Source organism: Sminthopsis crassicaudata, chromosome 1 (genome assembly GCF_048593235.1).
Source record: "Sminthopsis crassicaudata isolate SCR6 chromosome 1, ASM4859323v1, whole genome shotgun sequence".
In the NCBI taxonomy this organism is placed as follows: Eukaryota; Metazoa; Chordata; class Mammalia; order Dasyuromorphia; family Dasyuridae; genus Sminthopsis; species Sminthopsis crassicaudata.
The window spans coordinates 10,572,314-10,675,576 of record NC_133617.1 but is presented as its reverse complement, the minus strand read 5'-3'; the positions used below and the strand labels follow the sequence as shown (position 1 = coordinate 10,675,576).

Below are 103,263 nucleotides of genomic sequence, written 5' to 3'. Positions count from 1 at the left end.
TACCTACCCTACTGTCCTGGAAAACTCTCTCTCATGTAAAAGAGAAAATAACCTCTGAAAAAATTAAAATGGCACAGAGCTAGCTATTGTTACTTTAATCAACCTCTGCTACAGCCTATTAATATTGGCAAAGCTAAGAGAGAAAATGAGTCCATTCTTTTCTATTCTTTTTAAAGAGCAATTTTATTAATGTCCTACAGCAAAGTACATTAGTAATTTGTAACCAAGTATTAACATTCTCCTCTTGTGTCCTAAAGAGAGTAATCAATTTTCTTCATGATACATTACATTTTACTGAAATTTTTATACATTATCATTTTGCAGACATACATGAAATCCCTTATCAAGGGGCTAATCACAGTCTTGGTGAACACTTAGCTCCCCAGGATGCCTGAGTGGGCAGGCCCAGGTGCTTATAGTCACTTTTAAATTTAATAACACCCTATCTATATGCTCAAACTCTGAAAACAGCCTTCTCCACAGCAGAACAGATCCCAGTATTCTTTTTCAGATGCAAAAGCTTTCATTTAGAAAGTTGTATAATGTGGCTTTTTTTTTTTTTTTTAACTATTCCTCCTCCTGAATAGGAAGAGTAAGACTTCACTGATGAGAACACAACCCTCTCAATCACAATGCAAAGCTTCAGTCATTGAGACAGACATGTTGAGATAAATAGCATTACATGCATATCTCCTACATCAGATTGCTTACCACTCAGAATTTGGCATTTGAAACTCAAAACTTTTTTTTTACAAGTTTAAAAATTGTTTTTAAAGGTAATTAGGGGAAAACTACTATTAAAAAAATCTGAGAACTAAAAAAAAATTGTGTAGTATTAGCAATCTCTGATTATCATGTGTTTTAATTCAAGCTTATATTTTTTTAAAAATGAAAATAGAACTGTCTCTAGAATCTAAAAGCATCTAAAACTGAAATATAAGCTTGTTCTTATGTTGATATCATATGGTCGGGTTTTTTTAAAAAATGTGCATCCCCATAGCATCTAATATAACATTATATTAAGTAAATACATTTGAATAAACAGGAAATGTCTATGATTTGCAGAAAATTAGTTTAGAGAAGATGGTGGTGGGCGTAGCCGAGGCTACTCTAGGTACTGTCCATGCCTTGAATTCTCTGAGGGCTGCACAAGATTCAAGTACTTCTTCTGAAATGCCGGCTTGATTTTTTGTTTCATCATGCTTCTCTCTCTTCTTTTATGAGGTCTTCATCTTCCTGACAGCAGGAGGGTGAGGGAAACCATTACCTATGATTTCTGGTACTTGCTGGAAGTCGAATAGGGAGACCTTCACAATCTGTACCACAGCATTCACCAGGTTCTTGGCTGTCTGATTAAGGGATGTTGCACTGTATACCCTACTATAAACAATAAGCTCCCCCACTAAGGTTCTGAACTTCTGCTTTGACTTTCCTGCAGATCTTGAGCTGATGGTAGTGCAGACCAATATGTTGAAGATATACCAGGAGATCTGGATGCAATGGTTCTTCCCAATCCCTCCTTGATCCTGACTCAGCAATTTTTTTGCTGCATGAATTATATGTATTATAATTATATATATATATATATATATATATATATATATATATATATATATATAAAATTATATATAATGTATTTTTAAGTGGTTCTTTATTTCTGATGAAGTCCATCTCCTCCATCATGATCATGCATATCTATCTTCTCAGGGAAATAATATCATTGTCACTACTGTCCCATTTAGATACTTTGACATCCCCTATTCTCTTCCTAAAAACTGGCCATTGTTCTTGGAGAAACTCAGGCCTAATAGCTTATGCTCTTTGAATATCACACGTGCCATTACAGACCAATTGAGAGGTATCTATGAATTCTAAAATATTAATTATTCTAAATATAATTATTCTAAATAAAATTTTCAGCATTGGTTGGCAATTGGAACTGAGAACTCCATTAGTTCAGTAACTACAGAAAAACTGTAATAAGAAAGCATTCTGATGGCCTTGAGAACCTTTTCAGTCTAGACTCCAGGTTTATAGTTATCCATCTCTGAAATGACAACATGAATGATTGGCTGCCCAGCCCCAAATGGCACCAGCACGACGGTCTCCATCTTTAACAGCTTGTTCTTGGAGAACAATTACATACTTGTTTACATCTTCCAAAATGGGATTCTCTGACACAGCCAGAAAATTATCAATGGAAGTTATGTTATCAATGACATCTGTTAGAACAGGACTTGCTTTTCCCACTGTTCTTTAAAAAGATTCACATTCTCCTTCATGCTTTTGCAGCCAGAGCTGATGCATTAATAAACCGAGGAGAAAGGGTTTCCAGTCGGCTTGTTGACATGGGGACCAGTTTCACACCTTCTTCATTGTTTGAAATAGGACAGGCTAAGTTAGCAATCTCAATTAGTTTGTTAGCAGTTCGTGGAAAACTTGAGTATAGCCGAAAACTTTTTCTCATTTCCATTCTTTGCAGCCTCCATCAATTATACCAAAAGTGGCACATTAATTTCCAACAATGAATCTGAAACGCTGTCCGTGACAGCTTTGCAGATCTGTGTCTTTTGTTGTCATTTTGTCTACGGCAGAATTAAGGGCATCATTTATGTTCAGCATTTCCCTTGTATTCGGAGTAGGTCCAATATGGGCTGCCGCACATCTCCATGAGTACTAGATGAATCCACCACTGGGACTGCTCCATTGATAATGCTCTCCGGGGGCTCCCAAAGAGAAGGCCTGAAATGTTCTTCATTGAAGCTCAGAGGGTTAGCAATTACTTGTTTTATCAAAGTTATTGAGTGCACAAGAGAGTAGGCACCTGCTACCGGGAAGCATCATCAGAACCGTGGCCTGGACTGCATTAGAGATCCAAGTACAGCTTTCATGCAACTGTCTGCATATCAAATCCCACCGACAGTCATCAGGGTGCTAAAAGGCAGCCCTGGGCAGCTGTCTGTTAACAGTGAAATTTCCTTCTGGTTGAGGTCCACTTGATTCTAATGGCCCGAAGTCCTTTCACTTCCTGTTGTCTTTTGGGCTGCCATAGTGTCCAAACTTATGCGCTTCAGGTTTTAGGAGTTTTACTGTGTGCCCCTGTGTCTATAACTCCCAAGTTTCAAGATACCATCTTTCACAACTTTCAACTGAACAAGTAATTTGTAGACATTGGCCATGTCCACCAAGGTAAACCAGCAGGTAGCTGCTGAGAGCCAAGAGCAAGCGGCTTAGCCACGCTTCTCCACACAACAGGGGCCCTCTACAAATTCTCCAGAGACTTTCTTCATAAAGTCACCATGTTTCCAAGCATCTTTTACAATCCTTGAGAAATCGACTCTCTTTGGCAATTTTATTTCTCTTCTCCTAGAAATGACCAGTTCTCAGATTTTAGTTTGATCTGCCTAATGGGTTGGAGCCCCATAGTTCCAGAAGGGGGATGGGATCATTTGAGAGTTGGAGGGTTCTTGTTGAACAAGACCAGGAGAGGGGCTGACATGGTCACCTAATGATAGCCAATAAATGGTCCTCTTTAGAGAGAACTCTTTTCTTTCTTTCTTTTTTTAATTCAAAAATTTTTAAGCTTTTTATTTTCAAAACACGTGCATGGATGTTTAACATTCACCCAAATTTTTTACCTCCTTTCTCCCCACCGGCTCCCCAAATGGCAAATAATTTATGTTAAACATGCATAATTCTTATATATATTTCCACAAATATGCTGTAGAAAATCAGCTCAAAAAGGAAAATAAAAATGAGAAAGAAAATAAAATGCAAGTAAACAACAAAAAGAGTAAAAATACTATGTTGTGATCCACACTCAGTTCCCACAGTCCTCTCTGAGGACTCTCCATCACAAAACCATTGGAACTGGTCTGAATCACCTCATTGTTGAAGAGTCATGTCCATCAGAATTGATCATCGCATAATCTTGTTATTGCTGTGTACAATGATGATTCACTTAGCATCAGTTCACTTAAGTCTTAGATTTCTTGTCAATATTGTAACCTGAATAACCAGAATCTCCAAAAGTGTTTCAATTACCACTTATCTCCAGACTTTTGGAGCCCCATATGAAGTTTATGTACATCCTGCATGTACATCAATCATTTCTGCCAAGAAGGGGGTACAAGCAGAAGAGAAGGAAGAGGATTCCAAGGCTACAAAGCCAAGTCCACTGTGATCCTTTGTATCCTGTTCTGATTGAGTCCATTGTTTACATAATCCCTTGTATTTAAGGATGCACATAAAATGTAAAAATCCCTTTAGAGCTATCTGTAAGATTTCAAATCATAAGGAAAGTCTTTTCTTTTGTTCATCAATAAATGAACCTAGCTGCAATCAGAGAAGTGATTCAGGATGACTAATGGGCAAGGGGCAACAGGATTCTGTCTCTGAATAAATTATTAGTAATTAGAAGAATAGTGGAAGATTTGGTGACATAGTGAAGGTTACATGGACTGTCAGGGTGTAAAAGAGCTTTGCCTTGTGCAGCCCCTGAACCTTAAACAATAACACTACTTAGAGGGACAGAACAGGAAAGGTGGGGCTGGGCATTTCATTTGAAATCTCTAGATTATGTGGAAACCCAAAAAGGAAAGAGATCTACCAGGTTCATGCATGGATTATAATATCATTGATTAAATTCTTCAATTAAGAAGCCCTAATTAAGCACTTGCTATTTGCCAAGGATTGTGGTAATTTCTGAGAGCACAAAAAAAAAGATAAATAGTCTCAAGGAGTTTGTCTTCTAATGAGGAGGAGGGAACGCGCTATACAATCACTGCTGCTGAGCCCCATCCTCATGAGCACACATAGAGTGCCAGGGGTGGCATTCTCTGTATTAGCAGGGAGGTGGCTGGGGAACTTGCTTCCAGGAGAGTCAGGATGACATGTGATGGTGACATAGAGAAGGCCAATGGACTGGAGGGCTCCACTGCTGTAAAAGAGCTTTTCCTTGTGCAGCCCCTGAACCTTAAATAATAACACTGCTTAGAGGGACAGCATAGGAAAGGTGATTTTGGAGCATGAGTAGATATTGGGTGAGGGTCCGAGCCTTCACTTCAGGAAAATCATTTTGGAAGCTGTGTGAAGGATAGATTGAAAGGGGAAGATATTGGAGGCAAGGAGAGCACCAGAAGGCAGGAGATCTTCAGAAGACCTTCAGAGGGTTGGCTTTCAGAAGGGGATTGGGTGGCCTTTGTTTCTCTGTCTCTCTCTCAATCTCAGTTTGACTCTGCCCAATGTGTCTGATGCAAGGTCTTGCTATAAGTTCCTGGAAGGCCATCAAATGGCCCCATGAAATGGACCTTGGTGGCTTCCTTGACTCAGTTTTTGTTATTTCATTAAGGAGTCCAGAAGACAAGTGTGTACCAGGTTTGGCAAGCAGACATCAGTGTCCCAAGGAATCAAGAGTGACATTTGGGATCTTTCCCAGCTCACAGACTAGGTGAGATCAATGCTAAATAAACACTGGGTTAATCCTGAGCCCACTCTCCCTAGAAATGTACCCCCAAGGTGTTAGAAATATGTGTACTTTTGTTGCTCCTTAAAACTTTTTTTTGTTTTGTTTTGTTTTTTGCTAAGGCATTTGGGGTTAAGTGACTTGCCCAGGGTCACACAGTTAGGTAGCATTAAGTGTCTGAGGTCAGATTTGAACTCAAGTCCTCCTGACTTCAGGGCTGGTGCTCTGTCCACTGTACCCCCTAGCTGCCCCTAAATTTATTTTCATTTATTTATTTATTTATTTTTTGCTGAGGCAATTGGGGTTAAGTGACTTGCCCAGGGTCACACAGGTAGCATTAAGTGTCTGAGGCCAGATTTGAACTCAGGTCCTCCTGACTTCAGGGTGGTGCTCTATCCACTGCGCCCCCTAGCTGCCCCTCCTACTTAAAACTTAATGATTAAAATGTTAATTGGTTAAAATGACTTGGGGCCCTGATCTTTGGTGGCTAAGAGAGGCACAACTAGAATGGACACTTGAGCTGTTGACATCAGAGAAGAGATACCTACAACCCTGAGGGGAAGATATAACAGCCTAGTTTTGATATAATGAGCCGCTACCCAAAATACATCCAGAGTATTTTAACAGGATGACAAAATCATAGATCTGAAGTTTGAAAGTGTTGAGGTTGAGAAGGGGGGACCCCAAAAGTCCCAGACAGGTGTCTCGACTTGTCTCAAAAAATTTGCAGGCTTGAATCCATCTCCTAGTCAAGGGGCAAAGTTTATTAAAAGCAATGTGACGCCATTACTGAGAGGACTGAATTCTAAGATCCAGTAAAGAAACTGAAGCAAGGAGATACACTTAAATAGCTTGCAATCATACATATATTAATTCTATGGCCCAAGGACAACTGCTCTCTAGAGTCTAATGGTGGAGACCAGGTATGTCCAAACAGGATACAGCCGGGATACTGGGCCACGGCTAATTGTCTGACCTCTTGTCGAGTTGCCTCTGGACTCCCAAATGACCCTGGAAGAAAGAGTAAGGCTGGGGGTTGTACAACTCTGCCTCACGCAAATCCAATTCACTTGCAAGTCAAGACTTCCCCCTCCCCATGTTATTGGTCCCCCTTGAGAAGGACAAAAATAATCAAAGGAGGGAAAGCACTGGTGGGTCTCCATGATTGTCCATGTTCATCCTCAGCATATGTTCTCTCTCTACGACTTGGCCTTTCTTGGGTTTGCTCTCCACATGTCCCTCTGCCATCAGCTGGATGATTCTTCTCCCGGTGCCCCTTTCTCTCTGGTATGGGGCTGAGGAGAGAATGGGGAAGAGAAAAAGAGAAACTAGCTCTTTTTCCCTCTCCCCTCTTCATTCTCTAGCACCTATACCGGAAGTTCTTGTCTTCTGGACTTGGCTAATGATTAACCGCCCTACCACTAAATTGCCTGTAATTATTATACTGAGTGGAAGAGTGGATTGACCAATCTCAATAACCTATTGTCCTGTGGTCCTTCCAGAGAGACAAATGGCTCACCCATAGATTTTGAGGAGATGCTAAAAATAAAATCGTTTAATGTCTGATTTATTCAATTAATAGATCGTGATATCTGCGCCTCCAGTGACATTCATTGGGATGGGACCAAAATCCTCAACATTACATTTTTTTCCCCCCCTGAGGGTGGGGTTAAGTGACTTGCCCAGGGTCACACAGCTAGGAAGTGTTAAGTGTCTGAGATCAGATTTGAACTCGGGTCCTCCTGAATTCAAGGCTGGTGCTCTATCCACTGCACCAGCTGCCCCCTCAACATTACATTTTACGCCAAGCCAAAATCTCGAATTTCTCCCAATTTCTCCCAGTTCTAATAATCTCTTTCTTATATAACGACCCATCCGATACTTGAAAATAACAGGAATGTCTCCTTTAGCCCCTTTTCTAGATAATAGGCAATTTGGTGGATAGCAAACTGGACTAAAAAGCAGGAAAATTTGAGTTCAAATCCAGCCTTAGACATTTCTTGTCCAGCTGTGTAACCCTGGGCATTAATTATGAATCTTCTTTATATCTTAATCATTAATCTTTTCTATACTCAATTCCCTTATCTGTAAAATGGGGATAATCTTTCACGGTTGTTGTGAGGATCCAACAAAATAATATTTATAAAGCATTTTGCAAACTGTAAGGGATTATGTTATTGCTTGTTATTATTATAATTATTGTATAGGGACCATCTCCAGATCATTTGATCTTCTATAAGGATATGGTCTCCAAATCCTTCAGCAATCTGGACCTGCCCTTCTCAGGACCTCATACCAAAATGGTGACTTCTTCTCAAACAAATTATCATCTGTTCTTTTTTTTTTTTTTTTTTTTGACGTGGTAGGCAACTTTTTATTTTCAGATGATTTTGTACTCAATGTAGCCTCTGAGGCTGAGATGCAACAAAGTACGGCTTGTCTCTCTGATACTTGTACTAATTTTGGGCTAACAATGAACACCAAGAAAACAGAGGTTCTCCACCAGCCAGCACTGTAGCATCATCTGGTTTCTTCTTAAAAATGACCGGTTTGGGGGGATCTCACTTCTTCCTGAAGGGAGACATTTTGGATTGGACATTGGGAAGTTTTCCCTTCACAGAACCGTGACCTCTGTACAAGGCTCCAGGTAGAAACCTGATCTTCACCTTCTCCAAGTGACCTTGCCCCTAGGTAACACCTGGCCTCCAGGATTGCCTCCCACTCCCACTCCATATTTTGTTCTGTATTGTCTGGCCTATTAAAGAGTAACCTCCTCTAGGGCAGGGCAAGGATTTGTTTCCTCGATACTAGATTTATTTGGGAGAATTCCTCAACCCAGAGGTCCTAAAATGCTTCCAGAAAGAAACTCTTCCTTTCTAGGTCCCAAGGAGTGGAAGGGAAGAGGGCAAGAGGGTGGCCAGAAAATGTAAAATATTTAATTAGCATCAACTGATGGGCAGTTGCCCAGCCATTCCCAGGAAGGAAGGGAGACACACACCTAAGGCCTTCCAAGGACATTAGGAAGGAGGAAAGGAGTCTTTCAGATGAGGCTGCTCTGGAGCACTTTCCTTGTTGGGGAAACTGAGTAGCAGGTGATCCGGGGAGAATGCATTTTCTTGGGACCTCACCTTTGCTTTGGGAAGTTTGCTCTGCAGTTAATTCCATCAGGGCAGTTAGAGGTTACATCCTATTTCTCTGGCCTTAAAAGCTACTTTTTCTTTTGGGGGGATGCTTTCCCCAAACAAACTCACAGCCCACAGGTCTTACCCATTTCCTCCACACTGGACTGACATGATGAAAAATAAGGTTATTTCCCTTTGAAAGAGGATAAACACTTATTAAGCTATTACTGTATACAAAGCTCCTCATACACCCTTCCTTCCCTTCCAGGGAGAGGATTGGAGGCAGGGAGAGGTATTTGGTGTAGAAAGTCCCTTTGCCTCAGACCTCAGCAGCATGGCCCCCCCAAGTATCTCCCAGGGAAGACACAGCCTTCCCAGGGAGGGCCACGGAGGAGTTTCTTCCCACTCCTCTTCTTCCCCAGGTGAAGTGTCTTTGGCAGCGGGAATACCCAGCATTCCCCCTCCTTTCCTCATCTCCAGCTGCAGACAGTGAGAGGGGGAGGGGGCCGAGGCCTGGCCTGGGCCAGATATCTCTGAGTTTCGTTCCCACTCTGAAACTGGGATCCAGGGCCCCAGCTGTGGCCTCTCCCTCCCTCCTCCCAGCTGAAGCACAGAGCCCAGCCAACGTTCCTTCCTTGTTGTGCTGGTGACCGCAGGCTTTGTTAATAAGGGAGGATGCAGCAGCCCTGCCCCTGGTCCTCAGCACCCCTAAAGCTCCTGACACATGCCCACCTTTCCCAGGCACGAACCTACAAGGCCCATTCTGCCTGGCCAGCCCCAGACCCCAGGCCATGCTCCACGTCTCCCGTGACCTGATGCAAAGAGCTGACACGGCCTTTTTGAAGATGCTCCCGATGACATGGTGGGCCAAAACCAGCTCCCACATGGTCACTGGCCCTCCCACGTACCGGAAGTAGCCCCTGATTGTTTTTCTAATCCAGGTCCACCCCTCCAAAGATCAGGGGGACACAGTCCTATTACATCACTCTGGAGGGAAGCCCGCCCACTCACCCACAAAGGAGGCCTTCACATACAGGACCCTCCCTTGTACAGTTATCCATGGCCACGGATGCACCCATGAGGTGCGATGCCGTCCGGGATCCTTGTGGAGCTAAGAGCCAGCGCATCCTGAGTTGTACAGACAAGGGCCCTGAGATTTTAGGGCGCTGCCACCATTTTAGAAGAGTCTTGGAGATCAGGAAAGCCAGCCAAGAGATGGAGGTGAAGGGAGTCCAGGCGTGAGGGAAAGCCCTCACCTAGCTCTCCTGAGGCAGGAGATGGAGTCCTCCTTAAGGAACAGCAGCGTAAGAAGGTAGCCAGGGGCCTTCCTGGTGAGAAGCTTTAAAGACTCCGGAGGGGAGCTTATCCTTAGTTAACAATGACCAAATTGATTGTGTCTTGAATCAGCTCCTCTCCAACCTAGGCTGTCCCAGAAAGCTTCTGGTCCTTGGGTGACTGCCTGGAATTTTAATGGGCATCCTGACCCCCCCCCCTCTGGATTCCCCGTCTCTCTGGGTGCTTGGTCCTTTGCCCTACCCTCCAGCTTCTGCCTAGATGTTTCCTCCTTGATGGGATCCTTTCTACCCACCAGTTACTGCTTGACCTCAGCTAGCCCAGGCCTCCCTGGCCCCCTGCTCAGCCTCTCCTCCCCCACTGCCCAGCTCTGACATCAGCTGAGCATTGGAAATACAATCCCCCTCAAAAACTCAGTGGAGAGGCCCACAGGAACAGTACCTGGGGGAGAGTGAAGAGCCAGCCCCACTGAGTCTTATGAAAAGGTTAATACCAGTGGATAGAGCACAGCCCTGAAGTCAGGAGGTCCTGAGTTCAAATTTGGCCTCAGACACTGTGTGACCCTGGACAAGTCACTTAACCCCAATTGCCTCAGCAAAAAAAAAAAAAAAAGGTCAAATGCAATTGTCCTAGGTTGTCCCCATGGCTGCTCTCTGTGGGGGAGGGGCTTCCACAAACACTTTTGTGAGCCGGAGATAGAAGCGCCACACAGGCTGGAGAGGCCCTGCCCTCTCAGGATATACATCCGAGGAGATGCAGAATTAAACTGCAGGTGTCACTAAGGGCGGGATGCAAGGACAGGGCTCCTTTGCTTTGGGTAAGAATCAATCCAGACTGCATCCTGTGACACACTGAGCAGAACCCAGGTCCTGCTGGGTGGGTCCAGGCCCCAGATGGAAGGGCTTGGTCCTTGAGGTTGAGGACAATTTTGTCCATCAGTTTTCAGACTGGGCCTCGATTGAGGAAATAGAGGAGGAAAGCCTCAGCCCCAAAGGATTCGTTACTAATTTCTCTCACCAGGGGTTTCAGGAGACAGCACATCCCTCATCAGGTGCTCAGTGGGAGAGGTAAGGAGCCTAAGGGGATGCTTGTGTCACTGACCCTTAATTGCTGGAATCCAAAGGCTTTTGATTGGATGGTGCTGAGGCAGGTGGGCTGGACGGGGAGTATGAGGCCTGCCCACAAGGGACTTGGGCCACATGCCCGTCTGTACTTTTATAGGGCTGGACGAGATTGCCTCTAGTCTTTTCTAGCTCTGACACTCTACAATTCTTTGAAGGGCCTTGCCCAGCCTCAGTGTCTCCATCTGTCAAACAGCAGTAGGATGAGAGGAGCTGCAAGGCTCCACCCAGCTTTGATGACCTAACTTGGGGGAGTCTAGAATTTTGCTGTCATGAAGTGGAAGATGGTAAAGGGAAAGAGCCTTTTAAAAAAATCAATTATCCTGCAGGCACTTTTTTTTTAAATCTTTTTTATTAATTTTATAATTATAACATTTTTTGACAGTACACATGCATAAAATTTTTTACATTATCCCTTGTACTCCTTCTGTTCCGATTTTTTCCCCTCCTTCTCTCCACCTCTTCCCCTAGATGGCAGGCATTCCCATACATATTAAATATGTTATAGTATATCCTAGATACAATATATATGTGCAGAACCGAATTTTGTTGCTGTTGCAAAGGAAGGATTGGATTCAGAAGGTAAAAATAAGCTGGGAAGGGGCCGCTAGGTGGCGCAGTGGATAGAGCACCAGCCCTGAATTCAGGAGGACCCAAGTTCAAATCTGGTCTCAGACACTTAACACTTCCTAGCTGGGTGACCCTGGGCAGGTCACTTAACCCCAGCCTCAGGAAAATAAAAATAAAAATAAAAATAACTTGGGAAGAATAACAAAAAATGCTCACAGTTTACACTCATTTCCCAGTGTTCCTTTTCTGGATGTAGCTGGTTCTGTCCATCATTAATCAATTAGAATTGGATTAGCTCTTCTATATGTTGAAGATATCCACTTCCATCAGCATACATCCTCGTACAGTATCATTGTTGAAGTGTATAATGATCTCCTAGTTCTGCTCATTTCCCTCAGCATCAGTTGATGTAAGTCTCTCCAGGCCTCTCTGTGTTCCTCCCTGCAGCCACTCTGTGATGAGCTGCTCTGAAGTTAGCCAGGCTGGTCCCCACACGAGACACACACAGTCCTTGCCTGGGCCCTTCCTCCTCTGTGGGGCCCTATCTCCCCAGAGCTATCCAGGGGCTGAAGACGGCACCCTTAAGAAGAGACTTGCCTGTTGCCCTTTGTTTTCTCTTTTTTCCTTTTTGATCTGATTTTTCTTGTGCACCACGATAGGTGGAGGACTAAGTATAGAAGAATTGTACATGTTTAACCTATAATGGATTACTTGCCATCTAGGGGAGGGAGGAGGGAGGGAGAAAAATTAGAACACAAGGTTTTCAAGGGTGATTGTTGAAAACTATGGATGTGCTTTTTTTAAAATTATTATCACAGCTTTTAATTTTCAAAGCATATGCATAGATAATTTTCAACACTGGTAGCAGAGATGAACTTGAACCAGGGCCACAGGACTCCCAGGCTGGCCTTCCACCACGGAAAGCCACACCATCCTGTTCTCCGCCGGGAGAATGCTCAGAGTAACAAGGTGGGCTTCACTGGCAAGAAGAGCCAGGGACCTTGGAGAGCGATGGACTCCCACAGAGACTCTGGCTCCCTCTTCTCCCTCCAGACCAGCTCATCCTTTGTACATCCATTTGAGCGCCCCAGTCGTGGTTCTCCAAGGATCACAGGATTCTGAGCTGGAAGTCGCCTCAGGAAGCGCCGAGTCGAGGGGCTCTCAACCTGCGGGTCTTGGTACTGATGTGAGGGGCACCCCGCGGGCTTGGGCACTTTCCCTGAAGACTGGGGCGGGACACAGAAAGTGACTGCTCTGGCTTTGAAGTCAATATCCCTTCCTCCTGGCTCCCTGGCACCTAAAGTGGGAGGAAGATGCCCAGCGGGGCTGGAGCCAATGGCTTTAGGGAATAGCCCCTCCCAGGTACCCCAGAACCCTGAAAGGTGAAGGTCTGGCTCGGGTAGCGCGGGCTGATACGCACAGAATGAAATAAAAGAGAGTTGGGGGGAGAAAGCCATCGGAGATGGTTCAGGAAAGACGTCCACCCCGGTCAGATGCTGAGGTGCTCCCCAAGCCGGCCGCTCAGTGCTGCTTTTCCCAGTAATAAAAGGCGGCTGTCTGCGAGGCTTCAGTGAGAAGGGGCCGAGAAGCTGTTCTGAAAACACCTGGAGCAGGAGGCCGGGCAGCCATGGGGAGACTTAGGAGGGGGAGGGAAAAACTGATAGGGATGATGGGAAGAATGGCGGGGAGGCCCAGGACAGGTCTGAAGCAGAGAAAGTGATGGAAAGTTGCGAGGAGGAACAGCACAGCCAGGGCCCGGATCCTAGTTCAGCTCAGGGACCAACGGCCCAGACGGGTCAGAGCCTCATTTCAGACGCTCCAAAGCTCCAGACGAGGAAACTGAGGCCCGAGGGCCGCGAGCACGCCGACTCCCCCTCCGGGTCTCTCCGCGGTCTCTCTGTCCTTGCACAAGTGCAGCTCCTCGGCGAGGGGACTCTTCGCCGGGGTCCAGGCCTCGCCCACCTCCGTTTGCTGGGACTCTGGGTTCCTCGGTACACCTCGGCGTTCCATTTTATTCATTAAAGATGTCAGAGAATCGGTCGCTTCAGCAGAGGCGGGCGAGTTAAGCGTTCTCTGGCGGAGCGGGCGCGGAGAAGACGGGCCTCAGCCACAGAAGACGCCGAGGCGCCCGCCCCGCGCCATGGTGGCTTCTGCCCAACTGCAGACATCCAGGGTCCAGTCGGGGAAGCAGGGGCCGCTCCCAGCCTGTGGCAGACACCGCCGGACCGGCCACTCCGGGCCGCCAGGCGCCCAAAGGTGCCCAGCTCCCCTCTGGGTGGGAGGCAGAGAAGGCACTGAGGCACCTGCTGTATGCTACAACCCGTTTTACAGAAGGGGAGACTGAGGCCGGACCCCCCAAGCACTGACTCGGAGGGGGAGGGACCTGCTGGAGGCTATCAGTCTCACCCCCCTTTTACAGAAGGGGAAACCGAGGCCCGGAGCGAGCGCTGGCATTTGAACTCGGGCCTTCCCTCCCCTCCCCCACGATGTTCTTTTCATCCCTCCCCTTCCTTTTCTGCCCTCTCCCTGCTTTGTTCTCCCTCTTCCTTCTCTCCTTCCCCTTCTTTGTCACTTTTCTCCCCCTTTTTTCCATCCCCTTTTTCTTCCTCTTCCCTCCCTTTCTCCCATCTTTCCCGCCCATCCCCCTCAGTCTCCACGCGTCCTCCTCCCTCTCTCCAACCTCTCCTCCTCCCGCCCAACGGTTCGCCAGCCCACCCCGGCACCGGCCCCGCCCCCTCTGCAGCAAACCCGCGCCCGGCTCCTACACAGTCCCATTGGCTACCTGGCCTGCCACGTCTTCGAAGGGACCAATAAGGGACGGCGGCGCTCGATGGCGGCCTGCGATTGGCGCGCTCGGGCCTGGGGGCCCGGTGCGTCTCCCCGGAGGCTCGAGCGCGCTCCGCCTCAGCCTGGCTGGCGGTTTAAAGATGGCGGCGGCAGGGCTCGTGCCCCGCGGCCCCTGACGGACGGACGGACGGACGGAACGGCGGGAGGCGGGGCTGGCGAGCGGAAGGAGCGAGGCTGCGGCGTGAGCGCCAGCGGAGCGGCTTGGGTTCAGGTGGGCGGTGAGAGCGGCGGGAACGGAGCCCGAGGCCGGGGCGGGGAGGGGCGGGTGCGCGAGCGCCAGGGGAGCCGAAGGGGGAGCCGGGGAGGGGGGAGGGGCGGCCGCGCGCCCCAGAGGAGGAGGAGGAGGGGCGGCCGCGCCCCGGGGCCCGCGCCCCTCCCCCACTGCGGGAGCCCGGGGTCTGAGACTGATGGCTGTGCAGGGGGGAGGGGAGTGGCGGCCTCCGAGCCGCTCCGGGGTCCCTTTGTGCATCCCCCAACTTCCCCCAGCCCCCTTCAGACTCCGTCCTTTTCCTTTTCTTCCAGGCCTCCATCACCTCCTCTTCTCCGGGGGCCTCCCTCCCTTGCTCCCCACATACTCTGCGGGGCCCCCTCCCTTTCCGGCCTCCAGACCCTCCCCTTTGATCTCCGCTTCTCCCTTTGGGAGTCCCTCCCCTCTGCCCTTCCTCCGGAGTCCCCTCCCCCTTGGAGTACCCTTCGTACTCCTCCCCCTTCTGTGCCCCTGTTTCTTTCCCTGCTCCGTCCGCCCCGCCTCCGCCGGCCCCTCCCCTCTCAGGGCGCCTCCTCCCTGGGGCGCCCCCTCCCCTGCGGCCCTCCTCCCCCCTCGCCCCTCCTCCCTCCCCCCTCCCTGGTCTTTGCCGGGAGCTTCTGAATGAGGGTTCCTGGAATTGGTTTGAATTGAAAGTCCCTTCTGCCGGCCCTTCTCCGGCCCAGCCTGAGGGGGCGGGGGGAGTCCGGGCGCTCCCCGGGGCGCGGTCTGGGGGTGACCCAGCCCCGCTGCTGCTGCTGAGACCCCCAGACCGCACTTTCGGGGGCCTCTGGTTTGCCCTCTGGGCCCTCCCAGAAGTTCGGCCCGGCCACGCTCTCAGCCTTTACCTTGTTCTCCTCCCGGGGGCCCAGCCCGAGCCCGGGAGTCTGGAGTGAGCGGGGTAACCGCAACGTTTTCTCCGACAGCCCCTCCCACAGGCGCCCCTGAAGCGCCGCCTTAGGGAGAAAACTTGGGGGTCGTGAGGAAGCGCGCACGGGCCAGCATTTATGAAGCTCCTACTGTGTGCCCTCGCGGAGTGACCCCCGGGGGTGGGGCGGAGGGAATTGACATGGGGGGGAGGGTCCTGTTTGGGAGAGCCGAGAGGTAAGGAAGTTGGGGGGAGGTGTCAAAGAAACAGAGAGCAGAGGGGCCATCCGAGGGAGCCGGACTGCCAGACTGCCCTTTGGTTTTGCCCTGGAGGCAGTGGGAGGCCGGCAGTGACTGAGCTGGAGGGGGATGGGCTGCAGGGGGAGAGACTCCCAGTGTCAGGGAGGGGGGGCGCTGAGATGTCCGACGTGTAAGAGATGGAGGAGAAGCTGGCTGGGCTCCTGGGGACCGAGGAGTGGAAGAGAAGGTGGCCGGGGCGGGATCCTGGGGGGTACAGGCTCCCTGGGGGGGGGTACAGGCTCCCTGGGGGGTACAGGCTCCCTGGGGGGGGTACAGGCTCCCTGGGGGGGTACAGGCTCCCTGGGGGGGTACAGGCTCCCTGGGGGGTACAGGCTCCCTGGGGGGTACAGGCTCCCTGGGGGGGGCACAGGCTCCCTGGGAGGGGTACAGGCTCCCTGGGGGGTACAGGCTTCGGGCCGGAGAGGATCCAGGAGGGGGCTCAGACATGTGACCCACCAGAGGCCCGGAGGCTGCCCCAGAGGGGTCAGGGAGCGTGGGGAGAGGCCGCTGAGAGGTTGGGTCGGAGGGAGCCCTTCGAGAAGTGAGCCGGTTCCGCGGGGCGGAGAGCCCAGGACGGCCGGGGTCCAAGCCCGGGTTCTCTCTGTCGCGCTGCTTCTCTCGGGGCCCTTTCAGTATGGACGGCTAACATTGCCGGCGCTCATGGGTTTGTTTAACAGAGCTCCAGTATTTATTCTGCCCTGTGCACGTAAAAGTGAGGGCACCACGTCTTTGGTCGTTCCAGCTTTTATAAAAGAAAAGAGCTTTTTCCTCTTTTTTCTGATAAAAGCCGCTGCTGAGATCATTTAGAACCATTCCAAAGAATCGTTGCCCTCACTTGAGCTGAATAAAACTTCCCTCTGCCCTAATGAGACCAGAGTAAAACTTAACTTTAAAGTCATCCAGACAGGCCCTGGGGCTCGGGGAAGGATACTTTCACGGAGGTTGGAAGTTTGTGCCTTTTGGCGCTTGTGTCAAGCTGCCGCTTGCTTTGGCTCGGTCCTGCCTGACTGAATAAGCAAGGACCCGCCTGGCCATTCCCACACAGATACCACCCGTCTTAGGGGGCAGAGGATGTGTCTGGATGGGAAAAACCCCTGGGTTTCTAAAAGCTGATGTTTTGGCGAAAATATTGAGTCCAGCACTTTGCGGGTCAGGGCTTAGAGAAGTGGGCGTGCGGTCATTGATAAGCGCGGGCTCCCTCTGATCTGCTCATCTGTGGGAAATATTGGGAAGGGCCTTTCTCAGAATAACGATTTCCAAATGACTGACACGAAGGTGGGGTATCGGCTCCACAGAAATAGTCTCTGAGTTTTTCCTGGGGAGCGGCATCTTGGCCCGATGGCTGTAAAGTACTTGGTACGAGCAGTCATTGGATGGCTTCCTTTTGTGTCCGCACCGGGCTTCTGCCTCTGACACGTAAGCTGCTTCAGAAAGGCTGGTCTTGATCAGATGAAACTGGATTGAGCCGGTTTCGCACTCTGTTAGCTCTGTCAGTTAAGTGCTATATTTCATGCCATACACATGGTTTTCATTTCTTTCTCGTGTTTTTTATTCTGTGGCCTTTAAGAAAGGATGTTATTCTGGAAACATGCAACAGTTAGAACTCTTCTGTGACTGTAAGAGATGCTGCAGCAGCTGTGGTGAGGAAGGCGAACATTTTAAGAATTGTTCAAACCCACCATCAAATGGGATGATTCACCTAGCACAGTCAAAAACCCAAAAAATGCTAAAAACTGACAGTGAGAAAACAATTTAATTCTCAGAAAACAAGCGAAGGACTTTCCTAGGGACCGAGATAGGTATTTACATGCCTCTCTAGTGTGTCCGTGGCACAGGTTTCCTTAAGTTGGAAGAACATCACCCACCAGTACAAATGTCTGCTAACCAAAGGGAGAACTGTTTTAGGAAAGACAATACAAAGACTGGAGTACTGATGACTAGGAAGAAGGTAATGTTAACCAGCAACCGTGAAAAAGCACATTTCACACTGTGATAAAACTTACTTTTTCGTTCAGGGTTGTAACCAAAAGCTGTTGTCAAAAGAAGTCCAGGTGAGATTGTAAGATCTAGTCATTTTCATTGATTGTATTGCATCCACTGATATATATTTATTTTTTTTTTGCTCCCAGAAAGCCTAGAGATCTTGTCCCCATGGAAGGAATGATAATCTCAAATACATATATCAATATACTTCCTGAGAAGCTGATTGTATCCAGGATATTCTGAAATGGAATTCAACATGACCTTGAACCAGGCTATGTATTACATTTATATAGCACTATGTCTTATATATTTAGATGTCTTCCAGGAACTGTGCTAAGCACTTTTTACAGATATTATCTCATTTGATCCTCAGGTACTATGATGATTCCCATTTTACAGAAGGATATACTGAGACAGGTTAAATGACTTGTCCTGGGTCACATAGGAAGTGTGGGCTGGATTTGAACTCTGTTCTTCCCGATTCCAGGCCCAGAACTGTATCCTGTGGCATATCCAGGAGATTGAGGCAAATGTGTTTCTTTGGCCCGGAAACTCACCTGATTTAAAATCCCATTGAAGATAGGCAGCATTTAGGGGGGAATGTACTTTGGCTGAGTGCTTCCTGTGCTTCAGAAGTGAAGCTAAGCTTTAGAAAGACAAAGAAGGCAGCACAGGGTCCCGCCCTCCAGGAGCTCCCTGGTCTAGTGGAGGAAGCGGCGGGAGAACTGTGGAGAAGATCCACAGAGGGAAGGCCCTGATATTAAAGGGAACTGGGAAAGGCTTCTAGAAGATGAGGTTTTAGTTGGGGTTCTCCCAGAGTTGGGTGAACATGCCAGAGTTTCACAGTCAGAAGACTGCAAAGATGGGAGAGGACCGGAGATCCTACAGTTGTTAGGGAACCTCTAAAAAAGAAGAACCTGACAGGCGAGAGCCTTGTGGTCGGTGTGAGGGCCTGTCCCAGGGTGGGGCCAGGGGCCAGGCAGAGCAGGGGTCAAATTGGGGAGATGTTGGGAAGGTGGAATCAACGGGTCTTGGTGATCAATTGGGGAGGAGGGAGCATGAGGATTCCAGGATGAGGAGGAGCAATGGAGAAGTTAGCAGGAGAAAAGATGAATGGATCTGCGTTGGGATGTGTTGAGAGGTTTATTGCATGTCCAGTTGGAGAAAGGAGTCAGGAGGTTAGGGAGATAAAGAACAGTTGGAGAATCACCAGCACAGAGAGAAACTGATGCTCCAAGTGAGCATGTGGAGGGAGAGAAAGGGGCCCGCAGCGGAGCCTTGGAGGACTCCCTGAATGCAATGGCTAAGACCCGAGTGAAGAAGCAGTCAGCTGGGTGGGAGGAGGGTGTGGAGGGTGCCGGACTGTGAACAGTGTAGCAACTTTGCAGAGAACAGTTTCAGTTTTAAGATGATTCTAGGATATCCGCTTTGAGACATTCAGTAAGCTTTTGGAGAAGTGTCTGGAGGTGAGAACTGAGTAAGTACATCTGAGAATCATCATAGCAAAGCCAGGATGTTGCTATTTGAGTTTTTGTTAATGTGAAAATGTAAAGTTTGTATTTACCATATAAAAGACATTACATTCAATTAGTTTACTTTGTCTCAGTCTCTATTTGAAGCTTCTCCAGGTCTGTCTGCTGGGATAGTCTTTAAGACCCCAGTGTCATTTTTCATGCCGTGGTTTTTTCTGGGTCTTTAGATGTTGAGGCTGTGAGTTAGCCAGGCTTCCGTGGCCTGCCATCTCTTCCTCATCTTATCCACATTCTAGCCTTGGCTTCTGGCTCTCCTCTCCTTTCGCTCTTGGCAACATGGCTTACCATCTGATCACTCCGATAAAACTTTTTTCCACAGTTAACCTGAGTTGTCTCGAACAGTCCCTGCAAAGGATCAAAGATTGAAAGCTGGTATCTTATGGTTGTTTTTAATCTGTATCCTTTTTCTCCCGATCACTTCTTTCTGGATGCTACTGGGTTTTCATGAGACGGCTCCTCTCTGATTGTTATCTTCATCCTTGTCAAGTCCCCTAATTGAGGGTCCCCCAAAGTTCTCTTTGCCCTTTTCTCTTTTTATGCTTTCTGGCTTAGCGATCTCTTCAGCTCCCATGGATTCATTTATCTCTCTATCATGGCCCCGAGATTTGTATTACCTAGCCCTTGTGCCTCCCTTAAGACCTGGCCTTAAGTCACCATTTGCCTATTGACATTTCCCTCCAGATGACCATAGACTTCTCCTGTTCACCATCTCTAAAACAAAACTCATTATCTGTCCAAACTCATTCCTCTTCTGAGCTTCCTTGTTTCTGTGGAGGCTTCCCTAGATATCTGGAGATAGGCTGGGAATCCCATGCTAGTCTCTTTTTTTTTTTTTTTTTTTTTTTTTTTTTTGAGGCTGGGGTTAAGTGACTTGCCCAGGGTCACACAGCTAGGAAGTGTTAAGTGTCTGAAACCAGATTTGAACTCGGGTCCTCCTGAATTCAGGGCTGGTTCTCTATCCACTTCGCCACCTAGCTGCCCCCCATGCTAGTCTCTTAAGCCACCTTTTGGGAAGCCACAGCCCCTGTGCTGACACAGCTTGGAAGCTTCCACCACCTGCCTCCTCAGCAGCCACCAGGACTGGGAAAGAAGGTTCTTAGCCCCAGCATGGGATTGGAACGACCACCAGGAATGGATACAGCTTCCCCCGAGATTGTTAGGCTTTTCCTTCTAGCTTGGAGCCGAAGCCTGTGGCCTCCCTAAATTAGTGAGCCCTTTGAGAGCAAGGACTGTCTTCTCCTTGGATGTTCCTAGCCCTAGAGGAAGCACTTTGTGCTTGTTCAGTGCACTCATTCTAAGCTCAGGGTCATTCTGAACTCCACCTTCTCTTCAATCCGTAGCCAATTTTTCTTGCTTCTGCCTCCCAGACCCTAGTTCATGCCTTCAGCTTCTCCCCCTCCTAATCAGTCTCCCTGTCTTAAGTCTGTCCTCTGCTGCCCTTCTTTCATACCAGTTTCCTAAAGCCCGAGTCTGGTGTCTCTCTGCCTCCAGTTCCCCCTGGCCTCTGGAATGGAAAATCAACTCCCCTTTGGCATTCATGGCCCTCCAGGCTGGCTTAACTCAGCTCTCCTATGCATATCACTTCCCCAAGTGCACAAGGTCCAGCCTACCTTGTTCTCTCCCGGGGTGTTCTGGGCCTACAATAGGCTCTGGTTCCTTCTCTTAGTCCTTGGAGAGTTGGCTGAAGTGCCCCGTCCTCCCTGAGAGGAGGCACCCCCAATTCCCTGGAAGCTGAGTGAGAGTGGGCCCGGAGCAGCAGCATTGCCCTTCTGGCTCTCTCGAGGAAAGTGCTGCCCGATGAATCAGGGGCGTATCTTTCACGTAGCTGTTCAGGGCTTTGTGGAACACAGTGATACAAATGAGGAGGAAATGCTCTGGAAGAGCTGCCCTTGAAACCACAAACTTCATTCCACGCTCCTGTTCATGACGCTTTTTGGAAGCTCTGTCGGGTGGATCACGTTTACTTAATTGCTGCTACAGGCCACCCCTTGGTAGGCATTGCTGGGTAACATGAAGGCTTTTATAGTGATCCAGATGTAAGGCTAGACTCTGGCTCAGATAAAACTTCAGTTTGGTGTGTGTCTGTGGCTCTTTTTCTATCTGAATATTTGTTTTTGTGTTTGAGAGTGTAGCCTATCCACAGATCAGCTTGGTGAATGTGTCTCCTGCCCTCAAGAAGCCTGAGGTCTGGCCAGGGAGACAAATCGTGATCAGCGGAATTCTAGTTTAAGACAGCAACACAAGCAATAGGGTTAAATATCTGAGGGGGTTGGGGGGGTCCCAGTATAGTCATGAAATGGTAATTGTGCTCATTTTTAAGTCTTCCTTGTGACTTTAGTTTCATAACCAACCTCCTGCTGAGTCAGGAAAGAGTCAATAGGCCTGTCAATGTATTGCTTAAACCAAAGGTTTGGCTTATCAATAATAATAATATTAATAATAATAACCCTGAATTTGTCTTAACCCAGAAAGAATGAATTTTACCTCAGAAACTTAATTTGTAGTGTTATTCCAAGGAAATGTGAATATAATTTGAAACTGTTCTGCTACTATCTGCAGTAAACTATGGGAGTGTTTTAATGATTTATTTTCTCTTTCTCTAAAGTATTCTTAGGTGACTTACAATAAATCAATTCTGTGTCTTGTGAGTAAGAACAAAGTAATTGTAACTGAATTTTGGCTGTAATCTTGTGTTCTGTAGAATGGGGGGGGGGCGCACGTGCAGTTTCTAAAAATGCTGAACTAACACCAAGTGCTGTGATCCATGTACCCAGAAGAATGGTAGAAGAGCCGCTTATAGGAAGCTGTGAATGAGAGAATCTGTTGGTTCCCTCTTTGAGAGAATAGCTTATACAGGGAAGAGGTTAAAATAAAAACCATCGTCATCAGTGAACAGCATGTTCCTGTTGCAATTATTGGCTGTGTGGCGATCCTTTTGTTAAATATTTCAGCAAATGGTGACATTTTTTAACAATTTCTTTGCAGGTTGGAAGAAGAAAAGGCACTTAAAGACTGAAGAACTGCTCCCTCCACCTAAGTCTTCAGCTGTTTAAGCTGGATGCATTGTGATTTCCAATAATTGAGACAGTGATTCTAAAAGCTGTCTACATTAATGAAAAGAACAATGTAGTCAGCTTAGCTAAGTCATCAGTGTTGCCTATTGACTAATTTGATGGATTTTTGCATGTTAGGAGAATAGATTGATATAACTTTTAAGTTTTATTCTTTTAAAGTGGTCATTTTAAGAGTATTTAAAATATGGAGACATTGGAAAGCATAGCTCCTCTCCAACAAGAGGTGACAAGAGAATTGATTGTGGAAAACCACCTTTATCTCCCGCCACTGCCTCCTAGCGAAGAGCCTCCACCACCTCCCCTGCAAACGTCCAGTGACGCAGACGTAATGGACGTTGGCTCTGGTGGTGCTGGACAGTCAGATACCCCAGCTGGGGATGTGGACGCCCACTTCGGACCCCAGCTTCTCACCAAAGGATCTGCTCCTTACAAAAGCCGCCTCTGCATAGATCCCGACAACTGCGACTTAAGTCCAAGAACAGCTCGCCATGCCCCTTTAGTTCGAAAATTCATCCCCGATCTTAGATTGCTTAAGGATGTTAAGATTAGCGTAAGCTTTACAGAAAGCTGCAAAAGCAAAGACAGAAAGGTTCTCTATACTGGAGCTGAGACAGATGATAAGGCCGAGGCAGCTTTTAGTATAAATGATGTCAAAGGAGATTTTCATGTATGTCCTTTTGATGGTAGCCATGGGAACATAGTAGGAGTAGTGGGTGAAAGTGTAGATAAGAGGGATGAGGAGAATGAGATTGATCAGGAAAAGAGAGTGGAGTATGCAGTGCTGGATGAGTTAGAAGATTTTACTGACAATATGGAAATAGAGGAAGAAACAGGAAGGTTCACAGCTAAAGCAATTTCTCAACGAGATAAAGTGGACGAAGACACCTTGAATTTCTCCTATGAGGTATGTCGAATTACTTTTCTGGCCATTAGAGAAATCTGAAAAAAAAACTTGCCGATATCTATTAGAAGCCATAGTTGCGGAGAAATCAAATTTTCCTTCCTCTGCAGGGTGGAACAATTTTATTTTGATAAAGAGAAGATTAGAGAAAGGATTAAAGTTTTATCAAAACAGTTGTCACTAATTTTCCTTTTTTTGGGCCAGTTTAAACAAATAACCATTTTGGAAGGAAGGTGCTGCTGTGGACTACGCATCTCTGCTGTGTCATTGATTTGTGCTTGAGTGTGTAGTGAGAGATTTCATTCAGTTTGTTTTTCAGATGATCTTGAACCATTAAATGGAGCTCCTGTGACCATATTTGAAAGCTGCCCATTTGTTTTTCTCTTTATTTTGCTATGGTCTTTTATCGATGATGTTACATTTGCCAATGGGATAGTCATTAGTATCTATTCTTGAGGAGATGGTAGCTCTGGGATAGAATGTCTGATTGATAGAGTGTTTTGCAGGATGATTTTGACAATGATGTGGATGCGCTCCTAGAAGAGGGTCTTTGTGCCCCCAAAAAGAGGAAAATTGAAGAGAAATATGGAGGAGAGAGTGATCACTTGTCTGATGGAGAGACCACCGTGCAGCCCATGATGACCAAAATAAAGACTGTTCTTAAAAGTAAGCTGCTATGTGTTGATGGGATAGTATTTGGGGTGTGCTTTTCTGCATTTGGTGATATTATACCGAGAAGACTTATCTTTTTAAAATGGTGCCCCAGCTGGCTTGGAAGGAGGATCACAGGCTCCAAAATTGAGCATTGATGGGCCTCCTCCAAGTCCACCTAGTCCAACTCATTTTACAGATGAGGAAACTGAAGGCCAAGAAGAGATTGAACAGGCTGTGGCAGAAGAAAGACTTGAACTTCCAAGCACTTTTTCTTTTATGTCCTTTAGGGCAGAGATAGACTGGCGACAGTCCAGCCTCCTTATCTAGCAGAATAAACTCTAGCCTTGGAGAGTTGCTGGAGGCTCCTTAAAGGTCCTTGAGGAAGCAACTAGTCTTTCCTTTACTAACTAGGATGCTGCTGACTCACAGCAAACAGGGTCATTTTCTTTTCTTGGCATTTATGAGGTCTTGAGCAGCTACTAGAGTCTGAATTGCAGCCCACAGATAGGAAATGGGTCCAGAAAAAAAGATTCCTCACATTCATTTCCTGAAAGGAAGCTAAAGCTGGGGAGGATGCAGTTGTATGGACTGTCAGCTGATAGCTATGAGGGTACACTGAAAGGCCATTTGGAGTGAGAGCTGAATCCTGCCCATGGTCTCAGGGTTCTAGTCTGATTAACGTCTGTGTCAGCTGCCCGGTCTGCACAGAGCGTCTCTTGGCCATGGTCACTGGAGTCAGCGGGGGTACCAGGCTAAGTAACAGTGGCTCTTGTCTTATCCTTCAGCCCCAGTTAAGGTTAGTACTTGAAATAATATTTTTTTTGAAAGCAAGATTCTTTCCCTTATTGGCCACAGTGAAGCAGGTGATCCTTAATAGCTCTCTTACTCATCAGATTCTAGACTTTCTAACCTCATCAGTATCTTGGCATAAATGCCTCCATGTGATGTCAGCATTGAAGAAACTCAAATGTTGCTAACTGCAGATCTTTTGTGTTTCCTATGAAACACAATATCCTGAGACTGCATTAGAATGAGTGCAGTAGGCTTTTTTCCCCACAGTTATTTGGTCCTAGTTACAAAGATATGGTACTTTCTTTGGAGGTTTTAAATCTTTTTTTTTTTTGTGCTTCTGTTCATAGCCTTTGTTATGTCGGTAGAATTCAGATTCCATCAGGTTTGGCCAAATTGGAACGGCTTAGATTTGGGGTCCAGATTTTATGTTGTCTGGTGACCTAAATGATGAATTTTTATGTCATGGTAGCTCATTTGACTTTCATCAGAGTTATGGAGGGATATCATCTGGCTAGTAAGGAAAAGGGATAGCTGTTGTTAACACTATTGAAATCACAGGTCCTTAACGGTAATAAAGGATTTGCTAGTTACCCCTGCAAACAGCAACTTTTAGGGAAGCTTTGACCTGGTTCTAACAGTGAAAAAAGTTGCTGTGCAGGAGTTGATATTTATTTTGTCCATAAAAGTAGTCAGAGCCATATAAATGTTTTGTCCTAAATTGATCTTTGTAAATCAGTAATTTGAAATAAAATTTTCAAAATTGTCGAATGGCTAAAAAATTTTCATCCTAAACTTAAGGGTAAGGAGATGGTGGGTATGGACAGCAGAAACATTTGAATGAAAAGTATTAGGATTTAGAGCAGTAGTGGTAAACATCTCCCAGTTAATCTGGTTAGTGTTTTGCCTGAAGTTGAAGGCCTGATACCTCTGCTTTAGGGACTGTAGGGCAAATCAAAACAATGCTGAGATTATGGGCAACAGATTTTGAGTTCCAGGTTTATATTAGTCACTAGCTGTGTGACCTTGGTTTACCTCCATCTGTGAAGAAAGTCTTGTTTGGATCACTTATCCCCATTGGGTTGTCAGTTGAGCTCAGAATAGGAAGATCCGTTGTCATAATCAATAGGTATAGGTTCGGAGTTTGGTTAAGGAGGAGGGGGGATTTTGTTGGTTCTCTAAACAAAACTTTTAAAAGTTCTTTTTATTGAATTAATTGAATGAACATTTTCTTTAAATTTAAAAGCTAAAGCTTCGAGTAATTCCAGGATTTTCTTGTCTTTTTATAAAGGCCGTGGCCGCCCACCTACAGAACCATTACCTGATGGATGGATCATGACATTCCATAACTCTGGAATTCCTGTCTATCTGCATAGAGAATCTAGAGTTGTTACCTGGTCCAGACCATACTTCTTAGGAACAGGAAGCATAAGGGTAGGGGGTTCGTTGGTCATTGGTAATGTAAGAATTTAATTTTAACTGTTTAGTAATCACTTTGGTTAGTTTTTGAAATGTAAATGCTCAAACTTTGAATTGCATGTCTTCAAAATTTTTCATTTGTACCTAACCAGAGTCCAGTAAGAAAAATCAGGTTTTCAGAACTCAGCTTCTGAAGATCGTGTGCTGGAATTCATGAAACATTGCTGTTTTACTGTCTGTCCAGAAACATGATCCTCCCCTGAGCAGCATTCCTTGTCTGCATTATAAAAAAATGAAGGACAACGAGGAACGAGAACTCAGCAATGACATCACCCCGATTGGGGACGCCTCCCCAGTCAAGTCCATGGAGAAGTCTTCGGAACTGGACAGCCAGACTGAGGAGCCAGACTCCACAGCAGTGGATTCGGGGTCCCTCGATGAGAAAGAACCTCTCGGGGGGGATACAGCCCAAGGAGCCTTAGGACAAGTGAAGGCCAAAGTAGAAGTGTGTAAAGATGAATCTGTTGGTAAGTATGGTCTGCTTCCTGCAAGGCGGTAGGCCAAGGGCTCTGGAAAAAGAAAAGGGAAACGGCATGTCTATTGTTGTTGATACAAAGTTATTTGGGGTGGGGAGAGAGAAGGAAAGGCCCTCATTTAAGTAAGGCTACCAAGAGGCCAGATGGATTGAAGGGGAAGGGTCTCTGAGATGAAGGCTGCACAGGGAGCACTCTGGGGATAGAGTAAGCTGGCTGGCTGAGAGGAGTGTGAAGTACAGAGGTCCTAGGAAGGTGGGCTGGAGTTAGGTTTTGAAGGAGCTTGCTTTTCAGCCTAGAAGCAGTGGCAAGGGCTTGGGATAATGGTCTGATTTGTACTTTTCCTAAAGACTTTCAACTATATAGAAAGGGGAGAAGATCAGAGCAAGGGAAGAATCTTCCATTAAGAACAGAAGCAGCAGCAGTCTAGGAGAGCTGATGACGGCCTACCTGTTGGTAGGGAGTGTAGATAAGAGATTTAAGATTTGGCAACTAGTTTTGTCTACCTTTTACCCTTTTGCTACAAGGAGTAGCTTGTAGGGTAAGGGGGCGGGGTATAAGTATGAGATACTTGGAAATTAAGGCTTTTTTGAATAATGGAATTGGGAGATTTAAAGTTATGAGCCTCGGTGGGTGACTTGGAAAAATGTTGCTACCTTTGACAGAAATTGGGAATACAGCATGAGGTATTTGTTTGGCCTGGAAAGGGGAAAGATCCTGTTATGGACCATGGTGAGTTTGAGGTGCCTATTGAACCTACAGGTTGGTGGTGCCCAACAGATCGCTGATAATGCAGGACAGGAGCTCAAAAGAGACTTGAGCAAGATGTACTCACAGACATGTGGGGCAGGCCTCTGAAAGGGTCCTCCTGGAGAACATATAGCCACAGATAGGAGATAGAGCATAGATGGTGGTAATCCTGCAGTGGAGAGTGAGAAAGGTAGAGAATTAAGCTTTATGGGTAGCTTGTTAACTCTTGGGAGATGACATGGTTGGTGCATATAGCTCTAGTGCTGTGGAGTTGACAAAAAACTTCCTTCTAAGCCTCTTGAGTTGAGTATGGATTTTGTGGAGGCAACCCTGGGTCTGACTTCAGTGATCTTTGTGCTCCTTATCTCCTATGTAACCTAGCACGTGGAAGCATGAGAATATTGACTGGAATGAGATCATTGTCCCTCTGGACAGAGATTCTTATTGTGATGTAAGGGTGATTTTTGTATTCTCAAATATGGTGCTGGTAGAAGGCTCTACCATGCTGGAAAGGTGTCAAGTGTGGTCCTGGCAACAGGTAGTGGGTAAGCTTTTTAAAGACCAGCCTACTGATTGTGGGCGTCCATGAAACAGAAATAAAATACAGGATGTCCTTGTACCATCATCCCTTATTGAGACTTAAGCCATCTCGATATTTGATATAAATGTGATTTAAACTTTGGTATTCTTAATTGTGACAGCCTTGTGTGGAAATATTGACCTGTTAGTCTTGAAATTTTCATTAATTCTTGAAGCAAACCAGAAACATGACTTGTAGATGAAGTAATTGAAGCTTATTTGCTAATGTCATAATGTAGAGGGTGATGAGGTGGGGAAACAGTGAATAATTTGCCGAAAGAAAAATTTAAGTATCAAACCACAAGAAATAAATGAGAGAATGCTGTTGAGATCAACTTGAGCTGTTTTTAAAAATATAGATCGAGGTTCTCAAACTACAGCCCGCCGGGTTATGGCAAATGGACTGAGGGGTTGAGACAGTGTGAGTTTTTGTTTTTACTATAGTCTGGCCCTCCAAAGGTCTGAGGGACAGTGAACTGGCCCCCTATTTAAAAAGTTTGAGGACCACTGAAATAGATGCTGAAATGGGAAATGGATAAAAGAACAGATAATGACAAAATGTTCATTTTCTAAGAAGTTCAATAGGTCAATTCAAGCAAGGCCAAATACTTAGCAAAATGAGTGTTCTTGATTTCAGCCCTTTCGCATCCACAGTGCCAACTAGGTGCTCCCAAAGATATTTAAGTGTGAAATGGGAATCAACAAAAAAAATGGAAATGATCTGCAAGTTCTATCCAAAACAGCAGTAGAGCCACTATTTATGAACAGAAGTAGAAATATATATTTTTTAAATATCTGCTTTTATTTAATGGTATAAACATTTCTACTTTAAATAAAATAACTTCACTAGTAAAAAAAAATGAAAGTGGTGTGGTCAGAAATGTTTCATATTGGTTTAATACTTTGTGATAACAATTTGAAAGTCAGTCTAAGTTCAGTTTATTGCAACACTTATTTTTGTTTTGGCACATTTTTTTGAAATTTATTTTTATGTCATTATGAACTTGATACATCAACAGACATGAATGTTTTAATATGAAGTCTCTATTTGGTATAACTTTTAAGTATATAGAAAAAAGTATATGGGAACTTTTAACTTTTTAGTACCAACATTCTCTTTCTGGTATCCCCATCTGACTTGCTGTTCTTTATTGTGTATTTTTAATGTTTTGTTGATACTTAGAAATGTCATTAAAGAAAAATGGGAAGAGCAGCGGAATTGATTTGACCAAATATGAAGGAAGAAGGAAGGGATCACAATAATATTAATTTTCCAATGTATCTGAAGGAAAAAAAGGAATAATGGATGCAATGCTTGGAAAAGATTATAGACTGGGGCAACTGGCTTAGATACTTAATACTTCTAGCTGTGTGATCCTGAGCAGGTCACTTAACTCCAGTTGTCTCCAAAAGGGAGAGAAAAAAAACAACCAAGAAAATCTTAACTTCCCAGTCCGTGTGTCTACTTTTTCATTCCTATAAAGTCTTTGATAATTGTCTTTATGTTTTGAATGCATCCTTGATAAGGCAAAAGGAGGGAAGAAACAGATTTTCACAAGCAATATTCAAAGCAGCCAACCAAAAGGGTCAGAATGCACGATCCCATTCTGCTTTTTGTTTAATTATGCAAAAGAATTTCTATATAGAACAAAATGTCCCATAAAGGTCTTTAGTAAGGTGCCTCATGCATAATTCAAAATTATACAATGTCTTTGGAAGGTGTTTTGAGAACCTTGTTTGGCACTCTAATCATGAGTATCAGTGGAGAGGCCTAAAGGTGTTTGTGAAGAGAGTGTCTGAAGTACAGTTCACATTCTTGATCTTTTCCATCTACCTGCATCTTTATATTAAAAGTTTACATGGATACTTGTGCCTCTTTAGATGCATACTTCTCAGATAACTCTGAGGTTTAGTTGCTGTGCATTTACAGTGTAATAGAGTCATTATTTTAGGTTTGGTCCCTGACAGATTAGGTCTGGCAAACTTTGAGATAAGACCTCTTTTTTTTTTTTTAATCTATCATTTAAAAATGGTAAAGAGGGAAAAGTTGTTTACTTGAGAGCTATCCTGGGTGCAACATATTTGTTCCAAAGAAACTAATGTTTCCTAATTTCAATTTTTTTTTTGATAATTCTTATATTTATATAATTTTCATTTCTAGATATTTCTCTCCCTTTCCATTACCTAGCAAGACATCCCTTATGACAAAACTGACCTTCGTTCACAGAAAAGAATTGGACAATTAGAGTAGTGTCTAATATGCTCTGGCCTCCAACCCTGCTAAAAAGAGGGGAGGGTGGGAAGTGTATTGATTTTTCTCATCTCTTCTGTAGCAAGTTAAGTCATTTTTATTACAGTGTTCCCAGTTCCCTTTGCTTCCGTTCATAGAAGGCTCATGCTTCTCTGACTTCTTCATATTCACTACTTTACTTCTTGCAGCATAGTAATTACTGCATTCGGGTACCACAGTTTGTTCAACTGTTCCCCATTCAGTGGACATCTCCTTTGGTTCCAGTACTTTGCCACAATGAAGCAATCAATGCTAGACTATCAATCTTTTTAGTATTTATCAGACCTGGTTGTTGTCCTCCTTGGTTGTATAGTCCAGGGCTTCTTAAAACTTCTTCCATTTGTGACCCCTTTTGCCCAAGAAATTTTTACGTGACCCTCATAAAGAACTGATTTTAAAACAATTCTTGGGTATACATATAATTTTATTGTTTATTAAAGATGAAAGCAAGTTTGCATACTAATGAGAGGTGTGCTTATTTATTTTTACATAAAGAATTAAATCTTAAAAAAAAAAAAAAAGAATTAAATCTTGATAGTCTATTTGATACCTTTTATTGTTGCCAAATTTTTCACAATCTCCATATTCAGTTATGTGACCCTATATGGAATCACACTTTAAGAAGTTTTGTGTAGAATAGCAGCGGGATATCTGTGTTATAAAATTGTACCACATGGTCTTGGGACTATTGAATCAGTCTCCCTTTAAAGGGAAGCTATAGCTCATAGAATCTTTCTGTGGGAACCATTGGACCTCATTATCTTGAGGCCATTGTGACAGTCTCCTCTTAAGGGAACTTATAAACTTATAAGATCTATTCATGAGAAAATACTAACAATAATGTGTTAAGGTTAAGATGGCTTGTGTGTCCCAAATAATTTTTTTTTCCTTCTCTCTGACTCTCTTTTCTTTTGGTGAGGCAATTAGAGTTAAATGACTTGTCCAGGGTCACCCAACTAGGAAGTGTTAAGTGTCTGATAATCAGATTTGAACTCGGGTCCTTTTGATTTCAGGGCTGATGCTCTATCCACTGTGCCACCTAGCTGCCCCCCAAATAATATCTTGCTAGCCACTAGTTTGTCTTTTTCCCCTATACACGTGTATCCCCAAATCACCCATGTGCCCTGAACCTTTACATGTAAATCAGACAACACTAGGTAGCCACCAAAAGTATCCCATTCTCAAGAAAGGGCAATTTGGAGCACATCTCCCTTCTTTGGGAGCACACTTAACCTTCGGGACCCAAGGAGACTTCCCCAACTGAATTGGTCCATGTGTCTATGCTCCCCAACACAGCACTGCTTTTACAGGAGTTTTACTCTGTATATATCTAAGTTTGTCTATCAGATCAGAGTCTCCCTTTACCTATCTCTCTTTCCCATTGTTGCCTATTATTGCCTTTAAAGCTTTTTGTCAGACTAAGCTCTTTTTATTACATATTATTTTGGCATTTAAACTCATTAAGGAGTTTGTTTTCCCCAGTATCTCTGCCTGGCCCATGGGCCTGCCTTCACACATGAACAGGGACAATGCTTAATGACACATACCTTTGTTGTAGTCCTAGAAAACAAGAGTCAATAGGGGAATCCCTGGAGCCTCCCTTATTTATGTCAGAAGTCTGTCCCCAAAACATTGAGTTACTTTGTTAGCATATTTCCAGATTGCTTTCTAGAATGGAAAGTTCATTGTTTCACCAATATTATATGTGAATGTAACCTGTTTTTCCATAGCTAACATTTACTGCTTCCTTCCTTTGTTATCTTCATCCATTTTCTGAGTTGTTTTGAGTTGCATTTTCCTAACTCTTCATGATTTAGAGCAGTTTTTCATCTAGTGAATACTTTGTACTTTTTGAACTATTTTTGTTTGGCCTTTGGAGTTAAAGATATGTATTGGTTCCCATAAATCTTGCACATCAGAATTAAGCCAAGTTTGTAGCTTTCCTTCTTAACCTAGTGGCACTGGGTTTTTTTATGCATGCAATTATTTTACCTTAGTCTTGATCACCTCTATCCCTTGTATAATTAAGAATGCTTAACTCTTAGTTTAAAACTCTTAGGCACGACTTTGAAAAGTCTCATCTGGTTCTTCTCTCTCTCTCTCTTTTTGGTGGTATGATCTTTAATATTCAGCTTATATTTCTATTTTGAATTTGATGCTGATTTAACCCTAATTTCCGTCCTATTGATTTCTGCTTTTTCCAGTAGCTCTTGTCAAATAGGTAGTTTTTCCCAAGTACTTTATGTTGTTGGAATTCTTGAATATTTGGGTTATTGTAGGTATTCTGTTCTTGTAATTCACTTGTTTCAGTCATGTCCAACTCTTTATGATCCCATTTGAGGTTTTCTTATCAAAGATAACTGGAATGGTTTGCCAATTCCGTCTCTGGCTCATTTTAGAGATAAAGAAACTTAGGTAAACAGGGTTAAGTAACTTATCCAGGGTCACACAGTAAGTATCTGTGACCATATTTGAACTCAGGAAGGAGTTTTTCTCACTTTAGGCTTGACACTCAATCCAATGCACCACCTGGCCTTCTGGTCTGCTCTATTGGTTTGCTTTTCTATTTTTTAGCCACTATCAAATAATTTTTTAACTGGTTTGCTGTCTGCAAGAACTAATTACTCCTTATTCCCTCTTTTTTTTTTTTTTTTTTTTTTTTGCCCTTGAGATTTAAACCTTTTGTTTAATTTTTCTGAGTTAATTTTGTTGTATAAACAACAACAACCTTCAAACATCCCTTTGGTAGTTTAATATAGCACTAAGTGAAGTTTGTGAGTCAATTTAGGTTGTTTCTTTATAGTATTGATATGACCTGTTAGCAGTTGAAGACCCATCCATTACGGTATTTTTTTCCTTTTTATGCTTTATAAGTAGAGCATTTTGTAAAAGTCTCCAGGGTGCGTTAGTAGATTGACTCAGTTATTTTATGCATTTTGTAGTTATTTTCAATAGGACTTTTGTTCCCTTTTATTTCCTTTTAGATTTTGTTAGTGCTGTATGGATATTCTGTTGAGTTTTATGAGTTTGTTTTGTTTCCTGCTACTTTACTGAAGCTATGAATTGTCCATACTAGTCCCTTTATTGTTTCTCTGGGTTTTCCTAAGTAACTATTATATTATCAGCAAATGGGTGTATTTTTTTTTCCTCCTCTTTGCCTCATGTTTTGCAATTTAACAACTAGAAACAATAATGTTTCTTTGTTAATTCCTGAACAGATCTTGAGGACTTTCGAAACTATCTAGAAAAACGCTTTGATTTTGAGCAAGTTACTGTGAAAAAGTTCAGGACTTGGGCAGAAAGGCGCCAGTTCAACCGTGAAATGAAGCGTAAGCAGGCGGAATCTGAAAGGCCTATCTTGCCGGCCAACCAGAAACTCATTACTTTGTCTGTGCACGATGCGCCTACAAAGAAAGGTTAGTCCTATGTTTTTAAATTTTAAAACTTGCAGTATCTAATCAGGCTGACTGGGCTTGGTCAGTTTTGGGTTGTAAAATGTGCCTCGGAGGTCTTTCTTAATGGTCCACATGTGAACTAAATAATTTGTGCATGTTGCATTTTTTATCTAAGCAGCATAATGCTTAGATTACTGAAGCTTTACATTCATATGCTAATTTCTTTCTGTAAGATTACGAGCAGACATTTACACAGCATTTTAAGATTTATAGATGATTTTATGTATATTTTTATTTGAGCTTTCCAAAGTTCAAATTTTGTATTCCTTGCTTGACAGATAGGAAAGTGAAGCCTGGGGATTCACAGCCATTTGTTATAATGGCCATTTGGTTAAGAAGCAGGAGAGCTGGGTTTGAAACCTCCGTCTCCTGAGATGCCACAGCTCTTTATTACTATCCTCTGGCTTCTTAAATGACTTCTCTTGCTTAAATAATGATTATGTGTCCATTTGTGGGGATGAAGGGATTTCAAATCCCATATTAAATGTTTCTTCTCTGTCACAGAATTTGTTATTAATCCCAATGGGAAGTCAGAAGTCTGCATCCTACACGAATACATGCAGCGAGTCCTCAAGGTTCGCCCTGTTTACACTTTCTTTGAATGTGGTAAGTTTTGTCCCTTCCTTTAGGGGCTGTATCTACAGCCCGTTCTTTGTTAACGTGGTAGACACAGAGTTTGCATATAATGTGGGACCTAAGGGAGTTAACCTTAGTGCTGACTCTGCTCTAACATATCCTGTACCCACAACCCCTAGGTAGGATCCTAGGAGTTATAGAGATCCTGTAAAGCTGGACTGGACCTTAGAGATCTCTCCTCCAAACACCTGAGACCATCATCAAGGTGGGGGCAGGGTGGGGAGTGACATGCCCAAGGTCACACCCACACCCCCACACGCAAACATAGACACACACACAAGATCAGTAGTGATATTTGATATTTGAACCGAAGATTCTCTTGTTCCAAATCTGTTTTTTTTTCCAACTGAGCCATGCTACCTCCTCAGTAATCTGCTCAGCTTCTTATCAGTACAAACCTAGTTTATACTGATCTATTACATTTGGTGGCTTTTATAATATTTTCTCTTTATGTCTGTCCTCCTTTGCTGGATTCTAAATTCCTTCAGGAAGACGAATTTTTTTCAGTATTTTTTTTTTCCTAAAGTACTTTATAAGATGCTATACATAGTAGGCACTCATAAATGTTTGATGTATAATTTAGTGAATTTAAACCCTGCATTGTGTTAGGGGATTTTTTTTTTTTGAGTGGTGTTTCATTCAGGCTATATATTTTAAAGAGAATGTTTTCCATTTTTTAGAGAACCCAAGTGAGCCTTTTGGAGCCTCAGTGACTATTGATGGAGTGACCTATGGGGCTGGAACTGCAAGCAGCAAAAAGCTTGCAAAGAACAAAGCTGGTAACGTGCGCGTTTGTAACTCCCACTGCCCATCTGTTTTACTGTCCCCGCCTCTCTCTGTCTGGGGTTAAGGAAGGCATGAATTCTGTAGCCAGTCATGGGTATGGAGAGAGACTGCTGATACCGTTGGATAGCTTATAAGTGGTAAAATGCCAGTACACTTTGTTTGAGGATTAGAATCAGTCATCATACTGTATTTTCACATTTCACAGTGGGTTTTTATTGTGTTGTGAACTTTGTTTACATCGTAGAGCTTTTTTCATGGTGATGAAGGCAGCCATGTTCTTAATGGATAAAATGCTGGTCTTGAACCCTTGAAGACCTAGGCCCTCCTCAAACATCGTGGCTGTGTAACCCTGGCTAAAATCACTTTCCCTCTCTGGGCTGGAAGCAGTGCCTTAAGTCTTCTGAAGTTGCATAAGAGGTTCTGGCCTGTCTCTGTAGAGGGAGTTGCCTTACTCAGGAATTCCTGGTCCCAGTGACATCACAAGTGATGCCAAAATCTGGTTTCTGGAGGAGGATTCTGTGGCTCTTCACTTGGAGCAAGTCTCTTCTTGATTGTCCTGTAAAACAATTGGAAGAGGCTGATTCGTTATGCTTAACTGTCCACCACCATTCTAACCACATCCTCACTCCCTATCATGTTTAGCAGTCATTGTTTCACTGGACCCCATCCACCACCCAGGATGGGGCAGAAAAGGCACCTGAATACATATGTGGTGCCTTTGGTGCCGCTTAAGTGCGCTTGATCCTTTGAGGAGTCCTGCAGGCTTCTTTCTTGGGAGTCAGTTGAGCCAGGCCACAGAACTGAAAAAGCAGCCCATTAACCGAGGGGGAAAATGGGATCAGGACAGATCTGTCGACAACAGAGACAGAAGCTAAGGGGACAAGCAGCCTGGTGGGAGGTGGAGACAGAAAAACAGAAGAGAGAATTGTTAAGATACACCAGACAAAGCAGCTTCACGTGCCTCAATCACTTTGGCAGAGATCCTTTGAAGTTCATGAGACCCTGATGTCATTACAAAAGGGCTTGATCAGGCCCAGGACCAATTCCACAAACATTTAAGTGCCTACTATGTACAATGCCCTGTGCTGGGTAGGCACTGGAGGGAGGAAAAGGAAAACCAAGACAAGCCTTGACCCCAAGAACTTGACATTCTGCTCGCAAAGCCAGAAAAGTGGGGGGTCCCACTGAAGGAGGGTTTGTCCCCAAAGTTTGTCTGCTTTGGAAGGCTGTGAGCTGAAGTTCTGCAAAAAGGGGGGGCTGGTGAGGCAGGGAGAGCACTGAGGGCTTTCTCCTGGCTCACAGCTGTTTCTCTGGACAGCCTGGGTGGGCCAGCCTGGCTCTTGACTTCTGGAAACCTTGATGGGACCGTTTTTTTTTGTTTTGTTTTGTTTTAAATTTCAGCATCAAGCAAATTTGGACCAACTGAAGTCAAGAGTAGCCTGGGAGGAAGGGGAGGAGTGTGGGCCATTAGCTTGATTCACCCACTTCCTACATGACCTTGGGCAACTCACTCCCCCTTGTAGGCCATAACTTCTCTCTAAAATGGGAGCAGGGGCCTAGATGATCTCTCTGGTCCCATCCACTTCCCAAATTCTGAGAGGACTCCATAATAAATGAATGAATACTAGAAAAGTAGAGAGGGGAAGGAATGGGTCTGTAAGTAAAGGGGTGACCAGTGAATGGGAGAACAAGGATTATAACTTTTCCCTTAGTGGACACGTGTAGAGATGTGTACAGAGAAGAACACCCTGTTTTCCTGTATTTTCAATTCTTGACTTGTTCATGGGTTAGCCATAGAAGAACTCGTGTCCCAGCATTGAGGCGTTGGCTGCCTCAGTCCTGCAAGCTGATGACTTTCTAGATCTCTTTCCTCCTATGGTAATTGAGAATGAGCACAAACTAAAACGATTCCTCTTTTAGCCCGAGCCACACTGGAAATTCTCATCCCTGACTTTGTTAAGCAGACCTCTGACGAGAAACCCAAAGACAGCGAGGAACTAGAGGTAAGCACAGCTTGGCCTTGGAGTGGAGCCCAGAACCAGTCCCTTCTGATGCCAGCTCCCTTTCCCATGATCACATCTGTGCTTTATGATTTTTCTATCGGTACTTGGAGAATGGACTGGAGTTAGAGCAGCCAACAAGTGACTGCTGTAGTTCAGATGTGAGGCTATAATGCCCCAGAGTGGGGGCAGGGGTCATTCAAGAGGAATATCATGAAAATAAAGTGGACTTGACAGCTGACTGAGAAGGAGAAACTGAGACTGAGACTGAGTGACTGGGAGGAGGAGGAGGATTCCAACAAAAGTAGGGAATATGCAGGGTGTGTGGGGGAGAGATGAGTTGGATGTGGGACTCATTGACTCTAAGATGTCTCTGGGACATTAGGTCTACAGTCCAATGGGCAGTTGAAAGTATGAGGCAGGAAAAGCTCAGGGCTGGGGAAATTGAGGATCCTTGACTGCGAGAAAATTGCATCCCTGCTTGTTTTTGAAAACACTGAGCAAGAAGCAGAATGAAAAACAGTCCAGGGGTGGCTTGAGGGCTAGGCTGGGGGCTAGGCTGGAAGCAAGGCTGGAAACAAGGCCAGCTTCTCGTGTTCTTGCAGAGGCTTCTTTGCATCCACTGGTTCTGGACATCCACTAGGGAGGTATCCCATCAGGTGCCTCTGGATAAGTGATAGCATAAAAAATGACCAGATGGGGGCTTCCATGGCCCCTTTGCACCTCGAGGGCAGGCTCGCAGGCCAATCTTTCAGCTCAGGCTCATGTGAGGCGCTGGATCTTTCTGATATTCAGTCCGTGTTTCCCAGTCCTCTTTGTGGGGTTGTTTTTGTTGGCATTTTTCTCCTTTTAGTTCAAGTTGTAGTGCTTTGTGTCACATCTTAGGTGCAAATAAATGCTGACTTCCAATAGAGAAGTTTGCTTGTTCATCATTGTTTTGAATTTCTGTGATCCATCCTCCGGGTGTATTTGTAACTAGAGGCACAGAATCCATTTCATCAAAGGTTAAGTGTAGACCAGGTTTGGGCTCATCCCCATGTGGACTCTGAGCACTCCTAGTGACTGAGGCTGCAGAGATCGGTGAGTCTGGAATGTCTTCATCTCTGACACTGTGTGTGTGTGTGTGTGTGTGTGTGTGTGTGTGTGTGTGTGTGTGTGTGTGTGTGTACATACACACTTTACTCCTACAACTTTGAGGTTTTATGGCTATATTCTCAATTCTCTTCATCTCTAAGTCATTAATATAAATATTGCCTTTAATGAGTTCCAAGGGAGGTGTCTGGAAAGTGCTTATCATCCGTAGTTAACTTCCTTGGAATGTGACCTTAAACCCGTGTGTTTACCCTACAGGTGTAGAGCAACTTCTCCATCTTCCACCTAGGCTTGCCGACGTGGCTCACTTGCCTGACCTGAATTTTATGGCTCAGCTCTTGATTCAGCCCAAGAGAACTTTTTCTCCCTACAAGCAATGTGTACATTTCTGCCTCTGAAAGCTGGGAAGGCCATGAACTCTTGTCCTCTCCAGTCCCTTGTTTCTGTGGGCCTCCCCCATTCCTTCAAGGCTGAGCTGAAATGGCCCCCTCTGTGAAGCTTGCTGGGGATCTCTGCCACAGGATGTGATTGTTTCCCCCCAGGGCTCCCCCCACAGGCTGCTCTGTGCTGGCTCTGTTGTTTGGTTCAGGTTTCTTCCCTTTTCCCAGAAGAGCGGGGACTCTTATCTCAGTGTTGCCCACCAGGCCTCCTCACCCTTGATGTGAGTTGTGTATGGGAGGTGCTTAATAAATGTTTAAATGAATGAGTTTCCTATCTCCACTAGTGTGCAGAACACACAGTCAATTGGCCCAGCCTGATTTCTTCACTAGGCTTTGGCTGCTGCTCATTCCCAACTAATAAAGTGTTCATCTTGTTGTCTCCTAAATATTAATACAAATCATTTGTAATGACTAGGATCATTCTTGATCCTATATCTTTTATTTTAATAATTATTTAAAACTAAGTACAAAATAAAAAAATAGAAAAGGAAAGAAAAAGGAATTAAAAAAAAAATTGTTATGCCCAGAACATCAGGAAGGATTCAAAATAAAATATGTACTTTTAAATTTCCATTTCAAGAAAGTATATATAATAGAACACACATTCTATTTATTCATGACTGCCCATTTTTGCTTTCTTGTCGGTTATTCTTTTGTTCTCTGCTGTGCACTTTTTAACTTTATTCTTTTTTTCCCCTTTCATCCTCTCTAAGCAGATTACAGTTAAGCACCAATATATTTATGTATAATACACATATTCGCACACACATGCATACATTTACAAGCATATGTAGACATGCTTCTAAAACTATGTAGTATGGCTGACATAAGTTTGACATAAGTGCGATCCATGATAACAAATTGTACCATTTTTTTCCTAATAAGTTCTACTCCTCCTTGTGGTAGTATTTGTGTTTATCTCTTATTTTCCTATCCCTGCTAACTCTTCCACTTTAATTCTGCTGCTTAACTTGTCCTGCTATTATTTAACCTCCCTCCCTTCATGGATCCCTCCCTTGGGGTCATGTTTCCATATAGGCACTATCTTTCCTAGCTTCTCCCTCCACCCTTCCTTTCCCTCTTTATCCCATTCCCATTAATCTACACAAATACCCTTCTGTACTCTATTTTATCTTCTTTTTCTCCCCTCATTTCTTTTTTTTTTTTTTTTTTTTTTTTTTTTTGAGGCTGGGGTTAAGTGACTTGCCCAGGGTCACACAGCTAGGAAGTGTTAAGTGTCTGAGGTAGGATTTGAACTCGGGTCCTCCTGAATTCAAGGCTGGTGCTCTATCTACTGCGCCACCTAGCTGCCCCTCTCCCCTCATTTCTTTGTAGATTTTAGAGGGTGCTGTACCATATTTCATGGGCTCCCCAATTTAGCCCATTCCTGATGTGAATGGGTTTCCATTCTTGTTCCTTTATTAAGGATGGAACTATCTGCCCATTTCCATCCTCAAAGAATTCTCTAGTTTCCTTTTATATTTAACCTTTGACTCCCCTCTTCCTCTTCGCAGAGCCTCCATTTGGAGGAAAGGCCCAGACCAGTCATCTTTGTCCTCCAGGCTGGGCCGTGTCCCTACATGCGCACTATCTTCTTTAGTTTGTCAGCTCCCTTTTGTGTGAGGTTTTCCTTTTTAAAATGTGAGCTCTCCTTGAGGACAACCACTGTCTTTGATTTTGCTTATATTTGTGTTCCCAGTACACAGCACAAGATCTAGTACATAGTGAGTGCTTAATAGATGCTTCTTGATGTGACATCTTCCTCTCCCCAAGTTGGTGGTTCTCACAGTGGTACTGCAATGAGGGCTTTAACTGCCTAAAGATACCGTTCTTGTGCCGGGATTGAAAGACCTCAAGTGGAATTGTGCAGCATCATCATTGTTGTTAATCAGTCCAGGTTTAAAGTTACAGAATAGACTTATCCCTGAAAACAATGTGGATTTAAGTGTGTCATTTGAAATGTTGGGAGCTTGTTACAACTTGCTCTAATTTTTTGTGGTTCTTTTGTTACAGTTGGCAGGGGATTTAAAACATCATTTTGCCCTGCTTTAGCCTCCCTAATTGAGTTTTCCTACCAGACTGTGCTCTGAGTTTTTTTGGTACTTATCTTTAGTGGTCTGGCTTCATTTCTGCTTTTGTAGCCTTCTCTTTTGTCCTTCACCTCCACAGCTGTGGGTTCACCAGCTTGATCCCATTAGCTTTCTTGATGAGAATAATGAAATCTCTTGTTTTATTAGCAAACCTCCCTCCCTCCTTGGGTTCCCAAACGGATCCTCTTTCTTCCGAGCTTCCTTTCCTCCTCAGTTGAGAAATCATTTGATGGTGTTCATTCCTTACCCACAAGAGTCCCAGTCTGTCTTTTATTCCTCTGCTCTCTACAGGAAGGAGAGGTTTGTGGAGCTGGGAGACAGAGGACCTGGACTGGACTCCCATGTCAGGGTTTTTACACTTTCTTCCCTGAAAAACAAAGGATACTGAATTAATTCACTTTCATGGTCCCTTTATCTTTTGATAGTCCAGCAGTGTTGCAGTTTGCCAGATTGTTATATCCTTGCTAATTAAAATCTTCAATCCCTACACTGAGCTGGTGAATTCAACAGACAAATTCTCCAGATTTGGAGATTTCTGATGTGAAACTTTTTCCAGAATCACAAGATTTGAAGGTTGGAAGGGACCTTGGATCCCCTCTAGTTCAATCTCTAAACCAGAGGAATCGAGAGAGAGCTTGAGTACAGCCTTTTCCTTTTACAGCTGAGGATGAGGAAGAGGTCAAGACCACAATGAAGGCTAGATTTGAGCCAGGTTCTTGGACTCCAGACGTGGGACCCTCAGTCTCCACCAGAACATAATGTTGTCTGTCATCCAGCTTTGCGTTCAGGCCTTCAGCTCCTTTGTAGGCAGGGACTCCCTCCTGACATCCAAACCAAATTAGCTTCTTGGGACCCACTGCTCTGGTTCTTTGCCCTGGGGCCCAGCCTTTCTGCTGCTTAGATACAGCTCTTAGGTCCCTCTATGGGCCAAGCTAAACAAGCTGCTTCCTTTGTCACTTCAATTTACAAAGCCTTCCACTCTGGTTCTCGTAAGCTTGAAGCCAGGGCGCTAGCCACCTGAAGGAGCAAAATGGAGGATTCTCCAAGTTTGACACAGAGTGCTCTCCAGATACAGAGAGCTTTGCAAACAGACAGGAGATGGAATGAGGAACTGAAAAATTCAGTTGGGCTGGAGTCCATTGTGCAAAAGGGCAGTGATCAGGCTGAAGCGGCAAAACAGGTCAGGGCCAGATTGTGGGAAACTTGGGGAGAAGGGTGCCAGACCCATACTGCAGAAAGATCTAGCACAGTAGGAAGGATGGGCTGTTCTGGACAGAGACTAGAATCAGGGAGTCCAGTTAGAAGTCTCTTGCACAGTCTAGAGGAAAGGTAACTAGAGTGAAAAGATCATACACAAGAAATGGGAGGGTCAAGTTGGCAGCTGGTGGAACATGTTCTCAAGAGCCTGTCATGTTCAGACGCAGGGCTCCTTCCCTACCCCCAACCCATGTCCTTTACTCATTCTCTTTCTAGGAAGATAAGTCTATCCTGAACCACAGTCTAGTTGGAGATTTTATCCCATTAAGTCTCAATGAGTTCTGAGCCCAGATTTGCCTCCTTGTTTTAGGATCTCTTAACACAGATGCTTCACCATGGAGAAGGGGTTTTGATGTGAGATTCTAACAGTGCTTGTGATGTCCTATTCTGTTCAGTATTTTATTTATTTATTTTTACTTCTTGGTTTTTTTTTTATTTATTTTTCAAAATTTTATTAAAGCCTGGTATGTTTCTAGCTGAAAAGAAGCAGATGTATAATTACCCTAGATTCACTGTCCTGGATTGTGGCTTTTAGGGGCTGCAGCTTAGGTGATAAGTGTGTATGTGTGCTTGACTCCAGATTTAAGAATGAGGTTTTTTTGGTTTTGTTTTGTTTTTGTAGTATTTTAACCATATCAGTATAGAAGATTCACGTGTCTATGAATTGACCAGTAAGGCAGGACTTTTGTCACCATATCAGATTCTCCACGAGTGCCTTAAAAGGTAAGTGGAGGCTTCTGGTGGCTCACACGTGGCCTGTGGGCTGGTTGTTGGGGTTGCTGCATCTCTGGTTCTGGAACCTGTCCCTGGGTGACAGAATTTTGTTTTCTCTTAAAGAAACCATGGAATGGGTGACACAACCATCAAGTTTGAAGTAATCCCTGGGAAAAACCAGAAGAGTGAATATGTGATGACTTGTGGGAAGCACACTGTCCGAGGCTGGTGTAAGGATAGCATATGTCTTCTAGGCGTTTTATATTGTCCCTCTTTATATATTCTTGAATTAAATGACTTCCTAATTAAGGAGCTTAATCTGATGGAATTCAGTAGCATATATTTCTGCTTGTACTTTGTATCCCCTAATGTGTCCTTTCCATTTTTCCATAGGTAAAAATAAGAGAGTTGGGAAACAATTAGCCTCTCAGAAAATCCTTCAACTTCTACACCCACACGTCAAAAATTGGGGCTCTTTATTGCGCATGTATGGCCGGGAGAGCAACAAGATGGTGAAACAGGTGATTGGGAACTCTCTGTTCACTTCTGGGTCAGCACGGTTCATTTTCATGGCCCCACTGAAAGTCTGCTCCTCCCTGTGGCCCTCCTATCCACTGTCTTTCCTGCTTCTCTTCTATACCCAAGGCTTTTTTCTCACTTGTGGCCCTTGAGAAGCTGAGTAATTCAAGAGACTTGACTAGGAATTAGTTGAGTGTCTCAGCTCAAATAGACTCATCAGATTCCCAGTGTTGAAAAGGAAAGATCTCAGTGGTTCAGGCCAGCCTCTTCTGGAAGCAGAAATCCTTCCTCTCCCAAGGTAGCCATGGAAACGGGAACCCCTGCTAGCACCCCATTCTCTCTGACCTGAGCCTTTCTAGGCTTGACGTCTTCTGTGACCCATAGCCTCCCTGTGGATTAGCTAAAATCTTTCTGGACTGGTGATTTCCAACAACAGAAACTTGCCTGGCTTTTTGTAACTGTGAGCTGTCTTTAAAGTTTTTTTGCTTTTTTGGGGAAATCCTCTCGTGCTTGACAGACACGAGGGCAGGGAACCGGATGGTCTTCAGGGGAGGAAGGGAGTTAGTAAGCCTGACTCGGGCAGGCTTTCTCTGCCAAGTCTAGGGTTGTAGGGCTCTGCCACAGAAGGTTTTAAATTGGAACGTGTGCTTGGGTTTTAGAAACAGGCTCGTGGGTTTCTTTTAGATTGCCTTCCTTCTGGGGATGATACCAAAGAGAACTGGCTGAACAAGAAGGAAAAGTTGAGAAAAGACAATGAAGGAAAGCTTTAATCAAACTGATTAGTTTGGGATGGAAGTGGAAGGAGGTTTTCATGAATTAGCAAATAAGGAAATGTGTTTCTACATCTCTGCTGAAGGTACAGCTGAAACAAATTTTCATTTAAAAATGAGCATTTGGTGTAGATCCGTTGAAGTCCATTCTAGCTCTGTTATATAAAATGAGTCTTTTGGTAATTTAACCTTTAGTGCCTGATCTCGTTAGGCATTTCCTCTCTGCTGTATTTCCTATTAACCCTGTCTGCTCCTTCTCAAAGGCAAAAATAAACTTGTGTCCTCATGTCCCTAGTGTTGGATGAATGAGTTGTCAACTGTAGAATTCTTTCTTCCCTCCTTTATGGGAAAGGAGCTGCCCAGTATTGAGTAGGTATCAAAGCTTTGCTTTTATTTTCTCACCCTGGCTTAGGGTGGGAAGGAAAGAGGAGGGTCATTATCTCCACAGCTGTTGGGAAGTAAGGTTATGGGAAGACGTCCCACTTCATTGCAAAAGGAGTTAGACTTAAACCATTTTCAACACTGAGATTCTGGTAGAGTCCACTTGTTCTGTCACAACCTAATCAAGGAGAATGCTTGAATTCTATATCCCCTGAAATCTTCTCCTTGATTTACAGTTGAGACCATTTGGACTTAAGGAACAGCTAATAAGGCTGTCTGTCTCTATGCTTTGCCATTTGTTTGTCCATTGCCCATCGCCTCCTTGATTGTTCCTTTCTTTGTCTAAACTCAACCCCTTGGCTTTCACCCCCCTCTCATATTTGAAATTTCTCTCCCATGAGTCTACTGGAACATTTGTGCCTGTTCTGCAACTCCTGGGACTTCTCATGGAGCTGGGCAGGACCAGCATTTAAGAACACCCTGTATTTGCCTTAGGAAGTGGCTTCCGTGTTCCCTTGGTCTAGTTTGCTCCTAGCATTGGCTTTGTTTGGCCAAATCCTTCTGGGACCAACCACTAGGAATTAAGAGGTGACAAATCAAACAGAGAAGGAACTTACACTTTCAGGGCCACAGGTAAAGTGGAGGCTGCTCCTGACCCACATTTCTCTCTAGCACCTCCTAAGTCCTTTGATATAGAAAGTTGGTGACTTTGCAGAACCTTGGTTTCCTCATCTGCAAACTGGGGATAACCCGTCCAATAGTCACTGCCCACTAAGGACATCCACAGCCTCCCTTCCCTTAGATTGGGTAAATAGGCTTTTCTGAAATCTGTCCTTAAGCCATTTTTCAAGCAGGAAGGGAAAGCTATCTTGCTGTTTGATTGTCCCTGTTATCATTGTCTTGTTCAACAGGAAATGTCAGATAAAAGTGTGATTGAACTTCAGCAGTACGCCAAAAAGAACAAGCCAAATCTACACATTCTGAACAAACTGCAGGAAGAAATGAAAAAGCTGGCACAGGAGAGGGTGAGCTATGGGGCACGGTTGGGGGGGGGGGTTGCCAAGTGCTAGAGCTCTCCTTGGTAGGCGTCTGGTCCCCTTACTCCCATATGGCAGCATCATAGAGAAGGGACTTGGGTCAACAAAAACAGCTTCATCATAGTGGCTAACCTCAGCCCACTCGTCCCCGACTGCCCTGATCTGTTTATTCCAATTCAGGCACCAACATCTACAGTTTTAGTCATGAGATCACCTAGGCCAGCTTAAGGCTCCAGGGATACTGTTTTCCTTACCCACACGTGCTATGAGTAGAGCTCTCTTGATATCCCCTCCTTTCCTCAAATCTCTCCATTGCATCTGTTGGCCAAAACATGGCCCTTGGCCTTTCCTTCTTGCTTTGTATGAGAGCAACGTTAAATAATTAGGTATCTGTAATGTTCTGTTGTCTCCAGAAACTGCCGATCCCTCTCTGGGAGGAGATCTGCTGTCTCAACTGCCACCAACTCTGACCTAAAGTAGACTTCTCTCTTCCTTGCTCAATGTTGCTTCTTTTATCCTCCCAGAGAATGGGTGTGGAATAACTCAGGGGCTTCTGGGAAAAAATACTTCAACCAATGAACTTGCTCCTCTTAAACATGCAAGCTCCTCCTCAGAAGTTCAAAGGGTAAAACTTCCCTTAAAAGCCAGAACTAGAGAATTGTTAAGTACCGACTTAGCACTTAGTAAGAACCTAACATCACCCCCTTTCTTTTGACTTAGAACATAGAGTGGTCATGACCTTGAAACATAAATCCATCAATATGGGAGGCCTTACACATAATTACATAGATTACATAAACACATAGTAACATAGTAACAACACATGGTAGAAGTATATAACAAATAACATGATCAAATAATCATAAATTGAGAATTTATAAATGTCCGTAAGTCCATTGTCCATTAGTCTCATGTTATGTTAGGAAATCCAATGATTCCTGCTGGTTTTAAAGTTCTTTAACAGTCTTATTAGCCATGCTCTTTCAGTGTCAGATGTTTCTTAGATTTTCTCCTTTGTTTTGAGGTCTTTCTCTTTTTCTGTCTCTCTCCGATGGACAAGGCGAACATGACTCGTTGGCACCCATCTGATTCCTTCTCCATCTGAAGAAATACAAGCAAACCCTCTCCCCCAGGCAGTTAACCTATCTGGTCCCTTCCATTCACCACTTTCTGGGTCTCTCCATATCACCTGGCAATTATCTAAGGATAGTGGAGCTGCTTGCACTGGACACTGCCCTTCTGGTGGGTTATAGAACCTGTCTGCCGGAGCCAGTGCATCTTTGTCAAAAATTAGAAAATTAATGATATAGAGAACTAAATTTAGAAGTTCTCTGGGGCTACCTGTGGCTCCCCCTTTCTTTTGTTTTTGGAGGAGTGTCTCAATGTCTCTGTTTCTTCTCTCTACTATTGCTTGACCTTGCGGATTAAAAGGTATTCCAGTGGTGTGTAAAATCTTATACTGCACACAAAAGTGTGCAAAATGTTTAGAAGAATATGCAGGTCCATTATCTGTTTTTATTTCTTGTGGCACACCCATAATTGCAAATGCTTGGATAAGGAATTCAGTGACCACTCGGGCTGTCTCTTTTGCTGTTGGCACTGCAAAAGTGAATCCTGAAAAGGTATCTACCACGACATGGATAAAAGACAGACGACCAAAAGATTTATAATGTGTCACATCCATTTGCCAGATTTCGTTGGGTCTCAAACCACGAGGATTCTTCCCTGGAGGGAGTGTAGGAGGGTGGAAAGGAAGGCAAGCTGTATAGCTTTTTACTATGCATTCCAAATTGTAAACGTAAAGCTCAAGCAGCCTGATGATATTTAGAATGAGATTCTTGTGTTTCCTGAAATAAAGGACTACTGGCTAACATGGTTAGAAGGCTATCTGCCTTTGAATTTCCATCAAAAATGGGACCTGGAAGTCCACTATGTGAGTGGACATGCAAGATATAAATCTTGCCTGGATGCTTTCTCACTTGCTCTTGAAGTTCCTTAAAGGGCTGATAAATATTAGAGGCTACAAATTTTATTTGGGCTGTGGCAATTCTTTGTACTACACCTACTGAATAGGCTGAATCAGTAATTATATTTATGTCTCCTGGGTAATAGCAAATAATTCATTCTGTTGAGTGGACTGAAAAGGAGTCCTGACTACTCTCTTTATGGTTAAATCATGAGAGTATACAGCACAAATATTTTCTTTGGAGGAGTCTGTAAAGATTGTTGGTCCTTTAAGAGGAACCTTAGAAACCTTTTCTTCAAAAATCCATTGCCAATTATGTAGTAGCCGGGTTATTTTTAATGGAGACCCATGTGCAAAATTTGGAGTGGTGGCCAATAAAATTTGCCATTCTGGGATGGTCTCGCAGCATACATTTTAATGTGTGCGTTAGTATAGAATGTGTATATTTTTTCAGGACTTATCCCAGATAATTATGTTACTCTCTTAATGGCCTTTAATAAAATTCTAGCCACAAGCACTGGGTAAGGAGTAAGGCTTTGTTCTGGTTGTGCTGGGAGGTTCACCCACTCAATCACACTGTCTTTTGTAACAAAAATTTATATTTCCAAGGGTTTTTGAATGACTCTTTCAACCACATTGGATAAAGCCAGTTCAACTTCTCTCAAAGCCTCTTGTGCTTCTTTTGTAAGCTGGCGTGGTGAATTTAAAACACTGTCTCCCCTTAAAATGTCATATAGAGATTGCAGTTGATTGGTAGTTAGGCCTAACACTGGACGCATCCATTGGATATCTCCTATTAATTTTGGAAATCATTTAAGGTGTTCAACTTCTCTGTTCTTAAAGTGTGAGTGCCTTAGGATATACTTCATATCCTAAATATTGAAAAGAAGCATGCCTTTGAATTTTTTCTGTAGCTATATGCAGTTTGTAGTACTTTAGTGTTTCCATGGTCTTTTGTAGACATGCTTCTAATATTTGTTCCTCAGATGCAACATCCCAAAATGTCACCCATATAATGTAAATATTACTTTTGGAAAGGCTTTTCTTACTGGAGCAAGAGCAGCAGCAACATACATTTGGTACATAGTAGGGCTGTTTTTCATTCCCTGTGGCAAAACTGTCCACTCATATCTTTTATAAGGCTCAGCTAAGTTAACACTGGGCACTGAAAAGGCAAATCTTTTCATATCCTCCTTATCTAGAGGGATAGAATAGAAACAATCCTTAATGTCTATAACCCATAGAGGCCATTCTCTTGGCAACTGAGTAGGAGATGGAAGTCCAGCCTGAAGAGTTCCCATAGTTTCCATCTGTTCATTTACTCTTCTTAGATCAGTAAACATCCTCCATTTTCCAGATTTCTTTTTCACCACAAATACTGGGGAATTCCAAGGACTTAGAGAAGGCCGCAAGTGTCCTTGGTCAAGTTGTTCTTGCACTATGTCTAATAAGGCCTGGATTTTATCACTTCTTAAGGGCCACTGTTCTACCCACACAGGTGAATCAGTCTTCCACTGAATAGGAACTGGTGAAAGTGCAGGTAGGCCTTCAACAGCAGCCCTGCCTAAAAAGCCGAAATGCTTATTTGTAATCCTATCTGCTGTAAAATGTCTCTTCCCCACAGATTGATGGGGATTTTTTCAACCACAAAAGGAGTAAAAACTTCTGTTTCACCTTCAAATATCCATCTCAAAGGCCTAGTACTAACTTCTGCTGCTATTGATCCTCCTACACCAGACATATAGGTGTTTGCCTTAATCTTTGGCCAGTGACTGGGCCAATGTGCACCTCAAATAACTGTACGATCTGCACCCATGTCTGGTGCAATCCTTCAAATGGTATTCCGTTTATATAAATAGTAAGCATAGGTCGGTCAGCTGTCACAGCTGCTGTCCAATATATTCCTGGATTTTGTTCACTGGAGTCAGATTCTAGACGACTATCACCAGGTTGCTTATTAGGGGTACATAACAATAAGCCTGATGCTACTATTTCTCCTGGTTGATAAATCACACGTTGTCTATCTGTGTTAGTGACTGGAATATTAGCTACACGTTCTCCAGTTTCCCACATCAGTGTATGGATGGACACTGTTTTGTAAGAACTCTCAGAAGGTGAAATGGTCAAGTCTATTGTGCCTGGAGGCAAAGGATCCATAGGCTGAACAGGAACAGATTCACTTCTCCAGGGAGTTTCTCAGTAGTCTCTACTGCACACAACTCTATTTTTCCTAATTTCAATCCCTTTCTTCCATCTGATTGCCTTTTGGCTGATTGATCATGTCTTAAAATTCTCTGGATGTAACCTCGGCTGCCATCATGCCCCACTTGGGGGGCTGAAGCTGGGCCCCGCCTCTCATTTCCCTGGGTCAGTCTACATTCTGAGGCCCAGTGAAAGCCTTTGTGACATTTTGGACATGGAGTTTTAGGTCTTCTCTCACCCTGTCTCCTCACTCTATCTCCATATTTACACTGAGTTCTTAGATATCCAATTTTTCCACATTGGAAACATCGCCGAGTTTCTCTAGAAGTCCCTTGTCAGGAGGGACCCTGTCTTTCCATGTTCATAATAATCTGGGTGTGAAAAGCATTTGTTCCCACTTTAGCACAGCGTCTTATGATCTCCTCTAAAGGAGCATCTTTGTCTAATCCCCATATAATTCTTTTGCAAATCTCATTGGCATTTTCCTTAGCCAGATGTCTGGTCATGATTTCTGTAGCTGCATTTTCTCCAATAGTTCTTTTGACAGCAGTTTGCAAACGTCCCACAAAATCCACAAAAGGTTCATTGGGACCTTGCTCTATTTTAGTGAAAGCTTCTCCGCGATCTTTCTGTCCAGGGAGGACACCCCAAGCTTTTATTGCAGCCTTAGCAATTTGCTCATACACTGTCATGGGATGTTTAACCTGTTCTGAATTTTCTCCATAGTGACCTTCACCAGCTAAGTGCTCAAAAGTGAATTGTGTGTTAACTCCTATTTCCAAATTGCATCTGACTTGGATTTTACATAATTCATGAAACTCCGCAAGCCATAACAAATTTTCTCCAGGTTCTAGGCATGTCCTTGCTATGGATTTCCAATCATTCGGGATTAGGACTTCATAGACAAACCATCTAGTAACATTTTAATATAAGTTGATGTAGCCCCATAAAGGGTACAACCTTTTTTCAAATCTTTAATTTTATTCAAATCTAAAGGTGCATATCTTCTCCTTTTTTGATCTACAGAGTCAATATCTTCAATCACAGGATATGCATGTATAAAATCACTTATATCCTGTCCTTCTCTCTTAGCTTTAACCAATGCTTTTCCTAAACTTGTCATAGGCTTAGGCTGCTTCACAGGCGATTCTGTTTGTGTTTCTGCCTCTTCCCCTCCTCCTTCTTGCTCCATCCCTGAAGGGAGGAGATGGGAAATGCTCCTGTTGCTCAGAATTGTACTTAACTCCATTGTTATCTGATTCATCCTCTTCACCTAGTTTAGTTGACACCTCCCCATTTTGCTCCTTCTTCTCTTCCTTTAGAATAACAATTTTTAAGCCATTTGGATTAAGTTATAGGTATGAAGTGTATCTTTGGAAATTGAGTTTGGTTTGGAATTGTAGTGTTCACCTAATTGCTTTCCTACTAATTGCCATTCATCTAGATCCAATTCTTCTTCCAGAAAAAAATAAGGACATATGACCTGCATAGTTTTTAAAAGTTCAGTAATCTCCTCCAAAATTATAATCAATCCTTGGATTTTCATAACCTTGATGTTGCTCTCTAAACATTTTCCTTGAACAGAAGGTATTTGCCCCATTTCACTGAAATTTTACTTTAGCTGTTTAACAAAGTTTCCTTGTTACTCACGCTTCTAGAGAGACTTTTCCACTAGAATCAGGATCTTGTCGGTCTGGGGCTCCCTGTTCGGGCACCAAAATGACAAGGTCCGTGCTAACTCCTCTGAAGGGCTCAGAATAAGTGCTTGTGGACGTCAATATGTAAAGTTCTGTTGTCTCCAGAGACTGTCGATAGATCGCTCTCTGGGAGGAGATCTGCTGTCTCAACTCAATCTCTCGGCCACCAACTCTGACCTAGAGTAGAGACTCCTCTCTCCCTTGCTCAATGTTGCTTCTTTTATCCTTCCAGAGAATGAGCATGGAATAACTCAGGGGCTTCTGGGAAAAAATACTTCAACCAATGAACTTACTTGCTCCTCTTAAACATGCAAGCTCTTCTCCAGAAGTTCAAAGGGGTAAAATTCCCCTTAAAGGCCGGAACTAGAGAATTGTTAAGTACCGGCTTAGCACTTAGTAAGAACCTAATATTTCATTATCTCATTAGCACTTAGTAAGAACCTAACAGCTCTGAGCCCTTAGTGTGCCAGGGGTACCTAGATCTCTGCCATGTCTCCATAGATACCTCACCTTCCCCAGCCCGCTCTCTTTCTTTGAGAGAGGTTTAGGTTGCTCTGGGAGGGAAGTCGTAGGGGCTTGTCAGGAGCAGGCCCAGCATTCCCAGGTCATGATGGTGCTGCCACAGTTCCCTTTTTTGGGTGGTTTTCTTCCCTGGGCATTCTGGCCCCTTCAGAGACAGATCAGCTCCTCCTCAGCTCTAAAGATGTGGAGTCTGTCAGACGAAGCCTGGAAGGGGACCGGCCTGGCCCTTGGGAGTCTGTGCCTGCAGGCAGTTTTAGGCCCCTGGGCACTATTGGGTGAGTTACCCACCTTTTGACTCAAGCTCTTCTGTACTTGTCCTTGTGTTGTAGGAAGAAACCCGGAAGAAGCCCAAGATGACCATAGTTGAGTCAGCTCAGCCCGGCAGTGAGCCTCTGTGCACAGTCGATGTGTAACCAGCAGCCCAAGCCGGAAGCAGTGAGACAAGCGGCCTGTGGCCCCTGGGAGCTGCGCTCAGCAGGCTGCTCTTCAGAGACGCGTCCTTCAGTTTCTGCCCCGTCGGGCCCCTGTCATTCACCCCCAACTTGTTACCTCTTAGGAGTCATGTTTAAATGATTGATCACAAAGGAAAAAAAAAAGGGCTCTTTGGGGGGCCACCAAGCAGAGATGCTAACAAACCACCCTTCACTACAGACCATCATCCATAGTGTCTGCATTGGATGGGTGTTTCCGGATCAGATTCAGAGTATGTACAGTTTGGAGCAGATATATTAGAGATATATGAAGAGATACGGGCTTCTGTGTATGTGCCTCAAACTATTTTTATGGAAGGTTTAGTTGTATTTCAGCTTGTAACTGTTTGCACTGGGAGAGACCCTTTGGTGCCCAAGAAAAGGACTAAGTGGTTAGGAGCCGTGTTCGAGTCTCAGCTTGAGCCCATCCCTGCTGGAGGCCTGCCTTGGGGAGCAGGACCAGGTCTCGTTTTTAAATTCCAAACCAAAATGACTCATAGTAGGAGTGAGTGACAGGTTTGATTCTCCCCCATCCCCCACTCTGACTCTTTAAAAAAAAAAAAAATTTGGGGAACAGCTGTGATGAGTAATTAATTGTAGCGGTGAAACTCCTTGGCCCTTTGGGCACCAAAGCCACTTTTTGGATCTTGGAGGATAAATTTTTAACTGAAGACAATTAGTCTTTTAACTGAAATTTTCTGCCAGTGAGTAACAGTTACAAACTGAAGCCGTGATTGGCTGATTTTAATGGGTTTACTGCCTTGAGTGCATTTTTATTTGTTTTTTTACCCAAGTCTTAATATCCTTAAGAGGAGACTTTTTAAAAAATACCAAGACTCCCTTCTCTCCCTCTTTTCCTTGGTTGGCACCCCGCAAAAAGTTTTTAAGGAATTGATTTTTCTCAGTGTGTGGCTGGCTCTGGAGCTGTGCTGTAATGCTTTGATGAATTTTTGTAGCAGTCTTGATTAGCAGCTTTGGCCTTGATGTGTGTGGTGTGTTAATGATGATGAATTAAGGCATTTGGGGGTGTGGGACTGGTTAAGAGCTAGCCAGAGGTGGTCCGGGGCGCTTGGACATCCAGCCAAGAACACGAGGTAGGCTGTGCCTTTACAGGCTGTCTGTTGGCTCTTGGGGCCAGCCTCCTACACCTGCCTTCAGGGGCCCATTGGCTTCTTGTCCAGCAGTGGAGGTGGTCCATGAATTCTGCCATCCCCCCCAATGGTCCCTGGTCATGGTGCTTGTCTTTCCAAGAGCAAGGGATAGGTGAAGGAGCCCGCCCTCTCCATGCGGGAAAGGTGGGGCTGCCCCAGATGTCATGGTGTGAGGATCTTTTACCTGTAGATGTGCAGTGTCCTGGTTCGGAGGGGCTCTGGGGGTCTGCCTCCGTCCACCAGCGGGGCTTTCTTGGCTGTGGGACGGATAAGTCCTTCCAGATCTTAGAAGAAAACTTGTGCTCGTTCAGTGGTATGGTCAGTGTGAAGTCTGAAGAATTGCTGTCTGTTTTTCTGTGTAGAAAAGGAGAAAGGAAGGCGAGATTTCTCATCCCTCCTCTTAGTAGAGCTTTAATGTGGGGGAGGCAGCAGGCTCTGGGAGAGACTCCTTGGTGGGTCAGACGGCCAGAGCTCTGGCAAGGGCTGACCTCCTTTGCCTCTGGGTGGCATGTCCACCCCACCACCCCAGGACTGGCCAAGTGCCCATTAGATTTGTGCCCCCGTTCCCTCCCCCTCCTGTGTCCCCTACCCACATCTTTGTTGCCAGATCCCAGAGCAGACTCCGACCCTACTCCAGAGATCTCATGCCTTGGAAACAGGCAAAAATCACAAGCGCCATATTGTTTTCCAGCTGGCCCGCCACTTTAATCTTCTCTTGGCCCCTGGCTCTGAATCATGTAAAGGTGACTTTTGCCCTTGAGCAAGAGCGGGCAAAGACTCAGTGACCCAAAGCTCTGTCCATATTTGGCATTGCTGCCGGCACAGCCTCGGACTCCCCTCAGGGTGGACTCAAGGGTCACAGTCTCCCCCTTAGCGAGGAGGGGGGGCTGCTGGGCTGGCGGCTTTTGGTGAGGTCGCTTCCTCAGTCATTGTCACCCACCTGACAAGCACTTGACTGTGGGTATCCGTGCCAGGACCCATCTATGGATTCGCCGCTTGGAGCAAGCATCTAGAGGAAGCCCTCACCCTCCTCGCTTTGGCCTGGGTGCGTGTCCTGGGGTGGGGGGGTTCTTGTGGTACCGTGTCAATAAAGTGGGACCATCCTCTCTGCTTGTTTGCTTCTATATGCGCCAGCTCAGGATAAAACAAATCCCTGTCCTCCCAGAGCATAAAGTCAGTCAGGAAAGACTGGACATTGGCTTTGAAAGGAAGTTAATGGGATTGAAAGTGGGCGAGGAAAAGAGAATTCCCCTAACCTCACCCTTTGAATGCCTGTTATCTTGTCCTTTGAGGGCCTGGGCTGACAGAAGCAGGGACAGGTGTCGCCTTTCTCTGATTCTGTGGGCACCCACCATGGGGCCCCTGGGCTCGTCTTGGGACATTGCCTGCCCAAAACTCCCAGCTTATGAGGCCGCTCTTCTCTGTCAGGGGAGCTCCTTGTGCGCCTTGTGTCAGTAGGGTGGTCCAGCCAGGGGGCCCTGGGCACTTGGGCATTTCCCAAGCACCTCCAAGCTTCTGTGGTAACACCCGTTATCTTGGGGCCCCTAGGCCTGAGAGATGCCAGCTGCCTCTGGGATGAAATCAAGATGAGACCAGGGGGGGCAGATTGCCTAGAATTGGGCAGGGGAGAAGTAAAAGCCCTGGTGGGACACAACCCCCTGGCAGGACTGGGGGTTAAAATGACAAGTGGCATTGATGCAGGGGAGAAGACCCTGCTGGGCCCTGGGCCAGACATCTCTGAGCCTCCGTTCCTTAAACTGTAAAATTGAAGGGGGTAGAACCCTGTCTGTCCTCTGAGATGGTTTCTCCGAGGCCCCACGTGAGCTGGCCCATTGCAGGCTGCATTTGTTCTTAGAATGCAGGAGCTACACTGGGTCCTGAGAGACCTGGGGGGGGGGTTTCAAGTGGCTCTATCCCAGTGGAAGTGATGGGGACCCCAAAACTGAAACTTCCAATAAAAGCCAGTGTTCTGTCGATGGAACTCCTGGGATTGATTGCTCTCGTCAGGGACCCAAGTGGGTAGCTACTTTGTCAAGGCCATCCAGCTCCTGGCCTGGGGGTATGTGAGCTGAACTGGGCCAGAGGGATGGAGGAGCCTTATCTTGATGGCTCTGTGTTGTCCTATGTTATGTGTAGGGATAGGGCTTTGGAGAACTTGTTTGAAAAGGAAGTAGTTTGTGTCCTTGAAGACTAAGCGGGGGCACATCGGCCCTTCAGATGAATCAAGACAGAAGGGAAAACCTCTAGTCTAGTCTGTTTGGCACTTTTTACTCAGGAAGAAGCAAATGCACAGAAGTGAAGGGGGGGGGTGTCTCTCAAGGTGGGATAGAGCATTGGACTAATAGTTGGGGAGACCCGAACTCAAAGCCGGCCTTGGACACTTCATAGTTGTGGACCCTGAGCAGGCCACTTCCATGGAGCCAGCCCCTGGTCCAAGGCCGGCTTTGAGGATCAAGTGTGAGTCACAAACCTGAACCTCGGGTGTCCCACTTTATTTGATGCTGGCTCTTGTGAAAGGTCCTGTGGCTCTGGAGGGCTCCCCTGTTGCCTTCAGAGGCATGCTCAGTCCTGCTGACCTGACACCCCTGATTTAGCAAAGGCCTAGCTGGGATTTAGTCTCCTTTGCTGAGAATTCATCTGTCACATCCCCCCACTAGGTGGGTGTTCCCCAACATTGTCTTGGGTTTCTGTTCTCTCTTCTAGATCTCAAGGAACTCGGCACTTTCCAAGGGTTGTTTTTATGCAGCTGGAGTTCTAGGTTTCTATATCTAGCCTTAGGCTCTCTCCTTGAATTGGATATTCTACAGCTTCCTCAAATTCAGCATTTCCAAAGTGGAACTCATGGCCCACATCCACCCCTGCTAGTGACCCTCCCCCCTTAAAATTTGCTCTTACTGGTGTCTCCGGGTTTGAGCAGTCGTCTAGGCCTCCTCCCTGCACATCCAATCCACATCCTCATGATTCTCTCTCTCAGGCGCCCTTCTCCAGGCACATAGCTCCCACTCTAGTTAGGGACCAAATCTAGCAGGTACTATTAGGATAACATTCTGATTGGTCTCTTTACCTCACGCTCTCCCCGCTTGAACCTCCACACTTTCCACATGGGGTTCTTAGTACCATTTCTTGGGAAATTTTCCGTTTTTATGGATTCCAAGAAAAAACAGTTGAGAAATTGGGGGAAAGTATTGTTTTGTGAGAAGTAAAAGTTAATGATCAATAATGAGTTAAAGGCGTCTGCGGACAGTGTTGAAAGCAAGAGCAGGGTGCACTGACATAAGAGGTGAAAGTTAAGATGGATAGGTCCAGGGTAGGAGTTTCGAGGAGAGAGCTCAGTCGGAACTGTTGACTTTTAAGTCTGTGCTCATGGCTGTGTCTGCTGGTAATAGTGAGTCATTCTTGGAAATCAGTGTTATTAAGTTTCTATACATAGTATACTTTGAACAGTGTTCCAAGAAGCAGAAGAAGTCCCTAATTGATGATCTTGGTCCATGCTCTTGTGTAGTGGTTTACCTTGTAGGAGAGCTGAATGGTAGCATTTGAATAATAATAATATTTGCAGGCATTTTTCAATATTTTCCAAATATTTCCATATTTGAATATCTGCTATAGACTAGAGTTCTTTGTAAGTACTACTAAATTTAATGTTTATTTATTAAACACAATTTTTTTACTTCTCTCCTTAAGTTTTTTAAAAAAATTTTTCCAATTGCCAATTGGAAATTGGCAAAATTTCCAATTTTTACAATATGAAAGATAGTTTTCAACATTAACTTTTATAAGATTTTGATTTCCAAATTTTTCCCCTTCCCGAAACAGCAGTCAATCTGATAGAGGTTATTTATGTGCAGTTACATTAAACATTTACACATTAGTCGTGAAGTGAAAGAATCAGTGCAAAAGGGAAAAACCACAAGAAAAAAATCAAAAGTGAAAATAGTACGCTTCAGTCTGCATTCAGATGCTATGTATTTCTTTCTCGAATGTGGATAGCATTTTCTATCATGAAGCTTTTAGAATTGTCTTAGATCATTGTATTGTTATGTCATAGCTTAACTTAGTATCAGTTCATATAAGTCCAGGTTGTTCTGAAATCTGCTCATCATTTCTTATAGAACAATGATAATCCACTACATTCGTATACCATAATATGTTCAGCCATTGCCCAACTGATGGGCATCCTCTCAATTTTCAGTTTCCACAAAAGAGGATATAAACTTTTTTGTAAATGTGGGACCTTTCTCCCTTTTTATGATGTCTTTAGCATATAGACCTGGTAGTGTTATTTCTGGATCAATAAGTATGCACTGTTTTATAGCCTTTGGGCCTAGTTCCAAATTACGCTCCAAAATGGTTCACAACTCCAACAATGCATTAGTGTTCAAATTTTCCCACTTCTCCAACATAATTTTCCTTTATTGTCATATTTGCTAATCTGATAGGTGTGAGGTAGTATCATTCAGTTGTTTTAGTTTTCATTTCTCTAATCAATAGTGATTTAAAGCTTTTTACATATGACTATAGATAGGTTTAATTTCATCTGAATATTGCCTGTTTGTGTCTACTTTTATTAATTGGGGAATATGATAAATATTCCGTATGATAAATTTGACTCAATTTTCTATATATTTAAAAATGAGGCCTTTTTCAGAAACCCTTGGTATAAAAATTATTTCCCAGCTTTCTGCTTTCCTTCTAATTTTGGTTGCAGTAGCTTTTTAAAATTTAATGTAATTGAAATTATCCATTTTGCATTTCATAATGTTCTCTTATCGCCTGTTGGGTCATAAATTCTTCCCTTCTCTATAAATTTGACAGGTAAACTATTTGTTTCCTAATTTGCTCATCGTATCATCCTTTGTGTCTAAATCATGTACTCGTTTTAACCTCATCTTAGTATATTGTATGAGATATTGTATGCCTTATTTCTGCCATACTATTTTCCAATGTTTCCAGCAGTTTTTGTCAAACAGTTTTTATCCCAGAAGCTGGAATCTTTGTGTTTATCAAACAGTAGATTATTATAATCATTGACAATTAAACACAATTTTCAAGATCCATAATAAGAATTTGGAATGTTGGAAGTATTTTATGAAAAATACAAGAAGTCAGTTTATTTCCAGATCCTTTTTGTTACAATATGTTAGTTCACAACAGTAGTAAACTGTATGTTTACTATCTTTTTTGCTTATTCATTTTTACAGAAAGCCTCTTGCATCCCTATCATAGAAAGATGATTCACTTATTATGCTCACACATTATTTAAAACATAAATTAAACATTGTACAAAATAAATATAGGATAACTTAAAATTTGGGGAATCCTTAACAATGCCTGGGAATTTAAATTTCTAGTTTCCAGTCCCAAAGATTAATATTTATGGGGAATTTGAAGACACCATCCACATAACTGTAAAAATCTTTGGCTTATTTAATTACAATGATTCCCTGTTACCTCCAGAATCCAATATGAATTCCTCTGGAATTTTAACCACTTCATAGCCTGCCCTTTTTACCTCCCCAATTTTCTTATACTCAACTCCTTCAGTGTTTAGTACAACTGGCTTACTAGCAAAGTCTTGAAAATAGCCACCCCTTCCCAGCTTTCTATGGATCTGGATGCCCCCTATATCTGCTGTGCTCTGCTAGCTCGCTCTCACTTCTTTCCCCATCACTGGGCCTCTTACAGGCCATTTACTTCACACTCTATGTAATTTTTGTGGATTTATTTACATATTTTCTCCATTATATAAGCTTCTTGAGAAAAGGGATTATTTGTGTTTTTTCATTTCAAAGTACTTTGCAAAGTGCTTGGCACGGAATAGGTTATTAATGTTTATTTACTAACTTTAAGAAGAAAATAAATGTTAGCTATGGAGTCAGTTCAGAGAGCACAGAGGAAGGGGTAGGTAACTTTTGGGGATAGGAGGTAAGAATAAAGGAGCAAGAGAGCAAAAACAACAAAACCATGGATGTAAATGGGATGAACTTGCCCATAAAATGGAGTGAGTTTTAAAATGGATCAGAAAACAGAACTTAATAATTTGTTGTTCAGAAGAAAAATACATTTGGGTGGAACAATGGGTAGAGCACTGGACATAGAGTCAGAAAAACTTGAATGAATTTGACATTTACTGTCACCCTGAGCAGATCAGCAGTGAGGACAATAATAGTACCTATTTTCTGGGCTGTTGTAAGGATCAAATGAGATAATTGTAAATTGTAAAGTACTTAGTATAGTCCCTGGCACATTGTAGGCATATATAAATGTTATTAGTATTATATCCTACAGGGTTAACATAGGGGAAGAGTTTATTATAACTTAGCTAGATTTTTTCTTAAATGGGGTGGCAGTCACAATCACAACATTAAAATATACATGGTTTATGTGAACTGATGCTAAGTAACAAGAGCCAGAAGACTACACAGTAACAGCAACATTTTGCAGTGATCAACTATAATTGACTTAGCTCTTCTTAGCAATGCAATGATCTAAGAAATATCAAAAGACTCGATGAAAAATCTTATTCAGAAAAAGAAATATGGATTCTAAATGCAGATTGAAGCAAACATTTCACTTTTGTTTTTTCTTGTTTTCTCCTTTTCTGATTCTTTCACAACATGACTAATGTGGAAATACTGTTAACATTATTGAGCACGTATAATCTGTATGAGATTCCTCCCTTGAGAAAGGGCAGTGGGAAGGAGAGAGAAAAATTTGGAACTTGGAATCTTAAAATTTGAATGTTGAAAACTACTTAAAATACAAATATACATTGTTTAAAAAAAAATAAGCAATGAGAGTACATCATGTGTAAAAACACCATAAAAAATGAAACTATCAGTATTAAATATACTGAAGATCATTGTACTTAAAGCACAATAAGCAGAACCGAACACTGGAGAAAGTACTGATTTTGGAATCTGAGAATCTGGCTTCAAATCTGGCCTCTGAAACTTGATTTCTGCCTCACTTTGAGGCATGTCATTTACTTTTCTTGAAATCCACTTTCCTTGGAAAATGAGAGCTGGACTAGCTGATTTCTGAGATTTCTTCCAAGCTCTAAAGCAAGAAGATCAAATCAAATTCCAAAAAGTTAAGGATCTGAATCAAATCAAGAGAATAGATCTTATTGATTACTGAATGAGAAATAAAAGTTACATACCTAGTCTTCATTCTTTCCCTGTCACTGTTGGAAAAGCTGGACCTGTGCAAGGACAAAGACCTCAGAAACAGGCAGATATATCCACATATTCCTATTTAATGATAATGATAATTATCATACAATGATAAAAAATAAAGTTATATCCTAAGATAATTTTTAAAAGATTCAGACTGAAATAGAAGCCAAATAATGTGATAATTAAGAAGTGAAGAGAACAAATCAGTGAAATCTATTCAAGAAAGTGATATTGAAATAAGACATTAAAACCTATGAGATGCAGCCCTTAGGGAAAATTTTCTATTTCTAAATGCATTAAATGAAGTAGAGGAAAGAGATCAATGGATTGCCATACAACTATAAAGAATAGAAAAACAATCCTGAAATGGACAAAAAAATCAAGAAAACAAATTGAAAAAATTATGTGATAAGATTTTTTTTTTGAGAAGACCAATGAAAATAAACTAATTTCATGTGAGAGCAACAAAAGAAAAAAAATAGCAAAAAATCACAATAAAAGGAAATAAAGGAATTTCCCCCCAAAAAAAATATATCCCAACATGCCAACAAGACATGAAGTTTAAAATGACCAAGTATAAAATTTTTAAATGAACAGAATAGAGAATCAGAACTACTCAATTTCAGAAAATAAAACTAATTAGAGCAATTCCAAAAGGGAAAATCAAAATGAAACCTTGTACCTATGTGGAGTTACAAGTGAATTCAAATAAGAATTAAAGAAAAGTTCACTTCTACATTTATACAAATTGCAGAAAACACCAGGAGAAAGACCTTTATCAAACTCTTTCCATGAGATAAATTTGCCCAGATAGCTAACCCATCAAGAAACTTGGAAGGGGAAGAAATTCTTTAACATCATCAATAGGAAAAGACTTAGTTAAATAATAAAACATTAAGAATAGCTAACATGGACATAGCAGTTACTGTAGTGTCAGGTACTTAAGTGCTTGGCAATTATCTCATTTGATCATAACCATGATAGGTAAGTGCCATTATTGTCCACACTTTCTAGATGAGGAACTTGAGGCATGCAGAGAATGACTTCTAGGGTCACATAACTAATGTGTTTGAGTCTAGAGTTGAACTCAGGTCCTTTTAATTCTAGGCACTATACTCTCCACTGTGACACTCTACATGTCCTTTAAACGAATACCTTAAAAAAAATTTACTGTGATTAGGTTAAATTTATGCCAGGAATGGAGAAAATTCTCAAAATTTTCCACAGTATACACATAATAGAGCATATTAGTAAAATAGTGGTAAAAACCATAAGATCATAAGAGAAAACCTTTGACAAAACACATTGATGTTAAAAACACTAAAAAGGGAATAAATTGAGCATTTTACATTATATACATATATGACGTGTCATATATGTATATAATGTGTAACTGTTCAGTCATGTCCAACTCTGTGACCTATTAGGGTTTTACCTCAGCAAAGACTTTACGGGTGAAGAAACTGAGGCATACAGTTAAGTGACTTGCCTGGTTCACACAACTAGTAAGTTTTTGGAGTTTTTTTGGACTCAAATCTTCCTGACTCCAAGTTTTATTTGCTGCTGCCATTTCTGACTCAACACACACACACACACACACACATATATATATATATATATATATATATATAAATGAGACATCCTGAGGGAGGATTCTCCGGTGAGAACCTCATGAAGATCCCATGAAGAGGAAAAAAATAATTTCCAATAAGCATTGCCCTTTGTCACATGAGCTCACTTTCCCTTAGCTTCTGTATGTCCTTGGGGTAGATTGTGCTCCTAGTTTTCAGGTAATGCTTTTGTATCAACTGTTCTTAACAAAACCACCTTAGTACTTCTAAAAGGTAATTAAGTCCCTCTTATGTGTTATGTACTGTGCTAATCGCTGGGGATACCAAAAAAGGGGGGAGGGGAAAGTTTCTTCTCAACTTACAGGCTGATAGGGGAGGCAAGAAAACAGTTATGTCTGAACAAGATACAATAAATTGGACATAATCTCAGAGAGAAGGAGCCGAAATTGAGGAGGTCTGGGAAGGGTCCTTGCCAAAGATGACTTTATAGCTGAGATCTGAAAGAAATGAAAAGGGAGAGGTGAAAACAGTGCTCCAGATATGAGATATGGCCAATGGAGTTGGGAGATGAACGGCTGTTAGGAACAACTTGGAGGGGAGAGTAAGGTGTAAGACTAGAAAGGAAGGGGGTCAAGATTGAAGGGAACTTTCTGTTTATTTGGAAGGTCACAAGCCACCTGGCTTTCTTGAGGAGGCAAATGATATGATTGGAAAGATGGATGATTATTGGAGCAGGGAGATCAATCAGAAGATTAGGGCAACAATCAAGGCCCTGCCCCTTGGTGAGGGCAATATCATAAGAGAAAGGGTTGAGCATAAAAGGATTTAGTAAGCAATTGGATGGGGGGAGGACAGTGCAGAGTTCAACAGGACATCTAAGTTGTGAGCCTGGAATAACTGGGAAGATGGTGATGTCCTCAACAGAAATGCAGACATTTGGAAAGAGAAAGGTTTAGAGGGAACAATGTTGGACATTTTGAGTTTAAGATATTTATAGGACATTCAGTTCAAAATTCCCAATAGAACACATTTGGCATGATTTAAGTGTTTAATGAGTATCAACCTTATCAACTGGTGAGGGAGAGAATTTTGGACTCAAAATTTTAAATGTAAAACAAATGTTCGATAGCTAGAGTTGCATCACTGGAGGTAACAAGAAAAGCTAAGACTGGACAAATAGATCTGGGAATTACTAAACCAATTACCATTTAAAACAATATAGCTGGGGAATAGAAGGTGAAAACCTGGGGAGTCATCTACTATTAGCTGGTGAAGATACAGCAAAAGAGGATTAAGTTTGTAGAGGGAGAACCAAGAGAGAAGCTCATGAAAACCTAGAAATTATCAAAGAAAATTTTGACATTCAGTGGCTGCAGAGAGCTCAAGAGGAAGGACAAATGAGCCCATTAATATCAAGTGACAATCATTGAGGGAGTGCACAATGGGGGTTCATGAGCAATAGAAACAAACCTTCATCCTCTCAGAATTGCTCTTAAAGTCCTGTGGAGAGAAATAACCAGACACCCTCTGAGGACCCAGTCTGCTGGTATGAACAAGGGTTTGGAAAAGTAGCTCCAGAGCATGTGCCAACTAGGCATTGTGATAAAACAATAAGGAATAATCATACTCAGGGGAGGCAAAATTATAATTCATATCTTTCAGGGTTTTTGTGAAGCAATTGGGGTTAAATAATACAGCTAGTAAGTGTTAAATGTCTGATGTCTGATTTGAACTCAGGCCCTCCTGACTCCAGGGCTGGTGCTCTATCCACTGTGCCATCTAACTGCCCCACTTAATAACTTTAGTATGGTAACAAATTATAAAAATAAACCTACCAAAAATTACTTTCATTTATATTGTTAACAAAAACCAGGAAAGAAATTCCATTTGAAAATATTACAAAATGCATAAAATATCTGGATGTTCATTTATCAGGACACACTCTGTATATAACTGACTAAAAATACTTTTTTAAAAAGAGTAAAGTAAAACTTAAAACAATTGGAGAGCTATTCATTCTTTATGGTTGTGTTGTGTCTATTTAATAAAAAGCACCTAAGTTAATTACAAAGTAGGTAACCAAGACTCAGAAGGTATTAAACATAGTAGCCTAATACTGTAAGAAACGATGAAGGAGATGGTTTCAGAAAAACCTGGAAAGACATCAAATTTTGCAAATGAAAGTGAGCAGAATCAGGAGAACATTGTACATAGTAACAGCAAATTATGCTATGATCAACTGGGAGACTGCATTCTTCTCAGCAATGCAATTATCCAACATATTTCCAAAGGACTCATGATGAAAAATGCTCTCTATCTCCAGAACTGATGGAGTCTAAATGAAAATATAAAACTACTTTAAAAAAAAACAAAACACTTTTTCTTTTTTTGCGGGGGGGGGAGATCTGTTTTCTTTCACAATATGATTAATATTGAAACATGTTATAACAACATAATGCTCGCCTTCTCAATGTGTGGAGGAAAGAATTTGGAACTCAGTTTTTTTTTTTTTTTAAGTGAATGGTAAAACATTTATTTTACATGTAATTGGGATATATTTGATGAAATAAATAAAAAATATATTAAACATAATAGCCTAGTGTTCAACGAGCCTAGAAATAAATGTCGAGAAAAGATGCTTTGATTGACTGAAAAACTGGAAAGTCATTTAACAGAAAATAGGTGTAAACCCACATTTACACTATGTATCACAATAAGCTCCAAGAAGAGATTAACTCATTCAAAAAAACAACTAGAAAATGGAGGAAGCTGCATTTCACATCTATGGTTAGGTGGAACTTATTTAACTAAACAGTGGTGCTCATAAAAGATAAAATAGAAACTTAAATTTCTTTCCAATCCATAGTACTTAGTTTTCAATTACATGTAAACAGTTTTCAACGTTCATTTCTATAAGATTTCACGTTCTAGTTTTTTTCCCTCCTTCCTTCACCTTTCCTTTTTTTAAGACAGCAAACTGATGCAGGTTATACATGTACAATCATGTTAAACCTATTTACCTATTAGTCATGTTGCGAAAGAAGAATCCTAATAAAAAGGAAAAACTACAAGAAAGGAAGAAAAAAACAAAAGTGAAAATAGTACGCTTTGGTCTGCATTCAGACTCCATAGTTCTTTCCCTGGATGTGAACAGCTCTTTCTTTTATGGGTCTTCTGGAATTGTCTTGGGTCACTGTACTGCTAAGAAGAGCTACGTTTGTCAAAGCTGATCATCAAACAGTGTTGCAGTTACTGTGTACAATGTTTTCCTTGTTCTTTTCATTTCATTCAACGTCGATTCATGGAAGTCTCTCCAGGTTTTTGAAATCTGCATGCTCATTTTTTACTTTTTTCCCTGAGACTGGGGTTAAGTGACTTGCCCAGGGTCACCCAGCCAGGAAGTGTTAAGTGTCTGAGGCTAGATTTGAACTCGGCTCCTCCTGACTTCAGGGCTGGTGCTCTGTCCACTGCGCCCCCTAGCTGCCCCGTGCTCATCATTTCTTATAGATCAATGGTATTCTATCACATTCATACACATGAACAACTCGTTCAGCCTTTCCCCAGTTGATGGTCATCACCACAATGTCCCATCCTTTGCCACCACAAAAAGAACTGCCATAAAATTTTTTGTACATGTGGGTTCTTTTCCTTTTTAGGATTTCTTTAGGTTACAGACCTAGTACTGGTATTGCTGGATCAAAGGTTTTTAGTGCAGCTTTATAACCCTTTAGGCATAGCTCCAAATTGCTCTGCAGAATGGCTGGATCCATTCACAACTCCACCAACAATGCGTTTTCCCACATCCCAGTTTTCCCCCATCGTCTCCAAAGTTTATCATTTTTCCTTTATTGTCAAATTAAGTAATCTAGTAGATGTATGAGGTGGTACTTCAGAGCTGTTTTGATTTGCATTTTTCTAATTGATAGTGATTTAGAGCATTTTTTCATATGACTATAGATGGCTTTAATTTCTTCATCAGAAAACTTGCTATTCATAACCTTTGGTCATTTATTAATTGGGGAATGACTTGTATTCTTATAAATTTGACTCAGTTCTGTAGATAGTTGAGAAATGAGGCCTTTATCAAGAAACTGTAAAAAATTGTTTCCCTTCACATCTTGATTGCATTTGCTTTGTTTGTGCAAAACTTTTTTTTTTTTCTTTTTGTGTTGAGGCAGTTGAGGTTAAGTGACTTGCCCAGGGTCACACAGCTAGAAAGTGTTAAGTGTCTGAGACCAGATTTGAACTAGGGTTCTCCTGACTTCAGGGTGGGTGCTCTATACACTGTGATACCTGGCTGCCCCATGTGCAAAACTTTTAAATTCAGTGTAATCAAAATTATTCATTTTGCATTTCCTAACTCTTCTGTCTCTTGTTTGGTTGCAAATTTTTCCTTTCTCAACAGATCTCACAGGTAGAAATACCATAAGATTGGTTATGGTATCACCCTTTATGTATCCATTTTGATCTGATCTGATCTGATTTGATACAGTACGAGATGATGGCCTGTGCCTAATTTTTGCCATAGCATTTCTAGTTTTCCTAGCTGTTTTTTGTCAAAGCTGGAAGTCTTTGGGTTTATCAAATAGATTACTGTGTCTTCAGAACCTAACCTATTCCAATGGAACACCACTTATTTTTAAGCCAAAAAATTTAGTTTTGATGATTGTTGCTTTGAAACATAGTTTTAGATCTGGCATGGCTAGACCACTTTCTTTTACATTTTTTTCATTAATTCCCTTGTTATACTTGACCTTTTGTTCTTTCAGATAAATTTTATCTTTTTTTCTAGCTCTCTGAAATATTTTCTGGCAGTTTGATAAGACATTGAATAAGTAGGTTAATTTAGGCAGAATTGTCATTTTTATTATATTAGCTCAGCCTACTCATGAACGATTGAGATTTTCCAATATTTTAGTGCTGACTTTGGGTGAAAAGTGATGTATAATGTGTTCATATAGTTCCTGGGTTTGTCTTGACAGGTAGATTCCCACATATCTTATCATCTTGTCTAGTTATTTTTAATGGAATTTCTTTTTCTATCTTTTGCTACTGGGCTTTCTTAGTAATACGTAGCAATGATGATGATTTATGTGGGTTTATTTTACATCCAGTAACTTTGCTGAGGTTGTTAAATTATTTCAAACAGTTTTTTTAGTTGATTCTCTAATTATAGCATCTTATTATCTGCAAAGAATGATAGTTTTGTTTCTTTATTAATTATTCTAAGTCCTTCTATTTTTTTTTCTTTCTGGGGGGATGTGTGTGTGTGTGTGTGTGTGTGTGTGTGTGTGTGTGTGTGTGTTAAGTGTCTGAGACTGGATTTGAAATCAGGTCTTCCAAAACAAGGCTTTGACCCACACCTAACATTACATACTAAGATAAGGTCAAAATGGGTTCATGATTTAGACCTGAAGAGTGATGTTATAAGCAAATTAGAAGAACAAGGATAATTTACCTCTCCAATCTCTGGAGAAGGAAGGAGTTTGTGTCCAAAGAAGAACTGGAACTCATAATTGAACACCAATTAGATATTCTTGATTATATTATATAATCTAAAAAGTTTTTGTACAAACAAAACTAATGCAGACGAGATTAGAAAGGAAACAATAAACTGGAGAAACATTTTTACAGTCAAAGGTTCTGATAAAGGCCTCATTTCCAAAATATATAAAGAATTGACTCTAATTTATAAGAAATCAAGCCATTCTCCAATTGATAAATGGTCAAAGGATATGAACAGATAATTCTCAGATGAAGAAATTGAAACTATTTGTAGTCATATGAAAAGAGGCTCCAAGTCATTAATAATCAGAGAAATGCAAATTAAGACAACTCTGAAATACCACTACACACCTGTCAGATTGGTTAGAATGACAGGGAAAGATAATGCAGGGGATGTGGGAAAACTGGAACACTAATACATTGTTGGTGGAATTGTGAATACATCCAAAAGAGATCTTAAAGGAGGGAAAGGGACCCACATATGCAAAAATGTTTGTGACAGTCCTCTTTGTAGTAGTAGGGAACTGGAAACTGAATGGTTGCCCATTAATTAGAGAATGGCTGAATAAGTTGTGGTATATGAATATTTTGGAATATTATTGTTCTGTAAGAAATGACCAGCAGCATGAATAAAGAGGGTCCTGAAGAGACTTACAGAAACTGATGCTGAGTGAAGTGAGCAGAACCAAGAGATCATTGTACGTGGCAACAGCAAGATTGTATGACGATCAATTCTGATGGATGGGGCTCTCTTCAACAATGAGATGATTCAGGCCAGTTCCAGTGACTTGTGTTGAAGAGAGGCTTCTACACCCAGAAAGAGACTGTGGGAATTGAATATAGATTACAACATAACATTCTCACTCTTTTTATTGAGGTTCGCTTTCATTTTGTTTTCTTACTCATTTTATTTCCTTTTTGATCTGATTTTTCTTGTGCAAGAGAATTTTATAAAAATGTTTACACATATTGTATTTAATATATATTTTAACATGTATAACATATATTGGATTGCTTGCCATCTAGGGGAGGGGGGAAGGGAAGGAGAAAATCTGAACCACAAGGCTATGCAAGGGTCAGTGTTGAAAAATTATCCATACATATGTTTTAAAAATAAAAAGCTTTTTTTTTTTTTAAAGCTTTTTAATTAAAAAAAAAAAAAAAGAAAAGAAATCAGGTCTTCCTAACGTTAGGGCCAATGTTGTATCTACTGCATTAACTTCTTTTTCTTCTCTTATTATTAAAGCTAACATTTCTATACAATATTAATAATAGTGGTGATACTGGGCATCTTTCTTCACTCTCAATATTATGGAAAATCTTTCTTGCTTTCCCCATTACATATAATTCTTGCTGCTGGTTTTAGATAAGTAATGCTTATCATTTTAAGGAAAACTCCGTTTATCCCTATGCTGTTTAGGATTTTTAATAGGGATAGGTGCTATATTTTGTCAAAAGCTTTTTTGCATCTAGAGATATTATCTAGAGATAATATAATTTCTGTTAGTTTTGTTATTGATATGGTCAATTATGTTGATAATTTTCCTAATACTGAAGCAGTCATGAATTCCTGGTATAAATCCCACTGGTCATAGTGTATTATCCTTGTGATAAACTGCTGTAATTGCTTTGTTTAATATTTCATTAAAAATTTTTGCAGAAATATCCATTAGGGAAATTGGTCTGTAATTTTCTTTCTGTTTCCTGGTTTAGGTATCAGCACCATATTTGTGTCATAAAAGGTATTTGATAGAATTCTTTCTTTGCCTATTTTCCTAATAGTTTATATAGTATTGAGATTAATGCCAAACTTTAAATGTTTGGTAGAACTTACTTTTAAATCCATCTGGTCTTGGAAATCTTTTCCCCCTGAAGTTTCTGAATCCTTTTTAATCCTTTTTTTTCCCCCTTTTTCTGAGGCAAGTGACTTGCCCAGGGTCATACAGCTGGGAAATTTTAAGTGTCTGAGACCAGATTTGAACTCGGGTCTTCCTGAATTCAGGGCTGGTGCTCTGTCCACTGCACCACCTGGCTGCCCCCCTTTTTAATCCTGATAGTGGTTTCTTAATATTTTAATTGTATCTTTCTGGGGGCTTGAAGTAGTTTCCCCTTGACTTGATAATTCTGGAATTTGGCTACAATATTCCTTGGAGTCTTCATTTTAAGAGTTCTTTCAGGATATGATCAACAGATTCTTTCAGTTATTATTTTACCTTATGGTTCTAGGCTCTCAGGGAAATTTTCCTTGACAATTTCTTGAAAGATGCTATCCAGGCTCTTTTATTTTTTATTATGGCTTTCAAGTAATCTAAAATTCTTAAATGATCTCTTCTGGATCTATTTTCCAGATAAGTCATTTTTCTAGTGACTTATTTTACTTTTTTTTTTTTCCTGAGGTTAAGTGACTTGCCCAGGGTCACACAGCTAGGAAGTATTAAGTGTCTGAGGCCAGATTTGAACTCGAGTCTTCTTGACTTCAGGGCTGGTGCTCTATCCACTGCGCCACCTAGCTGCTCCTAAATTTTTTTTTTCATTCTTTTGAAGTTTTTTGAATTAATTCTTGATGTCTCATAGAATCATTAATGTCCATTTGCCAATTCTAATTTTTAGGGAATTATTTTCTTCAATTAGCTTTTGCATCTCCTTTTCCACTTGGCCAATTCTACTTTTTAAGGTTCCCCCCCCCCCAATTTGGCTAATTGTATTTTTAAGGCATTGTTTTTAGTCACATTTTGTCCTTTTTTCAAGTTGTTGACATTCTTTTGCATAATCCTCATTTCTTTCCTTAATTTTTAAAAAATATCTTATTTGGTTTTTAAAATCCTTTTTGAGCTCTTCCCAAGGTTATTTAGAATTGAGACCAATTTATATCCCCCTTAGAGGTTTTGCAATAAGCCATTTTGACACTGTTCTCTTCTGAGTTTGTTTTGATCTTCTTTGTTGCCATAGTAACTCTCTATAGTCAGAGCTTTATTTATACATTTATTGTTAAAGTGGATTTCCTGGCTTTCCAGTGGAACCCCTCTCCTGGGCACTGTCCCAGGCTTTTTGGGAGGGGGTCAGGGTCCTGGTCTCTGGCTTTCTACGCCATGTGTTGGCAGCTTGCCCACTGTCATCCACCTAGCCATGCCTGTTGTGCCAGGGGTTCCCGGGCTGGGCAGTTTGCCTTCTTTGATGGAGCTAGAAGCCCCGAGCTGGTCTGCTGCATCAGGCCCGAGGGGCCTCCACTGCCGGTCTGTGCTGTGCAAAAGGGCCTACCACTGGCTTGCCCAGACACCCCAGCGATCCAATCCAGACCCTTTCCTGAAGTCCTAAGGTTACCGTAAGTTGGGAAATTGTCTCATTCCCTTCCCTCACCATTTTTGGTAAGTTCTGTTGCTCCAGAATCCGTTGAAAGGCTCGATTTAACGTTGCTTTTGAGGGAGACTGGAGAGAGCTCAGACGACTTCGTGACTTCTCTCCTCCAACTTGGATTCACCTTAGTTTTAATGAAACCAATTCATTAAATGTCTTTTCATGAACAAAACCAGGTGTTTTGTGATATAATTCTGGGTCTGGAGTCAGGAAGACCTGCATTAAAGTCCAGCCTCAGTTACTTAGGCAAGTTATTTAACCTCTCCCTGTCCCATATTTCCTTATTTTAAAATGAGGATAATAATAGCACCTATCTATCATGGGGATCAAATAAGATATTTGTAAAGAAACAGCACAGTAAGGCACATAGTAAGGGCTTAATAAATGCTTATTTCCTTCCTCCTTTACCAGTTTCTCCTTCAATGTAGCTAGGATAAAAAAAGGAATTCATTAAAGACTGGGAAATTTTTTTTTTTTCCCAGTAAACATTCTTAAGGAATTGATCTGCCTTTACCAGATCTCAAACTATATCATAAAATCATAATTATCAAAACAATGTGATTGATACTAGCTAGGAAATAGAGTAGTGGATCAGTGGAATAGATTAGGTACACATTACATTATGGTAAAAAATCTAAAGCACGATAAACCTCCAAATTCAAGCTTTTGGAACAACAACAAAAAAATCAATATTTGACAAAGACTGCTGGGAAAACTAGAAAACACTGTGGCAGAAACTAATTACATGCCAACATTTCACACAATATACAGGATAAGATCAAAATAGGTACATGATTTACATGTAAAGGGGGATAGCATAAGTAAATTAGGGAAGAAAAGAATGGTTTTATCAGATCTATAAATAAGGGAAGAATTTAAAGCCAAAAAAAATAGAGAACATTGCAAGATGTAAAATGTTTCACTTACCTAAAATTAAAGTTTTTGCACAAACAGAACCAATAGAATCAAAATTAGAAGCAGAAAATTACTACTGTAATAGTATTTTGTTTTTCCAAACATGTAAAGATTGTTTTCCACATGAATTTTTCTAAAACTTTTCTGTTCCAAATTTTTATCCCTCTTCCACCCTTACCTCCTCCTCCTCTCCCACCCAAATAGCAAGAATCTGATACAGGTTAAACATGTGCAATTCTTTTAAACATACTCTCATATTTGTCATATTGCACAAAAAACAAGATCAAAAGGGGAAAAACACGAGAAAGGAAAAAAACTAACCAAAAAAAAAAAAAAAAAAAGGCTTTGATACACATTCAGCATTCCTAATTCTCTGGATGCAGATGGCACTTTCCATCTCAAGCGTATTGGAATTGCCTTAAACATCTCACTGTTGAGAACAGCCACGCCCACCATAATTAATCACCACGTAATCTTGTGGCTGCCATGTACCCATCTCTTGGCTTTACTCAATTCAGCATCAGTTCCTGTAAGTCTGTCCAGGCTCTGAAATCATCCTGCTGGCTGTTTCTTATGGAATCATATTTCCTAACATTCATACCATCACTTAGCCAGCCATTCTCCACCTGACGGGCACCCAGTTTCCAGGTCCTTGCCACTATAGAAATGTTGGCACAAGTGGGTCCTTTCCTCCTCTACCTTCTCTTACAAGCCCAGTGCAAACACTGCTGAGTCAAAGGGCACACTCAGTTCGACAGCCCTTTGGGCTTAGTTTCTAATTGCTTTCCAGAATGGCTGATTTCACAAATCCACCAACAATGCATTCGTGTGCCAGGGGAAAAACTTTTGTAAGAAGGCCCTCTGATAAAAGCCAAATTTATAAGAATACAAGTTACTTTCCATTTGATAAGAGGTCAAATGATATCGTTTTTCAGTTTTCAGGTGAAGAAACCGGGTATCTATCGTCCTATGAAAAAGTGTTCTAAAATCACTATTAAGGAAATGCAAATTCACGCTCTGATGCACCGCCTCACACGACGGCAGAAAAAGGAAACATGATCAGCATAGGAAGGATCACTGTTGGTGGAGTGTGAACTAGTGCAGCCATTCTGGAGAGCAGTTAGGACTCTGCCGATAGCTCCATAAAAGCGTGTCTCTCCTTTGATCCTGAAATGGCGAGGCTAGGCCTGTGTCCCAAAGAAAGACACTTAAACCAAAAACCCCAAACGTACGTGAGGAGAAAGGGCTCGTTGGCCCAAAAACATCGTAAAAACCGATTTGTACAAAACCGGGGTGGCTCTTCTGTGCGCCCGAGAGTTGGGGATTGCTGGAAAGCGCGTGATTTGGGGGATGGCTGAAGAGCCGGGGATCTCATCGTGCTCTAAGAAACGACTCCAGGAAAACCTGCAGAAACTCGGATGGATCAGAGTGGCCAGAACCCGAACACCGGACCCAACACAAGGACCCAGTGGGAGGGGCTTCTCAACAAGACCATGCCCCAAGACCAGCGCAGAGGGCTAAGTGGACCATGGGCTTCATGGGTCTCAGAGGCCGTCCGATCCACAAGGCTCTCAGCCCCCCCTTCGTGAGGTTCCTATCATGGTAAACATCGAACCTCTGCCTGGCCCCTCGTCTTGGGGAGGGAGGGAAACATTTTGGAACACAAAACTTCAAAAAACGTTAAAGTCCTTTTAATGTCATTGGGCAAAACCGAACACGTACAGACATGTGCATCACACACGTGTGTATTTGCAGGCATGTGCACACATGTCTGTGGATACATAATAGGAAACACTCTAAAGTTGCTCAAAGTCAGTTGAGGTCCCTTCTGGAAATTTCCAGAATAAACGCAGTTTGACAAGTTGAGGTTGAGGCTCGAGGTGCCCCAGGACCGGAGGTTGCAGATCTGTGTGGGTCCCATCGGGGGAGCCTCGGCTGGGCCCCAGGAACCCTTCTGGGGTAACCCTGCCCCGCGACCGGGCTTGGCTCCAGGCATCCAGGAGACCTCTGTGCCCCGTCGATGGGATGGCTCCCGGGGGGCTGAGGCCCCTGACCCAATGGGTGTAAGCCTGTGTATCCGCTCACTCCTGGGGGGAACAATGGGGGGGGGCCTGTGGAAGGGAGCAGGAGAGGGAGGGCCCCGAGATGGACGGCCCCTCCGTGACCAGCCAGCCTGGGGCTGGCCTCTGGATGACGGGCCCAGAGAATGGTCGGAGGACAAAGCCTGCTCACCCCGGAGAAAGTGCAGCATCGGGCCCCGGCGCAGGAGCTCTGGAGCCGCAGTCAGGCACTTGGGCAGCGGGCGACCCCCAGCACGGGGGCTGCACCTGTAAACCGGCTCTAGAGCAGGGCCCTTCTCGGGGGCTGCCCTGACCAGTCATGGGGGTTGGGGGAGAGTGGGTGCCGGCTGCTTTCTGGCAAGGAGCCGGATCACACCCTTTGGCATTAACTCCAAAACCATTTATTTCAGGGGCTCTGCCGGGTGATTGCCGTGCCCCCCCTGGGCCGGAGGCCTGTGGGTCCTGCTGCTTCCAGGCCCTGGGGGTTGTGGGGGGCCCCGGTGGTGAGTCTGCTAGGAAACTAAAGCTGTTGTGGGGAGGGGGCTCAGGCTTCTGGGCTGGTTGCTGGGGGAAGTCTGCAAAGCGTCCGGATGGTCCTCTGTGTGGGTGCCCTCCGCCGTCGGCAGGGGTGCACTCTCTGGGGAGTGGTCCCCCACAGCGGCTGCCGAGGAGCTGTTGGGGGGCTCCCCCTTGGGGTGCTCCACCCTCTCAAACAAAATCAGCATCTCGCAGTGCAGGGTCTGGGGGAACAGGTCCACGGCCACGGCCCGCACCGGGCGGAAGGGGGAGCCCCTCACCCTGTTGGAGGGCGCTCGACAAAGACTTGGGGAGAGGAGAGTGGCGTCAGTCTTTCTGTGCCCGCTCGGGGAACCCCCAGCCCACGGACATCCTCTCCCGGCCCAGGCCGTGCTCCCGCACCCCCTCCCTTACAGAGGCCCCGTCAGTCCCCCAATCACAGAGGGGGTGAAAGGCAGAGTGACCAAAGGGGCTCCCCCTCCCTGGCCCACGCCCCCCCCCCCCCGCAAAGTGGCGAGCACAACTCACTCCACAAAGTTGCCCATGGCCGCCCGCGGGTTGCACGACACGTAGAGCAGCTTCTTCAGGTGCTCGGCTCTCCGGATGGCCAGGATCACTTTGGAGTCTGGACAGAGGGGCAGAGGTCAGAGCAGCGCCCCGGGCCAGCCCCCGGCCTCCCCGCCCCCCAGCCCCGGTCACTCACGCAGCCCCGCTCGGGGCGGATCCAGGATGGCCGTCAGCCTCTGGGAGGCCAAGGAGGTGATGAGGGAGGGCGCCAGGTCCTCAGCTTTGCCGCAGTGGAACTCGATGTTATCGAGGGCTGCGGGGGGAGAGCCCACGTGAGGCCCCGTTCCCCTGGCCCCCTGCGTGGGCCCCACATCCCAGCCCCCCCGGGGATTCCACACCTCCTCAGAGCTTGGCCAAAGCTGCCTGGGTCCCCATAGCCCCTGCCCACACTGGGCCTGCTTTGCCTCCTCCTTCCCCTTATCCCTCCGTGGGCCCCCGGCCCAACCCACCATTGATCTTGGCATTCACTCGGGCATCTTCCACAGCTTCCTGGCACAGCTCGATGCCAATCACCTTCTTCACCTTCTACGAGGGGGACGAGAGGGCTCAGGGCCCACTTCCGGGCTAGGGGCCCCACGGGCACCATGGGCAGAGCCGGGAATGGAACGCACCCCCTTGCCTGGGGCTGGCGCCAGCTCTCGAGGTGTGGGAGAGGGCAGCAGCTCCCCCTAGTGGACGCCCCCACTGTGGGTCCCCGGACTTTGGACCAGGGTGCCTGCAGGCTCTCCCTCCCCCCTCGCCCCACCCCCGCCGCCTCAGGCGCTCACCCGGGCCAGGGAGAGGCCGATGGTCCCAGTTCCGCAGCAGACGTCCAGCACCGTGCTCTCCTCATCCAGCTGGGCCCAGTCCCGGATGGTGGTGTACAGGACCTCAGCGGCCGGCGTGTTCACCTGGGAGCCACAGCTGGGATGAGCCTCCCTGGGGCAGAGTCCGAGGAGCTCCAGGAGCCAGGGGACCATTTCCCATCCCCCTCTGTGGTCCCCGCCGCCTCCACGGGACACCTGGAGTGTCACCCAGGCCGCCCGTAGCCTGCTAAGCTCCCAGAGGCCCCCAGGGCAACCCTTGTTTCCCCAAACCATCGGGGCCAAGGCGTCCGGCTGAGTCCCCAGAGCCCCCCTCCCTGTCGGCCACAATCAGTAAGCATTTATTAAGCACCAGGCAGTGCAAAGGCCATCCCTGGCCCCCAGAAGCTGGAAAGGGACGGGCCAGGACCCGTGCGTTTCAGACTTGGTCCCCCCGGCCCAAAGGGCGTGTTCCCAAGGAGAACGTCCAGCCGGCAGACCCCTTACAGCCCAGACACAGATGGGGCCGAGGCTCTCTCTAGCCCCCCGCACTTCTATTGGGGGGTCCTGTCCCTCACACCGGGGGTCATTCTGGGTTCCTCACCCTCTCTCACCCCCCTATGCCCACTGAGGTCCCCTCTGCCGCAGTCTGAGACCAGCCCCTCCACCACGGGTGCAGACCCTTGCCGCCTCCCTCCCCATGCCGGACCATCCTTTGTTCAGCTACCACAGATACCTTCCTCAAGCTCAGGTCTGACCCCTGCTGCATATGCCACTGCCCAGGCCCCGCCTCTCTCCCTCCCCACTGTCTCCAATCCGGGGGCCTCAACCAGCCCTTCCTCCCCTCCCCAGGCCTGGCCGCGTCGGAAGCCCGGCCCTCGGAGCTCCCCTTCCACATTCTCTTTTTAAAAATCACCCTGCTCGGCCCCTTGTTGGAGACTAGAAGTAAAACCCCCATAATAAATGGCCACATGGCCAGGCCCGGGGAGGGAGGCGGCGCTCCCAGGGCTCCGAAGAGCTTCAGGCCATTCCCTTTCCCAGCACTGCGTCCCCAGGCTCTCTTACTTCTTCCCACAACAAACCTCATGGGGGTCCCGGGCCCCCCGGACCGTTTCCCACATCTCCTCAGGGAAACACTTCGTTTTCCATTTTCTGGCAGTGCCCTTTCCCTTTACGCCTAGTCCTGTGTTTCTCTCTGGAAGACTGGGAAGTCCCTTATTCTGTTGGAGGTTCTGCCTCCAAGGCACTAAAGGAGGCTCTGAGAGGCTCCGTTATTCGGAAGCTTCCTCCCTGGCTCTCTGGCCTTCCCACTCCAAGCTCCCTGATCCTCACAGTGCCGGCTGCTGAGTCTTGTTTGTGCTCCTGACTGTGGTTCCTTGCCAGGTAAGCGCCCTCTCCTGGCCGCCTGCAGGACTACTCCTTTGACCTGGAAGATCCAGATTTCCAATCTGACACTGGGCTTTTGGCTGGTAATGACCTGGAGTCCTTCTACTTTACTATGCCCCATTCCAGGAGATCTGGACAGTTTTCTCTCTAGATTTCTTGAAATAAGATATCGCGGCTCCTTTTTTCTTCCTATGGTTTTCGGTTAGTTCATTAACTCTTAAAATAATGTCTCCTCGGTCTATTTTCCAGGTCACTGCCTCTGATGTGAGACGTGCGGCACTTTGTTCTATTTTTCAGTCTTTTAACTTTGATATTTTTTAATTTTCTCACAGACTCATTTTCTATTTGAGCGATTTTAGTTTGGGGGGGACTTGGATAAGGTCTTGTGCCTCTTGGGTTAAACTGTCCGTTCTCTTTCCAAAGTTTCCTCCACCGCTGTCCTTTCTTTCCAGGCCTTTCCTCCACTATTCTCCCTTCACTTCTGCCATCGCTTATCGCTTCTCCTCAGAATCCTAACGGACCCGGTGGGAAACCAGCATTCTTCCTGGGAGCTCGGCGTGAAGTGTTAGAATGAGTCTCTTTTGAATTTGAGTCTGGGGCGTCCCTGGTCTCACAACAGGGGCCAAAGTCATGAGTTCTGATCTAGCCTCAGACACTTACAGCTGTGTAAACTGGTAAGTCAGCATCCCCATTTGCCTCAATTTCCTCCATCGTAAAAGGGGGATAATAACAGCGTACATGCCCCAGGGTTGTCATATTAAATAGGGAAATATCCATGGAGCTCTCAGCCCAGTACCTGGGCCGCTCCCTCCTTCCTGCTCCCTTCCCTCCACCTTTGAAATTCTGCCCATCCTCCTCTTTGTGGTGGCTGGCCCCAAGCTAGGCCTCCTGGGCCCCCCGATTCCCCTGGGCTAGTTCTGGGTGCAGTGTGGGAGCCGGCCCAGCTTCCCTGGGGGCCAAGACTGGGTCTGACCTCTCCCTGTCTCTCCCCCAGCTCTGCAGCCCGACGAAGTGACAGGAAGGACTTCACAACCCTCCCCAACCAGCTCCGGGAAGTGACCCATTTCTTGTCCGGCGCGCCGTGAGTGGCCCTCTGTGTCCCTAGCCATCCTGCCTGCTGGAGGTCACAGGAACAAAGCCTCGCTCCAAGGGCAGGCGCAGAGAGTGGGGGCAAGAGGCTGTGGTCCCCCAAGTCCCTTCCACTCTCCCAGGTATATTTTGCTTATCCTAAAAACAGGAGCAGCAACATTTACACCGTCCGCCTGACGGTGTGTCGTGGGTAAAGGCATCGGGAATAATTCCCGTTTGGGGGTTCCAACCTGTGATGGCAGCGATGTTAACCAGCACACCAAATGGAGAGACTGCAGGAGCCCATGACTCAGAGTGCCGCCCCCCTTTCTTTCCCAATTACATGTGGGAGGACCACGAGGACGGCCGCTGCTGGCAACAGCCGGGGACTGAGGTGACCCCAGGCTGGGGTCTCAAATAAACTGGGGCTCCGAGCTGGCTGAACTGATGTAAGACTGAGGCCGAGCCAGCCTTCAAAGTGGGGCTCTGCTCCCAGGGACTCTGACGGCGAAGGCCTCGGGGCCAAAACATCTGAGAAAAGCAGGGCCGCTCGTGGGCCCAGCTGCGAAGCGCCCAGGTGTCCCTATGCACTCCCCCATCTGGATCACACTAGAAGGGACTTGAAAGTCCTTCCAGAGCTCAACATTGTATGACTTGCCCCCTACAACCAGTGCCAGGGACCCTCTGTCCCCCCCAAGGTCCACTTTCTCGGGGGCTGGTCTCCCCTGGCTTCCCTCAGCCCTCAGCTAACTAACCTTCCTCTTGGAGAAGTGCTCCCTTGAGATTCCTAACCTCAGTTTCCCCCCCGCCCGCCCCTGGCCTTCTTCTGTCTCCTCAGTGCTCAGCCTGACACACACAGCAGGTGCTTCATAAATGCTCACCGACATACCTGAAAAAATGCATGAGGGGAAATGCGGAACTTGAGCCCCAGCAGCTCCTCGTGGATGTACTTGTCTCCGGCGACGTGCTCCAGGGGCAGGTCCTCCCGGTTGGGGGACTTTCTGAGGGCAGACAAGAGGAAGGCGCCTGCAGTGGGGGGGGCAGCACACGGCGGGCCGGGGGGGACCTGAGGCCTCCTTCCAGCCCCCCCCCCCCGGGGCCCACGGGAGCTCACCTCTGCCCCTCCTCCACAAAGTAGAGCGAGGTCACCCCGCCGAGCCGGCCGGGCTCCGCCATGAAGTGCTGGCCCAGGGAGGCCTTCAGACGCACCAGTTCTTCCTGAGTGAGTTTCTGGGAGGGCCGAGAGACAAGGTGCCCGTGAGGAGGGACGCTCGGGCCTGGGCCCCCAGATTGTGGAAGCCCAGGGACTGCTGAGGCCAACTGGAGCCTTGGCGGGAGAGCAGAGTCAGGGGGCTGGGCCCGCGACCCCACTGCCTCAGCTATGGCTTCCCCCAGCCCTCCTCTCACCACGGGGGACCCAGGGCTCTGCCCTGATGGCCATCAGGGCTCCTGGCCCAGGTTCCCCCTTTTGGGCACGCCCCTTCTCACCCCTGACCTTCACCCCTTTGCCCCTCAATGCTGCCCATCCTGCCTTCCGCCACCACGGGAGCTCTCTCAAGTGCTTATTAGCCCTCCGCTGCTCCCGAGGGTCCCCAGACCCAATGACCAGGTGCTCAGCCTTCGAAGCCTCCATACACCCCCAGCACCCTCCTACTGCTCAGCTCCGGGCCTTCTCTTGGGCCATCTCCCCCTCCACGCTGACCCCTGACCTCCCGGCTCCCTTCAGGCCCCAGCAGCAATCCCAGCATCCTCAGGAAGCCTTCCCCGTTCTGAGTTTTCTGGCCCCAGATGGACCTTGTCTCTGCCCCAGCTCCTCCAGGGCAGCCCAGGGCTTGGTCCAGCCCCTGCCTTTAACCAATGGCCAGACTGACATTGCAGCACCTGACTCTGTGTCTGCAGGACCTCGGTGTGCACTGGTCCCTACATGATCAGCCCTGGCCTGGTCCTTGCGACCCTGGCAGGCGGCTGCTGCCAGGATCCCCATCTCACAGGCAGGGAAACAGAGGCAAACGGGCCAGATGACTTGTCCGGGGGCCCTCCACCTCCCACGTGCTGGATTCCCACCTCGGAGACCAGTACAGGAGGCCTCTCGTCCCCCTGAGCACTGCCGGGAGGGGGCTGGGCCCTTCCCCCCTGCCTCCAGTTCCACCTCTGGGGGATAATCCCCACCAGGCTCTGGGGCCCTCCTCCTCACACCTCGGATCCTGCCTATGTCAGTGGAAGGGGGTAAAGGCGGAGGCCCAAGGCCTCCAGCTGGCCCCTGAGAACAAGGACGGCTCCTGACGGGTTCAAAGAGCGTCCTCACTTCACAGAGGAGGAGACGGAGCCCCGAGGGACCTAGGCTGATCCCTGAAGAAGGGCGCCTCAGAAGGCGGCGGGACCCCTAGGGAGGCAGCGGCTACCTGGGGGTGGAAGTAGATGATCACCATGACCTCGCCGCTCCTGCTGGTGCGCACCGTGAGCTGCCGCCAGTGCCCCTCGTACGTCTCTGGGCTGTACACGGAGTACGGGGTCGACCTGCAGAGTGCCACCGTGTCAGCGTCCCCGCGGACCCCGCCCAGCTCCCCGAGAACAGCCCTTCCCTCGCTCCACCTTGGGCTGGGACCGCTCCTGGCAAAGCCACCCAGACAGAGCCGACCAGCCAAAATGGGGCAGAAGGAAGCCGCGGACCCCGAGGAAAGCCCAGACTGACAGCAAAGCCGGTCCCTGCCTAGGGCTGGGGGGAGGGGGCCCAGGCCCCTCAAGGACCCCTACGGTTCTCTCCATCCCCCCCAATGTGGGCCCCCCGGCCTCACCCACCGAATGTACTCCTGGAAGGCCCGGACCACATGCTTGGTGCCCAATGGGATGTGGATGGTGTCGAAGGGCTCCACCACCGCACATGTGCCGCCCTTGTACTTGCCCAGGCGGCAGCCCACCGTCTTGTCTTCCTGGTTCACGCCTGTGCCGATCAGAAACTCGCACTTGTTGCGGTACTCCGTCTGCGCAGAGAGAAGGCGCGCTGGCCACGCTCCGCTTCCCGCCAAGGCGCGGACTCCGGAGCGTCTGCTTTGGCAGGACCCACCCTTGAGACTCTGCAACCCCTCTCCCACTGGCCCCTAGACACAGCAAGGCCCATCAGGGGGACGGGGAGCTTCGGTAGCCGACCTTGGCTTCAGGAAAAAATTACGTGTACGTGTAAATACCCCCGCCCCCTGGCCAGCAAACCCACCCAGCCTGCCATCCTGGCGTGCTCGCCCTCTCAGAGGGGACCGAGGAGGGAGAAGCCCCCCAAGTACACCCTGGAGCCTCACCTGCAGCGGGGACGCCTTGATACCTTCCAGGGGGCAGCAGATCCTGTTGAATTTCTGCTTCTGCACAAAGAGCCAGGGCAGCAGCGTGCGGTTGTTGTTGCCGATCTCCCTGGAAGAAGCAGACTGGACGGTGCAGGAGGGCCCCGAGTCCCTCCTCCCCCCTCCCCAGCAGCCTGGCCCAGTCCGACCTGAGGGAGGAGTAATGCAAGCAGAGAAGGACCCAGAACGGCCAAGGGCCTAGACCCAGGCCCCTCACTGCTGCTCATGACCTGAGCGTAACGGGAAGTGGCGGGCCCCAAAACTCTGGCCTCCGAGGAGAGCACGAGCCCAGCACCCAGAGGCCCTTCCCCACAGCAGCAGGCCAGCCAGTCTAATTTGGCAACTGATCTGATGGGGACCGTGTTCAAATCCTGCTCAGGCACTGGACCTCAGTGAGCCTCAATTTTCTCACCCGTAAGATGAGACTAAGATTGGTCACCTTAGCGACCTTAAAAACAAGTAAGATATTTTACAAACTATGTGGCTCTGTGACTATCTCCACCTGCCTATCTAATAATCCCCGACTAGTCCCACCTCAACCTCGAGGGAGCCAATCCGGCCTGCTGACGCTCAGCTCCTGCTTCCAGCCTTTGCAGAGGCCGTGACCTCCCAGAACCCTTGTTCCTCAGGTGCCACGCCTGATCCCCAAAGTACTTCGGGCTCTCCCACACCCCTCTTGTTAGCACTTCCTGCCCGCAGCTGTGCTGGTGCTGGGGACCACGGGCCATCCCGTCCTCTTCCCTCCCATGACAGCCTCGAGACAGGCCTGAGGCAAGGGGCCAGGTGGGGCCTCTCCCTGAACAAAGGTCTGGAGTCACAGACTCGCCACCAGAGAAACTGAGGGGAGCGTCTGAACCCAGGAGCTACCCACAAGGACACACTCTCTCTCTCTCTCTCTCCACCCCCCCCCCCCGTGGCCTCCCCCACATTGTTCTGCCTCCCCTCTGGAGCCCCGGCACTTGGCCGAGCTTAATTGAGGCTTCTCGTTCTGTGGGTCAGTCCGCTGGAGGAGGGTCCTTAGCTATCCCTCTAAAGACTGCAAAACCCTTCCCAGAGTCCCGGCTCCTTCCAAACCCTGAGGGGACTGCTTCTTACAACTTTATCCCGTCCCTTTTACGGGCTGGGAAACTGAGGTTTTGTCGAGGGTCCTGCTCAGCAAATGAACAAGGCAGGACTCTGGCGGCCCCCAGACGGCCCCTTCCCGCATCACAGAATTATCTTTGGAAAAGGTTTCTGGGCTGTATCAGAGGGAGGCTGGGCTGCCGGGGCTGCTCCCTTTGGCCTGGAGATGGCAAATGGGCTGGAAGACGGGCTGATCTGCTGGCCAAAAGGACCACCTGGGAGCCCTCCTAGCGTACTGGGGGGCCATGACTGAATGGGAGTGGAGCAGCTGGGACGCAACCTGGGGTGAAAAGGAGAGTCAAAGAACTGGGAGGGAAGTAGTGAGCCTGTGCTGGCCTTGGCCTGGGCAGCCCCCCTCCTGCTGCACCCCTCCCCCAGGACTTACCTGGCCACTCTATGTTGGACCTGCCTTTCAGCAGCCCCCCCCCAACTTGGTCAGTTTCTGCAGGACCCAGCCCCCAGTCACTTGATCAGTTTCTGCAGGATCCACCCCCCCCCCACTCACTTGATCAGTTTCTGCAAGATCTGCCCCCCCCCAACTTGGTCAGTTTCTGCAGGACCTGCCCCCTACTCCCTTGGTCAGTTTCTAAAGGACCCGCCCCCTACTCCCTTGGTCAGTTTCTGCAGGACCCGCCCCCTACTCCCTTGGTCAGTTTCTGCAAGACACGCCCCCTACTCCCTTGGTCAGTTTCTGCAGGACCCAGCCCCCAGTCACTTGGTCAGTTTCTGCAGGACCCCACCCCCTACTCACTTGGTCAGTTTCTGCAGGACCTGCTCGCACTCGCGCTGCTTCTGCGCCAGCTGCTCCTCATAGGGCACGCTCCACAGTGGGGTCACCACGTCAGCGATCTGCTTGGCACTGGGCGGCTGGGTGGGGGTCCCAGGCAGATCGTGCGGGGCGCGTTTGGGCTCAGCCGGGCCGCCGTCGTCGGCCTCGCGCTTCCTCTTCTTGGCCAGGGGGTCAGCCTTGGGCTTGGCCAGGCGCAGGCTGAGGTTGCGGCCCTTCCAGCGGGCCCCGTGCAGCACCTTGAGGGCCTTGTCGCGCTCCTGCTCGCTCTTGAAGGTCACGAAGGCAAACGTCTGCTTGCCGAAGAGCTTGGTCTTGTGGGGCTGCAGGCCGTACTTGGCCAGGAACTTCTTGACGTCGTTGAAGCCCACGTAGCGCGGCACGTTCTGGATCTCCACCTTGTAGATCTCAGACGTGAACAGGTCGTCCTTGATGTACCCGTACAGGCCGGCCGCGTCCCCCTCCGAGGTATCCTCGGCGGTCCCCTCGAGAGCGTCTTCGGCGGTCCCCTCGGGGGTGTCCTCCCGGGCTCCCCCGGCCTCCTCCGCCATCTCCTCCCCCGTGGGCGGCCCGGGAGAGTCTAGGCTGGTGGCCCCCTCTGGCTCTGCCATGATCCCCACCTCTGCAGGGGAGAGAGGCGGGGTGGGGGGTGGGTGGGTGTTAGACCCCGGCCCGCCCTCTCTAGAGGCCCCTGCACAGTACCCAGAGGTGGGTAGATCCCCAGGATGGGACCCCTTGAGGACCAGAGCGGGGAGTGGGGGGGAGGGGTACCGGGGCCGCTCAGTTTGCAGAGGGAGATCACGTGGCAGGATGGGATGAGAAATAGTCCCTGCTGGGCCTGGGGAACTGAGGAAGGGCTAAGGATTTGGGGGAAGGGGGGACGCGGCCCTTCCCTAAGCAGGACAGCTCTCTTCCTCCCCCGGGCGGGAAATGGGAGGCCCGGACCACGCACCCGCTCCGGCCACCCGAGTGGGGCTCGAACCCGTGGCCCAAGAAAATGGCTTTAGACCCTCACCCTTAAGCCGGAACACGCGGCCCCCAGCGCGATCGGGCTACGCCTCCACCGCACACGCGCGCCAGGGCCCAGGTTCCGCGCAGGCGCGCCACGGCTCCCTTCGCGCACGCCCATCGCGCACGCCGAGTACCACGCCCCCCCTCCCCACTCCCCTCTCTCCTCCCGCCTCTAAAACCATTTCCCGCAGCCGCTCCATAACGTCAGCACGTCCGCCCCTGACGTACCAACCGCCTCCCTCCAGTCTGGGCCTCTTCCCTCTCTCGTAGTGATTCTCCTAGGAAACGGGCCCTCCTCATTGGTCCTCTCTCTCGACGTATTAAAGCCTCCGGACGTGAAAACAGAAGTGGGCGGCCGCTTTCGGCACGGCCGGAAGTGGGCGCGGCCGTCGCAGTGGACGTCGGGAAGGCGCGAGCCGCGGCCTGGTTGGGACACAAAGCGCCCGGTGGGGCGGAGCGAGGTGTTTCTTGGCAGTCGGGAGCGCGCCCGCGTGCCCGCATCCCGGCGCGCGGCGCTTTGGGCGGGAAGTCGGAGGGGGGCGGAGAGAGCAGGCGGAAGGAGGGGCGGGGCGGGACAATGGCTTGTCCACCGCCCGCGGCCCCGGCGCCTCAATAAAGTTGCGTTGGTTTTGAATGCGCGGGGGCGGGGGCGTGTTTCCCGCCGCCGCCGGGGTCAAGGGGCCGGGGTCGCGCGCGCGCGCGGGCGGCGGGGCTGAGCTGAGGTAAGCGCGGGGCGAGGAAGCGCCAGCGCTAGTCGAGGGACGCACCGGACCGAGCGCCGCCGCACCTCCGGGACCAGTCTCCGCCGCCGCCGCCGCCGCATCGCCCCCACGTTCCGATGGCGGCCGCCAAGGTGCGTGTTTGCGTGCGGGAATCGTGGGGCCGGAGCGGGGAGGGCGGCGGGGGCGGCTCACAGGCCCGAGCGAGGCCGGTCGCGTGTGGCTCCCCCGGGCCTCCGTAGGCCTCGGTCGGCGCCGGCGTGGGGGGGGGGGTTGGGTTCGGGCCGGGCCCAAGCCTGCGCCCAGCCCAGGGTAGCCTGCCCGCGGTCCCCGGCGCTTAGGGAGGCTCCGCGGGCCGGCGGCCACGTGGGCCCCGGGAAGAGGAGGCACGTGGGCGGGAGGCCGCGGCGACACGTGAGCCGCCGGCGGCTGGGCCTCCTCGGGAGCCCGCGGGGCCTGGGCCAAGGTCACGCGGGGCGCCCCTTTCGTTGGGAGCCCCTCGGGCCGGCTCTCCCTCCGTGCGGCCCTGGCCGCGCCCTGCCCAATCCCGGGGACTCCGCGGTTCGGAGAGAAGCGGAGCCGGCCGCCCACCCCGGGGGACCCCGCAGAAGGGTGGCCCCCACGGAGGCCCCCACGCGTGGCGGGACTAGTAATTCCACGGGCGCCCCATCAGGATATCCTTCCCCCAGTGACAGATGCAGGGCCCCCACCCTGCACGCCCCCAGCGGGCACTTTGTGGATGCCTGGCTTTTCACTCATTCGGACACCCGTGGGCATAGGCTCTGGGGGGGGGGGGCGCCCACTCTGGATTTCCCCACCGGCTCCGGTTCCCCATAGGTGGATCACTGAGCCCTGGGCCCCTGTCCTAGTCCCCACGTGATACTCCTACGGGCTCCCTGGGTCTGCCTCCCGGCCCCTGCGGGGCCTCCAGCCCGGGGAGGGGCCGGGCCGGCCTCAGTGTGCTCCTCCGTGAAAAGGGCGGGTTCTTGTCTCCCAGGAAGCTCACGAGGAGCACGACACCTCCACCGAGAACGTGGACGACTCCAACCACGATCCGCAGTTCGAGCCCATCGTGTCTCTCCCCGAGCAGGAGATCAAGACCCTGGAGGAGGATGAGGAGGAGCTGTTTAAGATGTGAGTGGGGGGCGGGGCCGGGCCTGCTCTGGGCTCCGTGGGGGGGGGGGGGTTGTGTCCATCTAGCCCTCCTCCCCCTGAGGTAAAGTGCTCCAGGCTGCTAATCACTTAGGAGAGACCTATGCGAATAAAAGGGAGGGAAAAAGGTGAAAGCTGAGCCTTGTGACCCACCCTCACCTGGACTTCTTGGTTCTGGTCACTTCCCTCGGTCTCCCAGGCCTCTCTGAAACCTCCTTTCTTACAGAGCGGTAACATTATGACATTCCCTAACATTCGGGTAGCAGAGCCCGTTCAGCCCTCCCTCCAAAGAGGGCGCCACACTCGGCTGCGCCCGTGGGCCCCTTTCCTTCCTCCGGTATTTCTTGGGCACAGACCCGGGGGGCAAAGGGGACGCTCTCCAGAGCGGTGTCCCGGCTCCCCTCCTCCACGGGCACCGCCAGTCCTTCCGGGACGGCCTCCGGTGCGTTTCTCCGGTCGGCGGCGGGCTTTCTCTGGAACGTTCCCACATCAGAACGTGATTGCGGGGGATGGGGAGGGAGGCCCGAGGTGCTGGGAGGTTGCAGAGGAGTCGGGTACAGCCCGTGAAGGCCGGAGATAACAGGACGGTGGAGGGAATGGAGAGCGGGGGGAGGGGTCCGGCCCCTCCCGCTGGCACTAGGCGATGCAGCTCTGGTTCCTTGGCTGGCATGGCGGTGCCCGCTCTGCGTGGGCAGCGCCCGCGTGTCTTTGCTGCCCCTGCACCAGCTCGCGTTGGTGTCTGGTCCCCCCCTCTGTGACCGCCTGCAGCTTGGTCTCCTCCCCTGAGCGGGCTGTCCTGGAGCGTGGGTTGGCTCCCTGGCCTTGGCCCAGTCTCCCTTTTCAGTGTTGACTCCCCTCCGGGCCCTGGGCGCTCTGGCCCTGGCCTCCTTCCTGCTGTGCCCCTCCCCCAGCACCAGTAGGCTACCCCCAAGGCTGGTTTCCAATCAGCTTTGTGGGGGGGGGGGCTCCCAGGAAGGATGTAAGCTCCTTGGGGGGAGGCCGTCTGGCCTTGAATCCACCCCCCCCCCCAGCCTGGCATGCAGTAGGTGCCTACTTGATTCGTTCCTCCTGTATCCTCGTCCCTGCCCTTTGAGGAGATTTCTTGCTGTGCCACGCTCTCATGCCCCCGCCCCTCCCCCACCTCTCCCTTGCCTTTTGGGTGTCCTGAAAACTCAAACGATGGGTCTGTGCTTCCGGATGGGATGTCCCGGAGCACGTCGTAGTCCCGGAAGGACGGGACCCTCTTTCAGGGAGAAACGCGGGGTCCTTAAGAGCGGGGTGCAGCCTCCCTCCCTGGGCCAAGGAACCAGCCTCGAAGGGCTTTCCTGTGCACCCTCCTCCACTGAAAGGGCTCCTCGGGCTGAACATTCGGTAGCCTTTCCACAGCAGCTCCCTTCTCCCGTCCCCCCGATTTTGATGCATGGCTGGGGGTGGTCAGTCAGTATTCTGGCCCTGAGTCCCAGGTCCTGACCACTCGGGTAGGTCTAGGTGGCCATCCAGAAAGTGCCTCAGTTGTCCCATCTGAGAAATGAGCACGAGGGTACTCGACTGTCATTTGGCCAACGGGGCCTGTTTGTCTCCCGTATCAGCCGGGCCATTGGTTGACTGAGACGAGCAAACAAACGGGCTTTTGAGCCCCAGACGCGAGGCGCGGGAGCCCGAGAAGCCGAGTCTCGCCTTGGGCCCAAGATGGGCAGAAGCTGGCACCCAGTTCTGTTCCCCTCGGAGGCAGGCCTTCCAAGGGCCCAGGAGGAAGCACCACGTGGCCGGTCCGGTGCCTCCTTTTCACCCCAGAGTTTAAATTGTATCGGGTCTGGTGCCAGATCGTGGCGTGACTCCGTCTCTCCACAGGAGGGCCAAGCTGTTCCGGTTTGCATCTGAGAATGACCTTCCCGAGTGGAAAGAGCGAGGGACGGGCGACGTGAAGCTGCTGAAACATAAGGAGAAGGGGACCATCCGCCTCCTCATGAGAAGGGACAAGACTCTGAAGATCTGTGCAAATCACTATAGTACGTGCCCCCTTTGTGTTGGGCTGGGACACGGCCCCAGGGCCGAGGGTAACGGGGAATCGAGGCCGAGACTTCCGTGCTTCTCCTGAAAAGACAGGAGTCGCTCTTTGTTCTGAGCAGGTCGCATGAGGCTGTGCCCGGTGAGCACCGTGCAGAGATAGCGAGACCCTGGGGTAGCCTGGGAAACATTGGGGCCTGGTGCAGATGGGCCTCTCCGGGCACGGGGGTGAGGCTGGTTCTGTGAGAGGTCGCCCGGAGGCCTCGGTGGGACCCCATCGGGGCTGTTTGATGGCTTCTGGTCCTTGTCCTGCTGAAGGCCCATCTTTGGGCCCCCGGGTGGGCCACTCCACCTCAGTCCCTTTCTCTATTAAGCGAAGAGGTTTGGGATTTATCTCTAAAGTGAGGACGTTAAAAAGCCCAGCCTGCTGAGCAGGGATAACTGATCTCCTGTCGTCATCGGTGGGCTCGGTCCCTCGACACCCCCCAAGGTGGTTTGGGGCGATGCCCGTGCCCAGAGCAGCATGAGAGATGCTGCTGGAGAGTGCGCTTCCAAGGGAGGGCCGCGTGGGGGTGTCGCTTCCATTTTTGAGTGACTGATACCTGGGGGTTCTGATCAGAGGGAGAGAGTGAGCTGTGAGAGCGGGCTTAGGGCACGGCCCTTGTTCTTTCTTGTCACCTGTTTTCTTTCTTTTTTTTTGCCTATAAAATTACACGGGTGGCGCCTGGGCCGTGCTGTGGGGACAGGTGCATCAGCGCTTTCCCGAGTAGTTTCAGTTCCTGTCCCCAAAATGGTTTCTTGCACACGGGATACTCTGCTGTTAAGCAGAGATCCAGAGGCAGCGGTCCCTGCTCCACATGGGAGCCTTGTAGCCTCGGGCTGAGCCCCATGAATCCCTCCCCCCCCCCCCTTTTCCCCACATGTTACCAGGTATATGTTTCCGCCAAGCCTTTTTCAGTGCACCTGAGGTGGCAAGTGGAAGCGGGGACCAGGAGAAAAGCAGTCAGGGGGGGGTAGCATCACAGAGAGCCTGCTGCCTTTTCGGGGAGTCGGGCTGTCAGTGCTGAGCTGTCTTCTCCCCCTTCCCTTCCACCAGTAACACCACTGATGGAGCTGAAGCCCAACGCGGGCAGCGACAGGGCCTGGGTCTGGAACACACACGCCGATTTTGCCGACGAAAGCCCCAAGCCCGAACTGCTGGCGATTCGATTCCTAAATGCAGAAAGTAAGTGAGCGGCCCAGGTGGCAGAGGTGGCGGTCAGTTGATAGCCATGGAACCCAGAGCCTTGTCTGAGTTAGCGGAGAGAGCCAAGGACAGGAAATGGCTGATTTGCTCAGGTTTTCATAAGTAGAATTAGAACTCAGTCCCTCGAGCTCCCAATCCAGAGCTGACACTCTTTTCTGTTCCTGAGGAGCAGAGCCCCTGACCAGGGGCTGTGGGTCCACCCTGCTGTTGGTCGCTGAATAGGGAAAGCTCAGGTGAAAGGAGAGGGAGGCCCGGAGAGGCTGGGCACTGACTTGGGCTGAGGACCAGGTCATCCGGCTGCTGCTGGGCTGGGGGCCCAAACGGCCTGGGGTTTGGCTTCCTTGTTCCTGTCTCAGCAGCCTCACCGGGTCAGGGTTTGGTGGCCAAGGTCAGCAGTGGGGGAGGATTGCAGGCGGACCGCCCAGTGAGTGTTGGCAGGGTCCGTCGACGGTGGCTTCCCGTCGCCTGAGCCTCTGTCTGCCTCCGCTCCTGCAGTCCTTATGGAGCACCCCTTAGGGGCCAGGGAGCATTAAAAGCTGAAGTGGGCATGACGGCAGCACCTCCCTCCCCCAAAGGATGGGTGTGAACCCAGTGCCCAGCCCAGAGCAGGGACAGTCGAAATGCCCACTTAGGTCTCGGTGTTGGGGTGTAATCAAGATTTAGGCGGGCAAGTCCTTGGAGATGAGACCTTCGTTTTCCTCACCAGTAAAACAGGAATCCTCTCCCTCTTGGGATTGGATGCGATTGCCAAGTTAAGTGACAAAGTTTTGCCCCTGGGGCCACGGGCACTTTGTAGGGTCTCCCGTTGCAATGGGCAGGAGGGAGGGCTGGAGGAATGAAGTCTCTTTTCCTCTCGTAATAGATGCCCAGAAGTTTAAGGCAAAATTTGAAGAATGCAGGAGTGAATTAGAAGAAAAAGAAAAGAAAGGTAAGTGGCGTTCCCGGGCCCGATCGCCGCCGTCCCCCACCGTCCCCCGCAGACTCACTCTGTACATGACTGCCTTCCTCAGTCTTGCTGCTTTTCCGGTCTGCTAGAGAAGTGACCCCCGGTGTTGCCAAGTCCTTGCTCTGGTGAAGGGCCGTTGCAACTGCCTGGGAGACATCCCGGAGCCCAGCTGAGACTTGGAGAGTCTCCGGACAGGTTCTGGAGCCCCGTCGTGGCTGTGTAATTAAGAGGCTTGTGTCCTCTTTCTCTTTGCCTGTGTAGTTCAATCAAAGAAGCTGTAATTATGGAATTGAATGGGATGGCAGTGATTCTAGGGCTGAGCAGGCTGGTTTCTTTGGAGGCTCCGGTTTATATGCCTTCGTATATAGTGCATTGAAATCTTGGGTGACGGAGTAATCGCTCTGCTTCCTTCCCGCTGGAGGGAAGGAGGGTTTTAGAAGAAAATGGGCGGGAAGCTCTACAAGTTGACTAAACAGCTTGACTTTTGCCTCCAAATCTAACATTTTAAATGACCAAATTGCCTGTTTGGAGAACGATTTAGAATGTTGGCTTGGTGGATCCAGCTTCTCTGCTGGGCTTCAAGGGAGCCAGGTGGCCAGGGAGGGGTTAAAGTCTGAAGTGGCCTCTGCTCTCCAGTTAGGCCGTCTGGTGAGTCCTGGGGATCCAGGGCGAGGAGGGGCCCCCTCTGCTCCTGTAGACCCTGGCCCCCCAGTGGGGGTCTCGGCCCACCGGTCCTGGTCGTGCCAGTGCTGTAGGGGCTGCTGCTGAATCCCGCTTGGTGTTTTAGCAGGAGTAGGCAAAGAAAGCAGAACCGAAAAAGTGATGGAGAAGTTCTCGGAGCTGTCGGTGAAGGAGGAGAAGGAGGAGGAGAAGGAGAAGGAGGAGAAAGAAGGCGGCCCAGAGCCCGAGAGCTCCGAGGCGCCTGCGAAGGAGACCAAGGACCAGGACGTGTTACTGCAATAAATCATCTCGCGGGCCTCGCCTTCTTTCCTTTTATTTTCTTATTTTTTGTTTCGTTTTTTTTTTTGTTTTTTGTTTTTTTTTTTTTTTACAAGGGACTTTATATCAAGAACTGAATTCCAGCCTCCAGGTTGTTTTCTAAGCTTTTACCCTTTCGAAGATGTCTTCAGCAAACCCATTCCCAGTCACATGTACTGCGCTCGTAACATTCTTTTCCATAGTGGAAACACTTATTTATAGTACATCCAAAAGAGTGAATAAAACATTTGAAAGCTGCATCCAAGGACAGGACTGAGTTTTATATGTTTACTTAAACACACTGATGGCTGTAACCCCCGGCATTGGTTGTTGTCGGGTGCCTTTGTCTTTGTGTTGGTGACTTAGGGGCTTTTGGGGGTGCGTCAGTTAGTTTAACGGTGTCGTTCACAGGCTTTGAGGGAATGTCCCCCCTCCCCCCACGCTAGATGCTTCATTGGTGATGTACCAGCTAACCCAGCCCAGTTGCAGCATTCTGTTGGGGGCACAGTTGGCATAGCTTGAGTGGTAGAGTCTTCCCGTGGGCCCTCGGGCCTGGGAAGCCCTGGGTAGGACGCTGTGCTCTCTGGATACCTTAGTGTCGTGGCCTTGGCCAGCCTGGGAGTCGAGGTGAGATAGGTGGAGACGGCTCTTGTGCGGCCTTGGTCGGTGGGTCACGGCCTTGGTTGCTCCCGGTGAGCGTGGGGGCTGGGCTGGGGTCCCACTCTTGGTCCCAGCTCTCTAAGCCACCCTTTGTGTTTCACCCCTTTGGCACGAGGCCCTTCCCCCATGGGTGTCCTCCCTGCTCCGGGGACCTCGTCCTTGGGCCACGGACCACTCCTCATGGGGCGGGTCAGCGCACGAGTTGAGGCAGCATGGGGGTTCCGGTGAGACTTTGGTGACACCCGGGAGCCACGCACCTCTGGTGGAAGGAAGGATGGCAGAACGGTGGCCGGGGGTCCGGTCAGGGTCAGCTTCTCTGAGTTGGGCGTGTGTCGGGTCTGGTGAGCGGCATCCCCCCCAAGGAGGTGCGGCCATCATTCCCCTGCGCCCCCAGAAGCGAAGAATACCTCACCCCCCACGTGCCCTCAGGGATGTCACCAATGGCTGTGGCCCGTGCCGGCTCCCCGGGTCCTGTCTCGTTTGCTGTAGTCTCTTCCGTTTTAAGCCAAGAGCCTTCAGCTTGCTTAAAATGAAAGGCCTCCCCTAGGGAGGACGGTTTTCTGATTTCGAGGCTGAAGGTTTAGTTTTTTTTTAAAGGTTTTATTCTGCCATAAGCTTGAGAAATGTTGACTAGCTGTGTGACCGGTGAGAACCGAAAGCCACCCAGGCTGGCATTTTATTTCCACTCTTCACTGTGAGCTTTGGAAAGCAACATAAGCGGTTGAAAAGCATATTAGCCTATAGCGTTGCTCAGTAGTACTAGGTCAAAGGACTCGCTTCAGTTGGATTTTTTATCTTGGCCGGTTCCTTCAATTGTTTTCCTCACCACCCACCAAAGGTGCTTTATTTCAGACCAAGAAAGCATGTCGTCTCACCTGCTGAGAGTCCTTCCTTAGCATCCTCCACGAGGTCACCGTGTTCATTCTGTCCCAGCTATAGATGTTACCGTTCTGACTTGGTGTTCGCCCTGTTTGGGTCTGTGTTTGTCCATTTAAAATTCCCAGCCCCCCGTCCCTTCTCAGTGGAGTGCCCTTCCAAAGGAAGAGAGGGATTGTTGGAAAGAGTCCATGCAGACCGACTAACCGAAAGTTTCCTTCTCCAACTGCTAAACTTTTGTTCTTGTCACCGTCGGGTCTCTTAGAGCATTGTGACTCGGACCGGGCTTGGCCCGTCCGGGAAGGAGGAGGTTGTCAGAGACCCCTTGGGAAATCTGATGGGGGGGTGGGGGAGTGTCACGGGGACTTGCGCGACTGTGAGATCGAGCGTTCCCTTGGGTTCTCTGGCGTCTGTGCATTGGAAACACGAAACTGTACTCCATGAATGTTCTGTTGGCTTTGATTTCCTCCTGTGCTGTCCCCACCAGAGTGATGGTTCTTGGGGAACGGGAGGCTATGTTTTTAAATGCTTTCGTTGAAGTTAATGTGTGTAAAAGGGGATGTATGTCCCCGAGATGCTTTCCCCTTGAAACAAGCTAGGGAGGGGGGTGGGGTATGAGCATACCAGGCACTCTCCCCCTTCCAAAAAGAGATCTTGTCTCACTCTGTAATTGTTTTGTGTTCCAATAAAGTGCCACTTAATGGATCTCCCCAGAGTGTCTGCTTCCTCTTGTCGAAATGGAAAAAGCTCAGGGGCGTCGGTGGCCTTTGGGAAGTGGGCTCTGGCCTCGGCCGGGATGGCGTAGTGGCTGACCAAAAGCCCACGAGAGATCTCGTGGAGTCCCCAGTTTGGAACTGGGGAAGCAAGGCCGGAACCTTGGCTTAAAATTGCCAGCTGGAATGTTTACAAAATACAGTGATCCTTTTAAAAGAAACTGAGGCTCAGGGATGTTGTAACTTGGCCAGGGTCGCACGGGTAAGTTTCTCGAACCTCCACGGTCTTAGAATTCCTACCCAGGCCCAGACACCAAACCTTGACCCAAAGGCCTGCGTGGTGGTTCTGATCCACAGAAACCTCCTGAGTCACCTCTCAGTCCTCTCAGCTCCAGCACTTACGGGTGATTACTGTGATGGAGAGGACTGGGTTTGGACAATCCTTTGCCATTTAATCACCACCGAAAGCCTGCAGAAGCACCCTAGGCCCAGGAGCCCCCTGCTTTGGTTCTAGACCAGGTCCCGGCAGCAGGAGGGAGGAAAGAGAAGGGACAAAAACCTAGAAGCTTGAGGACTCACTTAAAAGCCCCGTTTGAGAGGCGGTGAAGGGATCGATTACAGTTTAAGGCATTTTGTTTTTCCAGGAAGATGCTTGAATATTCATCGCTTGACTAGTAGGGAGGCTCCTCTGCCTTCTCTGGATCTGCAGTTCCAAAGTTGGGGGGTGGGCCCAGATTAATGGAGCTTTCCTGTAACCCTGGTGGCCAAATGGAAGAGGTGCCCCCACTTGCAGCCCTCCAGTGTTTATCACACACTGATTAGATGCCCGGAATGTGCAGAATGCTGGGGAAATGGGGACGAGATGGCACCTGCCCTCAAGGACTGGACTAGCTGGCCCCAAGGACCAGTTTTCCATTAGCTCAGGCAGCTTCGGTGATGAAGGATGGGGCAGTGTTCTGTTCCACAAAGAAGGGGGGGACATGTTCCTGGCAGTAACCCAGTGAGGAGGGAAACCCCCCCCCATTTCTGAGGAATCCATGAAGAACCATCCAGGGTCCCAGAATCCGGGGCGGGGCTGTGTGGGCCCAGCCCTAGGATCCTGCCACAGGCCTCCCCAGCATGCTCAGCGCTGGCAGGAAAAGGCCACTTCCCCGTCCTCCCCAGGACTGATGGTGGGCCCTTTACTCTGAGACTGGCTCTTGCTGGTGGGCGTTGGCTGCACCCTCGGGTGCCTCAGAGCCTCCAGAGGAGGGAAGACCTACTATCTAGTGGGCAGCTCAAGGGCTGGCCTGTGCACTTAAAACTGGCTGACAAACCAGGGACCCTCTGTGCCCGGCTCGGCGGGACAAGTCGCAGCTGAGACTTCCAGGGCAGAACCTTGGGGAATCGGCCCAATGCCTGGTTGGGGCCATGGAGCAGGACCTTGGTGGCCAGTCACAGAATCCCGAGGCCCAGTGGCCAGGCGCAGCCTTTGGGCCGGCCCCCCGCTCAGGGTCAGCATCGCTCCTAGTTTTCTTCTCGGGGGCTCTTGGTCCAGACTGGCGCTGGGCTTGGCAGGGAGGGCGCAGTGCCCACAGAGTGGGCACAGATGCAGAGGCCCAGACTGGAACTCGGAGCCCTTTCCACAGTATCACTGGCTCTTGTGGATAAGGGGTGCAAAGTTAGAGTCTTTGGGAGTGGGGGTGGGGGACACCGGTGGGCCATGGGGCTGGCGGGGAGAAGTCAGTGTTTGGGGGGGGCTGTGCCTTCCAAAAGCCAACATCAGGGTCCCCACCCCGGGAGTGCTGCCAAGGACATGCATTCATCCCGTGAGCATTTATTAAGCCCCTACTCCGTACCGGACCCCTCATAGCTTTGCATGTAACCCCCTCACTGGGGACTGGGACCATGAGCCGAGATCCCTAACGAGCCTCAGTTTCTCCTCCCCCCCCCGCCTTGCGCTCCTGGCCCGCTGCCCTGAGGGCCGGACCTTGGAGATCCCTGAGGAGGGGCCCGCAGGGCTCAGGGAGGGCCCATCCCGGGCCTTGTGGGGGAGGGGTGAGCCTGTGCCCAGAAGGTTTGGGGGGGAATTGGGGGGTCCACGAGGGGGGGTGTGCACGTGTGTGCGATGTGTGTGTGTCTGGGGGCTCTGGGGGGTGTATAGTGAGAAGGTTTGGGGGGGGCGTGGCCCGGAGACCCTCCTTCCGGGCCTCGGTCAGGGCCGCCCCCCGCCTAGGGGTTGAGGAGACTCCCCGCCGCAGGGAGGAGGGGGGGCAGGGAGGCCCCGAGTCCCTTCACTCCCCTCGAGCGGCTCAGAGGGCCTCGGTCCGGTTCCGAGTGCGGGGGGAAGGTGGGTCCGGTCCAAGCCCCCTAAGGGCCCCGCCGCTGCCAGCCCCGGAAGGGAGGCCCCACAGCTGGGACCCGGCGCCCGGCACCGCCCCCTCCCATCGGCCCAGAAACGGCCCCCAGGGTCGGCCACAGCGCTGGGCCCGTGCAGGCTCATCCCATTTTCCAGAGGAGAAAACTGAGGCGAGGCGTGAAGCCATTTGCCCAAGATCGGCCCGGCCGATCATTCGGAGCCCAGGCCCCCGGGACTCTGCGGCGGGCGCGGAGGGTCGGGACCGATTCCCTGCCCCTGGAGCGGGTCGGCTTCCATCCTGGGGGGCAGAGCCCGGAGCATCATGGGAGCAGCGCCGGCCGGGGCCGTCCCATCGGAGCCAAATGACGGCAGAGTGAGCCGCCCCCCTCCTCTGCCAAGTGGGCGTCCACGCACGGAATCAGATTGGGGGGCTGCAGTGGAAAAGCCTGGGGCCCGAGTGCGAGTCCTGACCCTGCGCTTCATCACCCGGTCACCATTAGAACGCCCTTTTCCGTGAGCTTCAGGGAAATGAGCAAATTGTGCTGGATTATCCCCAGGCCTCCCCAAGACCCTCCTACCGCTGACACCCCCAATTGTAGGCCCTTCCCGTCCCCGACACCCCCTGTTCTAGGTGACACCTCCTGTTCTAGGCCCCTCCCAGTCCCCACACCCCCTGTTCTAGGTGACACCTCCTGTTCTAGGCCCCTCCCAGCCCCACACCCCCAGTTCTAGGCCCCTCCCAGCCCCTACACCTCCTGTTCTAGGCCCCTCCCGGCCCTGACATTTGTGTCCTAAGGTGTCACTCTATTTGCCCACTGTGGGGCTCGGTCCCGGCCCCCTCTCTGTCCCACTAGGAAGCTGATGGGGGCTCCTTCACGCCCCAGGCCCGGCCGTGGCTCCGTCAGTTCCACCTTAAAGCCTGGGCCAGCCCAAGCGGATGGGTGGGATTTCCTGCCCTGCCGGGGGCTCCCTGACTGCACAGCTGCCTTATAAAGGGCCCCGGCAGCCAATGGGCAGCAGCGCCAGGCTCGCCGGACCTTTGCTCCCGGTTAAAGCCGGCCAGCCGAGGAGGGGGCCAGGAGGGTCCCACGGGGAGGGCAGCCCCCCCCCCCCAGGCTCTGCCTCACAGTCCGGCTGATCCAATCCATCCATTTTACAGAGAAGGAAACTGAGGCCCCAGAGAGAGGAGGGCATTTGTTATTAGTGTTAGGGCCCAGGCTGGGAGTCAGGTGCTCGGATTTCCCTCATTGCTTTTCCATTATCCCCAACCTCGTGGGAGGAGGGAGGGGCCCAGATGGGGCTCTGAAAAATCACCGAAGAGATTTCTCTCAGACAAAGCAAGTCGGGGGTAACAATGATTGAATTAATATTGGTGAGTAATTAATGAAATCAGAGGCCAACCTGGGTCTACTCTGACCTGAGTTTTCTCTTCTGGGGAACATGGGCTATGAACTGCTTGGTCTTTCAAGGTCAAGCGTGGAGAAATTGGAGCCGGAGCCCCCTCTTCCACTTACTAGCCAGCAAACTTCCCCTTTTCTCTGATTATAAACAAAAGCGCCGCTCCAGATCTCCCCTCCTCCCCGTGGTGAAGTTTCAAAAACTGGCTCCAAAATAACATCCGGGACATTGTCGTTGTTCTGCTCAGGGCTGGCCTTGCCCCTCCTCCTCTGGGAGCTCCCTCGGATTGTTTCCAGGGTGATCACCCCTAGCGTTCTCCTCTGCCATTTTTGTTTTGTATTTCTTTTTAAATGCAATTTTAACATTCAGCTCTGAATCTTCTTCCCCAACCACGGAGCAGACAAAACTCCAAAATATGATATGTGGAGCCGCGTCAAACGAATGCCCCACGAGGGTGAATGCTCGGGGGTCACAGCCGGGGGCAGAGGTGGATGGCACAAGCAGCAGCAGAGATTCCCTGTCCCCAGGCAGGCCATTTGAAACCATCTCCAACAACCTTTTTCTTTTGCAAATGAAACTCATTTCCAGAGAAGTTATGATTTGCCCAAGATCACTTGAGCTTCAGAGCCAAGTCCCCGACCCCAAGCCAAGGAGCTGCCCACTGTGGCACGCTGCCCCGAGGCAGTCCCTGAGAAAATACTCGAGGGCTAAAGTAATCATCACCACCGCCACATTTGGAGGCAGGGGGGGTGCTACTGTTTTCCAAGGTCACCAAGTTCAAAGGGAGCGGTCCTCGAGTCTGAGCCCAGCTCCCTGATGCCACATGCAGCTTTTCCCATGGTGCCCCGGGCTGCCTCGTCAGGAGCGCATTCCGTCCTCACGGATGGCAAACCTTGCTGCTCAGAGCCCCATCCGTCACCCCATGGAACCTCAGGATCTCAGAGGGTGAAGGTGGAGGTGGGCGGGGGGGAAACCCCTGCACTGTTTAGGGTCTGTTAGGATCCAAGACTGGTCCCCTCCAGGAGAGGGTCTCCCAGGGCTACTCAGGAAGTCAGAGAAAGCTCTGGGCCCAGACATCATTGGGCAGCTTTATCCATTTCAACACAAATCTGAACAGCTGTCCCTGGCACCAGCTCTCTCTGCAGAGTTATAAATCAAGCCCCAGTGGGTCTCAGGGACACAGAAGCAGCCAGTCAGAGACCTGTTTGTGGTGCTGAAATACTGGGAGATCTCCTCCCTCCGGGACAGCTTGACAACTGCAAAATCCCCAAACAGTATTGATTTTTCAGGCCCAGGGCAAACAATCCGAGCTTCATCTGGCCGCCATTTCTGCACTCCAGCACGATCTGGAGTCATCCACACCCACACAACCTGCCTGCCCCTAGTCCTTGGAGAATTGAATCGGCTCCTTTTAGAAACCTCCATCCTAGGCTGCAGACAGGGGTGTGCTAGTAAATGTTTAACAATCAGATCTCCAGAAAATAATACACACCGCCGACACTTCTAAGTTTAATCTTTATTAGTGACATTTAGTCTGTCAGTTTATTAAGTCGAGACAATTAACGGCACAGTAGCTCAAGTACTGATTTGTAGTTTGTACTAGTGTCTGTACATTGTACCTTGTCTGAGCTGTAACTGCTTCTGGGTCCAGCCCTCTTACCGTAGCTGAATGAGTGCCTGGAACTGGCCCACTCAGCCCGACTATTTGCTAAATGACCCCAGCACCGGCCAGCCGGGCCAGAGTGCCATCTGCCTGCCCCCTTCAGTCATCAATCAACAATCCTGCTGCTTCTGGAGGAAGTCTTATGACAAGTTAGTGGCCTCTGGCTCCGCTCACTGTCCCTGGGACTTGCCAAACTGAAACATCCCTCCAGGACACCCCCCACCCCCCACCCCATCTTGCCCTATTAGAAAGTAAGCTTAGGGGAGGCTGGGTGGCAAAGCGGATAGAGCACCAGCCCTGAGGGCAGGAGGACCTGAGTTCGAACTGGTCTCAGACACTTAACACTTCTTAGCTGTGTGACCCTGGGCAAGTCACTTAACCCCCAATTGCTTTAGCAGAAAGCAAGCAAGAAAGAGAGAAAGAGGAAGGAAAGAAGGAAGGAAGGAAGGAAGGAAGGAAGGAAGGAAGGAAGGAAGGAAGGAAGGAAGGAAGGAAGGAAGGAAGGAAGGAAGGAAGGAAGGAAGGAAGGAAGGAAGGAAGAGAGGAAGGAAGAGAGGAAGGAAGGAAGAGAGGAAGGAAGGAAAGGAAGGAAGGAAGGAAGGAAGAAGAGGAAGAAAGGCAGGGAGGAAGGAAGGAAGGAAGGAAGGAAGGAAGGAAGGAAGGAAGGAAGGAAGGAAGGAAGGAAGGAAGGAAGGAAGGAAGGAAGGAAAGAAGGAAGGAAGGAAGGAAGGAAGGAAGGAAGGAAGGAAAGAAGGAAGGAAGGAAGGAAGGAAGGAAGGAAGGAAGGAAGGAAGGAAGGAAGGAAAGAAGGAAGGAAGGAAGGAAGGAAGGAAAGAAGGAAGGAAGGAAGGAAGGAAGGAAGGAAGGAAGGAAGGAAGGAAGGAAGGAAGGAAGATGGGAGGAAGGAAGAAGAGAGGAAGGAAGGCAGGGAGGAAGGAAGGAAGGAAACAAGGGAGGGAGGGAGGAAGGAAGGAAGGAAGGAAGGAGGGAAGGTTCTTAGAGGGCAGGGATGATCTCTTGAACTGTGCTGGGCCCACAGTGTGGACTTACTTACTAAATACTTTTTCTTTTATTAACAACTGAAAGCCTGTCCCTTGGGCACTTTCTCCTGATTACCGCTGTCTCGCCTAAAACATCAGAGCCTGAAAGCCACCTCTGGTCCCGGAATGGGTCCCGGCGGGGCGGGCGGGCAGGAGGCCGCGCGGCTGAGTCCCAGCCCCAGCACAGCCGGCTCTGCCCTCACCCGGAGGATGCAGCAGATTCTTTCCAGATGCTGCGGAGCCCAGGTTCTCTCTGCAGCAGCTGGAGGGGGGTTCCCGGCGGGAGCCATTTTCCTGGCAAGAGGCCCGTGAGTCCCGAGCGCCCGGCATCTGTCCGTCCCTCCGGCCTGCCCCCCTCCATGGCTCTGCAGCTGGGGAGAGAGCAGCAGGGGCCCCTCAGCAACAGGAGGAGCAGCAACAGCCGGGCTCTTGGCGGCCGGGCCGGCCCAGCCCTTGTTGCTGTTGTCCTGCCCTGGCTCTGGCTTTCCCCAAGCAGGTTAACCTCGGGCTCTTCTCAGAAACCATTTTCTCCGGCTCCTGTGGCCCGAACACAAGTTTCTGCGGGAGAGAAGAGCCTGGGTCCGGGTCTTCCCTGTAAGAGACTTTGTTTCTCCTTCAAGCCCCCAGCTCGCTCAACAAAGAAAAATAAACATGTGTGTGCAATAAAGATTCTCGCGTTTAATCGAAATAAATGTGCCGGCTCTGGTTATGAAAGGTACATAGCTAGATTAAGAAAATACAGGCCAGCCTTCCGTCGTCCCCAGAGTAAGCAAGCCACAGAAAGAACTCACCAAACATTCATACTGGATGCAGTTCTCAGTGCCTGGGATCCCCCCACTCAATTATCCTTTGAAATCCCACCTTTTATAGAAAGCCTTCTCCAGCAGCTCAATTCCAGGACCTTTCCTTTTTTTTTTTTTTTTTTTTTGCTAAGGCAATTGGGGTTAAATGACTTGCCCAAGGTCACGCAGCCAGGACGTGTCTGAGGGCAGATTTGAACTCAGGTCTTTCTGACTTCAGGGTTGGTGCTCTATCCACTACACCAACTAGCTGCCCCATCCTTCCCTCTTTCAATCATGTCCTGTTTATTTGGAGTACATGTTTCACTTGGCATAGACTTGTCGAAATTTTGTCTCTCCCATTTAGTTGGAAGTTCCTTGAGGACAAGGACTGTATTTTGTTTCTCTTTATAGTCCAAGCACTTAGCAGAGTGCCCGGCACATGGAAGGCACTTAATAAAGGCTGCATTCATTGACTGAATGCCGGGCATTGGAAATTCAAGTACATGGGCGGAGTGGTCCCTGCCCTCATGAAGCTTGCAGCCTAACAGAAAACATATGTGAGAAGCAGTAGCGGGAGGGGGGGGGGGGGAGAAAGCCCGGATCCTAGAGATGGAGAGGGAAGCCAGAGCCAGCCAATGGTCTCAGCTAGTGATGCTAGTAGCAGTTGGATTGCCAGGCCAAAGATTCAAAAGTACGAAAGATAGATGAGAAGATGTCCAAGGGGGGTTGGCGAGGGCCCCTACTCACCCCTGCTCTGGATCTCTCTCTGCTATAGTTTGTTTGGCCAGCTGCTTCTTTCACGTGTCTGTCTGCCTGCCTGCCTTTCTGCCTGTCTGTCTGTCTTTCTGTTTGTCTGTCTATCTGCCTGCTTTTCTGTCAGTCTATCTGCCTGCCCATCTGTCTGCCTGTCTCTCTGTCTGCCTGTCTGTCTTTCTGTTTGTCTATCTGCCTGCTTTTCTGTCAGTCTATCTGCCTGCCTTCCTGCCATCTATCTGCCTGCTTTTCTGTCAGTCTGTCTGCCTGCCCATCTGTCTGCCTGTCTCTCTGTCTGCCTGTCTGTCTTTCTGTTTGTCTATCTGCCTGCTTTTCTGTCAGTCTATCTGCCTGCCTTCCTGCCATCTATCTGCCTGCTTTTCTGTCAGTCTGTCTGCCTGCCCATCTGTCTGCCTGTCTCTCTGTCTGTCTGTCTTTCTGTTTGTCTATCTGCCTGCTTTTCTGTCAGTCTATCTGCCTGCCTTCCTGCCATCTATCTGCCTGCTTTTCTGTCAGTCTGTCTGCCTGCCCATCTGTCTGCCTGTCTCTCTGCCTGTCTTTCTGTCAGTCTGTCTGCCTGCCTATCTGCCTGCCTTCCTGCCATCTATCTGCCTGCTTTTCTGTCAGTCTGTCTGACTGCCTGTCTCTCTGTCTGCCTGCCTGTCTCTCTGTCTGCCTGCCTACCTTTCTGCCTGTCTGTCTGTCTTTCTGTTTGTCTGTCTATCTGCCTGCCTGTCTTTCTGTCAATCTGCCTGCCTGTCTCTCTGTCTGCCTGCCTTCCTGCCATCTGTCTATCTGCCTGCTTTTCTGTCAGTCTGTCTGCCTGCCTGTCTTTCTGTCAGTCTATTTGCCTGCCCATCTGTCTGCCATTTGTCTATCTGCCTGCTTTTCTGTCAGTCTGTCTGCCTGCCTGTCTCTCTGTCTGCCTGTCTGTCTTTCTGCCTTTCTACCTGCCTTTTTGCCTGCTTGTCTGTGTACCTCCTGTGTCTCTCTGCCTTCCTGCCTTCTTGCCTGTCTTTCGTCAGTCTGCCTATCTGCCTGTCTGCCTGCCTTCCTGCCATCTGCCTGTCTCTCTGCCTGTCTGCCTTTCTGTTTGTCTGTCTGTGTGCCTGTGTGCCTGCCCATCTGACTGTCTGCCCGTTTGTCTGTCTGCCAGGCCTAGCACCAAGGGATGGCTGAGCTCCACCATGGCCTCTCCATCAAAGGCCCTTACTCACCGCTCCTCATGGAGGTCCCAGCGGTTACTGGAGTTGCTTCTTATTCACCTGCCCAACAGCTGCCATTCACAGGACCAAACCTTGCCTCTGACGCTTGCTTGCCA

The 103,263-nt window shown here is 47.5% G+C and overlaps 3 protein-coding genes, 1 long non-coding RNA gene, 1 other non-coding gene and 1 pseudogene across 9 annotated transcripts; 3 read left to right on the top strand and 3 right to left on the bottom strand.

The window, feature by feature from the left end:
• Positions 1 to 1,267: 1,267 nt before the first annotated feature.
• LOC141543641 (catenin alpha-1-like) lies at positions 1,268 to 9,472 on the bottom strand (annotated as a pseudogene).
• Positions 9,473 to 14,471: 4,999 nt separating this feature from the next.
• Positions 14,472 to 54,623, top strand: DGCR8 (DGCR8 microprocessor complex subunit). 2 transcript variants are annotated; one of them, XM_074292749.1, is made up of 14 exons: positions 14,472 to 14,628; positions 22,329 to 23,321; positions 23,825 to 23,984; positions 26,053 to 26,195; positions 26,425 to 26,707; positions 33,551 to 33,748; positions 34,292 to 34,393; positions 35,104 to 35,202; positions 37,130 to 37,212; positions 42,711 to 42,811; positions 42,926 to 43,032; positions 43,196 to 43,323; positions 45,384 to 45,497; positions 52,226 to 54,623. In XM_074292749.1, the coding sequence occupies exons 2-14, from the start codon at positions 22,602 to 22,604 to the stop codon at positions 52,307 to 52,309; spliced, it is 2,322 nt and encodes a 773-aa protein (XP_074148850.1). In that variant the 5' UTR covers positions 14,472 to 14,628; positions 22,329 to 22,601; the 3' UTR covers positions 52,310 to 54,623. The 2 variants fall into 2 exon arrangements, with proteins under 2 accessions (XP_074148850.1, XP_074148861.1); XM_074292760.1 differs by lacking the exon at positions 35,104 to 35,202 and having other exon boundaries at positions 14,482 to 14,628; positions 52,226 to 52,643.
• Positions 25,469 to 27,841, bottom strand: LOC141557325 (uncharacterized). Its single transcript, XR_012486766.1, has 2 exons — positions 27,549 to 27,841; positions 25,469 to 26,749 (listed from the first exon to the last, which is right to left on the bottom strand). It is a non-coding gene; the product is annotated as an uncharacterized LOC141557325 (long non-coding RNA).
• A 19,086-nt stretch (positions 54,624 to 73,709) lies between the features above and the next one.
• TRMT2A (tRNA methyltransferase 2 homolog A) lies at positions 73,710 to 85,184 on the bottom strand. Of its 2 annotated transcripts, none has more exons than XM_074292780.1 (12): positions 84,900 to 85,184; positions 83,625 to 84,282; positions 81,713 to 81,821; positions 81,219 to 81,400; positions 80,822 to 80,936; positions 79,534 to 79,649; positions 79,309 to 79,420; positions 75,951 to 76,073; positions 75,633 to 75,708; positions 75,320 to 75,436; positions 75,145 to 75,241; positions 73,710 to 74,922 (listed from the first exon to the last, which is right to left on the bottom strand). In XM_074292780.1, the coding sequence occupies exons 2-12, from the start codon at positions 84,269 to 84,271 to the stop codon at positions 74,613 to 74,615; spliced, it is 2,004 nt and encodes a 667-aa protein (XP_074148881.1). In that variant the 5' UTR covers positions 84,272 to 84,282; positions 84,900 to 85,184; the 3' UTR covers positions 73,710 to 74,612. The 2 variants fall into 2 exon arrangements, with proteins under 2 accessions (XP_074148881.1, XP_074148872.1); XM_074292771.1 differs by lacking the exon at positions 84,900 to 85,184 and adding an exon at positions 84,676 to 84,817.
• RANBP1 (RAN binding protein 1) lies at positions 85,093 to 91,979 on the top strand. Of its 3 annotated transcripts, none has more exons than XM_074292794.1 (6): positions 85,093 to 85,524; positions 86,388 to 86,524; positions 88,394 to 88,551; positions 89,646 to 89,774; positions 90,658 to 90,723; positions 91,529 to 91,979. In XM_074292794.1, the coding sequence occupies exons 1-6, from the start codon at positions 85,510 to 85,512 to the stop codon at positions 91,702 to 91,704; spliced, it is 681 nt and encodes a 226-aa protein (XP_074148895.1). In that variant the 5' UTR covers positions 85,093 to 85,509; the 3' UTR covers positions 91,705 to 91,979. The 3 variants fall into 3 exon arrangements, with proteins under 3 accessions (XP_074148895.1, XP_074148905.1, XP_074148912.1); XM_074292804.1 differs by having other exon boundaries at positions 85,097 to 85,524; positions 91,532 to 91,979; XM_074292811.1 differs by lacking the exon at positions 85,093 to 85,524 and adding an exon at positions 85,787 to 86,039 and having other exon boundaries at positions 91,532 to 91,979.
• On the top strand, positions 90,772 to 90,902 carry LOC141552389 (small nucleolar RNA SNORA77). The gene has a single exon (XR_012485183.1). It is a non-coding gene; the product is annotated as a small nucleolar RNA SNORA77 (small nucleolar RNA).
• Positions 91,980 to 103,263: the final 11,284 nt, after the last annotated feature.

Bases quoted from the DNA above. Each gene is read 5' to 3' on its own strand.
- RANBP1 (XM_074292794.1), top strand. The intron at 88,552-89,645 runs GTACGTGCCCCC...CCCTTCCACCAG, and splicing joins GATCTGTGCAAATCACTATA to TAACACCACTGATGGAGCTG. The intron at 90,724-91,528 runs GTAAGTGGCGTT...TTGGTGTTTTAG, and splicing joins AGAAGAAAAAGAAAAGAAAG to CAGGAGTAGGCAAAGAAAGC.
- DGCR8 (XM_074292749.1), top strand. From the start codon at position 22,602: ATGGAGACATTGGAAAGCATAGCTCCTCTCCAACAAGAGGTGACAAGA. The intron at 34,394-35,103 runs GTAAGTTTTGTC...TCCATTTTTTAG, and splicing joins TTACACTTTCTTTGAATGTG to AGAACCCAAGTGAGCCTTTT. The intron at 42,812-42,925 runs GTAAGTGGAGGC...TTTCTCTTAAAG, and splicing joins CTCCACGAGTGCCTTAAAAG to AAACCATGGAATGGGTGACA.
- TRMT2A (XM_074292780.1), bottom strand. From the start codon at position 84,271: ATGGCAGAGCCAGAGGGGGCCACCAGCCTAGACTCTCCCGGGCCGCCC. The intron at 81,822-83,624 runs GTGAGTAGGGGG...TGCTTCTTCCAG, and splicing joins GTCCTGCAGAAACTGACCAA to GGAGATCGGCAACAACAACC. The intron at 79,421-79,533 runs GTGAGCTCCCGT...GTCTGCCCTCAG, and splicing joins TTTGTGGAGGAGGGGCAGAG to AAAGTCCCCCAACCGGGAGG.